The sequence below is a fragment of the Sphaeramia orbicularis genome, chromosome 18 (assembly GCF_902148855.1).
Source record: "Sphaeramia orbicularis chromosome 18, fSphaOr1.1, whole genome shotgun sequence".
In the NCBI taxonomy this organism is placed as follows: domain Eukaryota; kingdom Metazoa; phylum Chordata; class Actinopteri; order Kurtiformes; family Apogonidae; genus Sphaeramia; species Sphaeramia orbicularis.
Window position 1 is genome coordinate 27757510 of NC_043974.1, and position 144179 is coordinate 27901688.

Here is a 144179-nt window from a genome sequence, read left to right on the forward strand (position 1 = left end):
TATAATACAGTTACATAAAAAAATTAGACCACCCTTGTTTTCTTCAATTTCTCGTTCATTTTAATGCCTGGTACAACTAAAGGTACATTTGTTTGGACAAATATAATGATAACAACAAAAATGGCTCATTAGAGTTTAATTTCAGAGCTGATATCTATCCATTTTCCATGGTTTTCTTGATAATAACCAAAATCACTTCAGCTTTTACGTCAATATCTGTGGCATTGTACTGACAGAAACAGCACTTTTAGGCATTCCATGTTTTCTGTCTGTTTTAGTCACATGATACACACAGGAGTTAGTACTTGATTGTATAACCATTGTTTTTGGTGACTTCTGATGGTCTAATAATTGTTTCTGTGACTGTATAAAGGTTATTTCTCTTAACATAAGACACAAAATAGTAAATCATAATAAGTAAACCATACCCAGACAGCTTTGGAAATAACCACTCTGTTAAAAGTTATTAATTGTCATAAACATGACTTGAAAGCCCATCAGGGTTCCTTACCCCTTTTGAAGTGAAATGAAGCAAAAATCTGGTAGAAAAATATTTGCAAGTTTAATGACAACAGTGTTTGTTTGTTTTTTTAATTAAAAACAAAAACATATTTCTCAATGACAAGTAACATACATTTAGAAAGATCATTTATTATTTCTATTGAAAATCACATTATTTCCAAAGCTGTAAGTGGGGATTTAATATGAAAACCTTTTCTCAAGGGAAGAAAATGCTTGAAGACGATGTAAAATGAATGAAAGCCTAAATTATATGACTGATTTTTACATACTTCTAAGAAATACTAACATTTTTTCAGAGGAGCAATAAACGGATGCATAGAATCAGAAAAAAATGCGCTGAGTCAGGACTCCAAGGAGGTGGAGATGTTGGTCACATGACCGGTGCTCCCAGATCACGTGATGCAGCATACTTCCGTGTTTCTGTGTATGCTCCTGTCTGACCATGCTGCACTTTGGAGACTCATTGACACAGTTTTGAGTTGACAGAAGAAAGTGGTGTTGCAACAGTCCATCAAGGAACAAGACGTGAAGACGCACAGACACGGTAAATGTGTTTCCGAGGCTGTTGTTTGGTTTATCTGTGGAAATACGCTAGCTTAGCCTACCTTAGCTTAGCTGCAAAGACAAACAACATAAGGTTAAAGTTCAACAAACTATGTTTTGGACATTTGATTTTTTGGTAGCTTCTTAGCTTAGTAGAGTATTATTTTAGACATGTCTTGGTTGGGTTTGTGCTATATGAATCAAAAACTAAATGTTAGCTGACATTGTGAATGTAGTGAGGGTCATGTGCTATATATAGTTTAATTTTTGCAGGTGTGTGTTTTAAGTACAAGTAAAATTTCTGCACGAAAACATAAACATTAGATTATTATCAGCAAAATGTAGATCAAGAAAAAAAGTAGTCAAAAGTAGAAAAAATCAATTCATTTAGAGGTTTGTGGTTTTCACTGGACACAAAGGCGAAGAAAGTTGTATATGACAAGTAACCGAGCTTAAAAAGTACAATATTGGCCTCTGACATGCAGTGGAGTGGAAGTATAATGCTATATAAAATCAAAGTGTGTTTTTTTAAAGTAAATTCAGTCACTTGTATGAAGACAGTCACTCAGATTAGTATCATCAGCTTGAAATTAATCGGTTTGTACAAGGGATGTAACGATTACCGGTACAACAATAAGCCGTGGTAAAATTCCCGACGGTTAGTATTACCGTTTAAATTGTATTTATCATAATAATTGTTTGATTACCGCGCTTTGAAAACTCACAGTACTGCTCATTTCCAAGAGAAGCAGAAGCATGCCAGTTCGCACTGTTTGGCCTGTGGAAACACGGCTGAAGGCACCTGCATGGAGAGCACTGCAGAGATTCAGGGACAGCATGGTCCTGCACAGACCTGGTCCGAGAGAGAGAGAGAGAGACAGAAAGAAGTAGAGCCCTATAAAGAGAATTACAACATGCTTTGATGTCGCCGCTCCGGTGATCACAGGCTTCATGTTACTGGCTGACGTTCTGTGACGCGGTGCTCTCTTTGGCTGAAGTTTTGTGACGTTGCGCTCCCATTGGCTGACGTTCTGTGACGCTGCGCTCCCATTGGCTGCTGTTCTGTGACGCTGCGCTCCCATTGGCTGACGTTTTGTGACGCTGCGCTCCCACTGGCTGACGTTCTGTGACGCTGCGCTCCCGTTGGCTGAAGTTTTGTGACGCTGCGCTCCCATTGGCTGCTGTTCTGTGACGCTGCGCTCCCATTGGCTGACGTTCTGTGACGCTGCGCTCCCATTGGCTGCTGTTCTGTGATGCTGCGGTCCCATTGGCTGCTGTTCTGTGACGCTGCGCTCCCATTGGCTGATGTTCTGTGACGCTGCGCTCCCATTGGCTGCTGTTCTGTGACGCTGCGCTCCCATTGGCTGCTGTTCTGTGACGCTGCGCTCCCACTGGCTGATGTTCTGTGATGCTGCGCTCCCATTGGCTGACATTTTGTGACACTGCGCTCCCATTGGTTGACTTTCTTTGACACTGCGCTCTCATTGGCTTCCGTTCTGTGACGCTGCGCTCTTATTGGTTGACGTTCTATGACGCTGCGCTCTCATTGGCTGCCGTTCTGTGACGCTACAGTCTCATTGGCTGCCGTTTTGTGACGCTGCGCTCTCATTAGCTGCCGTTCTGTGACGCTGGGCTTTCATTGGCTGATGGTCTGTGACGATGCACCCTCATTGGCGAGATCAACAGTTGTATTTCTTATCTGTGCTGGTCCATATACTGACACATGTATATTCAGCTGTGGCCTTAAACAATTATGATCACGTCTGAGTGTTTTTGAAGTTTAAGTTGAGTGTATTGACTTGTTATGCTGTAAATAAATCGTTGTGTTTTTAATAATTAAAGTTATCTGACTATGAGACTAGAGTACCTTTGTGTCAGCCCTGATTTCCAGTTGTATACAAACTGTGTGAGTTAACATGAAGCTGTGTTTAACAGACATGAACAGTGAAAACTTCACCCTGAGTGAGAAGATCGTGTCATCTTCCTACATCCGACAAGGATGTCAAGCTCGTCGCAGCCACGAGCAGCTCATCCGACACTTGCTGGAGCAGGTAAAGTCAACATCTGCTTTCAGATTGAGTCAACATCACTGTGGTCAGTGTAAACACATTGACTTACCATGATGTATCTGTTGTAGGGTAAGTGTCCAGAGGAAGGATGGAGTGAAAGCACCATCGAGCTCTTCCTGAATGAGCTGGCTGTGATGGACAGTAATAACTTCTTGGGAAACTGTGGCGTGGGGGAAAGGGAAGGCAGGGTGGCATCCAGCCTTGTAGCACGACGACATTACAGGTTTGACATGACTGCAGCTTCCTGATATTTAAAGTAACCACTAACAAGCTTGTTTTTTGCGTTTTGTTTTTGTTTATTTTGTAAATACGTTTGATTTTTAGAAAAAGAAACGAAAGAACTATCCCTCATTTTGGAGGGATACACTACATCATGGCATTTTACTTGTACAGTGTACAGTTATCCCCAAAGTACAGAGGTCCATTTCCCTCAGGTGGTTTGTTTTGTTTTTTTATTTTGTGTCTTAATTGTGATGAAACACATCAGTGTCGGTCATAATGCAGATAAGTCTGGATTTTTTAGGTAAAAACATCTGAACATTCCTTCTCCTGTTTTAAAGTCTTTTTGGCCTTAATATAATCGAAAGTACACACCACCTGTCCATCACCTGAAGTCCAACAAACCTCACAAACAACATTTTTCAGCAGGAAAGCTGAATGTGACTTTGCAGTAATTATCAGAATCATGCAGCAGGTGGAGTTGCACTTTAAATGGCCTTACACGGCATAATTTTTGAAAAAATCTACTTATGGGAATATTTACTGCATTTCCCAGTATGACCACTGGTTATATTTATATGCACCATGTATTCCATTTTTTTCCTTCATTCTAAACAAGATAAAATCCCAGTCATTCTTTTTCTTTTTTTCTGTTTATTACTGTTTAAAAATCCCCCTCATGATGTCAAAAAGCATTCGACCTTTTATGTGCTGTTTGTTTTTGTAGGGATTTAGTCATTTTATTACCACACATGCACATATTCCATCAAAACAATGTCTCTCCTGATACTATTGTGCAGATGTACTGTCATAGTACCCTGCACTTAGCGCTACCTAGGATTCAGCTAACCCCAGATAACTTTTACCCCTATTCCAGAATGATAGTGGATGAATTAGAATGCGATGCATATTCTGAATATGTTGTATATCTCCGAACAACCCTCACAAAACTGGATTAATATCAGCATATCCCATGTTTCTTGGTTTTAAAAAGGCCTTATTCAAAATATCCAGTTTACCTGACACCTGTAAAATTCAAAATAATGATATAATTTGAATGATAATGGAATAATAGTTTGCGTGTAAAGAAGGAAATACTGACCATTTTACCACACAATCCAGGCTCTACTTTGCATAATATGTTTAACAGTTACTATTGTTTTTCGAAGGTTGATTCATGGAATCGGTCGTTCAGGAGATATCGCTGCTATTCAGCCCAAAGCAGCAGGATCCAGCCTCCTGAACAAGCTGACAAACTCAGTTGTGTTGGATATCTTAAAGCTCTCAGGTGTGTACAATTTATTGGAATAGCTTTATTTCACACTTCATAAGACCATACAATATACCTTTCGAAGGATATCTATCTATCTATCTATCTATCTATCTATCTATCTATCTATCTATCTATCTATCTATCTATCTATAAATCTATCTATCTATCTATCTATAAATCTATCTATAAATGACAACATGGTTCTACCACAAATGTATTGATGTGTGTTTCATATCATTGCACATATGAGAATTTATGCAATTTATACACCATTAATGTTTATTTATTTACAGTAAATTAGAGACAATACTGCACTAATATCAGACTCATTTAGGCAAATTAGATTTTCCGTTGAACTGTAAAAAAAAAAAAAAAAACCCTCCTTTATATAATACATTTTTCACATTTTTTTGATAGTATGATTCAGTTGTTTTTAACACTTTGTAACATAACAATTAATCTCATCATATTTTGTTTTGAGAGAAAATTTTATGTTCAATTTGTTGCCATTACTATTTATTTTTAATTCTTGTTTTCCCCACTTTGCTTTGTATACAATAAAACCTAACTCGCTGTCCATTTTTAATACCCCTTGGCTAAATATAGCGTAAGATTCTGTTGAAAGTTACCACCCAATAATTTAGATTAGATTGTCTTTGTGTAAATTTATCTCAGTGCATTCTTTAGATAATGCGATTACGTCACTGAATGGACAGACAGATGGACCAGCTCCACAAAGTCCAACAACGCCCTTTGATTGTACAATAAAATAGAGGGGACTTTAGTAATAAAGTACTGAGCTTTTAAGAATTGGCAGACTCACAAGAGACGTAAAGAAGAACGGTCAATATCAATCAAACTTATTTATGTCTGTATTTATTCTCTTCAATCTTTCAGTCGACCTTCCCTGCCCATTAGACACTTTTTGAACTTTTTAAGCTTCCAACTTCCACAAAGAACAGATGGTTTTTAGTAAAAGTATAAACAAATCTCTGTGAGTAAAATCAACAAAGTGACCTTTAAATGAGTGCGTAACGTTTCCTCTCAATGACAGGTGTACGGAGTGCGGCGAGTTGCTTTGTAGTTCCCATGGCAACGGGAATGAGCTTGACTCTGTGCTTCCTGACCCTCCGCCATCGGAGACCCAAGGCACGCTACATCATCTGGCCTCGCATTGACCAGAAGTCCTGTTTCAAGGCCATGATCACAGCAGGTGATAATGTGACTTTCATATCTGTTGAGGCATTGACTGCTCTGCAATTTGCGATATACCAAATAGAAAATGTAAATATGTCATGATGGAATAAGTATCCTCATGTTTATTTGCAGCTTTTGTATTAATCTAACCTTTTTGGTGCCCTTTTTCACTTCAGTTCCTGGCAGCACACACAGCCCTGAGCTAAAACTGCCTTGTATGCAATTGTTTTGCCAGGTTTTGAGCCTGTGGTGGTGGAGAACGTTCTTGAAGGTGATGAGTTGCGGACAGATTTGGAAGCAGTTGAGCGCAAGATTTGTGAGCTTGGAGCAGACAACATCCTCTGTGTTCACTCGACAACGTCATGCTTTGCCCCAAGGGTCCCAGACAGGTAGTATTATCGATGAAATTTGTGTAACATTTGGATGGATTTGTGTTTTCCAAATGTCACAGTTTGGTGTTTATTTACCAGCGCTGTTTTTAAGTTGCTCACAGTACTTTCATACAGTTTGTTCACTCTTAGTTTATACAGGGTGACACAAAAAAACGGGAACTTTTTAACAATCCAATAAAACCAAGAGTGATGGAAGAAAAATATTTTATTCATAGTAATTGAAACCTTAAAACATGCCATTTAAGAAACAATGATGGAATTTTCATTTTTTAAAATTACTTCCTGTAGATGGCGTCCTCCTGTACAAATGCATTCTTGAAATCTGCTGTTGAGATTCCTCATCGACCGCTGCAACATCTCAGCTGGGATACTGTGAATTTCATCCCGAATTATCTGTTTTAACTCATCCAGAGTTCTTGGTCGAGTCGTGTACACTTTACTCTTGAGATAGCCCCACAAGAAAAAAATCACAAACGGACAAATCTGGCGATCTAGGGGGCCAGGGAACATTACCGAATCTTGAGATCACACGGTTACCGAACAATTCTCGCACAGCCTCCAATGATTGCCATGCAGTGTGTGATGTCGCTCCATCCTGTTGGAACCAGGTTTCTTGAACGTGTGGAAAATTGTTCAATTCAGGTGTAACGAAGGATTGTAACATCTCCACGTAACGATTCGCAGTGACAGTGACTGAGATCCCCTGTTCATTTTCAAAAAATCCAAGGTTACTAAAATGGGGGTGTGTTTACTTGCTCAAGGTCACTGTCTCGCAGTGCTGCCACTTGCTCATGTCTGCCAATACACACTTCAAAAATTCCCGTTTTTTTGGGTCACCCTGTGTTAAAAAAAATATTGTTCGATGTTTTAAAGGGGCCATATTTTGCTAAACCCACTTTTATTAGTCTTTCGTACATTTATTTGTGTATTTGTGGACCCTAATAGTTCAAAAAATTTGAAATTGAACCCTCCAGGTGCTGCAAAGTTATCTTTATATTCATTCCGACAAAAATCGAGTGGATTTCTACAACCCGTTTTAATTCCTTCTTAATTTGTTACGTTTTAAAACTCGTTACATCACGACATTTGTACATATAAGGTCAAGATTTCCGAGAACATTTCTCCACGTACGACATAATTGTCAGCAGCAGTGGTTGTAGACCATACTGAAAATATGTCCAAACTTGGAGCCGATTACCTAAAATGTTCAATTGTTGGTTGAACAGGACAGAACAGCACAGCCAACAACCTGGAGGGAGCGGAGCCTGAAGTGGCACATTTGCATTTAAAGGGCCAGCGCTCAAAACAACCTTTGTGGTGTCAATACTCAAAAATAAGGTTGAAGATGGACCTGTGGAGTTGAATTAATGAAGAATTCAGAACCAAGCATAGCATTTACCACAGGGAAATGTTTTAAAATGCATAATTCCATTTAAAAAAGCAAAATATTCCACCTTTAATATTTAATCACTGAAGTTGTTTGGAGACAAAGTGCAACTTACAGATTAATTTTGTAATTTAGAGTAAAAATTCTCAGTTTGCAGTTCATAAAAACCATGTGTATTTTCGAAAACTGTCAAATTACATCACAAGAGACACAACCTGTGCACAGGAAACAAACAGGCCAGTAAACCACTCTGAAGTTGACGTCATTTCATTCTGAACAGCACACATCGACCGCTCCACACTGAATTATCAGTTCACCGTCCCAGCAGAGCCCTCCGATCGTCCACTCAGATGGTTTTGAATGTCCACGGGTCCCGATATAAACATTGGGGTGATCGTGCATTTGCTGTTGCCGCTCCTGACTTGCGAGTCCTCACTGACCTCTCCCTGTTCAAGTCCAGGTTAAAGACGTACCTGTTTCGACTGGCTATTAACCCTTAGCACTGAGACACGATTAAGTTTTAAATCTGCGGTCTCTTCTATCATGCTGTGTTATGTCTTATTTTTTTTATTCATTTTTATAGTATTTGATTAAACTGTTTTTATCTTATAATTTAATCATGCTTTCAGATGGAAAGCACTTTGGTCTTCTTTATGTTGTTGTAAAGTGCTATGTAAATAAACTTTGATTGATTGAATTAAGATAAAAGTTCACTGTACATGAGTCATGTTTTACGTCTATAACACTCCTCAGATAATAATGCACTTTGACATTAGATTTCAACAGAGACACAGAAAAACATACTTTCACACTGTCACTATAATATCACACCAGTGAAAATTCGTGGAGGCAGGAGTGAGTAGAGGCTGAAGACTGGGCTGTGGTTTTGTTTTAGTTCAGGTCTCGGTTTGTTTTGGGCTGTGATGGATCATTAGCAGACCACCTCCCTCCCTCCCTCCCTCCCTCTTTGTCTAACCTCCTTCCGCATCATAATACAGTGTAGGGTTACTATGGGAGCTACACATTACTTTTTACCGGAGTATAAATAGTTTTGCCAGTAACAGACAATCGATTCTGGTTCTGGTTCAGTGTCATATGTGATGGAAAAATTTACCAGTGTTCAGCTGTTCTCACATCATAACTCATTTCTATTCTTATTACAGTTGTTTCTCCTTCGCCTCATCTGCTCTGAATTTGATGCTGTGAGGCTGCCATCACTTTCTGATTTTATATTTATATGATAAAAATTACTATTATCCATATACTTGTGTGCATTAGCTTGAGTGAATCCCTTATTTCATGCCATGCTACATATATACAATAAATATTTCTCCATTCGCAGTTGTTGCTCTGCAAGTTGCACTTTTAAGTACTTGGATTGAGTGTTGTTTGAAGTAGAACTGTGTCTCTGAAACTGTATTGTCTTGTCTTGACAGGCTTGAAGAATTGGCCACTATTTGTGCCAAACATAGCATTCCTCATATAGTCAACAACGCATACGGTGTTCAGTCATCCAAATGCATGCACCTCATACAACAGGTAGGTTTTCACTATAATCATGTAGATTGAGTCACACTTCCTGTTACTGTTCCTGGAACTGATGCTATGTTAACCCATAAAGACCCAAACAGCCACTGGCAACCAAAAGCATCTACTGATCTAAAATGTCTAATAACTTCTGAACCACTAAACCTATCAGTATATTGAATTAATTAAAGTAAAATACAGTTTATCATCTTTTCATGGTCATCAAATATGACCCATTTGGACGTTCAGACGCTCCATAGTGAACATGGAAACACCGTCGTCCTCTGCAACATTGATTCACCAGTCAAACCCATGGAGTTGGATCAGTGACAGTGGATGGAAACACTGGGTTTATGTTCAGTTAATTATATATTTTTGCTGAAAAAGTAACTTTTTCTTCAGTTTTCTCTGTTTCTGATATAATAACTCTCAACTTTAATCTGAGCTTTTATGGACATCTACATGATCGGTAAATGAAATATAGGAAAATTCATGATTTATACTGAAAAAATGCAATAGAAAGAGAATAATATTACAATAAATGGTGATAAATCACTTAAGAAAGGTTAATTAGAGAGGAAAAAATCCTTTGGTAACTGCCACAAAAGTAGTACTGGGTCTTTATGGGTTAATCACAGTAATATTTTGTGGATATATGTTTCGATTTCGTCAGGGTGCTCGTGTTGGAAGAATTGACACCTTCGTTCAGAGCTTGGACAAGAACTTCATGGTTCCAGTAGGTGGCGCCATAATTGCAGGCTTTGATGAGTCCTTCATTCAAGAGATAAGCAAAATGTACCCAGGTGATTATTATTAGTTTAATCATTTGTTTTACTGGAAGATGCAGGAAGTGCGAGTGGTGTGTTTTTGTCTGTAGTTTCAATGCAAACCCCTATTAGTGTGAAATACTGACTGAGCTTTTTTAACATTCTGGGAAATGTTTATTCCCATCATACTCTTATCTGATATCATCACGATTCTATATGCAGACCGGTAAATATATCCATATTAAATTGTGTTGTTTTAGTTGTATAAGCTGTAACACAGGACAGAAAGCCACACTCAGGCTTAGTATAAATTACAGGTTAATTGCAGAAGTGCATTGTTTATTTTGGTTTTGAGCATAGAGTGATTTCCAGGATCCAGTTTCAAATTGGAGTTAAAATACAGAGTTTAAGAGCATGAACAGAACCGAGCCGTTACATGAACAAACAGAAGCACTAATAAACCACAGAAGCAGTTATTGTGAATTAAGTAATTGCGATCAGAGTTATACATTTTTGTATTTTCTGTTTATTTTACTTTTGAGCCAGTGAAACAAAAAAATACTCATTGTATAAAAAAAAAAATTGTGTACTTTTTTCCATGTCTTTGAATCAACATAAATTCAGTCACATTAAACGTATAACAGAGTGAACAGATATCTGCCAGTACCATCAGCAAAATGACATATTAAGCCGTATGTGATGGTAAATGCAGCAAAATTATTAGGTTTGACTTTTAAAATCTAAAAACATATTCTTGCCCACCTTGTAGATTCTATTGCTGGAAATATGTTATACACACTATATTTATACATCAAATATATCATGCTTTAGAGTCTACGAGGAGGACAAGATGTTCGATTTTAAGGCAAACAAAGAAGGTTTACATTGCTTTGTAAATGTAAAAATTGTAATACTTTAATATTGGTAGTTTGGTAGAGACTAATGGGGATCCTTAAATAAAGAAATACATTACATGCTGAAGTGAATGTAACATCCCAACTGATCACCTAAACATGTCTTATTTACAAATATTTGTTATTATGATCATAAGTATGTGATCATAAGTAAGTGTTGCTTAAATGGATTTCCTTTCCAGTTGAGTAAATCATGCCACTATTAATTCAAAAGAGTTCCACTCTTAGTATTAAAAACATTATCAGGCTAAAAGGGATCCATTTTGGAGATGCTTGATATTACTGTTTTGCTTCAGCAACTGAGTCATGCATCACTGAACATGGTCCAAATGATTTTCTAGACATAATTATGCATTTTACTGAGATACCGGACACACCTATTTATAAAATAAATCCAAAGTGGGCAAAACAGATAGGATACCAGAACATGTCCTTTTGTTTTTAATGCTGTTGGATATTTCAGTTGTATCTTGTTACAGGGACTGAGAAATGTGTTTGTACATTGTAATATATCATGATACTCTTGATAAAACAACAAAGCTACTTGTTCCTTAAAACTTTGCACAGTATTTGTAAGAAACAAATAAGATAAATGATATTGTCTAAAGCAAGTCGGATGCTGTGACCAAACTGTGATGTGATGAAATCTGAGCAAAGTAATAGTAAGTAGTAGCAAGAGTTTCATATTTTCATTTGTGTTCCAAATCATCTTCATTCACACACTGACAGAAATCGACCTTCACTTGAACAGTTAAAGCAGTAGACCTGCTTGTTTTACTGTTGTGGAAAAGGCAAAAAGATGTTTAGTTACACGTAGTATTTAACATTTGTAGGCATGATGCTGTATGTGTAGTTTGTTAACAAAGTCACCACTCTGACCCTGCTTATTTGTCCAGGTCGAGCCTCTGCCTCACCTTCCCTCGACGTCCTCATTACACTTCTCACTCTGGGAACCAGCGGATATAAGAAGCTCCTGTCCGAGAGAAAGGTGAGAACACATCACCTTATGAGGGCAAATATAGTTCCACATGTACTTCAGGTAAAGGGTGTCATCTGCTGGATGTTCTCTGATGGTATCATGATAACAGATTAGATTAGGTTGATGAATCCGTGTATCATTCGTTCTTTTCATATTCAATTGAAAATCCACAACCGGGAAAACGAAAAAAATGACTCATTATTTGATTTTTGATGTGCAAATCAAAAATCAACCAAAAAACGAGTTGTTTCTCATTCTTTCGATTGTATGTACAAATATAAAATCGGAAATAAGCAAATGGACCAAACGTGAGGTTTCGTGTTGACATTTTTTTTTTTTTTTAAATCAAAATGTTTTTGTTTTCCAGAACATAGTGGACAGGTGTTCAGTTGTTACAGACAAGTTGTATGAAAAGATGTGTGTCAACATCTTAGCACCTTAAGACAAAGAAGAGGAATACTAAAGAGAAATGAAATAGAAAATAAACAAAAACCAAAAATAATCCCCAGTGACTGCCAGTCATAACAATGACGTATGAAGCTAGAGTGGTAAGTTAGGATAATGTCAAATGTTCATAAAGCCTGAAACATGTTTAAAAAGGGCCCCCACGCCTTCTGGAACTTTCCATCGGAATGCTGAAGTGAATACCTGACTTTCTGGAGCTTCAGGCAGGACATGATATCTATCAACCATTCTGTATGAGTCATGTTGACATTTTATCCGATTTGGTATGACCCAGAAGTTGCTGACTTCTTCGTGTGTTGAGCCGAATAATTGTGGGTTTGCTAGCATTCTGCCTAAGGCATTCTGTGGCAATGGAGAATTTTGTGTTATTCAGAGGCAGCAAATGCGTAACTCTCAAGGAGGACGACATGACAACTGAAAAAATCGGCAGGATCTTCCAGGTATTGTTGTTTTGTCTAATACAAAACAACATGGTAGCCAATCAAAGTAGAAGCCACTTCGTGTAGCACACAAAGAAGTCAGTAACTTCCGGGTCATAACAAATCGAATATTAAAAATTTCAACATGAAACCTGACATTTGGTCCATTTGCTTATTTCCATTTTTTTCCCCATTCTTTGCTTATTTGGAAAAGCATGTCATACAAAACTTCCCTTTCGGGTACAATTCAATATCCGCACATCAAATTTGAACAAAGATGCTAATCAAAGATTTTTAGTCGAATATAGAACACATTTTTTAAAAAAAAGAAAAAAAAGTGGGCGGGAGGAGAGGGCTTACTCCGTTACTTCATCAACAAGATAAAACACACTAAGGTGTGTATGTTTACATTAACCTAAACAGAAACGTATATCATATAGTAAATGTTTTCACATAACCAATGTATTCAGTTCACATCAATTTTTTTTTTACGTAGTTTTACATAGTTTGCTTATTACCTCCACCAAAGAGGTTTTCATCAGGGTTTGTTTGTGTGTCTGTCTGTTAGAAGATGACTCAAAAAGGTATGGACAGATTTGGATGAAATTTTCAGGAAATATTGATACTGACACAAGGAATAAATTATTAAATTGGGTGGTGATCGGGGAGGGGGGGGATTTTTTTGTTTGTCTGTCTGTTAGTAAGATGACTCAAAAAGTTATGGACAGATTTTGATTAAATTTTCAGGAAATGTGGATACTGACACAACAAACGAATGATTTGATGATGATTTGATTTGTACATGAATAATGAAATAACAAGTCATTTCTTCGTGTTCCGATTGTGGATTCTCAATTGAATATGAAAAGAACAAATGATACGCGGATTATGATGAATACCCGGCAGGAATGCTGGGCCTGAAAATGTGTCCGAGCATGTTTTCCTATTTGCTGTGTCAACGTCTTTCTCCTGAATACAGAAAGAGAACGCTTGCATAACCTGCTTTGGATGGCAGAACCTCTCATGTTATGCCTGTGTACGAGCCCTTTGCTGTACCTGGAGTCTGACTAAGAAACGGAATGTACATTGTGGAGGGGAGGAGCGAGGCAGAAAGGAATCAAATTGATCCAGAAGTTTTTGGAAAAACATACCCTGGAGCCTCACTGCTGCTCACAATGCAGCATCCTCTGCCTCAAATGGTAGGCACTGCAGCATTCTCACACCTCTGAACTGCTGTACCATAAATGCACTGCAAATGTACCGAGCTCTGTCTGCCTCTGTCGATGCTAAGGCAGCAGGAGGATTTTGAGGCACTGCTTTAATCTTAAAAGAAATGCGAGATACCGTATGAGTAAAATGCTTTTAGGAGAATTTGTGAAATCATATATTGGAAATGGTTTGCTCACATCTAAAAATGACACTCTTACGGGATGGCATACAACACCCAATATGCTTTTAGTGTAAAACCTGCTCCATAACAGAAGGATACATCTAGGAAGTTCCTCTGGCCTCTCACATGACCCACTGCCATCAAGGTTTATCGATTTCTCTTCGGTCCACGTTATGCATATTTAATGTACAGGACCAGTTTTCTGTGGAGTCTGCAAAAATGGAGTGATTCCCTCATACACACACACACACACACACACACACACACACACACACACACACACACACACACATATATATATGCACATACACTAGGGTCAAGAGCTTTAAATAATTCAGACATTTCATTGCTCGAGATTCATTTACAGCCTCGTGTTACCATTTTTGAAACTGTCTACATATTGAAAAGCACCAGCCGATGGTGTGTGTGTTTTTTAGTAAGTATGGGGTTTACACACACCCACGTATTGTCTGCAGAGTCGTAGCCTCCCGCTCCCTCCACCGCTCGCACCCCTCCCCTGTCCTCCAGGAATAAGAAAGTCCGTCTTTGTTATTAGAGAACAAGGGTCACTTAGAGACACTTGACATCATTGAAAGGCTGTTTGTGTTTGACTCATGACAGAAAATATTTGCCTCCTTGATGCTTTCAAACCGGGAAAGTATGAGTCAGCAGAGTAGGCAGTACACATACACACACCCAGCGTTGCAGAGAGCAGCCCTTTTTTTTTTTAATGTGTAATACTTCACAGGGGAATCTGGCGCCAGTTTCCACGAAGGCAACGAAAAACGCTGCGAGTTGTTTTTGAGCGGCTTCCACGCCTGTTCTGTTCTTATCACATCTTATTCTGTCTGATTTCTGCATCTAAAATCACGCAATTTAAGAAAAAAATGACTTGATGTTAAAGTCCTGCTTCTTCTTTACTGCCTCTCTAATTGATCCCAGAGGAGGATGTGTGATGCTGGCAAAAATCCTGACAGGGATGGGGATAGAAGTGGACACAGTTTGTGCTGAAGTCTTGGAAGAAGCTCTCCCTCAGGCAGGGGAAATGGGCAAGGAGAAGGGAGGGGTTCGGTCACGGCCCTGGCCCGGTTGCAGGAAGATTTGCTTGATGAGCACTAAACCAAGGCTGCTGCTGCTAAAATAAGGCTGTGGCAGCATGTGAAAGGAGCATTGTGTTGCTATTTATAGTTCTTTTGTATGCGTACACTTCCTCTAATTCTGTCGCTCTGCATCTTCTCTGTGTCTGAATGACCTGCAGGAGATTTATTCATTCCTGGCCGAGGAGCTGAAAAGTCTGGCCTCTGCACACGGGGAGAGACTGCTTCACACCCCACACAACCCTATTTCATTGGGTAAGCACAATCTACTGGCCGGCAAGTGTGTACTAAGTACGGATAGGAATCACACAATATGGTACTGTCACGATACATCGCCCTCGGTAACGGTAGTGAGACCAACCATGAGTAACAGACGGAAAAAGTACTCCTAAAGGGGCAAACAGCTGAAATGATGTATTATTAGTCACTGCATAGTGGTGTCATTTTCACAGAACCTCACAACTGAAATGAAACAATGAGGAAGAAATGTATTTGAGGCAACTTGTTGTGTGTTTTATTTGTTTTGGGAATAGTAGATCAAAGTTCAAATTTTTTGCGACTTTTTAAAAATATTTTTTCCCGTTTACTTATAATGGGTGAAATTTCAAATGTCTGTAGCAGCAAAACTATTGGTGGAATTCATACCAAATTTGGTTTATAGATTGCCAGGGACCCAGCATAGATGTCATTACAGTTTGGGAAAAGTAAGTCAAAGTTGAGATTTTTTATGATTTTTTTTTTTTTTTTTTTTTTTTTACATCTGTTTTTTTTTTTTTTTCCCATTTACTTATAATGATTGACATTTCACATGCCTGTAGCAGCAAAACTATTGGTTGAATTGATACCAAATTAGGTTTATAGATTGCCAGTGATCCAGAATAGATGTAGTTACACTTTAGGAAAAGTAGGTCAAAGTTCAAATTTTTAATGAATTTTTCAAATCTTTTTTCTCCTCCCATTTACTTATAATGGGCGAAATTTCAAGTGTCTAAAAAAACATCAATTTTGTTTCAATTTACTTCAAACTTGGCACATATATAGAGGCAGTCGATATGCTGACATCAGCCCACACATAGACATGATGACATCAGCTGGATAGATGCCAAAATAAACTACAGAACGTGCATGGGGCGGGGTTTGTTGTGCCTGGCACCACTTGTTACACTTTTTTTGGCAGAGCAGTGTATATTCCTGTATTCTCAACCTACTCCTATATGTATTTTTTGTAATAAGTTGCATTGCTTTACAACACTGCAGTAAATAATTGTGTGTTTATGTGTTGGGTGTGGTTTCTCTCTCCTCCAGCCATGTCTCTGGACCGTCTCCAAAATGAGAGCGACAAGGCAGTGACACAACTGGGCTCCATGTTGTTCACCAGGCAGGTGTCGGGAGCCAGGTATGAAAACACAGCCGCAGTCTGGACGTTGCATAGGGGTGTGTTACCGTGTGAGACAAAGACACAGAGGATGAGTCGACATATCACAAAGTCAAAAGGGGGTTTGTCCGTATCATCAAAAATGAGAGCAGTAAGATGAAAGAAAAAAGAAAAACGCTGGCCGGTGGAAATCAGCAATCAGGCAGATGGAGCTGCCGAATAGGGTGGAGCGGAAAGTACTTTAGATGATTAGACCATCCATTCTATCATATCAGGGCCGCCTCCTAATTTAACAGGATGTTTCCATTACCGTCGGCAGAGTGATGTTGTTTCCACCAGGACAACAGACCAAAACTCTGCCTCTGTTTTGACAGCCATCTTCCCACTCCCACCAGTCATTGCTGCATTTGTGCAGAATTTAAAGAAAGATTTAGTTTCCCCTTTTTTTTGGTCCCTGCAGTAGTTTTCAACAGAGCACAAGAAACCATGTAAATATTTCAGATCTCCCCAGTGAAGGAATTATTTAGGCCATTTTGTCTGGGTTGTTGAGATTTTTATGTAGTTAAACCACTCCACCTTGCTTTCCTGCCTCTCCTGCTTTCTTCCAAAAGACTGTTTTCCAAGGTCAGATAGTGGAGCTTGCTTAAATCTTGTATCCTTGTAGCATACATAATGAGGGTCATGCTTTAGTGCTGCGCATTAGTCTGTTTTATCTGATGAGGCTCTTATGAAGGAAAGTCAACTTGTAAATTAATTAAGAATAATTGCAAAGTTTGCAGTGTTTTTGTAGTTTCTAAAAACAGAAATGCACAGAGGTTTAAGTCTTATTGTAATGTGTTTTTCTCCCATAATGGTCTCTCTCATGCACACCATCCTAATAGCCTGCCAGTAACTGATTTCACATTAAAATGAATCTAAAGTGTGCTGACAGAGCTGAAACCCTGCCAGAATTCTGAGGTGTAACATATTGTTTACAGCATTTCCGAGTGTGACACTTAGAAACCAGTTAGTTTCCTCTTCCACTAGTTTCCCCTAAAATCCTCTGAATCACCATAAGTCTGCAGTGTGTTGTTACTGCGGCTGATAATGCAGCACTGCCTCATCCTACTCATCTCTGCTCTTACACTCAAGCCCATCTGAAGTAGTTTGCTTTGGGCAATGATGCTTTTATGTTTGCAAAAAAAACAGAACAAAGTTGGTACTTCTTGTCAGGATCTTTAAACGTTGCTTGACACATTAAATATATGCTTTTAAAGTTCCTGACATTTGTGCTTTAGGGAAAATACTGGGGTCCCTTTTGAAAATAGTATGGCTGAGTTAACAATGTTGTAACAATGAAATGAATATTTATGGGGCGACAAGATCCTGAACACCAAGTTGTTCCCATACGCTGTCTGTATGTGTCAAAAGAGACAATTGCACAGCATTTTAAGCACCAGTGTAGTCCATTTATCATATTAACTAAACATGCTGTTCTCTTTTGTTTTTTTGAGAGATGATCAAATAGTAGATTTCTTGGGAATGGACTGCAATAGAATAGAATCAGTTTTTTAAACATTGATTCACCACTAAAACACATGGAGCTGGATCAATGACAGTGAATGGAGATACTTGTTAAATCCATAACTGAGGTGCAATTAGTAATCATCCTAAAGATCTCCTCTGTGGGGACTCAACTGCTCTATTGTGTCACTCGACCTGACAACAGTTCACACTGCTGTGGAAAAGAGAAAATTCTTTTCCAAGTTTCTACGTCATCTGTTTTTACATTTCGCCTGTTAGTTTGGACTGAGAGGAGAAAGCAGCACAAAGAAGGTGTGTTAATTCTGGTGTGTTTTTTTTTTCCTCCATATTATGACTTCTCTACCTTTTCAAAGGAGCAATATTTTGCTTTTTTAAATGGAATTATGCATTTTAAAACATTTCCCTGTGGTCTTCATGAACTGTAAATGCTATACTTGGTTCTGAATTCTCCATTAATTCAACTCCACAGGTCCATCTTCAACCCTATTTCTGAGTAATGACACCAGAAAGGTCATTTTGAGCGCTGACCCTTTAAATGCAAATGAGCCACTTCACACCCCACCCCCTCCAGGTTGTTGACTGTGCTTTCTGTCCTGTTCAGCCAATTGTGTTCATTAATACAACCAACAACTGAACATTTTAGATAATCAGCTTGAAGTTTGGACAGATTTTCAGAAAGAACTACAACCGCTGCTGCTGACAGACAATTATGGTGTACTCGTCGGAAGTCTTGACCTTATATGTGCAAATGTCGTGATGTAACCAGTTGTAAGACGCAACAAATTAAGAAGGAGTTAAAACAGGTTGTAGAAATCCACTCAATTTTTGCCAGAACGAATGTAAACATAGCTTTCCAGCACCTGGAGGGTTCAAATTCAAACTTTATGAACTATTAGGGTCCAAATACACAAATAAATGTACCAAAGACTAATAAAAGTGGGTTTAGCAAAATATGAGCCCTTTAACTCTGGTCCACAGGTACAGTAGGTGAGGCTAATGCATCTTAATACTGGATGCCCACCTACTGTAAAATGACCAAAGAAGAAGTCAGTTTGTTTAGTTACTGTAGGAATATTACAGTGCATAATAGCAACCCATTACCTCTATAGATGTAAATGACTCATTCTAAAGCTAACGCTTACGCATTTTGTGTGGTTATACAGCAGTGGAAAACTATTACAAATGCTGCAGCACATCTGGGTGCTTCTATGAAACTGGTCCTAAAAACAGGACATGGGGGGCTAAAAATTTAAACCAGATGTAGACTAATGTTAAGGAGCCAGTTTGGAAGCACTTTGGGTCTATTTTTAAAAATTAATACTTTCTAAAATAAAAGAGAAACTGTTTTTCAGATAAAACACATTTGTATATTATTTTACATTATATTTAACACAAAAATCTGCATGTAACATAGTCAAAAGGACACAAAAATTACATGCTACTATTTTTTCCACTATCTTTTTATTCTCTCACAGGTACATTTTGGGAATCGAACTAATTATGCAAGGCAGAGTGTTTAACAAAAATGACTGCTGTTGCAAAATCATGTGCAATTTAAATGCATTTAAATGGGCATGTTCCACATGTAACGCAAGTGGACACAATGGGCTACATACAAAACCTGGAATGAGACTTAGATTCATGAAAAACCTGCACGTCTGGATTGGAAAAACCACAAGGATCATCAAATTTAACACAGTGTCTTTATTTATAGTGCTATATCAGACCATTTACAGCCATTTTTTTCAGATCCAATGCACTGACACTTAGGTAGCTTTACCTGTCCCAATTTTGGTCCTATTTTTGGCTCCAATATTTTATTAAAAATTCATTTATTCTGGGATGGCTCAGAGCAAGAGTATAATTTTTTTGCATTTATCTGAGGTCATCATTAGGTACATCCTGGGGGGAAATATGTTTAAATTTCTCCATTATTATTGGGTCTAAAAAAAGCTGGCAAAGTGCCACGTACCAAAATGTACCCAATTTCATAGAAGCACACATATCTCCTGTTAAATCCCTACACCTTTCAGTTTATAAAGCTGTTCTAAGCGGACACAGGGCATGAGTGTGAGCAGGGCATTGCTTTTCTGTTTGCATAGTTTATTTTTACAGTGTCATATACAAACACTAAGGTCCTATTACACCCCCCCCCATGTTTCTAGGGTCATACCACTGGGAAAAGAGCAGACCATCAGCGGACACACATTCCGTGGCTTCATGTCGCACTCGGAGACCTACCCCTGCCCCTACCTCAACGCTGCCTCAGCTGTGGGCATCACTCGCGAAGATGTGACACTATGCATAAAAAGACTTGACAAGTGCCTCAAGACCCTGAGGAAAGAAGGAAACGCAGCTAAAAGTAGTTCTCCTGTGCCTCCTTTGAGCCAAGAGGACTCCACCGGAGAATAACTAACCTAAAATAAAGTTTTCATGGGTAATTAAAACACGACTGCAGTGCTTAAAAAGTATGTATGACATTTAAAAGGTTCCTCAGAAGTTGCAGGATGGTCGCTATATGCAAACCGATTTTTGTTTTTTACACTTCTTAGCTCCCAGCACTGTGCACTGACTTGAGGTTCTATGTTTTAATATGTCCCTATGTTACATTATCAGTACAGACAGTGTAATAAGGTCAAGGGCTGAGCTCACAAGCAGCAGCTGGAGAAGAAAGTGTGCAGGTGTTGATTAAAAAAAATAATATTAACTGATGTTATTGATTCATTTCCTCCTCTGTGAAAGTGCACTAATGAGTAAATATTGCAAAAATTGCACACAAGCATATAGAATTCATACCGCTGATCTAAAGTTAGACTGCAAAAGTTCTTTAGCAGAATCCAAAAATGCTTTATTTTACATAGATTATTAAATTTAACTAGTTACACGTCATTTTTCTTAAAGCTATCACAGTGCACTTAATCAATATTCTATAACCTATTGTAGTAAATGTTTCAGATTTGTAACAATATTAGGATGGATGAGGTTTTTCCACTCCCTGATGTCTGAAACGCTGCTTCTTAATGTTGTATGCCTTCTCCAGAATGTTGTAATGTGATGCAAATGCCATTGAACCCCTGTGTATCAGACTAGTCCATTTATATTCAGACTCTGGTTGAAACAATGCTGTATGCCAAATATAGATCACTCCTCTGTTTAGGAAAGGAAATATTCACTATTAAGCTTAGTAGGAGCCTGTACTGTTTGTACCATGAAGAGTTCAGGAGCAGTGGAGTGGTGGATGGCTGCTTTATCAGGGGAACTAAACCTTAATCACACCAGTTTCCTCTGTGTTTGCACATTTCAGAGGTTTTTCTTAGTCTTTTGTCTTATTCCCTCTGGTCTCCAATCTTAATCATTAGAAGGCAGAGCAGGTAGTATTCTGAGGCACAAAAATAGACTCCTGTTAAAGCCTCTCTGACTGATGACTAATCTATATTTCAATACAACATTGTTCATGTTCTTCCTGTTCCCTGCTGTGGATTATCAAGGTTGATTGCTTCTTTAAAAGCTTTGTGCACTCGCAGTAGATGCTGCTGCATATTTAGACAGTAAAGTCGTAAGTAAGTATAGGCTGCCATGTGCGTGGGACCCAGGTGTGCAGAGGAATAGTAACCTATACAGTCAGCACATGTTGGCTGTCAACTGCAGCAAATGCAGGTCGGATAACGTGGAGCAGTAGCAACAGCAAAAGCACAACCAATCTCCTCAGCAGCCTTCGGAAGTGGGCTTGCATCTGAAAGAAAAGGATGCTGTATCAGCAAACTTTCACTGTTCCCAAGCTGTAGTCAACCATTAAAAAAATATAGTGGAAAAACACTGTGTACTGTGGCAGCACTCTGAAAGGCTTAAATGGCTTTTATAGGAGAGAGATGTTCTTAATGATTTGGGTTGTTTTTTCAGCAAGAAGTATGTGGAATTTAGTTAAAATTAAGAAAAATACAGACAGAAATAGTATGATTGCTTTCTTATGACAGGGTACTGTGCTCCAGGAAGCACAAATACAACACTTTGGAGCAAACATGATTATCTTTGTGCTATTTTCTCTTTCAGTTTGCTGTGTTTTTGTCATTTTTGCTGATGTTGCAGAGATTGTGAAGGGAGTCAGTCAGACCCAGTTTTCCTTTTTGTGCTGGCCAGTTAAAGAACCCCCCTATTGATCAAGTATGCTGCAGTATGTAAATCAGAAGAGGCTGCCACTGAGAAACAGAACAATGCACTGCTTAAATTAGAGGTAAAACCAACGACTGTGGTGATTGTGATTGCAGTTTAAGTTTTATTTTTAGGATCTATTCAATTAAATTTGCAGCTTAAATACTGAATTGATTGTTTTACTTAATATGATGAACAAAGATTATATCATCTCTGAAATGTTCCATTTCTTTGCAGGTGTAAAGACAAAGGAGAGTTAAATATCACACAAAACATCAGATCTGTTTCATCATGGTAACATTTTTGGTCATACCACACAGTTCTGATTTAACGTTCAGCCACAGATCATTGTAGCCTTATGGTCCCTTCATACCCATGTCATTCTTTACCTCCTCAAACAGATTGCCTTTTAAAATATTCCTCCTGAACCTGCTCTCCTACATACTCGATCATAAGCCTCAAGTAGTCTAGAGATGTTGCTGGATGATAAATGGCTCTCAGCAGCTGCCAGGTGAACTTCAGAGATGATGAAGTGCCAGAGTGACACAAACAAGGACCATAGATTATGGCAGACTGGCACCAAAAAGGAGTAGAGTTTAAGAAAAAGCTGCAGGGGAGTGGGTAATGATGGCACCACATGAGGGATGATCATATCCTCCAGAAACCTAGAAAAGTACAAGATCATTTTACATTAAATGATTGCCTTTATTTGGAAACAGCATGATGCAACAGTTTTTTCAGATGCATTTTTAAAATTTTTATGGAATGTCTTGCAGTGGACAGTGTTTTTTGTTTTTTTGTTTTTTTTTAGTAAAGCTGTGAAAATCTTGTAGTCTACATAGGACAAAAATGCATTGCTGGGTCTCAGGAGGATATGGAAATATGATTGTATCTCAGGTGAATTAAAAGTAAAAACGTCTGAGCAGCTCTGCATGGACGTCAACAGAGGCGCTGTCCATGGTGCTGCAATTATGCGCCTGTGAATGGAGGAGGGGCTGTGGTTACTGTATATGAAATGATCCTGTTAATAGTTTCTAACTTCAAGGTTCAGATACTCATATGACACACCTGCTTGTGTTTTTAATCTCATTTTATTGGAAGGGAAGATTGATGAAATGAAATGAAACATGTCAAAATCCTAACTCCATCTAAAATGCATTTCTAAAAATAGTATGTGCATCAATAATAACATGCCACATGAGACTACATTTCCTATAAGTGCTTGAAAAAAAACGTCCAGGTTTCTATTCCTCTAAGCATCACCGAAACCAACATCACCTTTTAACGAAACATATCGGTTCCAGATCGCCTGTGGCAGCCGTGTTTTCTCCGTATATGGTGCATGGTTATTTAACCAACAGTTCCCCGGCTGGATCCGGGACTTAATAAATAATTAAAGAGGACGGAGGGGAGCTGCAGCTGATTTGCTGATGTCAGGGAGCCAGTGCAGCATTTCATGGTGCAGGGTGTAAACGCGGTGCCATCTGCCTCCATCGGTGCTCTCGGCAAACCTTACACATGCGAGCCCGACAAGAAAGATGCTGCCAACTCTCAAGATTTGGGCATTGTTTCTTGTGTCGCTCTCCTGTTTGTCTCAACCGGGGCTTTTAAAGAAGGTTTTCCGATGTCCTTCAACATGCAGCTGCTCCAAGGAGTCGATCATATGCGTCGGGTCATCCTATGTCCCAAGGATTACCCCCAACGACATCAGTTCTTTGTGAGTAGCCTTTCTAAATGATATTTGATCAAACAGTACATATATAAACAGTGTACGTTATTGAAGTTGCCTTTCAGTAGTCCTGGGCTGCACTGAGTACACATGCAATGCAGTCTCTCGTCTTATCTCATTTAATTCACCACTTTTTCTGCATTTATTTTGCATTTTTGCATGGTTTTCCCATCTTCTCTCCCTGTCTCTTCCAGGAGTATCGTCAATGGGACTTTCTCTGAGGTCAAAGAGTCTATGTTTGCTCACATGTCATCTCTTCAGCTATTGTAAGAATACTTCAGTTTCCTATGATTCCACCTCATGTGTTGGGTTGCTCTTATGTCACTGTGCTGTTAGGATATAACCAAGTAAAAACCCTAATACTTTAATTTGCCATGAGTGTATGTTGGCATATAAAAACATGGATTAATTGCAGGTTTGATGCAACTGAAACACATGAATTCACATAAACTAACACTCTGTGGATGCATTAAGGGGTGCAGTAATGCGCTTTCCTAGTCTGTTTGGTGCGTGTTACAGCTATTAGCAGGGGAGGCTTTTAAAAGGCTTGGACATCTGGAAATAAATGAGCTCCACATTGTACTTAACAGAAGCCATCAATCTGTGTGGTTATTACTCCACTGGAGATTTTTGTGATGTCAACATGGACGAAGGCGGGGTAGGTTCAGAGCAGTTAAGCAGTGAGGTCACACATGATGATTTATGTCTCAGTGTAAAGCTGCTCTTATGGCTTCAGTGTCTTTTCATATATTCAGGATTTTTTTTTTTTTTTTATTTACAAGTTTTTTTTAAAGAGTATTTTCCACAAAAACAGCACTTTGTATGTGTCACTGATTACATTAAGGGTCATATGTTAATGGGAGAGTGAAGGTATGTTGCTTCTCAGTTGAAGACCCAATGCTACTTTGGTGGCAATTCCCAAATATATTTTTCCCTCTATTGAACCTATCTTAAGTGATTTATCACCATTTATTATAATACTATCCTCTGTATTTAGTGTTTTTTCAGTGTAAATGCAATATTTTCTTTTATTTAATCCACTGATCATGTTGATGTTCATTAAAGCTCAGAGTAAATCCAAAGGTTATTAAATCAGAAACAGAGAAAACTTAAGAAAATGGCATTTTCAACAAATATATCAATAACTGAGCATAAACCAAGTCTGCCCATCCACTAGCAATGGGTTTTACTGGTGAATCAGTGTTGTAGAAGATGACAGTGTTTCCATGGTAACTACGGAGGCTCTGCACATCCAAATGGGTCATATCTGATGACCATGAAAAGATGACAAACTGTATTTTACACCAGTTATTTACATGGATTGAGAGCGTTAATGGAGCAACAGGTATTAAACATTTTACATCAGTAGATGGTTTTGGTCATCAGTGGCTATTTGGGTCTTTATGGGTTGAGAAGATGTGCTTTTCTTGAGCTTTTTAAGTCAGTACAGTTACTTAAACAGTCACAGAGGCAATAAAATATGGTGATGCACTTATTTTTTTTTATCTTGGTTATAGTGTTTGCATTAAGAGCTTGTGTGTTTTGGTGACTGAATTTAGATTGTTGCTGTTTTGCAGACATGTTCATAACACAGATCATTATTTAATGTTTTTGTTTTTTGTTTTTTTTTATCACAGGCTTTTGAATTCCAATTCTCTTACAACTATAAGGGATGATGCATTCTCAGGCCTTCCACATCTGGAATACCTGTAAGTTTCTGTCTTGTTTTCCTTCAAGTAGCAAGTGGGCCTCCAGTCCATGGAATAAGTTACCTTCACACATTAAACACACTAAAAGCTTGCATTCATTTAAAAAAAAGCAAAACACTCAAACAGGAACTACTCAAGGAAATATAGTAATGCAAATGATTGTTTTGACTCTCGCAGTCCAAGTTGCTTTAAAGAAAAAAGTTTCAATGTTTGAAGGTTTTTGTGTTGAGATGAAATGTTCAGCTTGCTGATGATAATGAATTGTAAACTTTTTTATTGATGTATGTATTTCGTAACTGTATTTGTATTTTAACAGACCCCAGGAAGAGTGGCAACCACTATGGTGGAAGCTAATGGGGATCTGTATGAACAGTAAACAATAAGTATGCAGGGAGTTTGCGTAGAACCTAAACATATATCTTGATTTTATGAAGATCACCAGTGGATAAATCTGCAGACTTTAATCTGAAAAACATAAAATTATTGAAATTTACAAAAAGCATGAAAGGAAATGAGTATCAGTGATATATCAGTGGTTGGTTTTGCACCTTCTAGTGGCCAATTTCATCAAAAAATAATATGCACTCTGATATTTAATAATAAATTACACTTTTATAATGTTTTACTTACTATTGCATACCTTCCTTAGGTCTGAACACTCTACCTTGTAATGCTAGACAACCTGTTTTTATAGATCTATCCTGGAATTCACATTTGCCCAGGCTTTATCCTTCAAGTTTCACCAAGTTTCAAGGAAAATAGCACAGTAGATCTCACTATCAGACGAATAAATCATGATAGCCAACATGAGTGACTGCATTTCCACCTACAAGATGTAATAAACAAACTTTTTCTAAATATTTAAATTAATCCTTACTGATAATTGACTTGAAGCAACACTTGATGAAGTATGAGTTGTAACATTGACCCTTTCATGGTTGCAGTTTTGTTTCTTTGACCCAAATGTTTTTGGAAATGGAATCATTCTCATGAAATTCTGAAGCATTCTCCTAGACTTTTTTGTGTCCACTGTATTTGCAGTATTTTTTTCACTGATTCCTTGTAATAAACACTTACATATATGCTGTCATGCATCTCAAACTTCTCACTACACCTGATATCACATGTCCTTTGCAGGTTCATTGAGAGTAACAAGATAGAGACGACATCCAGATATGCCTTCAGAGGACTCAGGGACTTGACTCACTTGTACGTTCCACCCATTGAAGTCATTCTCAAACATTTTCCATGCAGTGGAACTATGATAATCTTATCAGGTACCTTTTGCTGTATTGATCCGCTGCTGTTGTGTCTAGATCTTTGGCAAACAACAACATTAAAGCCTTGCCCAGGGACCTCTTCATTGACCTGGACTCACTGATAGAGCTGTAAGTGCATCACTCTCTGTTGCGATAAATAAAGAAATGTCCTTTTACACTCGTCATAATGTTGAAGATGTTCCTAGGTCATGTTTGTTTGTCTCCTTCCTCATCTTTGTGGCATTCCATGGTGTTTCTAGCTTGTCTATTTCATTTCTTTGCAATTACATGCAGTATTCCTCCTCTGCAGGGATCTGAGAGGTAATGCCTTCGAATGTGACTGTCGTGCCAAGTGGCTGATGACATGGCTGAAGAACACCAATGCCACAGTGTCTGATGTCGTGTGTGCTGGACCCGAGGATATGAAGGGCAAGCGTCTCAATGATATGACTAGTCTGCACAATGAATGCATCTCAACTGGTAAGAAAAACCTGAGCCACTCAGCTTTGTCTAAAGGGCACTTTGTTGGGTTTTTTTTTCCTCCTGTGGCTGTTTTCACTCTGCACTCAATAATTTCTGAATATGCCCTTTCACAGATTTCATCCTTCATCAGTCCGTAGCATCCGAGTCTCTTTCTGTTGACACTTTCAGCTATAAGAATGACGTCTACGTAGCTATTGCTGCTCCCAGTACAGAGAGTTGCATGGTTTTGCAATGGGACCACATAGAAATGAACTTCAGGACTTATGATAACATAACAGGTACGCCTCGTCTTAAAACGCTGCACCAAAAAACTTCAGTATTGTTGGTTTTCAAACATGTGTCATTGATGTAATATTTACTTTCTCATGCCTTTCAGGTCAGTCCATTGTGGCATGCAAGTCAGTTCTCATCCAGAACCAAGTGTTTGTCATTGTGGCTCAGCTCTTCGGTGGCTCCCACATCTACAAGTTCGATGAGGACCAAAGCAGGTTCAGCAAGTTCCAGGACATTGAAGTGTCCAAAATCTCCAAACCCAATGACATTGAGGCATTTCAGATTGGTAGCGACTGGTTCTTTGTTGTTGCTGACAGCTCAAAAGCGGGTCTGTCCACTCTCTACAAGTGGAACGATAAGGGTTTTTATTCATACCAGTCGCTGCATGAGTGGTACCGTGACACAGATGCTGAATTCTTAGATCTGGATGGAAAGGCCCACCTAATCTTGGCAAGTCGCTCACAGGTCCCAGTGATCTATCAGTGGAGCAGGAGCAACCAGAAGTTCATCCTGCAGGGCGAGATCCCTAATATGGAGGATGTAGTCGCAGTGAAGCACTTCCGGATCCAAGAGGAACTGTTTCTGACTATGACTCGCTATATTGGAGACTCCAAAGTCCTCCGCTGGGGTCCCAAACAGTTTGCAGAGATCCAGGCCTTACCATCAAGAGGCTGCATGATTCTCCAGCCGTTTTTTTTCAAAGAACGTTACTACCTGGCCCTGGGAAGCGACTACACCTTCTCACAGATTTACCTGTGGGATGATGAAATGAAAATCTTTGATCGCTTTAAGGAGGTGTATATCCAAGCACCGCGCTCATTCACTGTGGTTTCCACTGACCGCAGGGACTTCATCTTCGCTTCCAGCTTCAAGGGAAATACAAAGATCTTTGAGCACATCATTATTGACTTGAGCTTGTGAGGGGCTGTGCCTTATTGCCCCTTCTGCAATCGAATGTCTTCCATTAAAAAGATACGATTGTAAAGGAAAAGAAAGGACCAGAACGGAGTTAATGGCCTGGCAAATATCAATTCCTACATCGTTTCCTGTCACATATAAGAGCTGGTTCTAGTCGTGTTGGAAATTGTGATAGTCTGTTAAGTTTTTTGGCTATTTCTAAGTGGCCTCGTCCAATTGCCTGCACTTGTGGTCTCTCAGACTTTTAGAAATAGTACCACTTCAGAAAGATTGGGAGTCAAGAGGGTGGGCAAATGGACCAGGCAGCTGGTATTATCGGAAAAAATCCAGCTTACATTCCAGAGGGAAGAAATTGGGAATTTAATTTGAGCTGCTCAGATGGTTTAGTATCCCCTGTGCTAGTGGTTTTATATGAGAAAATAGGACCTGAGAGGAATACTGTATTATTATTTCTGATTTCTTCTCATTTGGGGCAACTGAGGATGTTACAGGTGTGGTTGCTCATCTTAATGCCACTTACCTCATGTCCTCCAAACCTGTGGTAATGTATAGACTGTTGCCTTATCAGCTCTGGGGTTCTGTGTTGTGATGGGCCCACAGTGCCTCCCACTGGTCGTGATGAAGTATCACACCCTTTTGCTTTTTTCCATACAGGGAATGTCTTGAAAGCACAAACCTTTAATTACATGGCTGCGACCACAGTCCACAGAGTGTAGTTGTTTAGTGGAAAATGTTACTGTAGGTGCTATAGAGTATATTGCGTACAGTAAAAATGAAGATGTGGTTTGTTATTTTAGAACGTGAATTATTCAGGACTGGATATAGCTAATGCCTTTGTAGACAAACATATATTAATGGAAAAATCCCCGTTTAGATACCCTTTCAGTTAGGTACTGTAAGAGGCAAAGTAGATGCTTTTTTTTATCCATTTAGTGGAGAGGATATGTGTATAGGTGACGTCAGGGAAATTACACCTAGTTGAAATCTAGTAGAAAAAAGTTGTTGGACTCCTTGCATAACTTAACAGTTCTTTTGAAAATATTACTAAAAAGATTCCTCACAGCAGAAGCCATTGGCCTCAGATTAATTTGATAAAGGACAGAGGACACAAAATGTAAATATAGTTGAGAGGCTTTTTCAGTCTTCTATACTGTTCTTTGAAGATCTTGAATGTACATAAAACAAGGTCTGTAATGCCACTACCTGTATGTCACACAAAAATCTGAACAAATCTTTGCACTTATTTAAGAAAAAAAATGTTACTGCAGCTTGCAAGAGCATGACATTCAGAGCAGGATGTTTGCCAAATTCTTTTTACATAAAACGAACTAACTCAGAGGCCTAAAGTGCTTCTACTTATCAAGTGAATGGAGTTGCAAATAAAAACAAAACATAATGGAATATGCAAGCTTTAAAACATTCTTTTGTATGATTTTGTTTTAAGCATATTGAATGTTACTCTCAAAATATATTGTAAGTCTAATCTGTTGAGTATCAAAATAAATGTGTGAAAATATGACGGAAAGATGTATTGTTATTCTTAGGGCAGTAGCATGGATGTGAAAATATATTAAAACAATCTACATGAATGTTAATCACACTGGAAGAAAAATCCAAGGCACTCTCTTTAAACATTAAAATGCCTTTATTATCATGGCATGGTCATATCTAGACCTAAAAAACTTTAATGCGTTTCGGCTTCAAGTCTTCATCAGGAAGTCAAAGTGGTTTTTGACCTCCTGATGAAGGCTTGAAGCCGAAACGCGTAGAAGTTTTTGAGGTCTAGATATGACCATGCCATGATAATAAAGGCATTTTAATGTTTAAAGACAGTGCCTTGGATTTTTCTTCCAGTGTGATTAATACTTTTTGAATCCCTTTTTCCAAAGAGCACCTCGAACAAACTCTTTTTTGGTCCAAGAACCATTCCTTCCCAAACATTTTTTGAACTGAACCTAAATTAACAGTTTAAATTGCAAAAGATGCACTGTGTTGTGCAATGACATAATGCAAACCCATGCTATAGTCACACAACTGTGGACCATTTATTATTGGCTTCACTCACTGATGGTGTATCACCTGTTTGAGATGAGCATTGTGCATTCTGAAGGAGAAATGTTCCTGTTTTTCTTTTTACATATTGTGTTCATTGATTATCAAGTTGAACCTGTCTGGTGCCGTGGCAGGTGAGACTGTGCTGCCAGGAAAGGGTGGAGCCTGACACTCTGAAACAGAGTTGAAGTCAAAGTGACTGACTAACAGACAGGAAGAAGGACTGCAAAGATATAAGAACAGAAGTGAAACAATTACAAGAATATCGGCATCAATTTGTAAGTACTTTCCAACATTTCTTTAACATCTACTTTAATTAAACTAATCAAACTTTTTTTTTTTTTTTTGCCTACTTAAGGAGAGTACATATTCTTTTCATAATCCCTTATCACTCATTTTACAATACTGTCATATACGCTAAGAAATTTAGTGCTGTGTTTCATAATTGTATATACTTGCACCAAAATTATTATGATATTTAGTGCTGTACTTTGACCTCTAATAGCTTGAATGAGGAAATGTAAAGTCTAAACAAACAGAAAGGGCAGGGTGTGACGCATGTCTGTGTTCACAAGTCATGATTTGAAATGAAAAATGCACTGTAGCATTATCAACTGCAGAATTCAATACCAATCTTAACTCTGAATTTTCCTCATTCTGTTGTGAGTTTTCTAATCAAGTACACAAAGTACAGGAAAGTCACACATGAAAGGGTTGTTTTTTTTTTGTCTTTATGCGGCAGTGATAGGGGAAAGAGAGTGGAGAATGGTATACATGAATACATTTATTCACTGCTCAGTGAAGTAATTACCTCATATGCAGCCTAACCACTTGGCCAACACATCACAACGGTAGTTTAATAATAAAACATTTATTTGTGTAACACTACTCATAAATGCTTTACATACAAGTTAAGTTGTTAAATAAATTAAGTTGTGTAGGCACAAAGAAGAGATGCGTTTAGAGTTTAGAGGGGCTTTGATGGTACAGCTGTGATTCAAAAAACCTCCCAAAAAACAGAGGCTCCTCCTTGACCCCAGCAGAAAGTGCATCTTGAAACACAAAATACAATGAGGAGCTGCTGTGCTGTTGCATTTAGCATCTGCAATTTTGTTCCAGTCTTATTTGTAATGAGAATGATGTCTTCAGTGTCTAAACATCCTTCAAGTGGTTTGAAAAAAAAAAAAAAAAATGAAATGGGAAAATTCCAAGTGACAGGTGCTTTACTGTCCCAGCTTTTGTGTGATGTTTTAGAAGAAGTGAAACTGAAGTGCTTTTATTTTTGGGAAAAAAAAAGAAGCTAATTTTATGAGATGAAAACTCAAACATTCTTCTTTAGTAATAACAAGATAATACTGGTCAAATATTTAATAAATAACTGTTATCAACACATCTGTTTCTGATTTGGTCTGAATTGTTTCAAATATGTGCCCAGGCACTTCTATCAGTACTGTAATAAATTCTGAAAAAAGAAAAAAAAAAAAAAAGATAGAATTTCCAGTTTCCCCGAACCAAAGATACCCTTGATTTCAGCTCATCAGAAATGAGACATTTTTTCAGTGTACATTCTTTGACAAAGTCAAATAACTCCTCATCCTGTTTCAGTACAGTCAGTATAAAAGTCATACATGCAGGTTTTATCCTAAAGGGCTTTTCTGAGGATATGGGGGACAAATCTAGATGTAATGTGGACTATATAAATAGTCCACATTATAAGATCATCAACTTAATGCTTGAAAATTTTAACAATATACATTTATTTCTTTCACAGTTTCCCTGGAACAACAACATGAATATCATCACACAGTTCCAAGTGATGGTGCCACCAAGTGAAACACATCCTATAATATTGTGTATTCAAAATAACAACCTCAAGAAGCTCAAGACCCTACTAAAATGTAACAACATTGATACATGTTACCCATGCAAAGAATGGAATGATTATATAACACCATTAATTGCTGCTGTTGTAAATCACAAGGAGGATATTTGTACTTTCCTTCTGGATCAGGGTGCAAACCCAAACATAGTTTCCAAAAATAGCTTCACACCTTTGCATTATGTCTCCATGTCCAAAGCTCCAGTTATATTTGTGAGAATCCTGCTTAAGGCTAATGCTGCACCAAAGGGATGTATTCCCATTCCACGTTTCACACCAGTACAAATGGCTGCCATCAGTGACAGAGGGGATGTCATGGCAGAGCTCATCTCTGCTGGTGCACTAGTAACAACTGTACTTTTAAATGATCCTGAACGAAGTATGTTTGGTAGAAAAATCTGTCAGATGATTCACAAACTTGCATCAGAAGGAAATGAATTATGTTCAAAACTTGGATGCTTCATGGAAATGGAAATTGCCATTCAAGAGAAACGACATGAGGAAGTTTTCAAAACTTTTCACAATCAGATGCTGCTGGAACATCCTCAGATCCACCTAGCCATGATTGAAATACTCTTCACTGTAACAGGGGAAGATACAGAAAAGTACTGCCAGGAAAGTTTTAAATGGCTGAAAGACACAGGAAACCTGAATTCCTACATTGAAAATGCAGTCATTCGCTTACCAAACATACTTAACACACACATAAATTTGGCTATTAATAGTTTACATGCAGTTTTCTGCACAATGGAAGACATACCAAATGAGCAAGCACTGAAGATAATCACTCAGCTACTGAAAAAGCTCCACCTAAAAAACCGACCTGATGTCTGGAAAGCTGTTTTACAAACGCTGTATGTAATAACACAGAAAACAAAAGGGTTAAAACACTGGGATTCCAACTTTCTTGAAAAGTTATGCAAAACACTTGTCCCTTTTGTGAATAACTCCCACCCATCTGACATCAGAGTTTACACATATGGGGTACTTGCAAACTTGCTTCCAGTTGAGTGTGCAGTTGACATCTTTATATCGGTGGGGATAACCTCTGTGCCCGAGGACATACTGACATCTGCAGATATGAAAATGAATGACAAGCTGAAAGAAGCGCTGAGACGACTGAAAAATTATTTCGAACGAACAAAGTCAGAATGTGAAGACAGTACAGTGGTCTCTGGATCCAGCAAAAAGAAGAAGAAAAAGAAGAAGAAGAAAAAGAAGGAGAGGTCAGAGCAGCAGGACATCCAATATGATGTAGATTCCAGACCTGCAAATGATTCAACAGCAGTTCCTGTTGTGGAATCAACTTCCAGTGTTCAACCATTTCATGTCAACACCACTGATTCATTAGGAGGTCTCAAATGGCTACAAATCAGCAAGAGGTGGAAGGAGAAGTTAGAGAAGCTTCAGAGTCATGATAAAAGTAATATAACCAGAATTGGAAGCATTAATTATGTGAATGATGCAGAATTTCTGATAGCAAAAGGAAGTGATGGAACTGAAGTCTTCTTGGGGCTGAGAGATGATGGAACAGAAGTTGCTCTTAAGAGAATGACAAAATCCAACTATAAAGTGTTGAAGAACGAGGAAGGATTTCTCCGACTTCCAGAACTCGATCATCCATCTATAGTACGATATGTTGATGCTGCAGAGGATCTGAACTTTGGATACCTGGCTCTTCAGCTGTGTGAATACACTCTGGAAGAATACATTAAAAAACATGATAATCTGTCCAAACAGAACCTTGTGTTGCAGTTACTTGATAGTTTGCAGGTGCTTCATGGTCAGTCTCCTCCAATTCTCCACCGTGATCTGAAACCACAGAATCTGTTGATTGGTAAGACAACTTAAAAGGGTACTCTTTACTATATTTTGAAAAATAAATACACTTTAGCTCCCAAAAGTGTAAAGTACAATGAAATTATTTCTAATGTCCAAATCAGCTGCTTTAGAGGCACTTCCCTAAAGTTAAAGAGTAGACATGACAGAACAAAACAATGACAATAGAGGTTAAGACATGTATATAACACCATTACTTAAAATCTGTGCTATTTTCATTGTGTATTTTGTGTAAGAACCATTGTTTTCCAGAACAGCCTTGATCCTATACTGTACTGAGTTCACAGAGTTGCACAGGTCTTCACTTGGAGGTTCTTCCTCTCTTGATAATGACTACTCTGAGCTGAGCTGAAGTGTTACATTAGATGAACAGTCCCACAACTTCCTGGCCACTCCTTCTTTAAGGCTTGGACGGAAGATGAGGGTTATTGTTCTGCTGAAATGCAGCACCTGTGAACTCAGTGGTTAATTGATGCTGTTATAAAAACATGGTTTCCAAACAAAATATTGGCATTGCAGATTTTAAGTGACTGTGTTATAAGGGTGTTCTCACATTTTTATTGTATCTGCTTTGTGAAATAGCACTTCTTTGCATCACTGCCTCTATAGCAGCTTCCTGGAAAGTTACGATTGAAATGATTTTAAAATTGTGAAGGGTACACTCAATTTTGGGAGCTATACTAACACTTGTATTAACATTTTTTTTTATCTTTTATTTTCCAAATGTTTCAACATTATTTCCTCTTCAGATGTAAGTGGAAGAGCAAGATTAGCAGATTTTGGGATAAGTAGACGGTTGCTCAAAGGACAAACAACTTGGCGCACATGCAGTGCAGGAACAAAATGCTGGATGGCCAAGGAAACTATAGCAGCAGAAGGAAAACCTGATATTCCATTCAAGTCAAACACTGATGTACAGGTCAGTAATTGTGTCTCATCAATTTCAACAACTTTATTAGTGTCAACAAGGTGAACATTTTTTGTTTGTAATTGTTCAGGTGGCAGGGATGCTGATCTATTACATCCTCTCAGGAGGTCATCATCCATTCGGTGACAAATCCTTTGAATGTGAGTCAAACATTTACCACGGAAAGTACAAATTGGACCATGTTCCAGATGTGGTTGCACAAGATCTCATCGAATGGATGATCAATGAAGAACCAAAGCAGAGACCTAAAGTGGAGGAGTGTTTGAGCCATCCCTTCTTCTGGACCAGTCGAAAGTGAGGAAGATGAATTCATCACTGACATTTCTCTTCTGACATTTTCTAGAGATATTCAAGTTTTACTAGACTATAAAGTTAGACCCTCTAATATCAGCATAAATATAATCATATCACACAAACATGTTTTTCCAAACATAACTGAAAACACATGAAATAGAACTGATGCCATGATTCAAACCATTAGCTGCTTTTCCAAGTAACAGCTGTGACTGTGCAAATGGACAATGACAGAGTAGTTTTACTGAGCAGTTTTCATCCCTTATGCTTTTTTGTACATGTCAAAGCAGAGACATTTTAACGTGTGTACAGTTTGCAGTCGTAATAACCCTGAAAAACTTTTCTTTGTCTTTAAGGAGAGTTGAATACTTGAAAAAGATTGGCAACAGGGACGAGGTGTCCAACTGCCGAAACGCTGACCAAGAACTGATTAGTTCAGTGGAGGAATGTGCTGAGGACGGAGCCTTCAAACAGTGGAAAAATCAGGTGACTGGGGCATACTACAGCAGATCCTTAAATTACACTTTACACCAATAGATGTCATTTTCTACAATTAAATGCATTTATTTTGCAGTTTCCACCAGAGTTGGTCCAGATGATGGATAAAAAGAACAAAGCCTACCCTGACAACATACTGGGATTACTGCGCTTCATACGAAACCTCCATGAGCACTAGTAAGACCATCTGCCTCACACAGGGCTTGACATTAACAACCAACTCTTTAAATGCAGGTGGATTTCAACAGTAGCATGTCACTCACCAGCCACTTTGGCAGGGTAAATTACATATACACTATACTGTATGTATGTCCTTAGATGATGTTTGTGTGTAAATCTTTTATTCCTGTCGGCTGCAAAAGGTACTAGGTTTTATTATAAAGGGTTTTATTAGAGAAAGACCTTTATTGTTAATTTCTTATTTCTAAAGTAGAGATGGTCATATTTCGTACAAACCCTCACTTTAATCTGCTCATATTTTCAGTGTTAAAAGTACTGCAATGTGGTTTTTGACAAATGCAACACTTCTATAACTGTCACATAATAAAAGCCTTCTAATGTAAATGCTTCTACAAATGGCCATAAACATAAAAATAACATGAGATTGTTGAATGTATTAAGTTAAATTTGTTGAGGTTGGGCTTAACTCGTATGTGAAGCACAAATTTAAGATGGTTTTCTTAGTTTTAAGAACTGGAATTGATTAGTCTTTGTCTTAATAGGCTGCACATTTTCACTAAAAAGAGTTTTATATCCAGCCTTAAAAATGACTTTTGTGTTTAGTATGTGTATTATTTACAGGGATCTTTTACATTTAAACAGGTTTTAAATCTAGTTAAAGCAGATTTTAACACTTATTAGTCAAGTTTATTCTATAAAACACACATTGTGGCGATTGAAAATGCTGACTGGCTTGTAACTTTGGAAAACCACAAGCCACCAAACAACAATGTTAGCCTTCATCATCCAGGAACATTGAAAACAGAATTGTACTTTGTTATTTATTTGGTTTAAAAAAGCGTAACTCAGAATTAAATGGACAGTAGAGTGTGTTTTAAAAAAATCTGAAAAAATAAGCTAATAGAACAAACAGCAATTCATCTCTGAAATAAGTAAGAATTTGAGTTGAATATGATCTTTTGCCACTATTGAAACCAAAAATTACAATCGATAAGTTTTTGACTTGTACTCATTTTATTATTATGGTCTGTCATTACACAAACAAACCAAATTATCAATGTTCATGAGTCATGACTGTGAGAGATTAACGTGTCTTCACTGCTTCTCATTGACAGTGCCAAATATGCAGCTGAGGTTGATGTGACAAAAGTCTTTCCTGGCCTCTTTGGGTGCATTTACAAGTTTGCCAAAAAACAAAAGTGGAATTCAGAGACCCCTCTGAAAGAAATGTTTCGACAAGAAGGCTTCGCTGCAAGCTTTGTTCTGCCAACCACAAACACTGAGGAGCATCTTGGTGTTCCAGTGCAAGAGTCTCAACCTGCTGACTTGAAGTAAAGTTGAGCTGCAAAGAGATTTGGTTTTGAAAAGAGTTGACAAGTTTGTACAAGAAATCATTAGGACAATGAAGGTTAAGCAAATACAGTTTCGCACTGTAATAACCCATAAAGACCCAAACACCCAGTAACAAAAACCATCGACTGATCTAAAATGTATAGTGCCTCCATCCATCCATCCATCCATCCATCCATTTTCTTCTGCTTATCTGGGGCCAAGTTGTGGAGGCAACAGTCTTGTTTTACTTGTTCAGTAAATTATATATTTTTCTGAAAAAGTCACTTTTTCTTGAGTTGTCTCCGTTTTTGGTACAATAATCCTCAAGGTGAATCTGACCTTTTATGAACATCTATATGATCAGTGAATTAAATATTGGAAAACACCTGATTTTCATTGGAAAAATGTAAAATATAAAGGATTATTTCATAATAAATGGTGGCAAATCACTTGAAAAATATTAAATATAGCGAAAAAAATCGTTCAGGAACTACCACACAAGTAGCACTGGGTCTATATGGGTTAATTACCATATTAAATACAGAATAAATCAGTGCAATAAATAAGTAAGGACATTTCAAGACAATCATATAAATGCAGGGAGTCCTTTTCCACATGCGGAGTTTATGTTTTGAGATTTTATATTTTTACAGGACTACTATTTACAAGATAAACCACTCTATTAGCTTGTTGTAGATATACACCTTTGTCTTATTGAGCTTTTGCCAAGGAATTGTCCCCATTGTAAATAAATAAAAAGTGCATTCTCCATCTTTTTCACTGTATTTGTTTATTTCATTCATTTTTATTCATTTTATGGATCACATTTTAATCTTTTTTTTATTTAATTGATTTTATTCATTGTGTAATTCATCTTATTGACTGATTTATTGAAAGCCTCCTGCCTAAATATGTAAAATACATAATTTAGGATAGGAAGGGACCACTTTACTAATGATCTGACCTACCAAATCGAACACTTTATCCAAAATGTAGATTAACAGTTTATATACAGTGAAATAGTGACCTCTTGTGGTGGGTACATTTATACATTTACACTATAAATAATTAACTGGAATATTGAAGTATACTGTTTACTTATCAATTTGTTTTGTAATAATTTAGAGTATTTACTGTTTACACTAAATAGCCAACTCCAAACTGCATATTTTCTGGCACATCAATCAAATTTTTAACACTTTTAATACATTATTTGACACTCTGGATTTATCTACAAAAAAATGAAATAATTGCTTGACATATAATTAAACCAGGCTTATGTTTTCATTGTAAATGTTAAAGATCATTTTGTTTCTGCCATACCATTTGTGTCTGTAAGGCTCATTTATGTTCAATAAAGCCTCAGGGGGGAAAAAACAAAAAAATAGAAGATTGATCTGAGGGTCAGTGACAGAGGAGATATCATGACAGAGCTCAGTAGTAATGATGGTACCTTTAAATGATCCTGAAAGAAGTGTTTATGATAGAATAATCTGTCAGATGTTTCAGAAACTGAGGAAATTGCTGTTCAAGAAAAACCGCCTAAATAAATTTACAAAACTTTTTAGTTAGATACTGCTGGAACAGTAATTGACGGATAAAAAGAAAAATACCACCAGGAAAGTATTAAATGGCTGAAAGACAATGCAGCCATTTGCTTACCAAACATAGCTTATACTCACATGTAGCTCTGGCTATTGATTGTTTATATATAGTTTCTTGCACAGTGGAAGACATGAAATGAGAAAGCACAGAATATAATCCTTCAACTACTACTAGTCTATTGTGAAACACTCTCATGCTAAATACTAAAACACTACACTTAAATGGTTAAATGTAACTGTCCAAAGGGTGGCCTTGTTCTTACTTTATCTCAAACAAATGGAGAAAGCTGGCACCCACTCCTGATCAAATATCTCCTGTCTAAGATTGGACCTATTGGTCTTAAAGTGACTATAATGATGATATCATGAGTATAATTCCAAAGAAGATTTCATGACTAGAAGCTTATTTATTACATGTGTTTCAGAATCATTTTACCCAGTAGCTTCACTATTCACCCAATCTTTAATTCCACCAAATTTTGGCAGCTCCTAAATGTGCTTTAATATTGCCTTACTGCATCTGAGGATGATCTATTTGGAGATTCATTTATATAGCACCTCACTAATGTGATTAAATCATTTATCATCATGTTTCAGTATTGGTACTGGAGCTATACTCAGTGATGGGCCTACAGTGCCTCCTTCTGTTCGGGATAAAGATGTGTATATACATATATATATATATATACACACACACACACACACATACACACACGTATATATATATATATATATAAAAGAAAGAGAAAAAAAAGCAGCAGCATATGTTTTTTGCTTTGTTTTATTTTTAAAAATTATCTCCTCTGTAATATTTACCTCTGAAGTACCTCTACCTTTTAATACTCTGTGTGCCTTGTTGTATACTACATTTCAAGTTCTGTTTAAATGTGCCAATTTGTACTTTTGTATGTACAATCTATACATTTCAAAAACAACAACAACAATAATAATAATAATAATAATAATAATAATAATAATAATAATAAAGCAGCTGCATATGTCTTAATTATTCAAGCAATAACATATAAGACTTTTATCTTTGGTAAACATCATTTTTAGCAGCAAAAGTGCCACTTGTCGTTATGGCTTTTTGCTCCATCATAACGAGGAGAGATAGTTTTGCAGGAATTAATTTTGACCAGTTTGAATTTTGTTTAATATGGTCGACAAATGTTGATGTGGAGAATGAAGGAAAATAACTGGTGATAAGATTTAAAAAGTACTTTATCTATCTATCTATCTATGAGAAGAAGAAGAAGAAGGAGAAGAGTTGTAATTAACCTAATGTTTGAGTAGTTTTAATAACCCACTAAACCAAAGATAAAGTGAAAAGTGATCAAAACCTCATCGGCCTCTCTCTATCTATCTATCTATCTATCTATCTATCTATCTATCTATCTATCTATCTATCTATCTATCTATCTATCTATCTATCTATCTACGTTTTCAAACCGGAAGTTCCGTTTCATGTCATTCCGGCGGATTTATGGGTTAATCCACATGACAGCCCCCAAAACTACACCATGGTCGGTTGAACAGATTCAGTCCTTGTTGGCTGATGTAAAAATTAAGCGTGAACTTGACGAGACAACACGCAACGACCGAGTTTATCAGTAACTCCTTGAGCAGACCACATGGAAGGAACGCGCCGCATCGCATCAACAAGTGGTGTGACCTCCCGACCGTTAGAGGCAGCAATGCGCCGCGTAGCGTTTAGTCTACCGGAACGTAGAAGAAGAAGAAGCCGAAGGTGCATTATGGGAAATTGGCGGGAACTGGCGTCATTTCGAAGTCGCTCTGCTGCGGGTAGGTTGGTCTGTAATGGGTCCGCGATAAAAAAATAAATCGAAAGTCACATTTTTACTACATTGTATGTGTTGTCTTCTTTATAACTTTAATGTAATATGTACGGTTTCATATAAATAGCGGTTGTGTGAGGTTTCTTACACGTAATGTGCGTATTGTTCGGAGTTGCATTTGATTTCACAGTGCAACTAATGATGTGATGTTTGTTCTGTCTAGGTGGACCGGAAGTATGTGCTCATCGTAACTATTATTTATCTGCTGACCCATTGTGCAGGTAAAGATTTGTTTTTGTTCTTTGAAGTGTGTTGTTGACGTTGTAAGGTCCACTCGTGGTATCACTATTAGTAGTATCCTAATTTTGGAATAATTTGTATTTTGATGCGGACAGGGAAAAACTGTGGTTATTACCTAGAAAGTTTTTCATCTCGAACTAGAAGCACTCGGAGAGCGCAGACCTCCGCCAAGGCTGATCAGTGCCCCCCCCCCCCGTGGGCCCCCCCACCCCCGATCACCACCAAAATTTAATCATTTCTTCCTTATCCCATTTCCAACAAACCCTGAAAATTTCATCCAAATCTGTCCTTAACTTTTTGAGTTATGTTGCACACTAACGGACAGACAAACAAACAAACAGACAAACAAACCCTGGCAAAAACATAACCTCCTTGGCGGAGGTAATAAGGTCCGAGAGGTATCCCTGAAACTGTTACACAGGTGGTATCTATTAATTCAGCTCTGGTTCAGTATAAGATCAATGCCGACCCTCTTTGTTCATTTTGTTACAATGCTGATGAACTGTTTGCTTTTTTGGGAGTGTGCATTCAGTCAAATTATTTGGTGTCTTTTTTTTTTTTAAATAGAAAATAGGATATTAATCTAAACTCCAAAACTGAACACATTTTATTTGGTTTCTTTATTAATGATTTGCCTTTTAACATATTTATTATTAATCTCTTTTCATTTTTGGCAAAATTTCATATACATACTTGCAAATTTGCCAGTCAGAAACCCACCCTTGCTGTCTTTAAATCCTACTTAGATTCCTACTTGGACTTACTTAAATGTTGCACAAACTCTAAAGCTGTGAAAACTAAAGCCTTATGTAACGAATTTAAACTGTAATTTATTTTAACATAGTTTACCTCTTCTTTTGTTTACCCTTTTATTTTAACTGACTTATGTAATTATCTTATTTATTTTCTTCCTGCCTTGCCTCGATTGTTATGCATTACCTGTCAGTGTTTATTACAGTTGTTGTTGATTGCTGTTGATCTGTTTTTTGATTATTGGACTGTGTGCAAATAAAGTTTAACCAGTAAGAACGTTATGGCGGCAGTACTAGCGATGACCACGCGAGTGTAGTGTTTACCCATTTATCAGAGCAGTTTTGGAACAAGTTACACTAAAATGGGTGTAGTGGTCTTTTCATGAGTTTTGTTGTTCATATTTGTCTAATATGTGAATATTTTTGTTATTTGATATTATAAAAAAAATGCATATTTAGACAGGAAACAGAAATATATTTGTAACTTTTTTCTCTTGTTACTGGGATTTTATGATTTATTATTGTATTTTGTCCAGTTATCTTAGTCTGTTATACTTATTGCTTGACTATATTAGGTAGAAAGAACTTCCTCTGCTGTCGGTGGACCTCATGTATGTGCCCATTGTAATTATTATTTATTTGCTGACCCATTGTACAGGCAAATAAAGTCCTTACATCCATCAGTCAAGTCTCCTTCATGCAAACAAACACAGCCCAGTCACACCTACTTAAGGGAAGCACATCCTTTTTCATAATCACTTATCACTCATTTTACAATGCTGTTATGTACACTAAGAAAGTGTGTGCAGTTTTTCATTATTGTATATACTTGTACCAATATGATATTTGGTGTTGTACGTTGACTGCTAATAACTTGAATGAGGAAATGTAAAGCTTCAACAAACAGAAAGGTCAGGGTGTGACGCATGTCTGTGTTCACAAGTCATGATTTGAAATGGTAAAAAATAAGCACTGTAGCATTATCAACTGCAGAATTCAATACCCATATTGACTCTGAATTTTTCCTCATTCTCTTGTGAGTTTTCTAATCAAGTACAGGAAACTCACACATGAAAGCATTATGGTTTTGTCTTTTTTTTTTTTTTTTTTTTTTTTTTTGTCTTTATGGGGCAGTGATAGGGGGAAGAGAGTGGAGAATGGCATCCATGAATTACGGTGGCCCAGAGGTGCAACAGGCCAAAAAATTATCCACTAGATGAAAAAAATTATCTACTAGAAGAAAAAAAAGGAGAACAGCCTAAAAAAATTATCCACTAAATGAAAAAAATTATCTACTACAAGAAAAAAGAGAGAACAGCCTAAAAAAATTATCCACTAGATGAATAAAATTATCTACTACAAGAAAAAAAAGAGAACAGCCCAAAAAAATTATCCACTATAAAAAAAAGAGAACAGCCTAAAAAAATTATCCAGTAGATGAAAAAAATTATCTACTACAAGAAAAAAAAGAGAGCAGCCTAAAAAAATTATCCACTAGACAAAAAAATTATCTACTGCAAGAAAAAAAAAGAGAACAGCCCAAAAAAATTATCCACTAGACAAAAAAAAAATCCCCTATAAGAAAGAAGAGACCAGCCAAAAAAAATTATCCACTAAAAGAAAAAAAAAAGAGAACAGGCAAAAAAATTTATCTACTAGCCCAAAAAATTATTCACTATAAGAAAAAAAAAAAAAAAAGAACAGGTGAAAAAAATTATCTACTATGAGGAAAAAAAAAAGAGAGCAGCCCAAAAAAATATCCACTATAAGAAAAAAAAAAACATCATCCACCTTTTCAATTACGGGGGCGCTGTTTTCCCGAAAGGTGTCTTGCTTTAAAATTAAGGCCACCACAAAAAATAAAAGGATAGGCTGAAAAATTTTAAGGCTTTCGGCTAATGTGGCTAATGCTAAGGAAGTACCCCACCGGAAGTGGAGGTCGTGCGCTAAAAAATAAAGTTATTTTAAAATATAGATATTTACATTAATATAGTTTGCAAAGCAGTTAAATGATTAAATACGGTTCCAGTGTCTGCTCAAGGTTAGGCATGGGCGTTAAATGGTTAAGGTTAGGGTTAGGGTATGGTTGGGGTTAGTATTCAGGGGTAAATGCCCCTTGTGTGCACTGTATGAAGGTTCGTTGCTAAGCTAATGCTAACGCGAAAAGTTGACGGCAACTTTGTGAACTACCAGTGCGAATAAACAATTGTGTGATTACGGTGTTGAATTGTTCAACTGCCTGACATTCAATATCATTTTTGATGAATATTCACTACAAGAAGTTCTAAAATTATTTTATTTTGAGAGGAGGAGAAGAGGAGCTTCCTGTGGAGCGCCACTATCATGGCATCGCCCATTTGTTTGCATGTGGATCTCTCCTCTTCAACTCAAACGGAGTGTCTTCACTAACACTAGCTCAAGAAGGACATTTTGTGGAGATAAAGATATCAGCCATGGTACGCAGTGCCGTGCTGGGGTACCTGGCACCGAGCTGTGGCACCGCGGTGCCACGGCAAGTGGTTGGCACCGCCACGGCTGGTACCGCGGCACCTCGGTTGGGGCCGCGAGGGGCCGTGGCACCTCGGCTGGTGCCGGACCCGCGAGGTACCGCGGTACCACGGCTCGGTGCCAGGTGCCGTGGCGCCGCGGTGCCACAGCTCGGTGTCAGGTACCCCAGCACGGCACCGTGTACCATGGCTGACATCTTTATCTCCACAAAATGTCCTTCTTGAGCTAGTGTTAGTGAAGACACTCCGTTTGAGTTGAGGAGGAGAGGTCTACCTGCAAACAAATGGGCGATGCCGTTTTTTTTTTTTTTTGTTTGTTTTTTTTACATCTAGTGGATATTTTTTTAGGCTGTTCTCTTTTTTTTTCTTACAGTGGATAATTTTTTTGAGCTGTTCTCTTTTTTTTCTTGTAGTAGATAATTTTTTTCATCTAGTGGATAATTTTTTTAGGCTGTTCTCTTTTTTTTCTTATAATGGATAATTTTTTTGGGCTGTTCTCTTTTTTTTCTTGTAGTAGATAATTTTTTTCATCTAGTGGATAATTGTTTTAGGCTGTTCTCTTTTTTTTTTCTTGTAGTAGATAATTTTTTTCGTCTAGTGGATAATTTTTTGGCCTGTTGCACCTCTGGGCCACCGCAATGAATGCATTTATTCACTGCTCAGTGAAGTAATTACCTTATATGCAGCAGAACCACTTGGCCAACACATCACAATCGTAGTTTAATAAGATTAATAATATACATTTATTTGTGTAGCACTTTTCATGATACTCAAAACTGCTTTACATAAAAGTTAAGTTGTTAAATAAATTAAGTTAAGTTGTGTAGGCACAAAGAAGAGATAAGTTTAGAGTTTAGAGGTGCTTTGATGGTACAGCTGTGATTCAAAAACAGAGGCCCCTCCTTGACCTCAGCAGAAAGTGCATCTTGAAACACAAAATACAATGAGGAGCTGCTGTGCTGTTGCATTTTGTTTCTGCAATTTTGTTCCATTCTTATTTGCAGTAAGAATGATGCCTTCAGTGTCTAAACATCCTTCAAGTGGTTTGAAAAGAAAGGAAATGGGGAAAATTCCAAGTGATCAGTGCTTTACTGTCCCAGCTTTTATGTTATGTTTGACAAGAAGTGAAACTGAAGTGCTTTTATTTTTGTGAAAAAAAAAATGCTAATTTTATGAGATGAAAACTCAAACATTCTTCTTTGGTAATAAGAAAATACTATCGGTCAAAGATTTAATGATTTACAGTTATTGACACAATTTTTTTTGATTTGGTCCTGAATCATTTCAAATATGTGCCCAGGCAGATTTCAACTTCACCACCTAAATTCCTCAAAGTTCTATCAGTGCATATATTAAAACAATCTAAATGAATATTAATCACACTGGAAGAAAAATCCAAGGCACTCTAAATATTAAAATGCCTGTATTATCATGGCATGGTCAAAGTGGTTTTTGACTTCCTGCGTTTTGGCTTCAAGCCTTCATCAGGAAGTCAAAGTGGTTTTGACTTCCTGATGAAGGCTTGAAGCCGAAACGCGTTGAAGTTTTTTAGGTCTAGAAATGACCATGCCATGATAATGAAGGCATTTTAATGTTTAAAGAGAGTGCCTTGGATTTTTCTTCCAGTGTGATTAATACTCTTTGAATCCCTTTTTCCAAAGAGTACCTCGAACAAACTCTTTTTTTGGTCCAAGAACCATTCCTTACCAAACATTTTTTGAACTGAATCTATATGAATAGTTTGAATTGCAACAGATGCACTGTGTTGTGCAGTGACATAATGCAAACCCATGCTATAATCACACAACTGTGGACCATTTATTATTGGCTTCACTCACTGATGGTCTATCACCTGTTTGAGATGAGCATTGTGCATTCTGAAGGAGAAATGTTCCTATTTATCTTTTTACATATTGTTGTGTTCATTGATTATCAAGTTGAACTGTCTGGTGCTGTGGCAGGTGAGATTGTGCTGCCAGGAAAGGGTGGAGCCTGACACTGAAACAAAGTCAAAGTGACTGACTAACAGACAGGAAGAAGGAATGCAAAGACATAAGAAAAGAAGTGAAACAATTACAAGAATATAGGCAACAATATGTTAGTATTTTCCAACATTTCTTTAACATCTACTTTAATTAAACTAATCAAACTTTTTTTTGCCTACTTGAGGGAAGCACACATTCTTTTTCATTCTCACTTATCACATATTTTACAATACTGTCATGTACGCTAAGAAATTTTGTGCTGTGTTTCATAATTGTATATACTTGCACGAAAATTATTATGATATTTAGCGCTGCACTTTGACTGCTAATAGCTTGAAAGAAGAAATGTAAAGTCTAAACAAACTGAAAGGGCAGGGTGTGATGCATGTCTGTGTTCACAAGTCATGATTTGAAATGAAAAATGTACTGTAGCATTATCAACTGCAGAATTCAACACCAGTCTTAACTCTGAATTTTTCCTCATTGTGTTGTGAGTTTTCTAATCAAGTACACAAAGTACAGGAAAGTCACACATGAAAGTATTATGTTTTGTTTTGTTTTTTTTGTCTTTATGTGGCAGTGATAGGGGAAAGAGAATGGAGAAAGGCATACATGAATACATTTATTCACTGCTCAGTGAAGCAACCACCTTATATGCAGCCTCACCACTTAGCCAACACATCACAACGGTAGTTTAATAATATTGATAAAATACATTTATTTGTGTAGCACTTTTCAAGATACTCAAAAGTGCTTTAGGTACAAGTTAAGTTGTGTAGGCACAAAGAAGAGATAAGTTTAGAGGGGCTTTGATGGTACAGCTGTGATTCAAAAAACCTCCCAAAAAGCAGAGGCCCCTCCTTGACCTCAGCAGACAGTGCATCTTGAAACACAAAATACAATGAGGAGCTGCTGTGCTGTTGCATTTTGTATCTGCAATTTTGTTCCATTCTTATTTGCAATGAGAATGATGCCTTCAGTGCCTAAACATCCTTCAAGTGGTTTGAAAAAAAAGGAAATGGGGAAAATTCCAAGTGATCAGTGCTTTACTGTCCCAGCTTTTGTGTTATGTTTGACAAGAAGTGAAAATGAAGTGCTTTTATTTTTGTGAAAAAAAATGCTAATTTTATGAGATGAAAACTCAAACATTCTTTTTTGGTAATAAGAAAATAATATCGGTCAAAGATTTAATGATTTACAGTTATCGACACAACTTTTTCTGATTTGGTCCTGAATCGTTTCAAATATGTGCCCAGGCAGATTTCAACTTCACCCCCTGAATTCCTCAAAGTTCTATCAGTGCAGTAATAAAATCATTATTTTTCTTTTTTTTTCACTTTCCCTGAAGCAAAGACATCCTTGATTTCAGCCCATCAGAAACGAGACATTTTTTCAGTGTACATTCTTTGACAAAGTCAAATAACTCCTCATCCTGTTTCAGTACAGTCAGTTTAAAGTCATACTTGCAGATTTTATCCTAAAGGGCTTTTCTGAGGATATGGGGGACAAATCTAGATGTACAGAACTATGTGGTAAATAGTTGACATTATAAGATCATCAACTTAATGCTTGAAAGTTTTAACAGTATGACTTTCTTTCTTTCACAGTTTCCCTGAAGCAACAACATGGATATTGTCACACAGTTCCAAGTGATGGTATCACCAAGTGAAACACATCCTATGATATTATGTATTAAAAACAACAACCTCAAGAAGCTCAAGACCCTACTAAAATGTAACAACATTGATGAACTTTACCCATGCAAAAACAGTAATGATTATATAACACCATTACTTGCTGCTGTTGTAAATAACAAGGAGGATATTTGTACTTTCCTTCTGGATCAGGGTGCAAACCCAAACATAGCTTCTCAAAATGGCTTCACACCTTTGCATTCTGTCTCCATATCCAAAGCTCCAGTTATATTTGTGAGAATCCTGCTTAAGGCTAATGCTGCACCAAATGGATGTAATCCTAATCAACGTTTCACACCAGTACAAATGGCTGCCCTCAATGACAGAGGGGATGTCATGGTAGAGCTCATCTCTGCTGGTGCACTAGTATCATTTGCACCTTTAAATGATCCTGAACGGAGTATGTGTGATAGAAAAATCTGGCAGATGATTCACAAACTTGCATCAGAAGGAAATGAGTTATATTCAAAACTTGGATGCTTCTTGGAGTTGGAGATTGCTGTCCAAGAAAAACCACATGAGGAAGTTTTCAAAACTTTTCACAATCAGATGCTGCTGGAACATCCTCAGATCCACCTAGCCATGATTGAAATGCTCTTCACTGTAACAGGGAAAGATCAAGAAAAATACTGCCGGGAAAGTATAAAATGGCTGAAAGACACTGGGAACCTGAATTCCTACATTGAAAATGCAATCATTCGCTTACCAAACATACTTAACTCACGCATAAATTTGGCTATTAATAGTTTACATGCAGTTTTCTGCACAATGGAAGACATACCAAATGAGCAAGCACTGAAGATAATCACTCAGCTGCTGAAAAAGGTCCACTTAAAAATGCGACCTGATGTCTGGGAAGCTGTTCTACAAACACTGTATGTAATAACACAGAAAACAAAAGGGTTAAAACACTGGGATCCCAAGTTTCTTGAAGAGTTATGCAAAACACTTGTCCCTTTTGTGAATAAGTGCCACCCATCTGACATCAGAGTTTACACATATGGGGTACTTGCAAACTTGCTTCCAGTTGAGCGTGCAGTTGACATCTTTACATCGGTGGGGATAACCTCTGTGCCTGAGGACATACTGACATCTGCAGATATGAAAATGAATGACAAGCTGAAAGAAGCGCTGAGACGACTGAAAAATTATTTCAGACGAACAAAGTCAGAATGTGAAGACAGTACAGTGGTCTCTGGATCCAGCAAAAAGAAGAAGAAGAAGAAGAAAGAGAGGTCAGAGCAGCAGGACATCCAAAATAATGTAGATTCCAGTGGTGCAAATGATCCAACAGCAGTTCCTGTTGTGGAATCAACTTCCAGTGTTCAACCATTTCGTGTCAACACCCCTGATTCATTAGGAGGTCTCAAATGGCTACCAATCAGCAAGAGGTGGAAGGAGAAGTTAGAGAAGCTTCAGAGTCATGATAAAAGTAATATAACCAGAATTGGAAGCATTAATTATGTGAATGATGCAGAATTTCTGATAGCAAAAGGAAGTGATGGAACTGAAGTCTTCTTGGGGCTGAGAGATGATGGAACGGAAGTTGCTCTTAAGAGAATGACAAAATCCAACTATAAAGTGTTAAAGAATGAGGAAAAACTTCTCCGACTTCCAGATCTCAATGATAAACCTATAGTACGATATGTTGACGCTGCAGAGGATGACTACTTTGGATACCTTGCTCTTCAGCTGTGTGAATACACTCTGGAAGAATACATTAAAAAAAATGATAGTCTGTCCAAAGAAAAGCTTGTGTTTGAGTTACTTCAGAGTTTGCAGGCCCTTCATGAACGAACTCCTCCAATTCTCCACCGTGATCTGAAACCACAGAATCTGTTGATCGGTAAGACAACTTAAAAGGGTACTAAACTCATGCTCTTTACTACATTTTGAAAAATAAATGCACTTTTGCTCCCAAAAGTGCAAAGTACATTGAAATGTTTTCTAATGTTCCAATCAGCTGCTTTAGAGGCACTTCCCTAAAGTTAAAGAGTAGACAGAACAACACAAAACAGTGACAGTAGAAGTTAATACATATATATATATATATATATATATATATATATTGTATTGTGTGGCATCCTGAAATACAGGATGTCAGGTGTACAACACTGGGCAGCTCAGAGTATTCATCATCAAAGACAGGAAGAGCCTCCCAGTGAAGACCTGTGCAACTCTGTGAACTCAGTACAGTATAGGATCAAGGCTGTTCTGGAAAATAATGGTTCTTATACAAAATACACAATGAAAATAGCACAGATTTAAAGTATTGGTGTTTTATATATATATATATATATATATATATATATATATAAAACACCAATACTTTAAATACTTTTTCATTGTGTATTTTGTATAAGAACCATTATTTTCCAGAACAGCCTTGATCCTATACTGTACTGAGTTCACAGAGTTGCACAGGTCTTCACTGGGAGGCTCTTCCTGTCTTTGATGATGACTACTCTGAGCTGCCCAGTGTTGTACACCTGACATCCTGTATTTCAGGATGCCACACAACTGTGGTATTAGATGAACAGTCCCACAACATTCCTGGACACTCCTTCATGAAGGCTTGGAAGGAAGATGAGGGTTATTATTCTGAAATCCAGCACCTGTGAACTCAGTGGCTAATTGATGCTATTCCACAAAACATGGTTTCCAAACAAAATATTTAGCATTGCAGATTTTAGGTGACTGTGTTATCAGGGTGTTCTCACATTTGTCATCACTGATTTTCTGAATTTTTGTATTGTATCTGTTTTGTGAAATAGCACTTCTTTGCATCACTGCCTCTATAGCAGCCTCTTGGAAAGTTACCATTAAAATGATTTTAAAATTGTGAAGGGTACACTCACTTTTGGGAGCAATGCTAACACTTCCATTAACATTGTTTTATTTTTCATTTACCAAATGTTTCAATATTATTTCTTCTTCAGATGTAAACGGAACAGCAAGATTAGCAGATTTTGGTATAAGTAGACGGTTGCTCAAAGGACAAACAACTTTGCGCACAGGCAGTGCAGGAACAAAATGCTGGATGGCCAAGGAAATTTTAACAGCAGAAGGAGAAACTGATATTCCATACAAGTCAAACACTGATGTGCAGGTCAGTAATTGTGTCTCATCAATTTCAACATATTTGTTGGTGTTAACAAGATGAACATTTTTTGTTTGTAATTGTTCAGGTGGCAGGGATGCTGATCTATTACATCCTCTCAGGAGGACATCATCCATTCGGTGACAAATCCTATGAATGTGAATCAAACATTTGTAAAGGAGAGTACAAATTGGACCATGTTCAAGATGTGGTTGCACAAGATCTCATTGAGTGGATGATCAATGAAGAACCAAAGCAGAGACCTAAAGTGGAGGAGTGTTTGAGCCATCCCTTCTTCTGGACCAGTCGAAAGTGAGGAAGATGAATTCATCACTGATATATTTCTTCTATGACATTTTCTAGAGATGTTCAAGTTTTACTACACTATAAAATTAGACCCTCTAATATTAGCATAAATATAATCATATCACACAAACATGTTTTTCCAAACGTAACTGAAAACACATGAAATAGAACTGATGCCATGATCCAAACCATTAGCTGTTTTTCCAAGTAACAGCTGTGACTCCACAACTGGACAATGAGAGAGTAGTTTTACCGAGCAGCTTTCATCCCTTATACTTTTTTTGTACGTGTCAAAGAACAGATGTTTTAAGGTGTGTACAAGTTGCAGTCTTAATAACCCTGAGAAACTTTTCTTTGTCTTTAAGGAGAGTTGAATACTTGAAAAAGATTGGCAACAGGGGCGAGGTGTCCAAATACCGAAACGCTGACCAAAAACTAATTAGTTCAGTGGAGGAATGTGCTGAGGACGGAGCCTTCAAACAGTGGAAAAATCAGGTGACTGCGATATACTACAGCAGATCCTTAAATAACACTTTACACCAATAGATGTCATTTTCTACAATTAATAGCATTTATTTTGCAGTTTCCACCAGAGTTGGTCCAGATGATGGATAAAAAGAACAAAGCCTACCCTGACAACATACTGGGATTACTGCGCTTTATACGAAACCTCCATGAGCACTAGTAAGATCATCTGCCTCACACAGGGCTTGACATTAACTACCAACTCTTTAAATGCAGGTGGATTTCAACAGTAGCATGTCACTCACTAGCCACTTTGGCAGGGTAAATTACATATACACTATACTGTATGTATGTCCTTAGATGGTGTTAGTGTGCAGGTCTTTTATTCCTGTCGGCTGCAAAAGGTACTAGGCTTTATTATAAAGGTTTTTGTTTTTTTTTTAGAGAAAGACCTTTATTTCTAATTTCTTATTTCTAAAGTAGAGATGGTCATATTTAGTACAAACCCTCACTTTGATCTGCTTATATTTTCATTGTTAAAAGTACTGCAATGTGATTTTTGACAAATGCATCACTTCTATAACTGTCACATAATAAAAGCCTTCTAGTGTAAATGCTTCTACAAATGGCCATAAACTGGACACAAAATAACATGAGATTGTTGAATGTATTAAGTTAAATTTGTTGAGGTTGTGCTTAACTTGTGTATGAAGCACACATTTAAGTTGGTTTTCTTAGTTTTAAGAACTGGAATTGATTAGTCTTTGTCTTAATAGGCTGCACGTTTTCATTAAAGATTTTTACATCCAGCCTTATAAATGACTTTTGTGTTTAGTATGTGCATTATTTACAGTGATCTTTTACATTTAAACAGGTTGTAAATCTAGTTAAAGCAGATTTTAACACTTAATAGTCAAGTTTATTCTATAAAACACACATTGTGGCGATTGAAAATGCTGACTGGCTTGTAACTTTGGAAAACCACTAGCCACCAAACAACAATGCTGATGTCAAGCCCTCACAGCCTTCATTATCCAGGAACATTGAAACTAGAATTGTACTTTGTTATTTATTTGGTTTTAAAAAAAAATGCAACTCAGAATTAAATGGACAGTAGAGTGTGTCTTCAAAAAAATCTGAAAAACAAGCTAGCGGAACAAACAGCAGTTCATCTCCGAAATAAGTAAGAATTTGAGTTGAATATGATCTTTTGCCACTATTGAAACCAAAAATTACAATAGATAAGTTTTTGACTTGTACTCATTTTATTATTATATTCTGTCACTACACAGACAAACCAAATTATCTGTGGTCATGAGTCATGACTGTGAGAGATTAACGTGTCTTCACTGCTTCTCATTGACAGTGCCAAACAGGCAGCTCAGGTTGATGTGACAAAAATCTTTCCTGGCCTCTTTGGGTGCGTTTACAAGTTTGCCAAAAAACAAAAGTGGAATTCAGAGGCCCCTCTGAAAGAAATGTTTCAAAGAGAAGACATCGCTGCAAGCTTTGTTATGAAAACCACAAACACTGAGGAGCATCTTGGTGTTCCAGTGCAAGAGTCTCAACCTGCTGACTCGAAGTAAAGTCGACCTGCAAAGACATTTGGTTTTGAAAAGAGCTGACAAGTTTGTACAAGAAATCATTAGGACTATAAATAAGGTTTTGCACTATATTAACCCATAAGACCTAAACATCCACCACTGACAAAAAGCATCTACTGATCTACCACTGTGGATGGGCCTCCTCGCCCCTGCCTGTCTCATCCAGCGGGATGGACCCCCCATGTGTCCACCCTACTGCATCCTTGCAGACTAGAACTACATCTGTAAATGGTTGTCCATCAGTCCTGGCGCATCTATAGCCTGTCCGTCCATGGGAGTGGATCTCTCCTTCACTGTGGTTCTCCCCGAGGTTTCTCCCTTTTCCCACTGGGTTTTGAGTTTTTCCTTGCCGAGAAAGAGGGTCTAAGGACAGGGGATGCCCTGGACACTACTCATTTTCTTGCTGTTCATTTGACTGTTGTTTACATTCAACTGACTCTGTAAAGCCCTTTGAGATAACCTTGTTGTGATATTGGGCTATACAAATAAAATTGAATTGAATTGAATCTAAAATGTTTAATACCTGGTAATCTATTAATCTTATCAATACATCTAAACAATTGGTATAAAATACATATATTTTGGAGGTTCATCTATATACCACTTCCCTAATGTGATTAAATCATGTATCATCATGTTGCCTTATTGGGACTGGAACTTTTTCAGTGATGGGCCTACAGTGCCCCCTTCTGTTCAGGATAAATTAATATATTAAAAAAAAAAAAAAAAGCAGCCGCATATGTTTTTTTTTTTTAAATCTTCTCTGTAATATTTACCTCTGACATACCTCTGCCTTTTGATACTCTGTGTGCCTTGCTGGCCCTTTGCTACATAGCTGACATGCTAGTCAACTATGAGCCAGTATACAGCCTTAGATCCTCGGGTGGGGGGGTTCCTGCCTGTTCCAAGGTCGAGGCTTAAACTGAAAGGTGAACGTGCTTTCTCCATCAGGGTCCCTCGACTTTGGAACAGCCTGACCGAGGAGATAAGGCTTACAGAATGAGTGACATCTTTTCAATCACTTTGTAAAATACATTTGTATAGACTTGCCTTTATGTGATGTCTCTTTTTAATGTTTGAATATTTAATTTTACCCTGTTTTGGTTATTCTTTTATTTTGACATATATGATGTTTTATTCCATTGCTTCATTTTTGCATTGATTTGATAGCATCATGTTATGTAATCTCTGCCCATTCTACTTCGATACATTTCGATTATTCGAAATTGTTATGTTATCCAAGTTTGCTGTACATATCCCTTTTATTGTGTTGTGTTGTTTTTTATGTTTTAGTGTCTTTGCTTGCGTCTTGTTTTTTTTCTTTTTCTTCAGTTGTATTCTGCTGTTGTGCCCTTCTGCATTTTCTGTCAAAGCACTTTGTAAACTCAGTTTTTAAAGATCTCATATAAAAAAAAAAAGTTATTATCATTATTGTGCTTTGTTGTATACTACATTTCATGCTCTGTTTAAATGTGCCAATTTGTTCTGTACATTTCGTGAATTAAAAAAAATGCAGCTGCATATGTCTTAATTATTCAAGCAATAATTTACAAGACTTTCATCTTTGGTGAACAGATAAGTTTCAGCAGCAAAAGTGTCACTTCTGGTTATGGCTTTTTGCTCCATCATAATTAAGAGAGATAGTTTTCAGGAATTAATTTTGTCCAGTTTGTATTTTGTTTCATGTTGTAAGTAAATGTGGATGTTGTGACCAAAGTGAAATATCTGATGCATACCATTCAGAGTGATCTCTGTGATAATGATGATGTGCAACGTCAGTGCTGTAAGCTATATGCCGAAGCAAATGTGCTAGCACATAAATTTCACATGTGTTCTGTTGGGGTCAAAATAGTACTCTTTAGAGCATACTGTACCCCACTTTATACAGCTCAGCTATGATGTAGCTACAGTAAAGCAAAACTGAACAAGATTAAGGTTGCATGTAATGATGCTCTTAGAATATTGTTGAAATATACAAGGTGGGAAAGTGCAAGTTATCTTTTTGTGACATGAAATGTTCCTACTTTTCACGCTTTGCTGAGGAATTTTATTTATAAGTTCATGTGCAGGCTCAAGGGATCTGGGAATGGAATCATAATGTCTCTGACTCTAATGTGAGTGACAGAAGGTACACCTCCATCTTTTGGAAATACTGGCACAAACAACTACATGTATTTTAATTGCTGACCACTGACTGACATTGTATATCTGTGATTTTTATCTCTGTGGCTTGTGTGTGTGTGTGTGTGTGTGTGTGTGTGTGTGTGTGTGTGTGTGTGTGTGTATTGTCTACTTTAAGACTTTGAGTCTGCAAATAAAAGTGTATGTGGAGATTGAAGGAAAATAACAGGTGAAAAGATGTAAAAAGTACTCTATCTATCTATCTATCTATCTATCTATCTATCTATCTATCTATCTATCTATCTATCTATCTATCTATCTATCTATCTCAAGGTTATTATCGTTAAGGAAAACTAACGAAATGACGAAAACTAGAATTGTAAAACCATTTTTGTTAACTGAAATAAATAAAGACTATAATTAAAAGAAAATAAAAACATAACTAACTGAAACTGTATTGTGTGTTTACAAAACAAACTAAAACGTATAAAAATGCTGGATAAAATTCCCTTTGTTTGTCGTTTTGGTGTCTTCTGGTCCACTCTACCTGGAAACATGGAGACTAAAGTTGGGAGAAAGCAGCAGAGTCCTGTCTGGGATTTATTTGACTTCAACGGTGAAGAAGATAAAGGATATAAAGAAACTATACTAAAATTAAGCATTTAGAAAATAAAGAAAACTAATAAAAACTAGCAAACCTGCGCTAAAAACTAATTAAAACTAACTGAATTAGAGGGAAAAAAAGTCAAAACTAAATAAAACTAAACTATAATGAAAAATCCAAAACTATTAAAACCTATCTATCTATCTATCTATCTATCTATCTATCTATCTATCTATCTATCTATCTATCTATCTATCTATCTATCTATCTATCTATCTATCTATCTATCTATCTATCTATCTATCTATCTATCTATCTATCTATCTATCTATCTATCTATCTATCTAATCTAAAACAAGGTCTAACAAGGTAATGCCACTACCCGTATGTCACACAAAAGTCTGAACAAATCTTTGCACTTATTTAAGAAAAAAATGTTACTGCAGCTTGCGAGAGCATGACATTCAGAGCAGGATGTTTGCCAAATTCTTTTTACATAAAACAAACTAACTCAGAGGCCTAAAGTGCTTCTACTTATCAAGTGAGTAGAGTTGCAAATAAAAACAAAACATAATGGAATATGCAAGCTTTAAAACATTCTTTTGTATGATTTTGTTTTAAGCATATTGAATGTTACTCTCAAAATATATTGTAAGTCTAATCTGTTGAGTATCAAAATAAATGTGCGAAAATATGGCGGAAAGATGTATTGTTCTTCTAAGGGCAGTGGCATGGATGTGAAAATATATTAAAACAATCTAAATGAATATTAATCACACTGGAAGAAAAATCCAAGGCACTCTCTTTAAACATTAAAATGCCTTCATTATCATGGCATGGTCATATCTAGACCTAAAAAACTTTAATGCGTTTCGGCTTCAAGTCAAAAAACACTTTGACTTCCTGATGAAGGCTTGAAGCTGAAAAGCGTTGAAGTTTTTTAGGTCTAGATATGACCATGCCATGATAATAAAGGCATTTTAATGTTTAAAGAGAGTGCCTTGGATTTTTCTTCCAGTGTGATTAATACTTTTTGAATCCCTTTTTCCAAAGAGCACCTCGAACAAACTCTTTTTTGGTCCAAGAACCATTCCTTACCAAACATTTTTTTAACTGAATCTAAATGAATAGTTTGAATTGCAAAAGATGCACTGTGTTGTGCAATGACATAATGAAAATCCACGCCATAGTCACACAACTGTGAACCATTTATTATTGGCTTCACTCACTGATGGTTTATCACCTGTTTGAGATGAGCATTGTGCATTCTGAAGGAGAAATGTTCCTGTTTTTCTTTTTACGTATTGTTGTGTTCATTGATTATCAAGTTGAACCTGTCTGGTGCCGTGGCAGGTGAGATTGTGCTGCCAGGAAAGGGTGGAGCCTGACACTGAAACAGAGTCAAAGTCAAAGTGACTGACTAACAGACAGGAAGAAGGACTGCAAAGATATAAGAACAGAAGTGAAACAATTACAAGAATATCGGCATCAACACGTAAGTACTTTCCAACATTTCTTAACATCTACTTTAATTGAACTAATCAAACTTTTTTTTTTGCTTACTTGAGGGAAGCACATATTCTTTTTCATTCTCACTTATCACTCATTTTACAATACTGTCATGTACGCTAAGAAATTTTGTGCTGTGTTTCATAATTGCATATACTTGTACCAAAATTATTATGATATTTAATGCTGCACTTTGACTGCTAATAGCTTCAAAGAAGAAATGTAAAGTCTAAACAAACGGAAAGGGCAGGGTGTGACGCATGTCTGTGTTCACAAGTCATGATTTGAAATGAAAAATGCACTGTACCATTATCAACTGCAGAATTCAATACCAATCTTAATGCTGAATTTTTCCTCATTCTGTTGTGACTTTTCTAATCAAGTACACAAAGTACAGGAAAGTCACACATGAAAGTATTATGTTTTGTTTTGGGTTTTTTTTGTCTTTATGCGGCAGTGATAGGGGAAAGAGAGTGGAGAATGGCATACATGAATGCATTTATTCACTGCTCAGTGAAGTAACCACCTTATATGCAGCCTCACCACTTGGCCAACACATCACAATGGTAGTTTAATAATATTAATAATAAAACATTTATTTGTATAGCACTTTTCAAGATACTCAAAAGTGCTTTTCATACAAGTTAAGTTGTTAAATAAATTAAGTTAAGTTGTGTAGGCACAAAGAAGAGATAAGTTTAGAGTTTAGAGGTGCTTTGATGGTACAGCTGTGATTCAAAAAACCTCCCAAAAAACAGAGGCCCCTCCTTGTCCCCAGTAGAAAGTGCATCTTGAAACACAAAATACAATGAGGAGCTGCTGTGCTGTTGCATTTTGTATCTGCAAGTTTGTTCCATTCTTATTTGCAGTGAGAATGATGTCCTCAGTGCCTAAATGCCCTTCAAGTGGTTTGAAAAAAAAAAAGGAAATGGGGAAAATTCCAAGTGATCAGTGTGTTACTGTCCCAGCTTTTGTGTTATGTTTTACAAGAAGTGAAAATGAAGTGCTTTTATTTTTGGGGAAAAAATGCTAATTTTATGAGATGAAAACTCAAACATTCTTCTTTGGTAATAAGAAAATAGTATCGGTCAAAGATTTAATGATTTACGGTCATCGACACAACTTTTTCTGATTTGGTCCAGAATCATTTCAAATATGTGCCCAGGCAGATTTCAACTTCACCACCTAATTTCCTCAAAGTTCTATCAGTGCTGTAATAAATTATGATTTTTTTTTTGTTGTTGTTTTTTTCTTTCAGTTTCGCTGAAGCAAAGACATCCTTGATTTCAGCCCATCAGAAATGAAACATTTTTTCAGTGCTCATTCTTTGACAAAGTCAAATAACTCCTCATCCTGTTGTGGTTTTTCCAAACAAAGGCAGTCAGTATAAAAGTTATACTTGCAGGTTTTATCCTAAAGGGCTTTTCTGAGGATATGGGGGACAAATCTTGATGTACAGAACTATGTGGTAAATAGTCCACATTATAAGATCATCAACTTAATGCTTGAAAGTTTTAACAGTATACATTTATTTCTTTCACAGTTTCCCTGAAGCAACAACATGAGTATCATCACACAGGTCAAAGTGATGGTATCACCAAGTGAAACACATTCTATAATATTGTGTATTCAAAGTAACAACCTCAAGGAGCTCAAAACATTACTAAAACGTAACAACATTGATACACTTTACCCATGCAAAGAATGTAATGATTATATAACACCATTAATTGCTGCTGTAGGAAATCACAAGGAGAATATTTGTACTTTCCTTCTGGATCAGGGTGCAAACCCAAACATAGCTTCCCAAAATGGCTTCACACCTTTGCATTATGTCTCCCTATTTAAAGCTCCAGTTATATTTGTGAGAAACCTGCTTAAGGCTAATGCTGCACCAAATGGATGTATTCCCATTCCACGTTTCACACCAGTACAAATGGCCGCTGTCAGTGACAGAGGGGATGTCATGGCAGAGCTCATCTCTGCTGGTGCACTAGTATCAATGGTACCTTTAAATGATCCTGAACGACATATGTTTGATAGAAAAATCTGTCAGATGGTTCATAAACTTGCATCAGAAGGAAATGAGTTATGTTCAAAACTTGAATGCTTCATGGAGTTGGAAATTGCCATCCAAGAGAAACGACATGAGGAAGTTTTCAAAACTTTTCACAATCAGATGCTGCTGGAACATCCTCAGACCCACCTAGCCATGATTGAAATGCTCTTCACTGTAACAGGGAAAGATCGAGAAAAATACTGCCAGGAAAGTATAAAATGGCTGAAAGACACTGGAAACCTGAATTCCTACATTGACAATGCAGTCATTCACTTACCAAACATATGTAGCTCACACATAAATTTTGCTATTAATAGTTTACATGCAGTTTTCTGCACAATGGAAGACATACCAAATGAGCAAGCACTGAATTTAATCACTCAACTGCTGAAAAAGCCCCACTTAAAAATGCGACCTGAAGTCTGGGAAGCTGTTCTACAAACGCTGTATGTAATAACACAGAAAACAAAAGGGCTAAAACACTGGGATCCCAACTTTCTTGAAAAGTTATGCAAAACACTTGTCCCTTTTGTGAATAAGTGCCACCCATCTGACATCAGAGTTTACACATATGGGGTACTTGCAAACTTGCTTCCAGTTGAGCATGCAGCTGACATCTTTACATCGGTGGGGATAACCTCTGTGCCTGAGGACATACTGATATCTGCAGATATGAAACCGGATGACAAGCTGAAAGAAGCGCTGAGACGACTGAAAAATTATTTCAGACGAACCAAGTCAGAATGTGAAGACAGTACAGTGGTCTCGGGATCCAGTAAAAAGAAAAAGAAAAAGAAGAAGAAGGAGAGGTCAGAGCAGCAGAACATCCAAAATGATGTAGTGTCCAATGGTGCAAATGATCCCACAGCAGTTCCTGTTGTGGAATCAACTTCCAGTGTTCAACCATTTCATGTCAACACCACTGATTCATTAGGAGGTCTCAAATGGCTACCAATCAGCAAGAGGTGGAAGGAGAAGTTAGAGAAGCTTCAGAGTCATGATAAAAGTAATATAACCAGAATTGGAAGCATTAATTATGTGAATGATGCAGAATTTCTGATAGCAAAAGGAAGTGATGGAACTGAAGTCTTCTTGGGGCTGAGAGATGATGGAACAGAAGTTGCTCTTAAGAGAATGACAAAATCCAACTATAAAGTGTTAAAGAATGAGGAAGGATTTCTCCGACTTCCAGAACTCGATCATCCATCTATAGTACGATATGTTGATGCTGCAGAGGATCTGAACTTTGGATACCTTGCTCTTCAGCTGTGTGAATACACTCTGGAAGAATACATTAAAAAACATGATAGTCTGCCCAAACAGAACCTTGTGTTGCAGTTACTTGATAGTTTAAGGGTGCTTCATGGTCAAACCCCTCCAATTCTCCACCGGGATCTGAAACCACAGAATCTGTTGATTGGTAAGACAGCTTAAAAGGGTACTAAACTCATGCTCTTTACTGTATTTTGAAAAATAAACACACTTTAGCTCTCAAAAGTGCAAAGTGCAATGAAATTATTTCTAATGTTCCAATCAGCTGCTTTAGAGCCACTTCCCTAAAGTTAAAGAGGAGACATGACAAAACAAAACAGTGACAGTAGAAGTTAATACATGTATATAACACCATTACTTAAAATCTGTGCTATTTTCATTATGTGTTGTGTGTAAGAACCATTATTTTCCAGAACAGCCTTGATCCTATACTGTACTGAGTTCACAGAGTTGCACAGGTCTTCACTTGGAGGTTCTTCCTCTCTTGATAATGACTACTCTGAGCTGAGCTGAAGTGTTACATTAGATGAACAGTCCCACAACTTCCTGCACACTCCTTCTTTAAGGCTTGGAAGGAAGATGAGAGTTCTTGTTCTGCTGAAATGCAGACTCAGTGGTTAATTGATGCTGTTATAAAAACATGGTTTCCAAACAAAATATTGACATTGCAGATTTTAAGTGACTGTGTTATAAGGGTGTTCTCACATCTTTATTGTATCATTTTTGTGAAATAGCACTTCTTTGCATCACTGCCTCTATAGCAGCCTCCTGGAAAGTTACTATTGAAATGATTTTAAAATTGTGAAGGGTACACTCACTTTTGGGAGCTATACTAACACTTGTATTAACATTTTTTTTTTAATCTTTTATTTACCAAATGTTTCAACATTATTTCCTCTTCAGATGTAAGTGGAAGAGCAAGATTAGCAGATTTTGGGATAAGTAGACGGTTGCTCAAAGGACAAACAACTTGGCGCACATGCAGTGCAGGAACAAAATGCTGGATGGCCAAGGAAACTATAGCAGCAGAAGGAGAACCTGATATTCCATTCAAGTCAAACACTGATGTACAGGTCAGTAATTGTGTCTCATCAATTTCAACAACTTTATTAGTGTCAACATGGTGAACATTTTTTGTTTGTAATTGTTCAGGTGGCAGGGATGCTGATCTATTACATTCTCTCAGGAGGACATCATCCATTTGGTGACAAATCCTTTGAATGTGAGTCAAACATTTACTATGGAAAGTACAAATTGGACCATGTTCAAGATGTGGTTGCACAAGATCTCATTGAGTGGATGATCAATGAAGAACCAAAGCAGAGACCTAAAGTGGAGGAGTGTTTGAGCCATCCCTTCTTCTGGACCAGTCGAAAGTGAGGAAGATGAATTCATCACTGCCATTTCTCTTCTATGACATTTTCTAGAGATGTTCAAGTTTTACTAGACGATAAAGTTAGACCCTCTAATATTAGCATAAATATAATCATATCACACAAACATGTTTTTACAAACATAACTGAATACACATGAAATAAAATTGATGCCATGATCCAAACCATTAGCTGTTTTTCCAAGTAACAGCTGTGACTCCACAACTGGACAATGAGAGAGTAGTTTTACTGAGCAGTTTTCATCCCTTATGCTTTTTTGTACACGTCAAAGCAGAGACATTTTAACCTGTGTACAGTTTGCAGTTGTAATAACTCTGAAAAACCTTTTTTTTTCTTTAAGGAGAGTTGAATACTTGAAAAAGATTGGCAACAGGGACGAGGTGTCCAACTGTCGAAACGCTGACCAAAAACTGATTAGTTCAGTGGAGGAATGTGCTGAGGACGGAGCCTTCAAACAGTGGAAAAATCAGGTGACTGCGACATATTACAGCAGCTCCTTAAATTACACTTTACAACAATAGATGTCATTTTCTACAATTAATAGCATTTATTTTGCAGTTTCCACCAGAGTTGGTTCAGATGATGGATAAAAAGAACAAAGCCTATCCTGACAACATACTGGGATTACTGCGCTTCATACGAAACCTCCATGAGCACTAGTAAGATCATCTGCCTCACACAGGGCTTGACATTAACAACCAACTCTTTAAATGCAGGTGGATTTCAACAGTAGCATGTCACTCACCAGCCACTTTGGCAGGGTAAATTACATATACACATTATACTGTATATCAGTGGCGGCTGCTCGTCTTTCAGACAGGGGAAGCTCATTGTCGGCTTACATCAAAAAAAAAAAAAAAATTGTCAAGTTATTTAAACATACATTCGGCCCTCCGTTCTTTTTTAAGAAAATGCTCAGTGACCTTATCGTACCAAGTAGGTGTCTTTTCCAGGGACTGGACCAGTGTCCTCTCTGCTTAGATTGCCTTGGCCCAGTGTGTTGTGGGTGTCAGACTTCAGCCTTTTTAAACTACAGATGCTCCTTTCACTCCGACCTAGCCGACAGTTTGATTGATTTAACTATCTACAAAACGATATTAAACTCGAACAAGAAATGATTAAATTAAGTAACTGAAACAAGAAAACAGTGAAATTATGTTAAATTGAAACAAGGAAGTACAATGAGTGGGTTTTATTTACAGTGCAAGAAATGAACGTGTAATTTCGTAGTGGTTTCTCTGATTTCACAGCAGAATGTGTGACAGTATTAAACTGAACTGTGTCAGTGAAGGAGTAGATCTGAAAACAGCTGTCAATCAAACGGGATTCAGCGTTTCGACTGATCCTCCAATCAGCACGTAGGATTCTGGCGTCCGGCCCGGCCGAGCTCCGCCCACAGCTCCATTCACCCCCAGAGACGCCCGGCGTCCGGGGGCGGGACAACATCGAGGCATTTATCCAATTACCGTCCAGTTTTAAGGCAATGAAAAAAACTGTTCCACTCAGTCCCATTGAAGCCCAGAGACGCCCACAGTCTATGGACAAATGCACTGAGCAGAGATGGACGAGAAAACAGCGCAACGGGAATGTATGAGAAGTGAGCAACATCACGTCTATTGATTTGTGATAAAGCTGATTTGAACAAACTCATCTTTGAGATGAATGTGTTCTAACACATTTGTAGTCAATAAAATGTCAACACAACTGTACGTATTTAATCATTTAATTTTCAGAATTTTAGGGGAAGCCGGGCTTCCCTTGCAGTCTATGAGAAATCACCACTGCTGTATATATATCCTTAGATGGTGTTTGTGTGCAGGTCTTTTATTCCTGTCGGCTGCAAAAGGTACTAGGCTTTATTATAAAGAGTTTTTTTTTTTAGAGAAAGACCTTTATTTCTAATTTCTTATTTCTAAAGTAGAGATGGTCATATTTCGTACAAACCCTCACTTTAATCTGCTCATATTTTCATTGTTAAAAGTACTGCAATGTGATTTTTGACAAATGCATCACTTCTATAACTGTCACATAATAAAAGCCTTCTAGTGTAAATGCTTCTACAAATAGCCATAAACTGGACACAAAATGACATGAGATTGTTGAATGTATTAAGTTAAATTTGTTGAGGTTGTGCTTAACTCGTATATGAAGCACACATTTAAGTTGGTTTTCTTAGTTTTAAGAACTGGAATTGATTAGTCTTTGTCTTAATAAGCTGCACGTTTTCATTAAAAAGATTTTTACATCCAGCCTTATAAATGACTTTTGTGTTTAGTATGTGCATTATTTACAGTGATCTTTTACATTTAAACAGGTTGTAAATCTAGTTAAAGCAGATTTTAACACTTAATCGTCAAGTTTATTCTATAAAACACACATTGTGGCGATTGAAAATGCTGACTGGCTTGTAACTTTGGAAAACCACAAGCCACCAAACAACAATGTTAGCCTTCATCATCCAGGAACATTGAAACTAGAATTGTACTTTGTTATTTATTTGGTTTAAAAAAGTGCAACTCAGAATTAAATGGACAGTAGAGTGTGTCTTAAAAAAATCTGAAAAAATAAGCAAGTGGAACAAACAGCAATTCATCTCTGAAATTAGTAATAATTTGAGTTGAATATGATCTTTTACCACTATTGAAACCAAAAATTACAATCGCTAAGTTTTTGACTTGTACTCATTTTATTATTATGGTCTGTCATTACACAGACAAACCAAATTATCTGTGGTCATGAGTCATGACTGTGAGAGATTAACATGTCTTCACTGCTTCTCATTGACAGTGCCAAACATGCAGCTCAGGTTGATGTGACAAAAATCTTTCCTGACCTCTTTGGGTGCGCTTACATGTTTGCCAAAAAACAAAAGTGGAATTCAGAGGCCCCTCTAAAAGAAATGTTTCAAAGAGAAGACATCGCTGCAAGCTTTGTTATGAAAACCACAAACACTGAGGAGCATCTTGGTGTTCCAGTGCAAGAGTCTCAACCTGCTGACTTGAAGTAAAAGTTGACCTGCAAAGAGATTTGGTTTTGAAAAGAGTTGACAAGTTTGTACAAGAAATCATTAGGACTATAAATAAGGTTTTGCACTATATTAACCCATAAGACCTAAACATCCACCAGTGACAAAAACCATCTACTAATCTAAAATGTTTAATACCTGGTAATCCATTAATCTTATTGATACATGTAAACAGTTGGTATAAAATACATATATTTTGGAGGTTCATCTATATACCACTTCCCTAATGTGATTAAATCATATATCATCATGTTGCCTTATTGGGACTGGAACTTTTTCAGTGATGGGCCTACAGTGCCCCCTTCTGTTCAGGATGAAGTAATATATTTAAAAAAAAAAAAAAAAAAGCAGCTGCATATGTTTTTTTTTTAATCTTGTCTGTAATATTTACCTCTGAGGTACCTCTACCTTTTGATACTCTGTGTGCCTTACTGGCCCCTTGCTACATAGCTGACATGCTAGTCAACTATGAGCCAGTACACAGCCTTAGATCCTCGGGTGGGGGGGCTCCTGCCTGTTCCAAGGTCAAGGCTTAAATTGAAAGGTGAACGTGCTTTCTCCATCAGGGCCCCTCGACTTTGGAACAGCCTGCCTGAGGAGATGAGGCTTACAGAATCAGTGACATCTTTTCAATCACTTTGTAAAATATATTTTTATAGACTTGCCTTTATGTGATGTCTCTTTTTAATGTTTGAATATTTAATTTTACCCTGTTTTGGATATTCATTTATACTGACATATATGATGTTGTTTTATTCCATTGCTTCATTTTTGCATTGATTTGATCATGTTATGTAATCTCTGCCCTTTCTACTTCGATACATTTAAATTATTCGGAGTGTTATGTTGTCCAAGTTTGCTGTACATATCCCTTTTATTGTGTTGTGTTGTTTTTTATGTTTTAGTGTCTTTGCTCGCATCTTGTTTTTTTCTTTGTCTTCAATTGTATTCTGCTGTTGCGCCCTTCTGCTTTGTCTGGCAAAGGCACTTTGTAAACTCAGTTTTTAAAGATCTTATATTAAAAAAAGTTATTGTGCCTTGTTGTACACTACATTTCACACTCTGTTTAAATGTGCCAATTTGTTCTGTACATTTCGTGAATAAAAAAAAAAAAAAGCAGCTGCATATGTCGTAATTGTTCAAGCAATAATTTACAAGACTTTCATCTTTGGTGAACAGATAAGTTTCAGCAGCAAAGGTGTCACCTCTGGTTATGGCTTTTTGCTCCATCATAACGAATAGAGATAGTTTTCAGGAAATAATTTTGTCCAGTTTGTATTTTGTTTAATGTTGTAAGTAAATGTGGATGTTGTGACCAAAGTTAAATATCTGATGCGTATCATTCGGAGTGATCTCTGTGATAATGATGATGTGCAACGTCAGTGCTGTAAGCTATATGCCGAAGCAAATGTGCTTGCATGTAAATTTCATGTGTTCTGTTGGGGTCAAAATAGTACTCTTTAGAGCATACTGTACCCCACTTTATACAGCTCAGCTATGATGTAGCTACAGTAAAGCAAAACTGAATAAGATTAAGGTTGCATATAATGATACTCGTACAATATTGTTGAAATATCCAAGGTGGGAAAGTGCAAGTTATCTTTTTGTGACATGAAATGTTCCTACTTTTCATGCTTTGCTGAGGAATTTTATTTATAAGTTCATGTGCAGGCTCAAGGGATCTGGGAATGGAATCATAATGTCTCTGACTGACTGATCTGAGTGACACAAGGTACACCTCCATCTTTTGGAAATACTGGCACAAACAACTATATATTTTAATTGCTGACCACTGACTGACATTGTATAGCTGTGATTTTTATCTCTGTGGCTTGTGTGTGTGTGTGTTGTCTACTTTTGGACTTCGAGTCTGCAAATAAAATAAAAGTGTATGTGGAGATTGAAGGAAAATGACAGGTGAAAAGATGTAAAAAGTACTTTATCTATCTATCTATCTATCTATCTATCTATCTATCTATCTATCTATCTATCTATCTATCTATCTATCTCAAGGTTATTATCGTTAAGGAAAACTAACGAAATGATGAAAACTAGAATTGTAAAAACATTTTTGTTAACTGAAATAAATAAAGACTAATTAAAAGAAAAAAAAAATAACGATAACCAACTGAAACTGTATTGTGTGTTTACAAAACAAACTAAAACGTACAAAAATTCTGGATAAAATTCCCTTTGTTTGTCGTTTTGGTGTCTTCTGGTCCCCACTCTACCTGGAAACATGGAGACTAAAGCTGGGAGAAAGCAGCAGAGTCCTGTCTGGGATTGATTTGACTTCGACGGTGAAGAAGATAAAAGATATAAAGAAACTATACAAAAATTAAGCATTTAGAAAATAACGAAAACTAATAAAAACTAGCAAACCTGCGCTAAAAATTAATTAAAACTAACTGAATTAGAGGGGGAAAAAAAGTCAAAACTCAATAAAACTAAACTATAATGAAAAATCCAAAACTATTATAACCTTTCTATCTATCTAGCTAGCTATCGTCAAATTATATTAGCATTAATCATCTTCCAGATTTAATAATACTGCTAATGCTAATGCTACTTTCAATTATAGAACTGTTATATGTAATTAACCTAATGTTTGAGTTGTTTTGTTTAATTCATAGGTTTTTCCTTCATAACAGACCAAATTAATTACCCACCAAATCAGAGATAAAGTGAAAATTGATCATAACTTCATCGGTAGCTTTTTTTTTTTTTTTTTTTTTTTTTTAAACCTTTTTCAAACCGGAAGTTCCGTTTCATGTCATTCCGGCAGACTTGACGGCAGAGCCCATGAACAGAAGTGACGTTGCAGGGTAAACAGAGGAGAGGCAGGTCTGCCAGGGGAGCAGAAGCGGACACTATCCCATTCCTCCTGACATTTCGTTTAATATTCCGGATAATGCAGTCTTCCAAAAGGAGTGAAAGTGACTGGCAGGGACTGGTCAGCGAGGTAAGTGGACGGCGTATAACGGGTAGTGGAGCGGCTAAAGCGGCTCCGTTTACAGATGCTGTCCGCTCCATATGGAACAAGCTCCGGCTGTATTAGCATAAGAGGGAATGCCTCTGACACACATTTAACTACCTGGCTTTTAGCTTTTGGTTCCATAGACTCGTCAGTAATGTGATAAGCTAGCATACAGTTCTGTTAGGCCGAAGCATCCAGATCCAAGCCCCTGGTGTTGGACTGAAACACCTGCCCCCTCTTAAACACACACACCCACCTGTGGGGCTGCATTCACTGGGAAATATCACCTAAATGCATGTATTTCATTTATTTCACATCTCCATAATGCCTTTGTCTCTAATATCTGTGTTTTTTTAACCCAGAAAGACTCAGTGCTACTTTTGTGTCAGTTCCCAAATGGTTTTTTTATGGAAGTAAATATGTCTCATCAGATTTTGAATTATAAAAGCTGTTGAATTTCTTGCACTAAATTTTCTTTGCACTGAAATTAAGTATCTGAATTTTTTGTTTCTCAATTTTACAATGTTCATAAATTTAGAATAAAAAAATTCCGATGCAAAAATTCCGATGCAAAAACTTCAGATGCAAAAATTTCAGATGCAAAAAATTCAAAAGCAAGAATTTCAGATGCAAAATATTCAGAAGAAAGAAATTCAGATGCAAAAAAAAAAAAATTCAGATGCAAAAAATTCAGATCACACGTTCAGGACACCAAGGATAAGCAGTCATAATGGATTAGATTTATATAGCGCTTTTCTATGAACGCATACTCAAATCACATACAGAGGATCCATTATTCATTCGCTCTCACATTCTCCCTCTGGTGGTGGTAAACTACATTTGTAGCCACAGCTGCCCTGGGGCAGACTGACAGAAGCATGGCTGCCAATTCATGCCTACGGCCCCTCCAACCACCACCGAACATTCATACGCATTCATTCACCAGTGTGAGTAGCAGCACTGGAGGCAAGGAGGCTGACGTGTCTTGGCCAGGGACACAACAGCACATGGACTGAGTGGGATTCGAACCACCAACCCTTCGGTTATTGGACAACCCACTAAGCAGTCAATTCCACCTCAAGTCAAACCAACAGCCAGCCAATCAAGTTACGTTAGGTTGGTCAAATGACGCTGAAAAAATTCAGATACTTAATTTCAGTGCAAAAAAATTCAGTGCTAGAAATTCATTGGCTTTTATAATTCAAAATCCGATGAGACAGATTTACTTCCATAAATGTTCTCTATATTCAACCTTTCTTAGGAGATTTATCATCATTTATTATAATATTGGAGCGGCTATTTGTCATCAAAATTAAATCAACTTAAAAGTGGCTGAACTGAAGACTTTAACATAATTCAAATGACCACTGGATGCACCAAGGGTTTGTGGTTTATGCAGTCAACAATACAATGTCCATACCATAGATCTATTTCAAGTGGTTTATTTTAAGGATTCTTGCAGGCAAACAACAACCAAGGCCTTTTGTGCTTTCTCTCCTGCTCGTCCTGTCTGACAGATTGTCTGTCTGTCTGTCTGTGTGAATGACTGTCTGGTAAAAAACCATAAGCCCACCCAGGTCCTTAGTGCTGCCTGTCTATGCCCAGGTGCCCACGGTCTAAACCAATAGGAAAACACAAAACAATACGGTGCTAAATACTAAAGAATGAAAGCAATAACCATGAAAAATCCAAAAATATATTCTAAATATTAAACAAACAAAAAGTAAACAAAAATAAACAATTAGCAAAAAATAATAAATTAGTCAACAAAAAAATAAATTAACTTTGAAAAAAAATTAGACAAATAGCTCCTACAAATAGTATCCTCTATATTTTGCATTTTCTCAGTATAAATCAGGTACTTTTCTATATTTAACCCTGTAAAGCCTGAACCATTAAATTGTTGACAGAAAATCTCAGTTCTTTGAAACTGGAGCCTTTATTTGTCCTTCTGAACAACCCCAAGAATGTTTTTCAAATATCAATTTCCATGTATGAGTGGTCAATTTTGTATCATATTTGATACATTGGGTCTTAATGATCAAACATTATTATTTTTTAAGAAACAGAAACATAATATAACACAAACATTGCTAAAAAATTGGTAAATCCTTTTCAAAATAGACAAAGTTCTGCCTCCTGACAATCTTGTATTTTTTTTTAAATTTTTAATATGCTTTATTTAGAACAGCACAGTTTACATTACAAATATAGGCTAAATGCTCAATTATAATCATATACATAAAGTAAGGAAAGAAAGGAGAGAAGAAAAAGAGATAGGAAAGACAAGAAAAAGAGAAAAAACTGGCAACTTATACTAGGGGTGTCAAGGTTCAGATGATATATCAAGAGAAGTACAGATTTCAACAGTTTTGATTGTCTTTCGCTTTTCAGAGTATGTAATTGAGAGAATGTATTGTTTGAAAGTATTATAGAATGCAGTAGCGCATGTTTTTTTTTCGCTGAGTATTTACAACAATAAATGTGAAATTTCTCCTGACAATCTTGTAGTGTCACTGGAAAGGCTTCTGGTGAACGAATTCATCTCCCCTGGTGGATTATCCGTGTATTTCATGTATCTAATTGTATACATCAAGTTTTTCAAGAAAAAAAAAAATCACACTGATCATGTAGGAGGCTTCAAAATTCATGTATCAAATATGATCCGTTTGGTGTTATAGGATTAATTCACTGATCATGAAGATGTTCATAAAAGCTCAGATTAAAGTTGAGGGTTATTACACCAGAAACAGAGAAAACTGAAGAAAACGTTACTTTTTCAGTAAAGTATATTATTACCTGAACATAAACCAAGCATTTCCATCCACTGTCATTGATCCAACTCCATGGGTTTTACTGGTGAGTCACTGTTTTATTGTCAAAATAAAACAATGATCAATTGTTTTATTTATCATTGTTTTAGAAGATAACAGTGTTTCCACGTTCACTACGGAGCATCTGAACATCCAAATGGGTCGTATCTGATGACCATGAAAAGATGACAAACTGCATTTTACACCAATTATTTACATGTATTTGTAGAATTAGTGGATCAACAGGTGTTAAACAGTTTAGATCAGTTTATGCTTTTGGTAGGTGATGGATGTTTAGGTCTTTATGGGTTAAAGGGGAAACTGTAATATGGGCCAAATTTTAATGCATTTAGCACTATATGTGTCACTGAAATATATTCTCAAGCATCAAATTTGAAAGAACTAAAACACATCAGTGACAAATTTAATCAAGTCAATGGAGGGTTAGTATTTTCATGAACAGCATCTAGAAAAAATATCAAGTTTGCATGCAGCGATCCAAGTTTGTGACCTACTGATATCACTGAAATAACTTATAATATATGTTTTACTCCAAACTACTCCAGCATTCTACATACAGCTCCATGATAGCAGATGACTGTTTGATTTGATTAGGACCTGGTCTGACGGTTGTCACAGTTTACTTTACCCCTTCTGCTGTGCTTTATCTACACTTCAAATACTCGGCTGCAGTGTGTGTTTTTCCACCACTACGGAACTTGTATTGGTTTATCTTTTGCACAGTCAAGTAATTTGAGGACAAGGCCTGTAGAATTAATTACATTAAGTAGGGCTGCACGATCTAGTGAAAAAGTCACATTTGGGCATTATTGCATCCTAGGACATACTGTGATTGAGATTTGAGTCTACTTGCTTGGTTATTATGGAAATGACACAGATTAATGACATTTAGAAATGTCAAGTCAAGCATACAAACTTTAGCCAGTATTAAGGAAATACTAAAACTGACAAAAACATCTTAAACTTTGGAATTATACATTTTAGACTTCACAATGAAGATGAAGATAGATTTTCTTCATCTTATATTTTCCACAGCATCAAGTAAAAGTGAAAGATGAAAATAGGAACTAAGTTATTTTGCAGTTCCATACTTTATTTTTATACATTTTTCATTTTTTTTTGTCCCTGTAACTAATCATTTTCAAATAAAGCTTGCCCTGTGTTTACTCCACAGCATGAAATAGGTGAAAAAAGATAAAGAAGAACATTAATATGTAAATTTCCTGTACTTTCATGTCCTTTTTTTTCAACATTCTTTTTATTGGAATCAAGGTAAAAAATAAAATAAATAAATAAAGTGACAGTCATACAAGAAAAAAAAACAATGCTTTTGGATTTTCTACATAACATAAATACAGTGCCCACCCCCATCCCTCCCCCACCCTACAAATTCCCAGATAATAAAAATATAACTTTCATGTTATATTTAAAGAAAATGAGATTCACACTGTCAAATAAGTGTTTTGTTTTGTATTATAAGGCCACCACGGTGCAGCTTTTCTGTGTTGTAAACTAGCAGCTTATGATGAATCAGTGAATGATACCTTTTTAAATTTCAGAATGAATAACGCAGACCATAGAAATAATTTCTTTAAGTACCACAATACCCATCTTATAAAAACCAAACATTAAAACAACAAAGTTTATTTATTTTGAAGTATCGTGTGTCCCTGTTGCATTAAATTCTTATACATCACACCCGTTGATTGTGTCATTGTTATTTGTACAAGGTGTGACCCAGTTATGGAGCATCAGGACACAAGGAGATCAAATAGTCTTTCAACAGCTCAAATAAATCATTCTTCCCTACTGAAAGTTCAGTTTTCATTTTTACTTTGGGTTGCTTGGCACATCCCTGTTTTTCTGTAGCTTTAGAGTGGAGCTCCCATGAACAGAAGGGTATGAGTAACCTGCAGAATGAATGGCTCAATCAAGCCTTGTTGTTGCGAATGTTTTTCGGTGAATGTGGCTCAAATGAAGTTCATCAGGGTACCATAGCATTGCTGTAACAACCATAATAACTGTGCTGCCATTCAGTTCCATTTTACTGATTCAGGTCAAGCTCTTGGAGATAAAGTATGGCGTGAAAGCACGAACTATGGGAACATGCAAACTTAACCCATAAAGACCCAAACATCCACTGGCGACCAAAAGTATCTAATCATGTAAAATGCTTATTTCCTGTTGATCCACTAATTCTATCAGTACATGTAAATAATTGGTGTAAAATGCAGTTTTTCATCTTTTCATGGTCATCAGATATGACCCATTTGGACTTTCAGAGGCTCCGTAGTGAACGTGGAAACACCATCATCTTCTGCAACATTGATTCACCAGTAAAATCCATGGAGTTGGATCAATGACAGTGGATGGAGACGCTTTTTTTATGTTCAGTTAGTGATATACTTTACAGAAAAAGTCACTTTTTCTTCAGTTTGTCTGTTTCTGATATAATAACCCTCAATTTTAATCTGAGCTTTAATGAACATTTACATGATCAGTGAATTAAATACAGGAAAAATGCCACAATACAGTGGATAATATTACAATAAATGGTGATAAATCACTTAAGAAAGGTTCAGTACAGAGAAAGATTCATTTGGGAACGGCCACAAAAGTTGCTCTGGGTCTTTATGGGTTAATATATAATGGTGACATATACACAGACAGAAAAAGTTGCACTCTGAAAGTCAAATGTTTGTGTTATAAAATATAATTTTGTTTTGCATTTACAATGGAGGTTAATTGTGAAGTACTTTCTATGCTCACAGAAGGATTTCTAATTCAATTGTAGTTTACACACAGTTATTCATTTTTAATATTCGGAATATATGACATGTGCCACAGGTGTTTGGTTACTCCGCAACACTGTGTACACTTAATGTTTCCACTTCATAACCATACCACGGCTGTCTGTTTTCTCCTTGTTTGTTTTGTCTTAGTTCCTGGTGTGTAAGCGCAAACTAGAGAGTAAGAAAGAGGCCCTGCTCATTCTGTCCAAGGAGCTGGATACGTGTCAACAGGAAAGAGACCAGTATAAACTGATGGCCAATCAGCTGAGAGAGCGCCACCAGGGACTCAAGAAGAAGTACAGAGAGCTCATAGTGAGTGGAGTGTGTGATGTCTTTATTTATTATTATATTGATATAGGATCATCGATCTGATATGGAATTTGTTCGAAAGCACCTGATGGTTTGTCAGTAAAATTCAAATGTTTAACAGTGTAAAAAACATACTTTTAATGTCATCTCACTCTTATTTTAGGATGGTGACCCGTCTCTGCCACCAGAAAAACGCAATCAAGTAAGTTGTTCCTTATAAAGCAGACTTTTATCAGCATGTAATATTTGTGAATTGTCAATGTCTGGAATTTATATTTATGTTTTCAGTTTGTTTTTATTGTCTCTCATTTTTGTTTGTCAAGTCGTCCATGGAATAATAATTGTCGTCTTTTTTTTTTATGTGGAAATCTCTTCAGCCCTGAGTGGCTAACGTAGTAGATAATGCAAGTCTTACAAAATCTTTTCTCAAGGTTGTTCCTGTTTATTCTATTTTATTTTTGGGGTTTCAGAAGAAAGAAGATGTAGAGTAAATAAATGTATATCATTGTATGTACTGTTGACTGTCCTTGGATTACTGTTTTCTCATGTTCCTTTCTGCTCTGTCCATTCATGTTTTGCTTTTCCCCTCAGGTGAACTTGGCACAACTGTTGAGGGACTCAAGGGAAAAAACTAAAAAGCTCTCAGAGGAGGTGAAAGAGCTGACTCAGAGGCTTTCAGAAGCGCAGGGGGACAACAAGGTGAGGTCACCTGTAGCAACACAAGTATACAAACAAACAAACAAGCAAAGTGCACATAGATTACTGTCAATGGATGTGACTAGAACCAGGAAGTACAACCATATTAGTCCTGTGCTCAGGTGTCTGCGCTGGCTTCCTGTCACTCAGAGAATAGACTTTTTTTTTTTTATTATTATATTTTATTGTTTCCTTTTTGAGATTTTACAACACAAACATTTAGAACGTCATGTCAGTTGTCGTCCTGTATATTGTCCACTTTTTCCATCGATCTTCGCATGTTGCTTGCTGTAGTCTTATGATATAAGTAAGTCTCTCCATGTTGTGAATTTCTTCCACAATGTCTCTTTAATTATTTAGGATAGGGGGGACCTCTTTACACCATTTACGTGCCATGGCTTTTTCAGACGTTACTAAGAGGATTTTAATCAAATATTTATCCTTACTTGGTATATCTTTTCCTGTTAAATGACCCAAATATAGCACAGAACATGTCCTTGGTAGTTCGTATCCCAATATTTTTCCAAATTCTTCGCTGATATTATTCTAATATTGGGATAATTTTGTGTACTGCCAAAAAACATGTGCATGACCCACATCCTGCTCACCGCACAACCACCAACAAGGCTGATGTAATGATAGTGAAGCCTTTTGGATTTTTTCTGTTATAAACTAGAAAAGTATTCAGAGAGCGCAGACCCCCCCCATTCACCACCAAAATTTAATCACTTGTTCCTTGTGCCACTATCAACATTTCCTGAAAATTTCATCAAAACCCTTCCATAACTTTTTGAGTTATCTTGCTAACAGACAAACAAATAAACAGACAAACCCAGATGTAAACATAACCTCCTTGGCCGAGGTAAAAATCTCATTATGTTTTTCCAACAAAAGATTTTCCAATTTTTTAGAATTAGATGTTGTCACTTGTGTTTCATATATTTCATACTGTGTGTCATCATTTAATTCGACCAACAGTTCTTTACTCCATTTATCTCTAATATACAGAGTCGAAGAAAATAGACTTTAAAACAGCTCTGCTCGTGTATAAGTCTCTCCATGGTCTAGCACCAAAGAGTCCAGAGTCAGGACTAAACAGGGTGAAGCTGCGTTTCAGTTCCATGCAGCTAAATTCTGGAACAGTCTTCCTGATGATGTAAGACAGAACTCTACTCTGACAATGTTGAAGTCCAGGCTGAAAAAGGCTCTGTTCAGCTCTGCATAGAATAACTGAAAGGGTTCTATCCATTCTCTTATACTTTATTTTAATTGATTGTTATTTATGTTTTATTGATTATATTTGAATTGTAATTGTGTGCGTTGAACTTGTCTCTTTTCCATTTGTGTAAAGTGCTGTGAATTGCCCTGTGTATGAATTGTGCTATACAAACACATCTGCCTTGCCTATTTCCTCATCTCAGTGCGTTTAACATGTATTTTGAACAGCTCCTGAGGATGACTATTACTCGCCAGAGGCTAGGGGATGAGGAGGTGGGGGCACGTCACTTCCCTGCCCATGAACGTGAAGATTTGGTTCACCAGCTGGAGAGGGCAGGGCTACAGGTTGATACGTTTACATATTCAAAGAAATATGATCCAATAAAGAGTGGGACCTAGTTTTGGGGAAATTAAAAAATATCAACACAGTCCATGGCAAGAGAGAAATAATCTTTTAATCCTATTTTAATGGTATCACCGTTTAAATATATGATGTTTGTCAGTTTAAGAGCCAAAAAAGTCACGGTTTGTAGCAAAGATGGGAAAGAAACATCTACATTTATGTGAAACAGTTCAGTAGACGTCATATCTTGTCACATGTGATAAATGTCACCAACACCAAAATAGTTGCGGTCTTGGCACATTTTACCTTAATCTTTGAGAGCAAGGGAAAAAAGTGTTAAAAGGGTCATATTTTGCTAAACCCACTTTTATTAGTGTTTGGTACATTTATTTGTGTTTTTGGGGACACTAATAGTTCAAAAAGTTTGAATTTGAACCCTCCAGGTGCTGCAAAGCTATCTTTATATTAATTTTGGCAAAAATCGAGTGGATTTCTACAACCCGTTTTAATTCCTAGTTACGTCATGACATTTGCACATATAAGGTCAAGACCTCCGACGAACGTTTCTCCGAGTACGCTATAATTGTTTGTCATCAGCAGCAGTTGTACTCAAAACTGAAAATATGTCCAAACTTCAAGTCGATTACCTAAAATGTTCAGACAGAGCAGCACAGCCAACAACCTGGAGGGGGTGGGGCTTGAAGTGGCATGTTTGCATTTAAAGCCCCAGTGCTCTAAACAACCTTTCTGGTGTCATTACTCAGAAATAGAGTTTCAGACGGACCTGTGGAGTTGAATTAATGGAGAATTCAGACCTAAGTATAGCATTTACAGTTTATGTAGACCACAGGGAAATGTTTTAAAATGCTTAATTCCATTTTTTTAAAAAAGCAAAATATCACTCCTTTAAGAGGCATAATTAACTACAGTCCAGTCATATTGAAGCTGCAGAGACATCTTTAGTGACACTCAAATGATCATGAAGGGAGACCGTTATTTAGATGCTGCCTCCGTGACTGTCTGGTGTGTAATCTTTTTGTGTGATAGTTCAGTTTAATCTCAAATTGTGGCCTTTTTAAGGTATAAAATTATCTTTTTTTTTCTTTATAGACAAACATCATATGTGTAACTGCTGGCATAGTGCAAACTGAATAAAATAAATAACTTTTCTTTTGCCATTGATTTTAATGCATTTTTCCAATTTAACCCTTTCATGCATGGTGGTCGCTACAGTGGACTATTATTCTACAGCTGTTCTCTTGTATATTCACAGGTTTTGTTGTTTTAGTTCCATATGTTATGCATCATCCCATACACTGATATTCAGACCATTACTGTAACTTTCCTGTTCTTGATAAACCTGATCTGCACTATTATATTTGGGTATAAATCAATTGCTAATTGTTATTAGACTGTAATTAACAGGGTTTTTTTTTTAACAAAAAGTTTTTTTTTTTTCATATTATTTGAATGAATTATAACTAGCGTAAAATGTGAGAAAACATCAGATCAGCGGCCTTAAAAATGTTTTATATTTCATAGTTTTCACACAGTATATCAGTAAATACATGTTTCTTTGCTTCAAAAATTAAATTAATTAAATGGTGTCCAGCTAAGTGGACATTTTTGTAACTCCATGAAAAATAGGTTCATAAAAAAAATTTCAATCACATTGTTTTTTTCGTGCCTAAAGAGGAATAAAAACACTCTGGGAAAAAATCTTGATTAAGGTTCTCATAATTCATACATGAAAGGGTTAAGGTCCAATGGGATTGCTGTCTATTGAACAGTAGTGATGTCATGCCATATTACATAAAACCTGCAATTATGTTTTTATAAAAGGCACTTAACTCCCATCATCTAACTCCTTTTGAAAACAGTAGACTAAGCTTGCACAGTAGGGAGCTCCTAAATTGCTGAATGTTAAAAAACACTTTATGCACTCTCAGCATACTCTGAGTAAACAAAGCTTTAAAATGTCTCTGTCACTTAAACCTTTTAGCAGCTTCCCTTACAAACACTTTTTGCCCGGTTGCCTGGTTTTTCTTAGATGGAGGAGATGGAGCACAACGTGAAGGCTCTGACAGACGAACTGCAGGACGTGAAGGCGGAGCGCACTGTGTTCAGGGAGAAAGCGAACCGCCTCAACGTGGAGCTTAACCACATCTTGGGCAACCATGAGGCACGCATCATTGATGTGGACGCCCTCTGCATGGAGAACAGGCAAGTGGCAAAGATGGGACTCACTATGTGTTAAACCTGAACCACAGAACAGGATTTGTAAATGATGTAAATCACAGGTGTCAAAACCACCAAAGAGTCTGATCCGGCCTGTGGGATGAATGTGTGAAATGCAAAAATTTCACTGACGGTATTAAGAGTCAGTGGTGTCAAAGTCATTTTAGTTCAGGTTCCACATATAGACCAATATGATCTAAAGTGGACCAGTCAGCACAGTAAAGTACTATCATAATAACCAAGAAATAACGACAACTGCAAATTTTTCTCTTTGTTTTAGTTTTAAAAAAGTAAAATTACATGAAAATGTTTACATTTACAAACTATCCTTTTACCAAAAATGTGAATATCCTGAACAAATATGAACAACCTGAAATGTCTTAAAAGAAATAAGTGCAATTTTACAAATATTCTGCCTGTTACTAAATGTTTTGTGTATAAAGTTGTCCTCAAAATTATTCATACCCCTGCCATTTTTTTGTGATTTTTTTTTTTTTCTTTTTGTGATGAAATGACTGAGTTTTGTCAAGTTTGTTTGTGACTTCTATGTGATACACACGTGAGGTAATAACAACAAATGATACTTGACGAAATACTTTATTTCAGGAGCATTTTTTTAATGGATTTCCCAAAAACCCAATGCTCTAAATTATTCATACCCTAGGTTTACTAAGTCCAGTGTGTTTTCTTAATAGTCAGTAGAGTAACCTTTGTTCTTGATGATGGTTCCTGTTAGTGTCCACTGGCTCTCTTATGTCTCCTGTGGGATTTTGGTCCACTCTTCCTTAGCCAAAGCCTCCAGCTGGGTCTGGTTGGGTGGTCTTCTACCCATCACTCTGGTCCTCAGCTCCCTCCACAGATTCTCTATATGATTTAGGTCAGGACTTTGACTGGGCCATATCCTTGAACCACTGCTGCACTACCTTGGCGGTATGCTTGGGGTCATTGTCCTTCTGGGACGTCCGATCAGAACCAATCTGTAGTTTCTCAGCAGATGCTTTCACGTTGTCATCCATTTGAACCTTACAAACATTTTCATAATGAAATTTTACTTTTCTTCACTGGCCCACTTGAGATCATAAATGGGCTGAATGTGGCCCCTGAACTAAAATGAGTTTGACACCCCTGATGTAAATCATAGTGTCTAGGGTTCTTAAAAATGTAATCTTTAATAATATGAATTTTAAGCTTTAAAATGTCTTAAAGATTGATTAGATTATGAAGTTAATGTTTGTTTTATAAAGTTGCCTTACTCTTAAATGTATTTTTTGGGAAAGCAATCACACTACATCCAAATTGAACCGACACAGGACCAATAACCACTGAGGCAAACTATGCCCATTGATCAAAACTGAGTGGAATACATCAGCTATTGTGACAAAAACATGTACTTGTAGGTGTAATAACATAAAGCTGTGTCTGTTAACATCACGTTCATCTACTACAGACTAGTACTAGAGGTTGATCATCAGTGGAATATAATTTTTACTGCATTTCTGAAGTCAAGCATCTTTCACGTCATTGTAAAACTGTTGAATGTAACATCCAAGTCTAAGGAGTTAAATCCAAATCAGTGAACATCAAACTAACTGTCTAGGTGGGAGCTATTTTTATCTTTTGAGGGATTATGCTCCCTTATCATCAGTATTTCCAGTTGAGAAACCTAATATTAACTATCAGCTGCTATTAACCTTAACTTCTGCCAGTACAGCTAGTCTGTAAAACATTCTATCAGCGCTGATGTGCATCTGTATAAGAGTAGGAGAACAGTGCATTTAGTGGCTGGTTGAAGCCAATTGATAATGAATTTGAGCAAGAAAATGTTCACATTTTTTTGGAGTATTTCCAGAGTTCAACTCTTTCATATCTCTATTTTTTTTTTTTTTCCTTTTTGCTTGTAGGGAAAGGAAATAGGTCTAATTGCACTGATAATGTTCTTAAAAAGGTCCTAAAAAGTCTTAAATTGAACTTATTGTAACCTGCAGAAACTCTGTGAATGTTTCCACTTTTCTCTCATCAGACTCATTATTATGTGTTGTTTTTTTTTTTTTTCAGGGAAGTTTTCATTTCTTTGACTCTGACTGTTGTTGTTACAGATATTTGCATGAACGTTTTAACCAACTACAAGAGGAGGTGAACCTGCTGAAATCAAACATCATGAAGTACAAGGTATGAATGTTTAAAGAGGAAATTCATATGGTTTCACAGAATCTGTCTGTCAAAAGTTGTAGAGGTTAATTTAACTTAAACAGTTCATCAAACACAGTTGGGTAAGCTTTATCCTTTTGTTTTCTCCTCTGACAGACAGCACTGGAAAGGAGGAAAAACTCTGGCACATATGGGAAATCAAACAGCAGTCCCCTCACTGGAGTCCTCTCAGCTAAACAAGGTTAGAAAAGCACAAACTGTTCAGCTCGTCTTGAATTCTCTTTAAACTACAGCTTAGAGAGAAACCAGAGCCAAACCATGAAGATTTTGACTAAACCATGTCAAATGGTTCGGATTAATTCAAGTGAAACAAAAGGAGACATAAAATATATTAAGGCTGTGTCTACACTTGGTAAATGCATTTGAATTAGTTTTTGAAATCAAATAATTGAACCAGTGTAAGTTGATTGCTCATGGCATCATCAAACCAAACTAAAAGAAGTGGTTCCAGGCACAACAAACCCTACCCCTTGCACGTATTGTAGCTTATTTTGGCATCGATCCAGCCGATGTCATCATGTCTATGCATGTGCTGATGTCAGCGTATTCACTGCTTCTATATATGTACCAAGTTTGAAGTAAATAGAAACAAAATTGATGGTTTTTATAGACATGTGAAATTTTGCCCATTGTAAGTAAATGGGAGAAGAAAAAAGATTTGAAAAATTCCTAAAAATTTGAAACTTTGACTTACTTTTCCCAAAATGTAATGACATCTATTCTGGATTGCTAGAAATTTATAAACCAAATTTGGTAAGAATTCCACAAATAGTTTTGCTGCTAGAGTGTTAACAATAAAACAAACAAACATACAAACCAAACCAAAAACAATACCCCTTGCCTCCCCTTCGGGGGGCAGGATAAAGGATGAAAAAAGAAAACAGATGAAAAAGTTCCATATCTCTATGAAGTAAATCAGAAATCTGCTACAACCCAAAAAAAAAAAAACTAGAAGCACTCGGAGAGCGCAGACCTCTGCCAAGGCTGATCAGTGGCCCCCCCCCGTGGGCCCCCCCACGCCAAGGAGGTTATGTTTTTGCCAGGGTTTGTTTGTCTGTCTGTTTGTTTGTTTGTCTGTCCGTTAGTGTGCAACATAACTCAAAAAGTTATTGACAGATTTTGATGAAATTTTCTGGTCTGCACCCCCCCCGTGGGCCCCCCCACCCCCGATCACCACCAAAATTTAATCATTTCTTCCTTATCCCATTTCCAACAAACTCTGAAAATTTCATCAAAATCTGTCCATAACTTTTTGAGTTATGTTGCACACTAACGGACAGACAAACAGACAAACAAACAAACAAACCCTGGCAAAAACATAACCTCTTTGGTTAAAAATGGAGGTAAAAATTGTCGAGTCTAAAGAAAAAAAGCTGTTGACATTGCTTACAGGTTTATGTCATCAGCTAACTGATCATTTACACACATACTGAGTCCACACTAAACTATCATTTAGTTCCAAAGCTCATTAGTTTTGGTATGTTTACAACTCTATCCATACTACTATGGCACTTTACTTTTGTAATCACTAACGATACTCTGCTGAAATGTGAAACTTTTGGAAAAAAATAAGACATTGTAAGTGTATATCATTCATTAACCGATAACGCCTCTTTCATGTGACCCTTTGCAGAGGAAAACAAGACATCAGCCTCAGCTAGATGGGTCTTAATATTTAAATATAATACTATTATATCATAAAAAGATTAGTTCACGCAGCTATGTTGTTGTTTCTTACATACAGTTGTGGAAAAAATTATTTGACCACCCTTGTTTTCTTCAATTTCTTGTTCATTTTGGTGACTGGTACAACTACCGTTACATTTGTTTGGACAAGTATGATAACAAAAATAGCTCATAAGAGTTTAATTTCTGAGCTGATATCTAGCCATTTTCCATGGTTTTCTTGATAATAACCAAAGTCTCTTAAGTTCTTGCATCAATATCTATGGCATTGTATTGCCAAAAACAGTGCTTTTAGGCATTCCATGGTTTTTTCCTGTCTATTTTAGTCACATGATACACACAGGAGTTAGTATGTGATTGCATAACCATTGTTTTTGATGACTTTTGATGGTCTAATCATTTTTTCTGTGACTGTATATCCTTAAACATCTGAATTCACTGTATGTCTGCAGCCAAATTAATTCACAAAGGTTAACGCTCTAGGTGAAAGTAAAAGTAATGGATATGAGCTTTTGCTGGGTTCTCAGGCCATTTTTAGTGAGAGAAGCTGTTAGATTTAGTTTAAAACAAAAGATGAACCGGAAAATGTCACTGGGGACGAATTTAAGTCTTGTTTAATTTGTTGAGGGTCACACAGACTGTAGACAGTCAGTGTCCAGTGTTTCAGCCTATACAGCTGTTTCATCTTAGTGCACTAACAGTTACTCATAAAGTATTTTTTGTGTTAGACAGATGAAGGACTATCAGATTATGATTTACCCATGACCATACCATCAGATGATAAATTAGTGGACGATAGTTACTCCACAATGTTCCAATAGTTGTTCCAATTACCAGTGATTATTGCTTTGTATTTCTGCTTAAATTGCCCATCCCTGATCATGCAACTACTGACAACATTCACTGTTATTCAAGCATTTTGGGGCCATTCTTGTCATATATGTTTCAACACTGTTACAATATTTGCAAATTCTTGCTGAAATATCACTAAAACACTATTTGGATGGAGATCATTTTGGTTTTGAACTGAAAATGTGTTAATGTGGAAGTATTGTAAGATGCTTTAACCTATGTGTCCATCAGCAGTTGCTTTATAGATGAATTAAAACTCTACATGTAAGAAAATATACGATGGTGCTAAAGATGGAAACACAGTTCTGTACAGTTTCTGCACTAAGGACTATTGGTGCAGTATCACCTCAATGCAAAGTACTTAGAAGTGAGCTCGAAGGTCAGACCTATCACAGCTCCTAATGACAGTGTTACCATGAACAACCGGCCTCGGAAACTATGTAAGGCTACCTGTGACACACAACCAATGTGGTCATGTATTGCAATGGATGACAGGCCAGTTTCAGTTATAGTGGAGTTAAGAGAACTTTTACAGGCCTCATATAAAACCGATTTTTCATTTCTAATTATATCAGTCTTTAAGTTGATGTGTTTCTTAGTTTTTTATGCACAAAGCCCAGGCCAAATTGTCTTGAAAAAATTAGAGTTTCTGTTTTCTTACTGGTTTATTGTGTGATATACAGTCTTCCAATAATGTATTCTAATAATGCATAGTCAGAAACTATGCCGTTCCATTTACTCTTTATATTAAGTGTCAGCAGTTACCTGGAACTGACATGCATTTAGCTCTACACATATTGCAAATAACAGAGGAACCAGTGACTACGTACAGCAGTCCACAACCAAATGCATAAAATGCGCAGAGGAGCAGCAACATGAATAAATATTATAGCGGCAAAATTACATGTCACTTATGTAACTATCAAACCCAGGTCACTTAGGCTACTCATATCTGACATTTGTGTAATTCCTATCTAACTAGGCAAACTCATATCATTATATAACTTGTGTGCCTCTTACTTTAAATCAGAAGTCAGGGGTTCTCAAACTTTTTCACACCAAGGACCACTTTATCATAAAAAAAAAAAAAAAAAAAAAAAAATTCACGGACCACCGAACCAGCCGACCAGTTTCCCACTCCCACCCTTAAAAAACCAAACTTTTTAAACAGTCTATATTACTATATTATTATATTTTGTAAATTTCAAATTAAGTCTGTAGTATATTAGAAATGGTGCTAACAGCTCAATGCTAACAGAATGTCTTTGCACCTTGTTGCTAACATTGGTCGTCATTTCTCCAGCTTTTCTCTTCAGTTACCGATCCGTTGTCGTATTTTAGAACTGTTCGAGTCACTCTGCATTTCATTTTGTTTTGTTTCACTCTTCGTTTCTGATTAGTTAGCTATTCTACTTCATTTTCACCACAATTCACAAGTCGTGAGAGGTCTGTAAAATGTCAATAGGCAACCTAGGTAACCTAACTGTATCGAGATGGTGACACAAAACGTGAGTTTGCATCGACAAATTCAATAAAAGTCTAGTCTTAGGCTTAGTTAGGCTACATTTGAGTCACTTTTAATTTAGAAAACAATTATCTGTACTCGTAACTTTGCTTTGGAAGTCACATGAGGGTGATTTGACAGACACTCATCTAAATTGGACTTTTTTATGACATCCTCCATGGACCACACTTTGAGTATCATTGTTCTAAGTGATCACGCTGACACATGGCACAGAACATCCTACACTATCCATATCTATGTCACAGTACACTCTTGGACCATCGTACAGTAGAAGAACATGGAGTGTTTCGTCTCACGCTGACCCACATGACCAGAGGCCCCCCCCATTTTACATCATGTGGTTCTCCCCCTTTTCATAGAAGAGGAACCCTGAGTGTCTCTTTTCTATCCTATGTTAGCTCCATGATGTTCTGATCACCTGTTAGCTGAATTTAATTTTACCCTCATTTCTGTAAGAATCATGTCTGTCATGCCACATCTTGTGTGTATAAAAACTCACTGCCTGTGCTCCTTCTTACCCCTTTTCCTCCAAAACTTTAGCCTTATGCTTTTGTTACAGAGGGGTCCTCCTTGCAAGGGGGGAACGAACTCATACTTAAGAACAGCCTTGGCTTTTTTATTTTTTTTGTAATTATCTTTTAATTTGTAATTATCTTTTTATTTGGCAAGGCCTTAGTCATTCAAGATCATAAAGGATGGATGCAGAAAGTTTGAGTGATTATGTCCATATTGCCCTTCCAGGATTTGCTTTTACGAACCACTAGTTTTCCATTTAAAGCAATAACACAACAAACCAGAATAGGGGAGCGCACCACCTCATACAATCAAAACATCACATAAAAAAAGAGGATAGGTTCACACAAAGCACAAGTACAGTCAAATGAAATCAGATCTGTTTGGTTTTACATACTCAGTCCATTTGGACCAGATCTTATAAAATTTTTCTTTTTCAACTTTGAGGGAAAGAAAGATACATTTTCCATAACATAAATCTCATAGACAATTCCAATCTATTCATCAATGGTGGGTAGTTCTACTTTTAACCATTTCCTCATGACGGATTTCTTACTGGCTGCCAATAGTATAGCCTGCAGTTTTTTATCTTTAGTGTTTCATGATTTAAACAGTAGATTGCCCAAATATTTAGTTTTACATTTAAATGGAATGTTGACATTAAATACATTTTGTATATGTCAGCCTTGACTTTTGCGTTCTCTACTGACTGATTTTTCCACCAAAATTTGAACACAAATACCACAATATCCACAAATTCAGATTTACAAATTGTATTGAATAAAGTACTGTATTTTTAAGTGCTTCTCACACAAAATACAGATGCAAATGCAGTTTGTTTAGAGTAATTAATCATAAAGCCTGTAATTAATCAGTTTTTTTTAACTGCTTGACAGCTCTAATCCCTATAAATACATCTAACATTACTCAAAGCACCTTTGTTTTTAGCCATGTTTCATTGCATCTTTTTTGCCAAGCCTTAAAGTCACCGTGTGGACACCAGCTGGGTTACTAATTGTATTCTGAGTGGTGGAGAGCACCACTGGCAGGGAAATAAGGCTGCCATGATGACTGACAGCGGCTGGCAGAAGCAGCACAGTGGGCTCCAGAGTTAAAGTTAGAGGAGTGTACACATCTGCTTCAAACTCTCCATCTCTGTCTTACTCTTGTCATGCTGTTTCTCCCTCTCTTGTTATATCACCCTGTTATCTATTATCTATTGTTACATCTATTATCTAGTATCTAACTTTGGGCAAGTTTTTTGACAGCAGTAGCAGGAACTGACTCAGAGGCCTGCAGAGGAGCTACATATTCTCAGTATACTGTTTGTAGGGTTCCTGCGGGGTCTTAAAAAGTCTTAAAAGTCTTGTATTTACAAATCTGCATTTAATACCTTAAAGAAGCCTTTGCTTCCCACAATGCATGTCGCGACAAAATTCCGAAGATGCCCAAGTTACCTCCCGACTCTATAAACACACGGGTTTGTTTATGGTGGATGGCTTGTCGAAATTGTTCACCGTAATGCAAGAGATTCAGGTGCGTAACCACAGAAAGACTTACAGATTCCTGATACTTAGGATATGACTGAGGTTTGACAGATTTGATGAAAAATTGGTCACAAAAGTCTCCTGCACCTTTAAGTTATGTTGCCAAGTGGTTGTTGCCTGTATTGTGTTTAACCCATAAAGACCCAGTGCTACTTTAGTGTCAGTTCTCAAATAAATTATTCTCTCTATTTAACCTTTTTTAAGTGATTTATCATCATTTATTATCATATTATCCTCCGTATTTTGTATTTTTTCAGTGAAAATCAGGTATTTTCCTATATTTAATTCATTGATCATGTATTTTAATCATCATGGTGAGATTACATTTGAGGGTTATTGTCTCAAAAACAGAGAAAACTTAAGAAAATGTGACTTTCTCAGTAAAATACATCATTAACTGAATGTAAAAACAAGTGTCTCCATCCATTGTCATTGATCCAACTCCATGGGTTTTGCTGGTGAATCAATGTTGTAGAAATGACGGTGTCTCCACGTTCACTACGTAGCATCTGAAAGTCCAAATGGGTCATATCTGATAACCATGAAAAGATGACAAACTGCATTTTACACCAATTATTTACATGGATTGATAGGATTAATCGATCAACAGGTATTAAACAGTTTAGATCAGTAGATGGTTTAGGACACCAGTGAATGTTTGGGTCTTTATGGATTTAATGTGTTTGTTAAATGTCCAAGTGGTGAAGAAATTAACGTTAGTCTACTCAGTTCCACCCGTTCCAACCTGATAATTTGTATTGAAATTAGGAACCAGTTATCGCTAACTTTGCAGCCCCTAGTGAGAAATGACTCTGTATGGTAGGAATCAAAGCATTGGAGTAAATAAATAAATTTTCCTAAATTCTAGGAGTCACACATTTTTGCCAGTATGGCTGTGCAATAGGCATTAAATTCTGTTCTAAGTAGTCTTAAAAAGGTCTTAAAAAGTCTTAAATTTAACTTGTAGAAACATGTAGGAACCCTGTGTTTGTTGTTTTTCCTTAAAAGCATCATAATTATGTTTGCATATCATTTGAGTTTCTTCTTAATAATAGGGGCAGATACAGCAGTGGATCATGTTTTTATTGACCAAAATATATTTGTATGGGGACAGTTTTTTCATCCAATTGTGTAAAAATGCTGCACTGAAATAGCTTGATAATCATCATATATGTACTTGTGTGAGAATATTGTGGATGTTGCTGTTAAATTACTGATCAGCAATGTATATTGAATCAATGTGATTAATCAATATTTTACTTTTTCAAAGTTGTGAGAAATGGTAGGATTTCAAAGTCAAGATTGCCCTTCTGTAGAACTTTTTTGATCAAAATGGAACCTGTCTGTTTTTTTAAAATGTATTCATAGATGTGTTTTCCTGTCATATCCTCCTGAGACCCAGGAAAGTGCAAGTTTTGGCTTTTTTACATTAAATATTTGCCTTTATTGGAAACAGCACAATACAACAGTTTTTTCAGATGCATTTTTACATTTTTTATGGAATGTCCTTTGCAGTGAACAGCGTTTTTTTTTTTTTTTCCTTCAATAAAGCTGTGAAACTCCTGTCCCCTACAGAGGACAAAAATGCATTGCTGGGTCTCAAGAGGATATAGTTTTAGTAAAGGGAGTACTTTTTTAATCATCTTTTTTCTTCAATTTCTGCAATTCAACTTGAGGAAAATCATATATTATCTGTAACACTGGGGAAAAAAAGTAGAAATTAAATTTTTTGGCCATATTGCCCAATTCTATGTAAAATAAATTAGATGCAGCAGTGATTTTAGTATAAAATAATACAAAATGTTGTGAAATAATGACTAAATGTATACCTATGTATGTAAATGAGTATAGATTTCTGTTCATGATGTGCTGCTACTGCATTGTGAAGTTACTGCTGCTGTGAGTCTGTGTGTGAAACTGACAGTTTTTGTGTCATTTACTGTACTGCTAAATGACAATGTAGTCATGGTAGAGATCCTCATGGAAATCTACTAGCACATAGTGATTTGGGGGTGTTAATTTTGGTGCTTGCTAAAATATAGAAATGTAAATTGGCTAAAAACAAATAACTATCAACCCAAATTCTCTGTTATCAAGTTTGTTACATGTCAAATTTAATTGACATCATAATGAGAAAGACGTTCCCTCCTGTCAGTTTGATGCTTATGATAAAGACCAGAAAAGATAATTAAAGGCCTTTTTGCTTTCTCCATCCTTCCCTGCAACCTTAACCTGTTTCCCTTATGTTTTTCTCTTCTCCTGTCCCTGTCTTTTTCAGTCCAGGAGATGCTTCTGGAAGAGCAGGGCTGCAGCCTTCCAGCCACACCTCAGTCCATCTCTGACCTCAAATCCCTGGCCACGGCTCTGCTGGAGACCATCCACGAGAAGAACCTGGTCATCCAGCACCAGAGGCACACCAACAGGTACTGAGAGGACATGCTGTAATGATGTCGGAGTAAACCTGAATTTCTCCTTGGCTGCATATCACATGTTGCCATCACGGTCGTCCTGTAACTTCATCCCCCTGATACATTTAGAATGTTTGCCTTCCTGTTCAGGGAGTCCTTCTCCACCTCCAAGGCAAACACTGCACTGTGACACACACACACACACACACACACACACACACATGCTGGTGTACAGAAACCTCAACTATCATATTTTCTTGCAGAATACTTGGAAACCGTGTTGCAGATTTGGAGAGGAAGCTGAAAACTTTGGAAGTTTCAGGACTTTGGAGTCTTCCAGGTGGGTTTCACAGCCTCTACAAGTGGACCATATTAAAGCTCTGAAATACAGCCAATAAGGCAATCCACTTATTAGAAAATATATTTGCAGATAATCACAATTTTTTTTGAAGCTGTAAAACATGAACAAACAACTCAAGTATGTCCCAGTTATTCAGCATCACACTAAATGTTTGGACCGATTTTTGTTTGGTTTGTGAGTATGATGATTTTTATCTGACATCAGTTAAAAAATGGAATAAACATAGAGGTGAAAAATAAGTATAGATGCTGTTTGTAATTATTAAGCTATTATATATATAAATTATAACAGCATGTGTCCACTCTAATAAAGCGTAGCGCAGTTTCATGGGTCTATTATTGTAGCACTATTTCTTGTCTCTGGAGGACCCATAGTTAACATAACCTGTAATGATACCCCACCTTTAGCAAACATGACTGTGGGTGTATATGTGTGTGCTCATTAGTATTATTTCAGTAATTTGGATGTTCAGTTGTGGTAAATACTAATCATGGCTAATATCTATTTTAACATGATGCCTTTATTATTCACCAACTGTGAAATTTTGTGCCAACCGATGTTTAAAATAACAATTTAGTTGATAACTGATGTAGATACTAATGATATTTTGTTTTAATTAGTCCCCACAGTGTCTGAATGAGCTCACATTTAATCATTTAACTTCATGAAACAAACCCAGCAGTAACGTGTACAAGGCCAATATCAGCCAAAACCAATTTCCAGATGACAAATCTGTGCATCCCTAAAAAACGCATTTCTACACCTTTAATTCCTTGATGAAATACTTCCTTTGTCCTTGATTTTTTTTGTTTTTTTGTTTAAGACAGTCTCAATAGATGAAGTCTTGTGTTCATAACGGTGTGTCTTTCTCTCCTCTCTGGCTGCGCCTCAGGCTTGACCTACCGCGTATCCGTGGGAATTGGGAGTATGTATTCCTTCTGCCCCACTTAGCCCATCCATGCCCTCCTCTATGTCATGCCAGGACAAATCTGGGCAGACACCCAGAAATCGTGTCACCTCATGCCCACCGTTTACAATGTGTCAACTCCATTGACCACCCGCTCATGTGTCTGTTCATGATAGCATTGACTAAACAGGCTGCCTGAATATCACACGGTGATGCTTTTGCTCCAGTGGATCTGTCAGTTTGGTGATTTCTCCTTTCAGGGAAATGAAGAAGCTTTATGAATCAGGCTTCTTGGATAAGGCAGCCCACAGGCATCTTTTTTTTAATAGTTTTGAAAACATTTTAAGCATTTACTGATTAGATTCCTCTTAAAGCAAAAAAGTCATAATTCATGTCAGAACAGGATGGGTGCTGTTACAATTTTTGTAAACTGTCTAAAAAAAAAAAAGAGTTTAATTTGGAATGCGTAGGCAGAAGTTAAATGTTTACATCATCCTTGGAGCAAGAAACAACACAACTCTGAGCAATTTTCAAGATGTAAATAATATTGCAAACTACATTTTCTGTCTGAAAATATTCCTAAAAGCGGCCAGAAGACAAGACAAATGCACAAATAATGCAGTTCTCCTTTTCCCCCACTGGAGGGAGATGTTGTGCTGTGTACAAACCTGTCTGAGAGGTGGAGGGGCTGCGGCTGGATGGAGGTGCCCTGTCATGAGACCGTCATTCTCACCGCCATAAAACTGACAAGCATCCATTACTGAAAATGATTGCCCACATTACAAACACATTTAGGGGAATGTGCCGTTATTAGGGAATTTGTAGGCGAGGGCCCAGAGTGCCTGACGACCACGCTGTCCACCACAGTTAGGGAGACCGAGATATAGAGAGAGATGTGAGTGTCTGTGGCCTTGATGTGATATGAAGTTGGGCTGATGGATATTAAAGGCAAACAGGATAGGATGGAGGGCCTTGGCTGCCTACCTGAAGCCTGGAGAACACTCGAGGTGACTACACCGCCTCTGAATGAGAGACAGCTAAAAACAATAACAGTGACACCAACGCAGTAAGTCAGATAAAGTTGTGATTGATAGGACTGCTCAGTCCAACCCCCCACATACACACACACCCGTAACTCCCCGTTGAATGAGTGCAAACTTGAATGTAACACGGCAGGTGAAAGCCTGTCAGTGTGCATCAGCCGTTGAGGTGGGAACGCAGGGAGTTACCCACACTGAAAAGACAAGCGGGGTACAGAATACACCCATGTAGTTGCTTTTACCAAGTCTTTCTGATTGAATGACAGACAGCACCTTACATTAGTGGCAGTGAGACTAGTGAAACAATTTGGCACATATGTAAACCTCTCCTAATTAATGTAGTAATGAAGAGTTAAGATCCGTTTTGCCAAAATACAAAAATGGTGTGTGTGTAAGAGAAGAGGTAGCTGAAGAGGCAGCTGCGTGTCCAGTTAACAGCAAGTCACTAGTGCTGTGTGCCTCTGGAGTACTGCTTTGCTTAGTTCTGCATATCTAATATCCAACCCCGTCTTAATAGGGGCTTCTTTAAAAGGCAGGCTGCAGACCTCCTCTGAGGAGCCTCTTGTGTGGAGACAGTTGCAGTATTCAAACTAAAAGCTGGAACTGAGGAACTGCTGTCTGCTATGGTGTGATGCTTTCAAATTAAAAAAATAAATAAATGTATGTGAGTGAAGATTAGATTTGTTTAGGTGACATGACAATCTATTGATGTATGTTGAGATGACAGATTTGAGTGATTGAGGTCTTCAATGGAAATTTGATCAGGGGCTACTTCATAATAATTACCTTAGAATTAAAGGATTCATTTAAAAGCATAACATGTAAAATGTAAAAACTGTAGAGACGCATTCAGTAATAATCCTTTTCATCACTTATGACCCCCTAGAAATGGAATTACCTGGCATGTGTCTATATTTATTTACAATTTTGAAAATGACCACCGTGACTGCAATCAGAAAACAACATGAATGAATGAACTCTTTCAACTTTATCACTTGTCTTGATAATCCTAGTTTGTGCATTACCTTCAATATCTCCACAGCTCCCTCCCGCCTTTCTCACTCACTGTTCCTACATTAGTATAAACACTAAACATTCATAACAATATGGACTCCATCCATAACAATATGGTCTTCGTTCACCATTCATGGTTCTCACGTATCGTGTCATCCAGCCATCCATTTTCTCATTCTTCTGTTTGTTTTTGTGCCTCACACTTGATTGGTCAGAGAAACAGGCTGGGGTTTTGCCTATTCACATTGTTTCTATGAAAGCAAAGGCTGGTGTGCACACTTTTTGTTTATGTGTGTGTCTGTGTGTATATAGTTGTGTATGTATTTGTGATGTCTGGTTTGTGGTACACACACTCCTATGACTAGCATATGGTGTCAGCCTGAGAGGCGTGCAGCCATCACTAATGAAGACAGATGACAGGGAACTCAAGCCACTTCCTGTGAGCACTGCAACGCATACGTGCGTGTATGTTTGTATGCCGTGTGTAAGCACAAATAACATATCATCCTACATGTCCTTGGATGAGCGCCATCCAATCCTAACATGTACCCAATCTTAAAAAAAACTTCAGTTTTTGTGTCACTCACTCACTTACTTTTTGTTGATGATGAAAGTAAAACAGCTTTTGTTCAATGCTGGACAGGAACACGAGACAGTATAGCCCTTGGTGAACATCTGCAGCCGGAACTTCACCCAACACACGTCATGTCTCAGCCAAACATGCAGCTATCCAAAGGTGAGTGTGTAATTGTGTGTTAAGTGGCTTCTCTAACCATTGATAAGAGCACCTACAGCTAACGGCATAAACATAAACTGTAATTAGCCACTGTGTGACTGTCTTCAGTGTTTAACCCAGGTCCTTTCCCTTCCCTTCCCGCTTCCACTTCTCTTTGCTTCTCATTGGTGCAAGCTGCCCAAATGCCATGGCATTTTGGAAATGTGAAGCAAATTCTCGCCCGCTGACATTCACAAACTTCTGCCGTGTTCTCTTTGAAAGGCGATGGGGGGATGGAGGGCCATAAATATGGATGCCAGTTCAAGTAATGTTGCTTTCTTCCTGCATGGGTTTGTGTGTGTGTGTGTGAGTGTGTGTGTGTGTGTGCGTGTTTGTGGGAAAAGGTGGCTGGGACTCTATGTGCAGTCTTTAACCTTTTCGCCTGCACATACACAAATATGGGTCAGTAATCCCCAAAGTGAGAGCATATTTTGGTGAAGAGGCAGAACTAAGCTGTTGCTGTTGCCGACATGCGGGGCGTCACACTCGTCTTGCGTCCTCTTGTCTGGAGCACTGCTGCTATATTTAGCCTGTTGCCATGGAAGCACTTCAGTCACATAAGTAATTGAAATAAGTTTCTACATTGACACAGTTGTCCAACTCCAAAAGAGAAAAGGTTTTGTGAAGTTTGCTTCTAAAAGTTTATTTCTTTTATTTGGCCTCTTGGCTTGAAAAGTCGAAGTGGCTGGTGTAGAGAGAGACTAGTAATGGATAATAAGAATGCTGTTGTATTTAGCATTTTTAAAGGCATTGCAATCTAAGCGTTTAAACAAACTGTATTACATCTCTGCCACTCGGAGGGTCTTTCAATCAAAACAATAAAAAAATGCCTTTTTGCTTAAGAAGGTTCCGAACTGAAGTATCTTTGTGTCAGCCATGATACGGGCTGGTCACATTCTCTAAATGCAAAGGATCCTTTAAAAAGTGGATAGAAAGCCCTCCAATGATTCACTGCAGAGGCAACGTCGGTCCACATGACTGGTTATGAGCGTAAACATCAGCGTGACACACATTTTCAATTGTATGCCATTCCTGTCTAATATATTGATATGTCCTGAACTTTAAACAACAGGTGAATATCGTCATGACTAAAATGAATCTTGTAGAAGAACCTGTGCTTTTCTAATATTACTTATGCCTGATTCATATAATGAAACGCATACAGAGACTTTAATAAAAACTGAAAACAGTGAACTCGATCTTAAGCAGGAAGACAAATGCAGCCGAATCAAGCTTAAAATAAATATAGTAGGGATAAAATCTGAAGCTACATAGAGCTACCTAATCTGTGGCTTTATGTCCACCTTGCATAGATCCAGCCTATTTTCTTGCAGTCATACTAATTCAGGATTCATATTGATTGATATCAGTGGACAGGAGGCTGATTGTGAGTGGCTGCTAGCCTGTGTTCCGCTTATTTATTTCCTTGAATCCTTGTTTTTCACAGAGTTGTCATTGTTTTTAGCTTACATTAAACACAGGGACTAGGATATCGTATCTGAGATTAGCTATTTGCCATCAATCTTCATTATACTATAGCTGCGTCATAGCTAACCCATGTAACATCCCCCTTGGATAAATGCAGTTGGATTCTCTCAGCAGTGCAACATCTTGTCCTGAGTCCTTCTGAATTCTCCATTCCTTTTTTCCTTGACCTCAAGATGTTTTCCATTGAAGTTGAGGAAAAATAGTAGGAGATCATTTTTTTGGACTTTTTGGATGCATTCATGGCTTGATGAAGTGAAGTAGTATTGTAAATAAGAATCTTAATCTTAATTGCTTGCCTGGGTAAATAAATGTTAAACAAAATAAATAATGGATCATGAGTGTTTCAGCACCGCTTAAATATGATCTGACATAAGACATGATGCATAGCATTAGCTGCAAGTAAAGGTGATATGATGGTAATGACAGGGTAACCAAATGAAACTGGAAACTATAATGAATAAAAGAATCTGAAAATTACTTTAAACATTTAATATGACTTAAGCGCAGAGGTCAGCAAAATGTAGAGCATGTTTCTAGTTTAATTGTAGATATTTTAATGTGGAAATGTTATGAATTATAGCTTTAGCTTGTATATCAACCAGATAGGCTCCTCATCCTCCTGCTGATGTTGCCAGGTGACAAAAAATAAGCATCCATTGCACCGTGTAACACTTTTAAAGGGAAACAAGGGCAAAAGCACTTATTTTCTTATGTAGATATGGCTTCGGATCAAGCAGGTAATTAAAATGACCAGTCATCTCATCTTCCTTCTCCCAGTTGTGCCAGACAACAGAAGTTCACATGAATCATCGTGGGAATGCCACACCGCTGGCAGCGACCTTGGCACAGATGGCGTCGGCAGGGAAGACACACCTGCACTGCTCAACAGCCTGGATCCTCTTGTGGGGGTGGAGACGAATGGGATTGACAGAAGAGGGGGAGAAATGGTGACCCTGACGGAAGATGGAGCAGGGTTGGAGCTGGAGGAGGGGCGGAGTCCGGTGGAAGAGGCGGGGCGGGAGGTCGAAGGGGTTGAAGATGAAGAGCTGGGCTCCACGGTGGAGGAAGGGGAAGAGGCGGCTTTGGCGCTGGATGCCCCACCCACTGAGTCAGACCTTTCGTGGCTTTCAATTAAACATGCCTCCGATGATCATTCAGAGGTGGGTCATGTGCACTGCGAGTCCCAGGACGAAGAATCTAGTAATGAACTTGAATGTGTAGAAACCTCCAAATCTGACCCAGAGTGCCAGACTGCAGACCTGTCAACCACAGCGAACTGGGACATTCACTGTCGATCAGTACAGAGTGACACCTGTCAGACTGACAACTTGGCTTAATCTGACATCGATGAAAGACTTTGGAAGGTTATTTAAATCGTTTCCCGTGTCGTCCTTATTGATGACTGCATTCATCACCCGTAGTTATATTCTCAAAACGTAGCCACACTCACTAGCTCCCTTTTCCAGCTCCTTTTTAGTCAATAAAATGGAGAGAAAACACTTTTCCAGCCACCTCTGACAGAGCCTGAGGTGCACTTTGTATCCAGACAGGCTTGTCGCTCTGCAAGAACAGGCAATCTTGAAATCAATGGAGTTGCAAACTTCATGCCCTACAGGAAGAATTTAGCAAGGAAAATAACAAATATGGCAGCCTCAACTTCTGTGCCCCAAATTCCTTTCTTTCTTTCCTGTGTGATCGGATAATCCCAATTGTTTGCTTTCTTCTTCTTCCAAAGGGACGCCAAGGAAATGAGTGCTTCGTTTTGTTACTACTCTCATAGGAGGGTCTAAATTGGCTTACCAAAAGTTGTAATGAATGTGTTGTATGTGCGTGTAAATGATTAACAGAAATTCCATTGATGTCTTATTTCAAAGTTGATATTCCTAAGAGACTACATGTGCCTTGTATGTGGAAATATGTACTGCTATTTATAAATCCTAAACAATACAAATGCATAAACCTGCACAGTTGTTGCTTGTTATTTCTCCACAGATTGGTGCTGATGCACATCTCCTCTATGGGCTGTAGATATTCCATGGGACAGGTGTGTGTGTGTGCATATATCTGATCTGGTCTAATCTAAGGCTACTTTCAGACTGCAGGCAAATGTGGCCCAAATCAGATTTTTTTTTTGTCCATATGTGACCTGTATCCGATCTGTTAAAGACAGTTTGAGCAGCACAAATTCGATTTTTTCAAATCCAATCCAGGCCACTTTCATATGAGGTCCTAAATCCAATACGTATCCGATATTTTGCAATGTGACGACAGTTTGAACGGTCATGTCGCATTTATCGGACTTTTACGTCATTGCAATACGAAAAACGTCACAATTCTGTGTCCCAGGAGGAGAAGCGGCTGGAAAAACATACTTCCATAAACACAGTGCATACCTTCATGGTCACCAGATTAGATATGTAAGGCTACATTCAATATTTTGATCCAATATTTTGCAATGCCACTTCAGTTTGAGTGGCCGGGTCGCATTTATCCAACCTTTACGTCATTGAAATGCAAAAAACGTCCCAATTCTGCGTCCTAGGAGGAGAAGCGGCATGAAAAACTTACTTACTTCCATAAACACAGTGTGTGCCCGCGTGGTCATGTATTACGTCAGGACCTCTTTTGCACATGAGGGTCACTTCAGGGTCGCATTCAGTTCATACTCAAAACTGATAGAAGCTGCATTTAATGTGTAATATGAACAAGCACACAAAAAAATGGGATTTCACCAAAAAATCTGAATTGTGCATTAAGACCTGCTTTCTGAACATAGCTTTATATATCTAATCTGGTCTTTTTCACACACACACACCCCCCCCATTTTTTTTTCTATCCCTGACCACACACATACATAAGGAGGTTGCATTAATATTTTTATCAGCTTCCTGCATAAACCACGCAAGCAGAAGATTAATCATATCAAAACTTCAACTCTGACACTCAAGCTGGCTTTGTGACCTTTTGTGTAGTATTTGTTACAGCTTTCACACACAAATGAAGTTTGTTTAATGCTCAGAACCAAGAAATGGGCACATATCCGCAGAAAATTCACCCTGACTAATTTCTGCGTAACTCAAGGTTGGTCTCATTAATTCTAAAAGCAGCAGCCTTGGGGGAGGATGTATTTCCGGCAACACAAATCTCTACTGAGTCACCCAAAACTGCAGAAATATGTATATTCAGTTTGTGGCAGAATTATTTTTTTAATTGAGGTTTGGAGAGAAAAATATATCTAGTGCATTTCAGGTTTTGTTTATTTTAACTTTTCTCTGCTTCTACAGACATATGCACAAACAACTTCCAAATCAAACAAAAACACACCAAAAGTTTTTCATCACTGTAAAATAGATGCATAACACGCCCGTTTTGTTTCTTAGCCAGTGTCCATAGCCCACTGTGTATTGAGCATCAGTGGTGAGGCCTAGTCTTGGTGCATGCAGGTGACAGCTGGCCTCTCCAGGCAAACACAGTGTCAAAGCCAGAATCCATGAACTGCTTATTCTGCAGAAGGCTACTTGCTATTTTTAATCTCTGACACAAAATAGAGGCGAGGGAAAGATAAGATATTTGAGCTAGAGAGTTGTGGTTTTGAACACTGTGTCGGCTCGGTGCCAGGCAGCTGATTTGGCGCAGTTAGTTTTTAATTTATTCATTTACTCTTTTTAAAGTTTATAAACCAGATGGAATCCAAATGAATGAAATAGGAAGATGATACCAGTTTACTATTGGGCTCCTCTATAAGTTGGCAACCTTTATATTTTTATTTTTGTAAAGCAAACTGTAAGCTTTGTAAATGGGGCTGAAAATAACAGCAGTGAGATATATTCTGATTCAAGTTGTGGAAAAATTATTATATTTGCCAATATGCAAGATTATAGCTGAGGCTAATTTCCATCTTTAGTTCCTGCATAAAACAACATAGTTCACATAAAAATAGTACAATCAAGTGTACTCATTCAACTGACAAATAAAACACATTATACATTTATACAAATAAAACACATTTTACATTTATGCTACTTTGTACACAGATTTTCATTTGTTTTTAAGAGTGAAACCACTGCAGCTTCAAGTCACTCCAGAAAATGACTTTTGCTTTTTTTATTGCCTGTGCAAAGCAGTGACATTCAATTACACTTCAGATGGATAGAAATATGGACAGATAAATGGATGGAGCAATCCAGTTATAAAAAAACAAACAAACCAAAAAAAACAGCTTAAAAAAATCAACATGAAGCAAAAATCAACAAAATCAACAAAATAATCAACAAAATGTACAAAATGAATGTCAAAAAGGATGTAATTAATAATCAAAAAACACACCAAATGTACAAGATAACCAACAAAATGTACAAAATAATCAACAAAATGAACAAAATAATAAAAAAACAAAATAAACAATAAAATGAATGTAATCATCTAAAAACAAACCAAATGTACAAAATAATCCACAAAATGAACAAAATAATCAACAAAATGAACAAAATAATCAACAAAATGAACAAAATAATCAACAAAATGAATACAATACTCAACAAAATGAATAAAATGAACAATAAAATGAACGTAATAGTCAAAAAACAAACCAAATGTACAAAATAATCCACAAAATGTACAAAATAATCAACAAAATGAATAAAATAATCAAAAAAATGGACAAAATAATCAACAAAATGGACAAAATGCACATTAAAATGGATGTAATAATCAAAAAACACACTAAATGTACAAGATAATCAACAAAATGTACAAAATGAACAAAATGAACAAAATAATCAACAAAAAAACAAAATGAGCAATAAGATGAATGTTATAATCAAAAAACAAACCCAATTTACAAAATAATCCACAAAATGAACAAAATAATCAACAAAATGAATAAAATACTCAACAAAATGAGCAATAAAATGAATGTAACAGTCAAAAAACAAACCAAATGTTCAAAATAATCCACAAAATGGACAAAATAACCAACAAAATGGACAAAAAATCAACAAAATGTCCAAAATGAATATTAAAATGGATGTGATAATCAAAAAACACACCAAATGTACAAGACAATCAACAAAATGAACAAAATAATCAACAAAAAAACCAAAATGAACAAAAAATGAATGTAATAGTCAAAAAACAAACCAAATGTACAAAATAATTCACAAAATGAACTAAATAATCAACAAAATGAACTAAATAATCAACAAAAAAAACCAAAATGAACAATAAAATGAATGTAATAATCAAAAAACAAACCAAATATATAAAATAATCCACAAAATGAACAAAGTAATCAACAAAATGAACTAAATAATCAAAAAAAATGAATAAGATAATCAACAAAATAAACAAAATAATCAACAAAAAAACTAAAATGAGCAATAAAATGAATGTAATAATCAAAAAACAAACCAAATGTACAAAATGTACAAAAACTACAACAGACACACACAAATTAACTTAAAAGCTTAACTTGCTTTATTGCAATTCAAAAATTCGGGTGCTGTATCATAATATACACACATAGTAACTAGCATTAGCAGTTAGCACACATTATAAGCAGCCAGTTGTCATTGAAGGTGCTCAGACCAACTCCAGATGTTCATCAGCACCATGGCCAAAGGCACTGACAGAAGGATTAACCTATATCTATCTACCTGTTTTTTTTGTTTGTTTTTTTTTCATCTCTGGCTTCTGTGTGGTTAAACCTGTGTGCTTCTCTAAAATGAGGCTGCACTGATTACAGTCTCAGCAGGTTTTAGCCCACATGACTATGGAAAAGTAGCCCGACAAACCCCACTTCCAATCCACATACAACTATAAAAACCTACATATAGTAGCAGATGGTGTTCACTGCTAAAGCTTTATTAGCAGCTGCTCCTCTACCTGTCAGGATTTTATTGTATTGTATTTTGTCCTGTCACACAGCTAATACATTCAGGCTGCCTCCTATTATTAACTCAGTCATTTCTTAGATATATCCTTAAATTTTTTAACTCCCTTAAATTTTTTAACTCACTCTGTATGTCTGCAGCCAAATTAATTCATGCATGTTAACATTCTAGGTCAGTGGTTCCTTACCTTTTTGGGCTCGTGACCCCATTTTAACATCACAAATTTCTGGCGACCCCAGACATTCAAAACTGAGACATATTTTTTTGCTAAAATTAATTTGTTTTTGATCATGTAAGTTTGCTATATTTTGTTGCAAATAAATGTTAATTTTAGACAACATTTAGTCTGTACAATGTATATTATTATGGAGGGAGACAGAAAAGCCAGATTGAGATTACTGCACAAAGACAAAAAAGACAGAGAAAAAGAACTCCTTCAAGCAGGAGCAGAAGGAAATAAGCAAAACTTTATTTATACAGTACATTCAATCCAGATGGAGCACAAGGCACAATGTGTAGCCAGAAACAGACTATGTGAATAGTCTAGTTCAAAACCATAAATTTAATTTCGACTAACTCATGAAGCATACAAGCGGATAAAATGGTTAATAAAATGATTGAGACTTGCACCAACCAGTAAAGACTAATCAGAAATATGAATCGCTGTTAAAAAAAAACGAAAATCAGCAAATAACATAAGAAAAGCAGTAGTGCAATAGAAGATAAGAAGTAGTAGTAAAACTGAAAATACTACTCAAAAAAGATGATGGTGTAATGATAATTAGACCTGAATGCAGCTGATGTTATATTTAAAGCAGTGGTTCACAACCTTTTTTGGCTTGTGACCCCATTTTAACATCACAAATTTCTGGTGATCCCAGACATTCGAAACTGAGACGTTTTTTTCACTTAAAATTCATTGGTTTTAATCATGTACTTAATAGTTTTCTATACTATGTTGCAAATAAATGTTAATTTTAGATGACATTTAGTCTATATAATGTATATTATTATGGATGGAGGCAGAAAAGCCAGGTGTAGATTACTGCACAAAGTGAGAATTTGATTTTCCTTGGTCAGAATATGTACAGTCAGTCCAGTTCGTATTTACAAGGCTGACAATTAATACTGAACAAACAATAACTCAAACTATGAATTATGAAAGAGCTGCAGCATCTGAAACCGACCACAATGAACATTTGACAGATAAGCAGTACCACAGCGCTTCAGTTTCAGCTTTAGCTTCAGAGTCTGTCATGTCTTTTATGTATTGTGATTGTCTCTCTTAACGCACCATATATTTTTTAAACTATTTTTATCACTTACTAGAAATTTCAGGCAACCCCATTTGAATTCCAGGCGATCCCAAGGTTGAAAAACACCATATTAACTATCAAAGCACTAACTAAGATTGCTGAGAGCTGTAACCAGTCATTACCATACCGGCAATTAGCCAAGGCCAACAACTAAGCTTAGCCCCTTATTTGTATTTAGAAGTGTACTCATGCATCCACCGCAATGTTAAACATCCAGGAAATCATAAGTATGCATGCCTTTCTTGTGATATTAGTAGCTTTGTACTCAGCTGCACCCCCCCCCCCACCTCCCCCTTTCATGTTTCAGATGTTGAGATGGGTTGTACCATATCATATATGCTCACTGATGGTATCACAGTATCAGCCTGCTTTGTTCTGATCCCCAGCCCCAACTTATCTTACCCTGGAGTCTGGATAGCAGGAGAGACCAACCGGGTCACAGCAAAGCTCACCGGCTCTAATAAGTGTGACCGTAGGAGCCAGGGGGCTGCTGGATGTGGGAAGGCTTGACACCCCATCATCTCTGGGTCCTCTAAAGGCTTGAGGGATAGGGGTGGACAGGGGCATTTGGAGCCAGCAGTTTCCAGGCCAACCACTCAGCAGGGTTAATTACTATACCAACTGGATGCCCCTTCCAGTGATGGTCAGTGCCCTTGCGATCCACGCTTCATTCGCTCACCTTGCTTTTTTTACGCTTACCTGAGTTTTATCATGTGGCGCCTGTGAGACACTTGAGTTCGCCAAGCCCTGCAGATTTGCTCCCCAGGTGCTCTGATTTGAAGAGTGTAACTTTCTGCTCTGTTGCTGACAAGGCTGTTATTATCTGAGATAATAGAGGAAAGAGGGGGGAAAAAAAACAGGCAAAATGTGTCAGTCATCTCTATCTTGCTTGTTTCATGTGGAGTTAATAATTCTAATGTATCAAAGATGCGCTACGCATAAACGCATCATTTGTTCCGTTTGCACTTTTATATGAATTTGATATCTCTGCGATTACTGTGTGCGTTTTCTCATCACCTTAGCTGTCATATATTCGTGCAGTATAGTCACCTGCAGATGGGTAATTTGTGTCAGCCCAAATCTTTTATCCACATTATAAAGGCTCTGTAGGTTGATGATTGATTTTATATTCCAAAAATCAAAAGTAAAGTCAAACTGGCATGTCTTTTAAATACTTTTTCTAACAAAATCCATATAACTAGAATGGACTGTCATCATGTCAGAAGGAATTTTCATTACTTTTTAGTTTTATCTGTTTTATCACTTTGATTTTTTTTTTGTTTTTTTTTTTGTTTTTTTACTTCTGTTTTGTTTTACAGGTGCTTGAATACTTAGATTTATTTATATTTCAGCAAAGCTCCAGTTTTAGTTCATTTAGTTTTAGTTTTTTTAAGTTTTATGAGGAAATCTTGTAATTTATAGATGCTGTGAAACGAAGGATGAAAGACATCTCATAAAATATGATTAACAACCACTGTTTATTTAAAGGCTTATATTTTACAACGCTATGTTAGTCTTAATCCTCAAAGACCTGAACAGCCAGTGGCAAACAAAAGCATCTACTGATCTAAAATGTTTAATAACTTTTGAACCACTAATCCAATCAATATGCTTAAATAATTCAGGTAAAATGCAATTTCTCAGCTTTACAGTTGCATCAAATGTCTTTTTTGGACATTTAGAAGCTTCGTAGTAAATGAGGAAATACCGTCATCATGCAGCAATAGGCCTATGGATTCCATAGTAAAGCTCATGTAATTTGATAAATGACATGGTTGCAGGCACTTCTTTTTATGTTCAGTTAATGATATATTCTGTTGAAAAGTTGACTTTTTTTCAGTTTTCTCCAGTAAAACCCATTCAGTTTGATCAGTGACAGTGGATGGAGACAGCTGTTTTATGTTCAGTTAATGATATATTTTACCAAAAAACACACATCACATTTTCTTAAGTTTTCTCTGTGTTTCATATAATAACCCTCAACTTTAATCTGAGTTTTTATGAACATCTACATGATCAGTGAATTAAATAAAGGAAAATGCCTGATTTATACTCGAAAATGCATTATACAGAGCATAATATTAGAATCAATGGTGATAAATCAGTTAAGAAAGGTTAAAAATAGAGAAAAATTCATTTGGGAACTGACACAAAGGTAACACTGGGTCTTTAGAGGTTAAATCATACAATATTTCAACAGTGCATCAGACAACATGGAAAAACAGGGGTTGGACAAAATAATGGAAACATCTTCTATGATGCCACAATGTTAAGTGTTTCCATTATTTTGTCCAACCCCTGAAGAGTCCAGCAGTACTGTCACTGCTGTTAATAGCAAAGTAATATTTTTTTATGGTTTTATTTTTTGAATGTGCATTGATATGAGTGAAATGTTTCTCTTTGCTTGTCAGACCATGTGTTTTCATTGCATCAGTACCCATTAACAGCATAAATAGCATATACTCATACATAAGTGTATTATTATTAGGTCTTATAATAAATATGAATGGTGAGAAATCACTTCAGAAAGGTTAAATTGTAGAGAAAAATTCATAGTTCAATTCAAGGTTGCAATGCTATTAACCACAATGCAAGAAAATGGAGCTAATACTAACATTTAGATGTAGTTATTTTAATATGTGTTGCATTGTTGGTTTTATTCAGCCTTCATGTTTCTTGTTTTTTTTTTTTTTATTTTGCTTAAGCGTTTTGAGGTTTTTCACTGCTATTTTTAGTCTTAGTCATAGTTTTCATTAAGTACAATAACCCTGAGTGTGTCGTGCAGCTGCCTATAGTTCTCTGTCCCCTATGACCTACATCAGTAGTTTCCAGATTTCTTAAAAGCAAACCTGAAACTGACTGCAGCAGCAGCAACAACAACAACAACAACACTTGGCTCCCAGGGCCCTGCTGAGACGGGAGGCCTGCAAAGTCGCAGGATGTTGGAGGAGTGAGAGCTTGTGGACGGCCGATAAGCAGAAAGGCCACGCCGGGGGTCAGCACGTAGCCACGGTATACAGTCAGATCTCTATTAAGATAAGAGATGGTGGGCCAGTGTGATAAGAGCCGACAGGACTTAGTGATGTGATATCAGTGATGGGGCACCAGCAGCAGATGCAGCTGTCCGCATCCAGCACAAGAAATCATGGCTGGAGCAAACTTGTTCTGGGTATTACGATAATGAGATGCATCCTAATTATCTTTAGCCATATTTTACTGTATTTTTACAACCTCTGAAGACATCCGATGGGTTATAGGCTAACATTTAAGCTTATAGATTTTATTTTAAACACATTCTCACTCTCAAATACAGTGCAAACATAATATGTTACAGAGTAGTATTTTGAAACCGTATTTGCCTTCATTATGTAATCTTGCATGGCTGTTGCAAGGCAAAAATGAGCACAGACATTGACATAAATGAAAAGATTTATTCGGGGGAAATCAAAATTCAAGAGTCTTGTCGATCATTGCATTTTAACATATCCTTTCAAATGATGCAACACTGCTCCACTAAGACGGTCCATTACTGACATTTGATCGAAAGATGTTAAAAACTGGTCACTAAAATCCAGAGAGCAGCCTCATGTTTTGCAGACAATGCCATGTTAGCTCATGATCTGTAAATGTTAAAACTGTCACAAATACATTTCTCCTTTGTTTCGTCTGTTAAAGTGCTCTGGTCTGATCATGTAGGAAGACCACATGCAGCTCTACATTTCTGACAGAAAATGCATTTGATAGTTTTGCAAAACATTAGCATATTTCCCCCGAACTCTTAACAACCACTGTGCCGAGCACGCTTAATTCTCTGCTGTCCAATTTTATAAAATGCCTTACCCTTATAAAATTTCATTGGCAGCCAAGAGACTTGTTAAAACTTCTTGTTAATGCAATATGAGCACATTATGCAAGTCCACACACTGCACTGAAAGAGTGTTCGCTGAGTATTAATGGGTACTGATGCAATGAAAACGCATGGTCTGACAAGCAGAGAGAAGCATTTCACTCATATTATTATTGCACATTCAAAAAATAAAACAAAAACTCTGAAATATCTGCAGAACTTTGGGAGGAGGCGCTGTCCCACGTCCATTGTTGCTCTGTTAACTCACATTATAGGTTAATTCAGTACAAGGTGTTGCACAGATTGCATTACTCTAAAACAAAGCTAAATCATGTTTTCTCATCTGTGTCTCCTGTATGTGATAAGTGTCATATTGCTGAGGGTTCATTAGTGCATCTTTTCTGGTTCTGCCCTAAATTGCACAATTTTTGGTCAGTTATATTTGAGCGGTTGTCCAAAGTTTACTCTAGAGCACAGGTGTCAAACATGTGGCCCAGGGGCCAAAACCGGCCCACCAAAGGTCCAATCCGGCCCATGGGATGAGTTTGCAAAGTGCAAGTTTGGCCATCAAACTCAAAAATAATATCATAATAACCTATAAATAATGACAACACCATTTTTTTTCTCTTTGATTTAGTGCAAAAAACAGAAAATGTTTACAGTAACAAACTATCCTTTAAGAATAACCTGAAATGTCTCAAGAAATTAAGTGCAATTTTAACAATATTCTGCCTGTTACTAAATGTTTTGTGCCTTTGTAGATCAGATCTGTTATGCGTATGTATAAATGATAAGTCGAGGCATAATATTGATAAAATTTTACTTGTATTTCTGAACAAATTAAATTTTTTTCAGGTTATTCATATCCTTTTTGTTTGGATAGTTTGTAAATGTAAATATTGGCATAACTGAATGTTATTTTTTGCACTAAAACAATTTGGAGTTGTCATTATCATACTGTTATTTGACTAGTCTGGCCCACTTCAGATTAAATTGGGTTGAATGTGGCTCCTGAAAGAAAATGAGTTTGACAGCCCTGCCCTAGAGCATGAGTTAGGCATCACACCTGACACTGAGCTAGGAAGGATCCCCAAATCCTCTCAAATCTGTTCTGTTGTTTGGGTTTGTACAGGCGCACTCTTTCCATTTGAATAACTGATAACATCTCACTGAGCCAATGAGCAAAGGAGAATAACCTTCTTTGCCACCACCAAAATCCCTAGGTGCAGAACGACCTGCGTGTCATGCAGAAGATCGGAAGTCTCGGCAGCACATCCAAGGATGGCCAGGTCAGAGTTGGGCTGAGTGACTCAAAAGCAGGAGTCACCAATCCTGGTCCTCGAGGGCCAGTATCCCTCATGTTTTAGATATTTCCCTCTTCCAGCACAACTGATTCAAATGATAAGCCTATCATCAAGCTCTGCAGAAGCCTGATAGTGACTGTCATGTGTGCTGGAAGAGGGAAATATCTAATACATGCAGGATACCGGCCCTCGAGGACCAGGATTGGTGAACCCTGCACCTAGGGATGGTGGTGGCTAAGAAAGTTATTCTCCTAACCTGGAAGTCTACCACTCCACCCTCCTTTGCTCATTGGCTCAGCGAGATGTTATCAGTTATTCAAATGGAAAGACTGTGCCTATACAAACCCAATGAACAGAACAGATCTGAGAGACTTTGGGGTGCTGCCTGACTCAACCTTTCACATGGTGTTTGCTTTACTTTTACTACTGCAACCACACTACCAGTCAAAAGTTTGAACACACCTTCTCATTTAAATGGCATAAGATGGACTGCAGATGGCTGACAAGTGCTCAGCATCACTGGGAACTCCTTCAAGACTTGTGGAAAACAATGTCAGGTGACTACCTCATGAAGCCCATCCAGAGAATGCTATGAATGTGCAAAGCAGTAATAAAAGCAAAATGTGGCTATTTTGAAGAATCTAAAATATAAAACACGCTTTGAGTTATGTCATTTTTTTAAACTATATAATTCCATATGTGTTCATTCATAGTTTTAATGCCTTCAGTGAGAATCTGCAATGTAAATAGTCATGAAAATAAAGAAAAACCTGGTGAGTTCAAACTTTTGACTGGTAGTGTATGTTATTTCTGTAGGTCTATTTATGCAGTTTTTAACCTAGCCTCTATGTTTGTCTGTTTCTTGTTGTGGCAGGTTTTGCACAGTTTTTGTAAATTAAAAAACTGTAAATAAAGTATTTTTAAAAATGCTAAAGCTACTACTGTATTATTAACAGCAATGACAGTACCGTTGGTCCTCAAACTTCTACTGGTGCCCTATGTTATTTCCATGTTGTCTGATGCACTGTTCAAATATTGTATGATTCATGGTGATGCATTCTCTCTATTCTGGACAGATGGTCTTGTACGCTTCTAATTTGTCTTAATGTCCGTTTGTTTAAAACTGCTGATTGCGGTTTTAGTTCATAAATGCAGCCAGGACTGCAGCTATGTTAGCCAGAGCGATTTCATACACAATTGGACGCCGATTTAATAGCCTGTGAAAGCGAGACAGACAGAAAGGTGGAAAATCCACAGTATTTTAAATTATCCTTGAATATTGGAGCATTATGACTTTGTTGTAACGTTGACTTCTCCTTAACCATCACCATCAATCCCCCAGCTATAGGCAATGAGCCATTCGCCATTATGCAGCTTGTTAGCAATGTCCAGGCTGTGCAATTACCTGTGTCAACGGCAATGATTGTCTTCAGTGGCAGATTATTCATCACTTTATAATTGTGGAGGTTGAAAGGAGGGTTTTAAGTCTTCGTGACAAAGTGTAGAACTAAAATTGTCATGCTCCTTCAGTTTTTCTGACTTGATCCAGTGTTTAACTGTCCATCTTTGCAGAGTCCTGTAAACGAAAAGAAAAAGGCCACGGATTTATTTTCATAAGTACTTTTGTTCATTGTGGAGGTGTGTCATTTATCTTCACCTAGAATTATCTAATGGACATAAAATTAAAAGGAAAAAATGTAAAATTTCTTGAATATGCATTTGTTTTTTGTAGATTAAATGTAATGTAAATGTAACCCACTAAACATTTAAGTACATATTGATATACATATAAAGTCACGGAAAAAATTATTCGACCATCAGAAGTCATCAAAAACAATGTTTATGCAATCACTACACAGTACTAACTCCTGTGTGATCATGTGACTAAAACAAACAGAAAAGAAAACATGGAATGCCTAATGGCACTGTTTTTGTCAGTACAATGCCATAGCTATTGATGTAAGAACTGAAGTGATTTTTGTTATTATTAAGGAAACACGGAAAATGGATAGATATCAGCTCTGAAATTAAACTCTTATGAGCTATATTTGTTGTTATCATTATATTTGTCCAAACTAATGTACCTTTAGTTGTACTAGGCATTAAAATGAACAAGAAATTGAAGAGAACAAGACTGGTCTAATAATTTTTTCTGCAACTGTATTTTGCTTAATTACAATTTTATACAGTTTAATGCTTCTGCTCCGCAACATCTCAGAAATATTTTTTTTTTTTACCTCACTTTTTCATCACCTTCCTGCCCAGTGTCCAAAATATGTTGATGTTTAATGTTTGTGCAAAACCAAAGGATCACTTGTTCCTTTATAGACGGAGGACATGTTTCCCCTGTTAAGCAAAACAACTGTTTAAAATGCCTCTTGGATTAGCTAGAAAATGCATGTTAGAGGTATGTGGCAGTCATGAGACAATGACGATCAAACATCATCTTATTCAACAGATAATACTGAACGGTAGCCGTAAGTAGCATCTGTAAGAGTGTAATGCAACATATACATTGATCCAGGAGTAACATCAATCTGAAAATATGTAGAATAGTAAAACAGTGGCTAATTTTACCTGCCAAACTTGAAATAGACTGGTAATATTTTTACTTAAATAGGTTTTGTGTACACAACTTTTATTTGTAATGCAATATTTTCATAGTGAAGTACCCAGTGCTGCTTTTGTGTCAATTCCCCAATTTTTCTCTACTTTGAACCTTTCCTAAGTGACCTATCACTATTTACTCTAATGTTATGTTCTGTATGTTGCATTTTTAAGTGAAAATCTGGTATTTTCCTTCATTTAATTCACTGATCATGTAAATGTTCATTAAAGCTCAGATTAAAGTTAAGGGTTATCCACAGTTTTAAAGGGCCAGAATCGACCCTTTGGTGTGCCGGATTTGACCCCCGGGCTGCATGTTTGACACCTGTGTATTAGAGTATGCTAAAATGTGAGAAAACATCAGATTAGCTGCAATAAAAATGTTTTTACACAATATATCACTTTCTGTTATTGCATTTTAAATACATGTTTCTTTGCTTCAATAACTATTTTTATTTATTTATTTATTAGGATCCCCATTAGCTGATGTAGTACATCAGCTACTCTTCCTGGGGTCCTCCCATTCCAAACAAACATATAGTATCCATTTCCAAGCATAAAAACAATGTGATTCACCCTTATATTTCCTTCTTAAGAAAACTCAATAGTCAAACAAAACAACATAAACAATAATAACAATACTACAAGATCAAATTAAAACCAACACGAACAAATAAACAAACAAAAACTAAGTAATTATATTAAATAAATAAACCTAATTCTAATTGTCTAATAACTAAACGCATGGTGTCCAGCTGAGTGGACTCCATAAAAAATAGGTTTGTTAAAAAAAATTTAAATCACACTGGTTTTTTCATGCCTAAAGAGGAATAAAAACACTCAGGAAAAAAAAATCTGGACTAAGGTTCTCATAATTCATGCATTCATGTGTTTAACTCAGTAAATGTCCATAATTCTGTTGGCACATGTTGGAGATGAACACAGAGGTGACTGCACTGCAGAGGGGGAACCTTTGAACTGAAGGGGGCGAGGCAGCGGTGGAGCCTGTGTGGATGCGCTGGTTGGCGGGCACGTCATCATCATCATCATCCTCATCCTCATCCCGACCCGACGGAGAGGCAGCAGACCACCCTCCTGCATCCCCCCAAACTGCTGCATTGTGTCTGAAGGTGGTGCAGCGGGTCTTCAGTGGACAACATCATGACACCCGGGTCTCAGTAAAACCTGGAGCATTTCCGTGGAACCCACTCTCCTGGTCTCACCGTAAAAACCGTCTCTTTCCACTATTTTTCTCAAGGATAATAATGATGAGGTAAGAGCTTCCGGTCGCCATTTTGCCGGTGTTTAGCGATTTAAGGACGATCTGCATGGGATGATTATTTAGCTACAGTTTGGACGGATTCCGAGGGCGGGATGTCAAAACGGCATCGGTTAGATTTGGGAAATATTCAGTCTTATAAAAGCAGATTTTGTGACGGGTATGTGACGGAGCACAAACAGCGATGTGGTGTTTGTATGGGCACTGCTACAGGCTGTTTGTTATTGTTCCGTTGCTAACTAACCGCGCTATCATTAACCCTTTGCGAGTATAGGAACCGGATAGACGCCAGTGAAAGTGGCTCTGTTTTTCTAAAACTCTACTCTACCCCATAAGTAGTCTTTAGAATAACCAGCAGTAGTTTTGTAATAAAGTGGCTTGTGTAACCTTAGCTAGCAGTTAGCATCATACCGGCCTGTGCTGCTGCGCGTGCACCTGTAAGCTAACCTTTACCATGCCTGTGTCAGTAGTAGGTGCCACACATAGTATCATAGAAAGTCACGGTTTTTAGACAAAAAAAAAGCTGCAAATTAAACCTTAACCCGGGCTAGTGCTACCCGCTTTTTGCACATGAAATGCCCTGTCAGGTGTCAATAACACGCACTGATAGATAACGTTAGTGAGAAACTAACAGGTTTGTGATGATTCAGACAGACTAGCACTGTAGCATCCCTGCATCAGTGTAAGTCTGTGATTCAGTATAATGACTTAAATCACAAGGTCTCTACTAGGTTACTACGGATTTGACAAGCAAAACATGAGATCTCCCACTTAAAGAGGCTGGAAATAGTGGTGTTTTTATTAACATTGATTGCGTTGTTATTAGTCATCTGTTATTATTAGTGTCAGTGTTCAAAAACTATTAATCGTGGTTACAAGTTTGGGCACTATTGTTAATTATTTTTTTCCTAGAACATTTGCTCAGGCTTTTAATATTAACCCATCAAGACCCAAACAGCAATTGACAAAATTATCTACTGATCTAAAATATTTAGTAGCTTCTGAACCATTAATCCTATCAATACATGTGAATAATTGGTTCATCAAATCAGTTTTTTTCACATAAAAGCTATTTCTGCATATTTTGTCACAAATTCCAACTATAAGACCCAAATATCCACTGGTGACCACAATTATTCACTGATCTACAATGTTTCGTACCTGTTGATCCATTTATTCTATCAATACATGTAAATAATTGGTGTAAAATACAGTTTGACATCTTTTCATGGTCATCAGATATGACCCATTTGGACATTTAGAGGTCCCGTAGTGAACGTGTTAACACCGTCACCTTCTACAACATTGATTCACCAGTAAAACCCTCAGAGTTTGATAAATGACAGTGGATGGAGACACTTGTTTTTACGTGCAGTAACTGATATGCTTCTAAAATAGTCACTTTTTTTTTTTTTTCCTCATTTTCTCTGTTTCTGATATAATAATCCTCAACTTTAATCTAAGCTTCTATGAACATCTATATGATCATTAAATTAAACATAAGAAAATACATGGATTTCATTGAAAAAAAAAAACACCAAATACAGAGGATAATATTGTAATAAATGGTGATAAATCATTTAAGAAAGATGAAATCTAGAGAAAAATGTATTTGGAAACTGTCACAAACGTAACTCTGGGTCTTTATGAGTTAAGGTCAATACCTGATGTTTTGGACTCTACATTAAAATCCAATGCATGTTCACTTTTACATGTAGCTGTCTTCACCGAATAAAAACTAAAGCCAGGCTCATTTCTCCTACCTAATCTGGGGTTCATTTGTTGTTATGAACCTACGCATTTCATTGTTTCATTTTTATTTTCCAATAAAAAAGAAAATTCCTTTCGTGCATTACATGCTGTTACTTTTTCCATGACCTTTGCATGCTACACATGATTAGCCCATGCCTTTTACCGCCATGAATAAGAATGTGCACTAACCTTTTCATGTGATTTCAAGACAACTTGACATCATTTGTGCGATGTTAGATCCACAATATACGTTTGCTTTCGTCCCCTGTTGTGTTTCACGTCACTAGTTCTGAGCCAAAATTCAGCCCACATGATTAAATGTTACAGTCGTTTAAAGTTGTCTCTGCAGGAAGTTAAATTGGCTGCTTTGTCAGTGCTTCATCAACAGTGACCTTCAAATCAAGTCTCTTCCTTTCACAGGCGTGACCGTGACCGTGATGAACGGCCGAGAGACAGGGACCGGGATCGTGACCGTGACAGGTATAGAGACAGAGAGGTGAAGTTATCGACGATGCCAGCGACAGGTGGTGTAGACTTCTTTAAGCAAAGCCCTGTACAACAACAGATCAACCCTTTTACCAACCTGCCCCACACACCACGCTACTATGAGATTCTCAAGAAACGGCTGCAGCTTCCTGTCTGGGAATACAGAGAGAGCTTCACTGACATCCTCTCCCATAACCAGTCCTTTGTCTTGGTGGGAGAAACAGGCTCTGGAAAGACAACACAGGTAAAAATGCACTGTGTTGCTGAAATACCAATCTGTACCAATGCAGCAAAGCTTTCAGTTACTCTTAAATATTACTAAAATGTGTCTAAGTCTGTATAAATAAGAAAATCTATGATGAAATCAGCATAACAAAAAAGCAGTGCACAACAAACTGATGATGCATTTTAAGCAGTTTTTTTTTTCTAGAATTGGATGTGACTTTGGGATTGTAAGATTTATTGGGTTGAGCTTTCTGCCTCCTCTTATGGGGAAAATAAACATTCACAGGAATATAGATTAATGTATGTAATTTTCTCAGTATTTTCTGCCTCTGTGTTGTGTTATACACATTTATAATAAATTCTGTCATTTAGATAATCTGAAAAGCTCTTAAAAAAACCTCAGTTTAGTGGGTTTCTTTGCATATATTCTCTGTCCATCACCCAATATGAAAAGACAGAACCTATGCTGCATTACTTTTAGATTATGTGTTGCCATAACACATTATTATGCTGCTCAAAATTTAAGAGTATTTAGTGAGGTATTTAGCCAGAATTCCTCAGTGTTAAGATTACACAATTTTGGATAAAACAACTTAATCCTGAGAATTCCAGTAAAAGGATTCAAGTAAGCCTTTTGTCCCTCTTTGCAAAAACAGGTAGTGTATATTGAATTACTTAGATTAAACTGTGCAATTAACAAATCCCTGATGTTGTTCTATGTTCTGAACACTTGTTTTGGCATAGCTGTGGCAAATGCAGCTAAATGATTGCCATGAAGTTCTGGGAGATCACCAAATTAAATTTAACTAAAGGGCCAGGCCTTGTGAGCACTACTAACTGATTTTAATAGTGTCTATGAAATATTTACCTCTCCCAAACCTGGTGTTGGCATTTTGTTCTTCTGACTGGCTGACATTTAAAAGACTGGTAAGATTTGAATCATCTTTAAAGGGCAGTCATCTGAACCACAAGCTTAATAGAGTGGAAGTCTGTCTATGTTAAGGCTGCTTTCAGAAAGTGTCTTCTGTTTCGGCAGCGAGGAGATCGCAGATACCGTACCTTTAGTCAAAATGGTGACAGGTATGACTTTGAAGAAATTAACTGTGTGAGACGGAGCAACTTCGAATGGAAAAAGAGGCTTTTATTTGAGTCGAATGTTATTTATTTCTTCTATATTTTAAAATGTGCTCAGATTTCTTTGCATGGATTGGATTGCACAGTTTTCAGGTCAAATAAAACTTAATTTACTCTGCCTTTTCAGATTCCTCAGTGGTGTGTGGACATGGTGCGGTCTCTTCCAGGGCCGAAAAGAGCAGTGGCCTGCACTCAGCCTAGAAGGGTAGCAGCTATGAGTGTCGCCCAGAGGGTGGCTGATGAGATGGATGTCATGCTGGGCCAAGAGGTGGGGTACTCCATCCGGTTTGAGGACTGCAGCTCAGCTAAAACCGTGCTCAAGTAAGATAACATTTCTCTCTGCCCGATAAAGCGATTGTATTTAATGATAGTCTTTAATGCGGAGCCGTTCTGTGAATGTCTGTATCTCCTCTGTTCACTTAGGTACATGACAGATGGAATGTTGCTGCGAGAAGCCATGAACGATCCCCTACTAGAGCGATACGGTGTCATCATCCTGGACGAGGCCCACGAACGCACATTAGCTACTGACATCCTCATGGGAGTCCTGAAGGAGGTGGTCCGACAGAGGTCTGACCTGAAGGTAAACACAGTGCAGCTGCAGCAACACATTTATAGCTGATCTTTCTAAATCTTCCCATATTTGGCTCGGTGCCAAAGGAGAATGTTAAGTCTGGATAATCATGTTGACATACTTAAGATAGTAATTTGACAAGAGTTAGGTTACTGTGGTATTTGTTGTCCTAGTTAAGGCCTGGCATCACAACACTTAGACTGGATGATTCTCAGTGCATGTCGAAACCACTTGGGTAACCTTACTAGAGCCTTCATTTCCCAGTCTTTGGTTTTGGTGTAGATTACATATCTGTTAAGTGAGTTGTGGTGGAACTAGATTCGTGCAACTCCAGCATCTTCAACAGGTAGTAAAACAACGGCTATTACAGAAAAAGGCTATAGATAAAAGCTTCCCCAGACTGAGAGTTTCTTTTCTTTCTCTGTGATGGCAACATATGCTCATTTTATTGTTTCGTTGGCTTGGTTTTGTCATTTTTTCTGTAGATGTGAGAACAGGATGAAAAAAAGCTTATGTAGTTCGTCAGTTTCGTCGCATTCTGACTCTGACTCCACCCACTGCCTGATGAGAGAATCACAGTGCACGTGAAGCCATATGAAGCTCTGAAAAGTTTAGTTTGAGTTTTTGCTCTGGTGTTACCGCATAATAGAGGCCTGCTTAAGAATCAGTATCAGTTTCCATGTGTGTTACATTTAGAATATTTTCTCATCATTCATTATTTTCCCATGGTGATCTGATGCCTGCCCTCAAGTGCTCTTAAACCTATAATACTTCTAAAAAATGTGCAATTCTGCTGCCAGTGTTGTGTTGTGTCACTGTGGTGTTGTAATTATTTCCGTTTCAAACCAACAAACAAATTAAGCATTTCACCCATGGGAAAACTAGAAAAGCCCCCCCCCCCCCGATGTTTGTCTGTCTGTCTATCTATCTGTCTGTCCGTGTGCAAGATAACTCAAAAAGTTATGGACGGATTTGGATGAAAATTTCAGGAAATGTTGATACTGAGTGCTTTTCTAGAAAAGAGAGCGCAGACCTCCGCCAAGGCAGATCAGTGGGCCCCCGTGGGCCCCCGTGCCCCCCCCCCCCACCCTCGATCACCACCAAAATTTAATCATTTGTTCCTTGTGCCAGTATCAGCATTTCCTGAAATTTTCATCCAAATCCATCCATAACTTTTTGAGTTATCTTGCACACACACACACACACACACACACACACACACACACAGACAGACAAACAGACAAACCAACGCTGGCAAAAACATAAACTCCTTGGAAGAGGTAATAAATGAGGTTTTGCAGAATGTGACCAAAGGACAAGTGGGCTGAACACCTTGACACCCCACAAATTTCATAAAAGTGTGAAGTACAACTCTATGTCATGAAATATGAGGCCTGTTTATTTATTTATTAGGGACAGTGCATATTAATGAACATCTACAACAATTGCAGCTGTAAATATGCCAGATTGTTGCAACAGTGCTAATTTCTACCTGTAGTAATGAAGATTTCCAAATAGAAACTGGCTAGTTTGACTGTTTTTCACCTGCAAAATACAGCTTTTTTACATATTTGTTGCTTGTTATGTATATTATCACCAGCATCGATGTATTTTATTTCATCATTAAGTCATGTAATTCAGGTCATTGAATTTTTGTGATGTACATTATTCAAACAATGTGTCTTGTGTAGTTGATGGTTCCCAGTATGTTTAGAAAATCCAGTGTGTCCACATGTCTACCTTGTGTTACTGTTTTTTTTTATATCACTCACTGATGATCCCTGACATATTTCCCAACATATACACATCCATACAAGAGTAACATTGAGCTAGTCTTTGGCTACAATTTAGTGCAAGAGAATGATATTGCAATGTAAATTTACTGGAAAATCAGCAACCAATGTTAGCAGGCTGTCGTTTTGTGTAGGCTGCAAACTCCTGATTATGTTCTCGCAGTGCCTCTAGGGCGTAGGTGCTGTTATTTGGCTAACTGACTACAGCTCAAAGGGTTAATATGCAATTTTTCTCCTCAGAGACATTGAGAAATCTCAGGAAAGTTTTGTGCAAAAACGCAACATCGATGCATAAATTGCTTCAAAATGCAATAAAAAAATTTCCTCAGCTCTACTTAAGTATAACTTTCCCCATGCATAAATTCACCAACAGTCAGTCTTCACACCCCTCCTCTGTCACTCCTCCCTTTTGTCACAGTTTTTTGACAGTGTCCCCCGTGTCTGACAGCTGACTTTCCATGGAGGAAAAACAAATGAGCGTCTACTGTATACAGCAACACTAGTGAACACTGCTCCCCGAGTGTGCTCCGTTTTAAGCCAGTGAACCAGGGGCAGAGCAGCAACATGTCTGTGGATGCAGGCAGAGCTTTATAGGCAGAGCATGCCAGACATAATTCTCATAAAGCAGATGGATAATGACTAGTTGTTTGTCAGTGTGGGAAGCAAAGGTTAGATTGTTGTTCGTAGACTGTTAAATGAGGTCTGTGTTATTGGGAATGATCATCCACCCACACCCCTCTATCTCCTTCATCCATATCCTCTACCAAATTTGAAAGTTTAATTTGCCTTGATTAAGAGCAATTATGATGTCTCGCAGAGCGTAAAGTGAAATGCCGAGACGCTGGCCCCTGAAAATATTTGAGATTGAAAATGGGAGACGCATTTCCCATCAGAATCCTAATGCGCTCTATCTAATGGCTCTGGAGAGAACATTGTGTACCCAACATCAGGAACAAGGACTGTCACAGCTCTGTGTAGGTCAGTGACTCAGAATTTAATGCCAAGTTCCACACTATAGACACCAACCTGGGTTCGTGCCAGTGCCCTCGTCCTGTATTCTAATCCATTACCCTAAAGCTTTTTGCACTCTGTTTTTTTTTCTTCTGTTTGCATTGGCACCCTTATCCACTCAGTATGTGTCCTTATGTCCAATCATCAACTCATATAACACCTTGTGTATTTGTATATTAGTCATTTAAGTCCTCTCTCCTTTTTTAATGTTCTCTCACCTACCTCTGTGTCTTTCTATGTTTAGGTCATTGTCATGAGCGCCACACTTGATGCTGGGAAGTTCCAGGTGTACTTTGACCACTGCCCGCTGCTAACCATCCCCGGGCGCACCCACCCAGTGGAGATTTTCTATACGCCGGAACCAGAGCGGGACTACCTGGAGGCAGCCATCCGTACTGTGATCCAGATCCACATGTGTGAGGAGGATGAAGGGGATGTTCTGCTTTTCCTCACCGGTCAGGAGGTACACTTCAGTAGATTTTCCAGGCAGCTTTACAGGAAGCATGTGGGAAGGTTACAGGAGAAAGAGTGGAGATTTTTGCTAGGGAAATTTTCAGTCAATGCAGATCAAGTTGCACTGTTTGTGAGTAAGTACAACTTGTGAAGTCATTTTATTTGCCTTTAGACAGATCTTGGGCTGGATATTGTGCTAAAATCTATAATGCCAATGCCATTACTTCTTTGATATTACATTCTAAATTATAATTTTACAGTATGTTACACATTAGAAAGCATATGTTTACATTTTCATTATTTTTGGCTCATCAGCTTTCTTATACACTTAAAGCATCTTTACCTAAAACCCACTCATTATGATGTCTATTTCAACTCTTAAGTTCACATTTCACCACCCGGGAATTTTCTCACTCCAGTCGTACAACATTAGAGTAAACCTTTTTAAAACCACTTTAAGCATGATATCTAGGGATGCACAGATAAATCAGCCAAATATGGGTGTTGGCCAGTTTAGCCGCATTGACTGACATCATCAAGATGTCGCTTCACCAGTAGCAGCAACAATTAAGGCTGTCACCAAATATTCCAAATTCAATTATATATTCGAATTGTGAGTACAAACGGACATTTGATTTATAAAATTAATACTCTATCATACTGCTGTGGTTGGTGGTCTTGCAAGATCTCATGTTGGCCTGCATCATACACAGGGGTCACATGCTACTTTGCAGGGTTTAAATTGAATTGTAGGTCAAGCTGAAGTGAGCGAATGACTCAGAGAATGATCTTCATCCTGAGTGACCTAAAAACATTGGACAAAGCATTGTTTCTGATGGACTTAAAACTGTACACCCTAAGATGAATGTGAAGTTTTAGCATATTATTTCTATTCGAGGGATTATATACTAGGGATACATATGTCAGTGATTTACTGGAGCTATTGCACTCTCTTATGCACCCATTGCTATAAACAAATGTGATAGTCGCAGCACATTTAATTGGAATGTTTGTTCTATTCTGATTTTGTTATGTGTGTGTATGTCTCGTTTAATACATGTTTAAATTAGCATATTAATACCAGTATTTGTAACATTTGAACTGGTTTGCCATGTTATCTTTTTTTTAAAAGAAAGAATAATTAAATGTAATTTTTGACATCTCTGGTGGCAGTGACATATTAAATGAATTGTGAATTTGTATGACAGAAAGGGGAATGGATATAAACTAAATAAACCAAAAATATCACTGGCATCATCTAGTAGTTTTACTCTCTCCTTGGTATTGGAATTGGTACCAAACAACATTTTTTGATATTTTTACCAGTTTAATTGATGATGTCAAGGCATCAAGTTTGGTATCTAAACATATGCATGATCTCCATAGTTAAGGCATGAATATTAATCCATCTACTTAGGAAACTTTTCTGATTATATTGTTTTTTTCACTCTGTTACATTTTGACACACATGCAGAGAAAATCATTAATCCTCAGGTTCATGGATGTTAATGCATGTGACTGTGCCTGTTAAGGAACCACCAGGATTTGCACAGTGAGGTGGGGAAGTAAAAAAATAAAAAACAGTGGAGCGACCCAGATTCTGCCCTACCCACGAATCTCTGAAATTAAGTCATTTATTATTTTTTTCCCTCCCTGCAAATGTTGTCCAGTGATGTGTAATGGAGGGCAGGGTTCATGCCCAAAATGATGAATTTGGTCACAGCTGGGTGGACACACACACACACACACGCACAGACACACAGAAAAAGCACTAACAAATGTTTCAATCTCCTGATCGTTTGACAGCAGAGGCCTGTAGCAGCCACCAGAGCCTATGCTGGTATGATTATTCTCTCACCATGCTGACAAAATGCTGTTGGAGACCATGTGAACAGTTAAAATGATGAATTCAACTAGTGTCAATATAGCACAAATTGCTCTATGGGCTTTGAACAACGTGTTGGACTCTGTTGCACACGGTTCTTTCCCATTCTCTTTGAACGTGATGCCAATTTCTCATCTACACAGACGATCTTTGGAAAAATCTCATGTCTCTGTTTGTCTGGCCTCCCCAGTCACACGTTGTAAGGGCTTGTTTATCAGTAATTATTTGTCACTCAACACCAGCTTGACTGTTGCAGTATACCTACGTCAGTTCTCATTTGCCAAAGCAGGATCAATATGCAGCTTGTTACGAAGGGAATGAAGTCATGGAGGGCATGGTGTTTGAAGTGGTCTCCTTCGAGGACTGGTAATTGATTTTAGATTTAGTCGTATCCGAGCTGTCCGGATGGTCAGAGACATGAACAGCACTCTTTCGTTGAATGTGCTAGAAAAGTACGGGATATTTGCAAGCGAAGTGTTAAATATTTTTTGCACTTAGATGTAATTTGTTGATTTATATTCACCCCCCACGCTGTGTCAAACTAAGACATTACTGAGAGCACTCCCACAGTGAGTTCATTATCACCCCATCCTAATTGGGTTAAAGAAGTTAATGTGTAGTAGGTCTAGCAGAGATGGGTGTTCAAAGGGTGCTGCAGCACGCCCCTCGAGCGCTTCTTAACCTCTTCAATCTCACAGCAACTTTGATGTAGACTAATGATTGGGAGGCAGATCCATGGCAAAGCTATAGACTCTTTTTATCTGACTATTTAATTTATAACAGACGAGACCAAAAATAAATACACAGGATTCTTTTCCGCTTGCTAAGAGTTTTCTGAGATATTTTGCTTCCACAGACAAATAGAACTGAAGCACCAAACCCAAACAAGAAAGTCGAAACTTATCACAGCTGTTGAGCAAAGATAAGTCCTAATGTTTAAGCTTCCCCCTCAGCAGCTAACATCAAAACATGGGGATTGGCGGGGGGTTGTTTGCTAGTCAAGAGGAGTGCCTAAATGTGTCGGTTATTAGCTTGGCTGTAGATCGTTGCTTCTGGGGTCGCAAGAAGAGCTGGTGGACAGGTTCCCAACACTGTCCAACTGCCCCTTTGTGCATGTACACACACACGTACACACATACACTCTCTGTCCCCAAGGAACAGGCAGCCAGCTTGCTTCCAGCGCTTTGGCAAAGCGGCCCATTTTTTTCCCTCCGTGGCAGCTGCTGCATCCAGAGGCTTGATAGGCTATTAATACCCGGGCTAATTTTACCAATCCATTCAGATTTACCGTTTTCCACTTGTCAGTGTGTTGATTAAGAGGCACATGGCCATCAGCACGAGGTGACTTAATGTGATGAACAAGGGGAGAAACAGGGCTAATAATGCACTTGCTGTCCAGAAGGAGCAGGGAACACCACTATGGTGCTTTTTCATGTCAAGGCACTGTTAGAGGCTTCATACAGTGGTACAAATTAAGTCAGTTTCAGTTATGCTTTAACTCATTTAAGCGCAGTGTGATCTTAGAGGAAGCAACAATTTTTTTTCTGCAACTTTAGAAGTTTCGTAGTTTATTGCTGAGTAGATAAAAACAAAAAGAACTCTGGTGTCCGACAGTTTAACAGGCTTTGGAATCAAACTGCTTGCTTTTTGTTTTCTTGTCACACTCCTCTTGAAGTAGGTGCTGCATTGCTCCCAAGGGCCTGCAGGTGGTGCAACAGTATAGGCTGTAATATGACACATATTATGTAGTAACTGCTGTTTCATGAGGAGCTAATGATTGTTATTAGAAAAACAAAGAAAATGGTTCTTAACAGTGGGAGTTGAAGAGCAGAAGTTGGAAGTTTTTTGCTGAGGCTACACCAGATATTTAAAGGCTTCACTTAAGAATTTGATTAAAAATGCATATGCTTATTTAGAATTGATTTAAAAAAAACAGATAATAACGGTTAATAATTGAGCTTATGGAATATATAGGAATATTTGATACAATTAATATTGCATTTCCACAGGCCTTTTAAGAACAGGGCCTAGCATTGTGCTTAGTATTGTGCTTTCTTATTCCTGGCGCTTCTCAGGTCCTCTGTCTGTCTGCCAGCCCACCGGCTCTAGAACGTTCAGCTTCACTAAACTGATCTGCCATGATTTGCCGCTGGTTATGCATCAGTGCTGCAGTCTCATCTCACATTCCCCTCTACAATACTGCACTGTGGAATAATGAACCCTGTTTGAGTCTGTCTGCCTCCCTGTGTATGTGTGTGTGTGTGTGTGTGTGTGTGTGTGTATGTGTATGTGTGTGCCTCCTGAGCGTGCATGTCCATGTTTTCCATGATTGCTGCATTTGACAACAGAGCCACAGGGAGCTCAGCAAAGCATACTGCAGTCCAGGTTTAATTTCCTCCGTCAGATGGAGCGATAGTTAGAACAAATGTACTGTAGCAGGGAACCACGGTTTTCCCCGGCCGCTCCACTCGCCTTCCCTATCATCCACCATTCACTGCTATTGTTTACCAGGTGTCGTTCACAACCTGTTTGATTTTGCTCTTAGAAAATACTGGTGACTGGTATCCAAATTGATTATCCTGCATCCGTCTTCCAGGAAATTGACGAAGCCTGCAAGAGAATCAAGAGGGAAGTGGACGACCTGGGTCCTGATGTCGGTGACATCAAAATCATCCCGCTGTACTCGACGCTGCCCCCACAACAGCAGCAGCGGATCTTCGAGCCACCCCCACCTAATAAACCGAACGGTGCCATCGGAAGGAAGGTAAACCTGCCTTTGCGGCTATAAAAACACTGTGAGGTGGAGGTTAAAGTGGGCTATGTGAAAGAAGAATTGAGTGGGGTTGCTGTAAAAAGAGCAGATGGGGAACAAGGTGGGAAAACAAGGAGAATTGGAAGGCGGGGACTGGGAAACTTTTTTTTTCCCCCTCTTCCTCAGCTTTAGCGCAGAACTGACTCACACAACATATGCTGCTTTTGTCAGCATGCGATTCTCTGCTCTAAATTATAACTGGGGTATTACTCACGCCCTCTGAGCCTGAGAAAGTACTGCATTCTCAGTCATTTTTATCTTTCCTCTACATTTGCACAGGCCCTGCTGCTCTGTGAGGAGGCCTAAGACCTCTGCATTTAAACCACGTGATAATGAACGGTGCGCATTTATTTGAGCAAAAACAAGACCTGTCTTGCTCTACATAGTGCTGTCGTCTTGAATCGCTTGATCTCCGAGGAGCGGATGATCCTCTTATTGAAACAGACACTAGACAATTCCTCTCTTGTGTGTGACAGTTTCTATTCAGATGGGCTCATCACCAGAGTAGCAGCACCACCTGCGCTGCCACACATTTGGCCAGGGATCTGACAGAATATCAGAATATCATCACTGCCAGTGAATGAGCAAACATTCAACCTCGGCATCTGATAGGAGATGGTGTTGATAAATGACTCATTGGTACAGCCCCTGTAATTGAGGCGGATCAGGCTGACATATGAGTAGCAAAAATATTTACTATCTGTCTGCATTAAACACATGACAGTGCTTTAAAACAATTAAGGTCAACATATAGTCAGCTTTTCTTCCTTAAACAGTTGTTGTATGCACATTTATGGCTTGAAAAGAATCAAGATATACTAGTGTTTTGCTGAGGGTTTCTTCATGTTTTGTTGGCGAGTTTCCTCTCTTCAGGCTTTCTGTGGAAGATGTGTGTGTGTGTATATGTCCTGTGTAGGATTAACAGGCTCAACATTCTTAGTAGTTTGATTACCCAGAGCTGGATAAGATCTTTTTCAAAAGTTCAAATATCATTTCCAGTGTTTGCCTCTGCTGATCCGAGGATATAAACATATGAAACTCGGCCACAGTTGCATCGAAGCAGCCTTGAATATTACTTGGCCCTTGCACTTAGTACCTGTATGTTTTTCATTTCTCACTAACCTCTACCTTATTCTTACAACTTATGTTAGTACAAGAAATAAAATACATGCAGTGCTCCAGCTCTGTATCTCATTAATGACTAGACTGGTTAGTCATGTTTTATAAAACCTGTGTCGGCAGAACATGACTCCGCTAGTGGTTGATATTAGGCTTCTTGACTAGAGTTACTGACTATGAGGAAAATTAGTTGGACAAAAAAAGAGATCACTCTATTTGATTTATTGTGCACTTAATTTATGGTAGTGTCAGATGTTTTTACTCCAACTTCTAGAAATGACATTCATATACCAACTAAACTGTTACAAGGTTTTAAAGCTTAAAATCAAACGACAAAAATAATGTCCTCATCACAAACAGGTTGTTAGTAAATGTAAGATTTTCCCAGTGTATATTATTTTCTTTCCACCAATTCGAATTGAAGTTTCCGTTGCTTACAACAGTAACATTACTTAAATTTTAGCATTTTAGCACTTGCTGGTTAAGGAAAAATCTCCAGCCACTTTCTGTCTATGCAGGAATGTAAAAAAAATTTTAAAAAAAGACAAATTAGGCTTGGTTGCAGTGAACGGCATTGATTATGTTGGTAGAAAAACACAATATGGGCAACATTACGTTTTTAAGATAAGATGGGATTTTTAATTTAGTTATTTAGGGGTGTAAATTCTGTGAGTGGGTTGTGTGCCCACAGCATGACCTCTGAACCTTAAACCTAGTCACCAGTTTAAGCTTCTGAATGTCACAGCTGGTGACCTTTTTTCCTCAAGATTAATTTGTCAGGAGCTTGTCTAATTGGGAAAGGTGGCATCTAAAGTTGCCATGCTTGAAGTAAATGTGCCTCTCTTCCATGAGTGACTGAGCGACTCATCAAATGAAAAATGCAGGGATGTCATCCAAGTCAGCCCAAGAGGAAGTAGTGAAAAAGAATGAAGGTTCGCCATGTCTGCTGCTGCGCATGCTAACGACTACATTAAGCACTCCTCAATTAACATAAAGTACTAGCTCGTCATTGCTCTATTTCTTCAGGAAAGCCACTGATCATCCATTTTTGAACAGTTTAATCATTTAGAAGCAAGGCAGCAATTGACTAATTACAAACAAAGACTATAATCTCACTTTGCTTTCCAGCGTCTTGAAGATTGTCTCAAACAAATGTGCCGTGATGAGGGTTTGGTTTGTTTTTAGCATTGTCACGTTTAGAATCCTCCCTCAAATGTCACTCGTGATTCCACCACATATCCATTTCAATGAGCTTTGAATGTGGGTGCGTCCACGTTGCTTGAGGCACGTTCACCAATTCCCCAGTCAAGGGAAGGCTTTATTTGTCAACTAAGCGGCATTTCCCAGCAGGGGATGTGAAAGATGGTCCATGTTAGCCATAGTACTTGCTCTCCTGCAGGTAATAACCCAGAAATAACATGCAGAGATGATGCTCTAATGATATTAGTGATGAAGAAGCCAGGATTATCCAGTGCAGCAACAGACTGGAAGGAGCCAGGCTGTGTTCAGTGTAATGGCCCTAGCCTGGATAATCCTTCAGAATCAATGCAGTCAATGAGGCCACCCATATGATGGTGAAATGTGAGAAGGTGTCATGCGTGGCATCTGCTGGAGCACTGACTGCATCCTAACAGTGGAAGCAGCCTCATCTACACCATATTTTTCTGTCTTTACCGCATGCCTTTCATTCCTTGCTGCGATGTTGACCATTGGTGTATTGTGTCTGTCATAAGACACTATCTGGTTTCGTAGAGCCTGGACTGTGTAGAACATTGTCAGGCTTTGTAAGAGGCTTCTGTAAACCTGTTTTTCTACTTAGTCTTACGACTGGAGACTAGAACTGAACCTAGTGCTGGGTGAGATGTACTGGATGAACTGTTAGACTGCTTTTAATGTCTCATAAGGTATGAATGTATTCATATACCCCACCATAGTTGAATCAACTGCTGCAACACTCCAGTAAGCACCAGATTATGTAATATTGTTTGCAGCTCTGTGCATTATGTTGCATATTGAGAAGAGACCCCCATTAACTGTGCATGCCTTTCTTATTAACTTTAAAAAAGAACATTTAATTACCCACAATGTACTCACTTTAACAGGGCAAAACAACAAGGAAAACAACAATTTGTGGCACACATACAATTTGTAAGACTAATAATTGTACTTTTACAACTACTGGGTACTGCTCATTAGCTAGCCAGGTAGCATAAGTCTGTTGACAGTTGTGTGTAAATATTTAAATTTCAGTTTTTACTATATTTGCGTTAACACAAAAACAATTCTGTAAGTACAAATTTTACAATGTATGCAATATGATTTCATATATTGCAAATATATGGAGCCAAGCACGCCCAATTAAAAAAAAAAAAAAAGTCTTTATCATATAGCATCCATGACAAAATACGTTTTAAAAATACTTTATGTCGATACATAGTAGTATAAGCGAGGCACCATGCAAGAAGCAAACAAAAAAACTCCTCAATGTTAAAAAAAATACCATGATTTTTAGTCATAACATCTAGCACTAGACTACACATTATTAAAATAGCAGTAGTTAGCTTGGCAAAATGTCATACTTCATCACAGGAGCTTTAAATCATTGATTAAAGGAAAAATATGTCACAGCATATCATTATAAATTAAGTGTGGCGGTGCTATAAAGATAACAAATCATATCCCTCAGATCTAAGAGAATGTTTGTTTAGGGGTTGGGCTTTTGTAATGACCCTGATGATGGCCACGAGCCGAAATACGGTAGTTGCAGCATTAATAATGCTGTTGTATTTGCTACAAGTCCTGCTGTTTTTCCCTTCCCAGTGCATCTTTGAAGTAAGTCCTACCCTGTCTGGTCGGTGCAAAAAAACACACACATGAAAATTGAATGAAAAAAACCCCACCATTTTCACTTGTATTTTGACTTGTACTCCAATCACAGTATCTACCAAAATAGTCCAGTGTTATCTTTCTGCATATTTCTCAACCCATACACATTCTACATATGCCTTTACAAGGTAAAAGCCTTTTGTCAGGAGCTTGAAGTAAGTGGCTATGAGATGGTAAAATTAAGTGGTGCTGATTATCTCTCAAGTATATGCCACCATCAGATACCTATTTATATGCTGTAGACAATTCCAGGGCAATGCCAAAGCTGACGGCTCAAAACAACCTCCACCCTGTGTCACCACTGTGTGCACTTCGGCCCTTAATTTAAGTAATTTGTAAATGTTGTCCCTGGGCAGCTTTAATGACCGCCACAAAAGACGAATAAAATACATTAAAACAGCAAAAGTAATACTAAACATTTAACTTATCACACATAACAAACTGTACAGCACAGCAACACATAGAACAGTGCAGATAATCTGAATAAGATATTGTGAATGGATTCTAGGTCTTCTTTGTTTTGTCCTGTGCTGCTTGGTGTGCCACAGGTGTTCTTGTTGGTATTTCATGCCTTTCTAAATAATCAACAATACTATCAGTGATTGGGTTAAGAAACCTAAACCTCCTGCAGTTCCAGAATGTATTTTAGGGACATGTCCCCAAGGCTTTTGAAGTATAGTAAACAAAAGCAGAGCTTGTGACATGAGCTATACGCTGCTGAAGCTCTAGTAAGTCTGTCCTTAGGTCAAGTGGTCTTGACATAACCACAATCGACTGGCTGCTATTTGGACTGCATGCGTATTGCTTTCAGTTATTTATCCAAATCAAGAAAGTCACGTTTGTTTGGAAGTGTCATGTTCTAGATCTAGACCGTAGTTCATTTAAGGAATACATGAAAACAACCCTACTGTTTACCAGATGCTCCTGTCCGTTCACCTCTTTATTTTGCATGAACAATAAAGGGAATGTGCCTTTCGACGGGTGAATTCCTCGAGGTCAAGGGCTAGACGAGGGAGAAAACGGCCCTCCCTTGCATTAATAACTAAATAGTTAGGCATTCTCAGACGGGAGAGAAATCCTCACTTAAAAGGTGGGATTTAAAAGTCTCTGAGGCTCCCAGCTTGAAGCCAGCTAAAGAGGCACAGCTACAAAGGAAGTGTGTCAAGTGTGCAAAATTGGATCTGTGGACCTGTAGCAGCAAAGACTACAGAGAAGCGTCAGGTCTTGTATTCGACGTTTTATCATGAGGACGGCCAAAAAAGTCGACACTTCTGCCAAATGACGGATTGGGTCAGCTTGCAGCATGTCCCTGTTTTAACCCTGCACAAGTGAGCAATCAAAAGACGGTGAAAGTGCAGAGAGTCATTTTTTCAACACTTACTTGCATATAGAGCTATGACACTCAGCTGACTCTGACCTAGGCTGCTTCAGTCTACAAGAGTTATGGTGAAGATGAAGAGTTTCTGAGGTGGCTCGGCCTCTACAGCTGTATAAGTGGCCTGGCAGAGGTCAAGGTTCATGTGAGAGCAGCTGCAAAATTGTGTATACTGACAATATAACTTTTTTTCCCTTGGAATCTGCTTTCTATTCAAATATTTTCTTCTAAGTTTCTCTGAATCCTGGAGGCTTGGGCTTTGTGTGATGGCTTTTTGTTATTATCTGACTAGGAACTCTACATTTTTGCAACATTTAAGACTAATATTATTTCAATAATGGAAATATTGAGATGAAGTAAACCCTAGCCCACGTTTTCCAGTTTCCTGGTCCTTATTTTGGAGGCCTAATTTATCATGTAAGAGTTTTAAAATGATTCAAAAATGTATTTACACTTGCGTAACTGAAACATCTCCATCATTGTGAAATCTAAATTTGAATATTAATAGAGAAAGACCTGACTCAGGGTAATACAGCACGTTTTCTTTGTTCCCATATTAATGGTTCTCAGAATCTAAGCAGATCTTCTTACATTCACCTTAAAGATGTTTTTGACTGGCCGTAAAATAAAGTAATAATATTTTCTCCATTATACATTTTTTTTATATTTAGAGTAAACAGAGAGCATAACTTTTACTAGGTGGTACCTCATACCAGTCCGTAACACCTCATATTTTATTAGTAGTATTTCAGGTTTTCTTGGACTCAAACAGAACTTCATTGAGATAACACTGCGAAGGACATGGCAAGATCCAATCAGTGACAGTGAGCCACGAACAGTTGGCATGTCCACAGACCGCAGTGTTCCACATTTCAGAACACATGCTATGTTCATGTGGGAAAATTACTGCAGCCATCATTTTTGGGGGGTGAGAGATGCTTTGATGAAAGTGCTAAGCATTGCGGAGCTCTCAGTGTGTTATAAAGCAGGCCACCTTAGAGGACCCATTACATCTACTATTTTCTATGATTTTGACAAATTCTAGGAAGAGTTTTCCAAGAGGGGGAAGCTGACATCTCAACAAAGCACGTTACATGCTGAGGATGTGTGCGCCGTGCAGCTCAGAGCCATCTTTTCGAGCCTCCTTCAGTCGACTGGCTCCCATCAGACAGAGTTTTTCCGAGTGCAAAGCTGATATCTGCACCTGCTTGTCTCTCTTGTATTGATGCTTAAGAATGACTATTATGATTTACAAACTGTTCCAGTTGGAAACCTTTTGTCTGTTTGGATCAAAGCACTACACTTTTTGAGTGCACAAGACAATTTGCAATACTCGAGTTTCTATCTGAAAGTAGGTTTACACCATGGTTCAGCAACAATAAACAATGCAGCTTAGTTCTATATCAACATAGAATTCCAAGTAAAAATAGGACTTTTAATAAACAGTGGTTTTGTTAGTCATTTTTTGTTTCCTGTCTTCTATGAATCAATAATTTCATTACACTAAACTAAACCTGGCCGTTTCTTCAAAATAAAAGTAAGCGCATGTGTCCACCCCTAAAATTGAGAATAAAGAAAATTTCACAAACAGTAATAACAGTAGCAGTGGAGGAATCAATACTTTCCTGAAGCTCAAACTTCTGAATAACTTATGATCATAGAAAAAATATTGAGCAAAATGTTGAGCACTCTTAGATCTCATCATTCCCTCCACACCTAGGGAGGTGAAGGATTTTTTTTTTTTTAACCTAGTTGGTCTCATTTCTGCAGGTCGTCGTGTCGACAAACATCGCTGAGACATCCCTGACCATTGACGGCGTGGTGTTTGTAATTGATCCTGGATTTGCCAAGCAAAAGGTTAGCTTCCCCTTCCCTGCCACACTCCCATCTTCTCCCTACTACTTGTTATCTGCCACGATCATCTGTTCGCGCTGCCTGAGAATCCGCAGATAAACACAGCAGTGCACACCTGACAGCGGCAAAGATGGAAAAGCCAGTTATTTATTCCTCTGACATTTCACCAGCCTAGAGCCAAGTCATACACGTGGTGCAGTGCAAGATTATAAATGCTCTATGGTGTTTTTTGTATGTATTAGTGTACCTTTTTGTCATGTACTGTGAGTATCTAGTTTATTGTGTGCAATAGTTTGTGTTAATGTCTGATTATTTAGTCGCTGCCCTCTAAAAACCTAGTTTTTTTTGACATCCTACCTCCTGTCAGGTGTATAACCCACGTATCCGAGTTGAGTCTCTCTTGGTGACAGCCATCAGCAAAGCCTCAGCCCAGCAGAGGGCAGGTCGCGCCGGACGGACACGCCCAGGGAAATGTTTCCGCCTTTACACCGAGAAAGCCTACAAGACTGAAATGCAGGTAAATGATAGAGCCGGTAGAAAATTATTGAAATTCTATGGTTTGTTTGCACCAGTAAAGCTTAACTCAGTCTTGGTCGTGCAAAAAATTCACATGTAAAATATAGTGCCGCGCAAATAAAAAGTAGTCTTGCTTTGGTAAATTTAAGTTTATGTAGATCAGTCTATCAACTCTTGTCACTATGGAGACCTATGTTTGCATGCTGAGTAAGTACAAAAGAGACAGGAAACTAACTGTGAACCTTTGGCTGCATTGTGCTCCTTACCAAACACTGAAGTTGGGTAGCTAACCTCCTCCTGAACACGGAAAACCTCCAGATTTCACAGTTAAATCAATGGAGCAATATGGCAACAGAATAGATGATGAAGAAAGACAATAGCAGAGTAAGTAGCTGGCAGACTGAGAGTGAGTCCAAGCTTCCTGTTCAGCTCCAGAACAGTTTCCTCACTGAAACACTATCTTGACAAAATTTATTAACATTGTAAATCTCTGTTGTTGTCAATCTGTCGCTTAAGTCTCTAAATCCATCTCAAGAATGCAGCCAAATCCCAAATCAAAACTAAGTCAGAATTTTAAACTGGAGTTAGACATTTTCTGGCAACAGTTAAACAGCTACATTTATTTTGCTTGGACTAAAAGCTAAATTGAGGTTTAAAGAGTGGTTAAAAGGCGTAGTGTTTGCATTTAGTCTTATTTTTGTGCTAGGAGCCAGGAGTTTCTTAACATTAGCTTATGTTATTTCTAAGTTAACAACAATCCTGGTTCCCTACATTCATTATAACACTGAGGTTGGATTTTACTCAAAAAACTTTATGTACCACCCAGTTCTTCAGTGGGTTTTGTGCTTTTCTACTGGGGCAACAGAATGCAACACTAACCACTATAGAAATTGGGTTAACCAGCTTCAGCAAACAACCAGCTCCCACAGACGCCAACACAAACATAATTTTAGGAAGGACTGTGATTTAATCGTATTTAAAAATAAGTCCTGGTTGGTGCATCCCAGCCTGTAAGGTCTAATCAGGTGATTAGATTCTACCAGAGCAGCCTGAAGTGGGGAAAGCTCTCATTATGCAACATTTGCTCTTAGTACTACATTATTCTCATTTGAGCTCAATTGTCATTTCAAGAGCCTGGTTCCAAACCACATTGCCTCCACTCTTCCTTATGACCTGCTCTAAACGACACAGCCAACCTTGTGACAAATGAACCTGTGGAGGCCCAGTTCTCCACGTTAACAGGCTAATTTTTTCCCATCATGCTGAGTGGCAAAGGGAATTTTTTAAACAAGTTAAATAGCCCTTCAAATGCCCTAGACTCCTGGTCTCTGTTCAAGTTGACACATGAGCGATGCATGAGGAGATAATAACCGCCCTGACTAATTCATTTTGAATCGTTCCTTGGCTTTCACTCTGTTCCGCTTAACTTGCACAGGACAACACGTACCCCGAGATCCTGAGGTCTAACCTGGGCTCTGTGGTGCTGCAGCTGAAGAAACTGGGTATCGACGACCTGGTACACTTTGACTTCATGGACCCACCAGGTTAGTATTTTAAAAAAACATACATTTTACAGTGTGAACAGTGACCTTAGTGTTATTTTGTTCTGAAATACAGCTCATGAGGAAGCATAAATAATTCATCCTGTTTTTTTAATATTAACTAAAAGATTTTGATCAGTTACAAACTGCTTTGAGATTCTACACACATTTAGTTGAACTGGTGTTGTTTGATGTGTGATATCAAATCTGGGTTGGCTGTGTCACTTGGGAGCTGTGGAAAATGACAAAGCAAAGAGAAAATGATGTTGGCAGATATCAAATATTGTATGCTGAATGTTTGGAGATTTGAGGATAAGTGCTCTGGCAGACATGGGCGACACAGTACTTTGCTGTTTTGTCTAATTTGCGTTGAGATTATTGCTGTTTAAACTGGGGAATGATGCGATGTGTGCTCTAAATGCTTAAATCTGATGTCTCTGTTTACGCTTCAGACAAGTAAAACTCATCTGAATGAGTGTATGTTTCTGCATCTTCCTGACGAGACCATCACCGACACCACCACCCCGCCCCCTACCCTTCCTCTCCTTAACCTCCCGCTCCCTCCCCCTCTTCTCACCATAATATAGTTTTCATCTCACCTCTGAGATTAAACTCATCTCTCCCAGTCCACTGTGGCAAACGCCATTTTGAGAATGAAATTGGTTACATCAATAGTAGTGCTATCACCTTGGCTATTGCCTTCCCTTTATATTCCTCCAGTGAAACGTGACTGACCTCCACCGCCACCCCCACATTTCTCACAAAACACGAGGGTAAGCGGCAACATATCGCATCGGCCTTGTCTGCCACGTCTAACTGGGAACAGTGGGGTGAATGGAAAGGGGGAGGATTACCTTTTTATTTATTTGATCCCCTCCTGGCAGCAGGCTCTTCCTAACTAGCTCTTGAGTACACTGGAAGCTACAGCAAATAAAGTCTGCCTCGAGTCTGTGAGAGTTTCTGGACAGGCACTTTATAATATCCAGTTACAGCGGATCGATTTTGATACGCTGTGTCAAAGGCCCACCTCAGAGTAAATGGACAGGTCAGGGATGTGTCTCCAGAGACTCGAGAGGTGGAAGATGAAACAACAGAGACTGCATGTTTGGTTTTTTTGGGGGTTTTTTTTGGTCACCTAATTGAACTTAATGTCAGTGCTATGAATGATTCTGTAAAATGTGGGTCACAGGTCTGGGGTTTTCACAGGGCTTAGGTACTGGGATGCCTTTTTTGGTTATTTATTAACCAAAAAAAAAAAAAAAAAGGGTATTTTTGCTCCTTTTAGATCTATATTATTACAATATTTAGAAAACAGTCCAAAGAAAACAAAGCTGCATATTGATGCATTCAACATGTCCATGTAAGTGTATGAGACACTGCATTGAACAGGAACAGTTTTAAGCCATGACCATGATAAACTAACTATAAATTTTCACATAAAAGTAGAGCATGTAAAGGGGAATAAATCTGAGTATTCTTTTTCTATTCTTTACACTTTGGCAAGAATTTGACTCCCACATTCAATGTTTTCACTCAGTTTGTGGAGGACTTTGATACTAGAATGGCTCTCTCTTGTTGATGAATGAAAAAGATGGATTTTTGCATGTGCATTTTGTGGTTGTTTATTGTTGTTATAATTTCCTAATATTTTAACCATTGTTCTACTACTACATTATTTACAATGGGTCAAACAAATGCTAATCTCTAGTGATGACAAGAAATTTTAATTTTGTGAATAGTGGATGACCCTGTCTTTTTAAACTTTTTTTTTTTTCAGAAAAATGTAGGCCAATATATCGTTTCTCTCCCAATGAAGAAGTAAGTCTGAGATTATAAGTCATTCAGTAAAAATGCAATAAGTAATGTAACTGTTGTAATTGCATTACATTAGTTTTTGATTACATTTCTTGTAGGGATGCATAATCGGTTAGTTGATTTGTCAAAATGGTTGGCCCACAGCTGTAAAAGTACAATTAAAACATGTGCAATATAACTTTAGGGTTAAAATGCTCCGATCTCAAATCAGAACCAACAAATTTCAAGCACATACAAGCATGAATCTAATCCTCTTTTTGAGAAGTTACTATAATGTATTTCTATATTTTTTTCTCAGTAAAAGGATCACAGTTACATTTATCTTATAATTTAATTGCATAATGCCATTGCATGTGACTAGTTACTCCACAAGTCTGTGTATTGTTTACTTTTTGGGATGTTTTAAAGGTTAAATTGGCAGACAGATGATGTTTTAAGACCAAAGTGTTTTTCTAAGTTAGATAAAAGCAATTGTCTCCCATTAAACTTCCCTGATGATCAAAGATATCATCCACAAAATGCCAGTGGCTTTTTCCATTTCAGCCTGTCGCTGGGGTTGATTTTTCGCTTTACTCTGAAACGCTCAAATATGTGGTTTATTTCTCTCTTTGGCCACCTTCCTCCCTGCTCACTAAACACAGGAGCGACTGCGTGAGCCAGCCAACCAAATGGAAAATCCAAAAGAAATCAGTAGCGATTTACACAAGGACTTGGCTGGGTGGGATTCATTTGCCTCGTGACATTTCCAAAGAAGTACCTTTCAAAGCCAATGTGGTTTAATGTACCTTTAGCCTTTCGTCTCATTGATTTGGCCCTTGGTTAATATATCGGATTCTCGTGTGTTGAGGCAGTCAATACTTACTTTCTGATGAGCCTCGTTGTGTATAGATTGAATTTCCACACTGGTTCATCATGCTAGCAGTACTTGGAAATCAGATTTTCACCTTTGTTCAGGCCCACACAAGCGACTGGTGTGGTAAGTAATGTAGCCGGCACTCACTTTGTGTATAAAAAAAAGTACCTTTGATGCCCCAAATCAATATTTGTTAATCATAAAAAAATGCCTCCCTGCTGTTTGAAATTGAATTTTTTTTGGGGGGAGCGCTTGAGAGAAATCAAAGTGAACGAGTAGCACAGCCAGCGCTTGAAGCTAATTTTCAGTTAACATGCAACTGGTCATTAGGCTTCAGCTCTCGGGAGCCAAAGGTCAATAATTGCATCTGGAGGAAAAATCTTTTAACCAAACGGTGGAAGCCTTTTGTGTTGAAGCATTAAGTAGAAAGTTCCCCTGTAATTGCATTAGTTGTTTAGGATTGCCTGAGCGGTGGATGAAAAATGGGCTCTGCCATGATTACTTCTCCACTAAGTTGCTGTCTAGCGGAACTCCGGCCGTCACATACCAAGAGCCTTTTCATTTTGATTCATGGCGTGTTCCATTCGACCACAGCACACAACGGCCTACCTTTGTCTGACTGTCAGTGTCTTCTGTAACCTGCAGTTGTCTAAATACAACACACACTAGACCTCTTTTTCTCCTTAGTTTGTTTCTTTGTACTCATACACCTGAGCCTCAACACACTAGTTCACTACTTGCTGGCAGCAGATCTTCTTCACTACATAGGCCTAACTCTGGCCACATGATGTCAAATTGCCCCAAAATTGTTGAAGAGAAATCTGTTCCCATCTTGAAATGTTTATTTTTGGTATGGCTTGTCCCAGCATTTCATATTTTGTGGAAAAATCACGGAATAATGTAAAAAACAAAATGGGAAAGAGAGAGAGATGTTGCAACACTATGAGCTTTTCATGGTGCAGAAACCATCTCAGAAAATGTCATGAATTCATTGTTGCATCTATATTTTTACACAATTGTTGATACCATAACTGAGTTTCCATAAATCTTTGGAATTGAAGTATCATGTTAAGAAATGTTTATGCAGTGCAGTTTCACAAGTTTTTACATTTGCTTGAGGTAGTTTTGACAGAATAGAAACAGTTTCTTCAAACAAGTCCTGATGTGCCAGAAATGTAACTTGCATTAAATTCAGTTCTGTTTTATCTACAACCTCAGTTCTGTTAAAGTTGGGACTGTATTGCTCTCATCCAATTCAAAATGTATGTATATTTTTCCAAAAATGGCAAATTTTCTCAAATCTCATTGTTTACTTACATTCTACACAACATCTGCACTTTTATGGAATTGGGATAATGTACAGCGCCAATCATAATTCATGATTATCTCACGGCAATTCACAAATTCAGGTCAGAGGCTTTAAAAATAGTCTATAGAGAACAAACCCACAAAACCTCCAAAGGCGACAGGGGGAAAAATCTTCCTTTACGGAAGAAAAAACCTCCGACAGGGCTCCATGTAGGCGGCCATCTGCCTCAGCCAGTCGGGATGAGTGGAAAGTGGAGAGAGAACAGACAAGCATAGAGAAAAAATAACAACACAGACAGTGGGCGACACCGTTGAACACTGCACAGGTTAGAGGCCAGAACCACACATCAGGAACAGACTGCTCCGTAGCCAGAGATACCAGCAGACTGATCGGTTTCCTGGTGTTTTACTGGATATTATCATAAAATGTGAAGACCCGACTCATAGCTGAAAACTTCGTGTGGACTGACAAGAAGACCAGATCAGTCTCATCTATGAAAGACACTTCACACCTGGACTTCTTTCACCAGGATGTTGTTTGCAGAATACCTGCCTGATTTTTTTGTTTTGACATTTGGTAAAAACATGGCTAATGACTGGTTGGTTGAGCAAGCTTTATCTACTACTTAGAGAAACTTGAAACTGTCGCTTTAATTGACGTATTTAATCTCCTATTGAAAATTGTATAAAATGTGTAAAGAATTTGTTTAGTACAGTGCATAAGTCTTAGGCCACCTTTAGCTTTGTTGTTTCTCCAGGGTTGAAATGAGCATACATATTTATTTCTCATTCTCTTTTCTTGAGATACAAAATTCAGAAAGTATGTGCACAGCCTGAAAAGACACACAAAAAACTGAACTAAATGGGTTCTAAAGGTTAAAGTCACTATTCAGTTTGACCCATGACAAAAAGCATCATGAACAATTAGAAACATGTGGCATGTGTTGAATGAAACCTGGTATAAAACGTCAGAAACATAATGCAATAAATCTCAAATTATATGGGTTAAAGTCATGTTAAGTGCAAAGGGAGGTCACACTAAATACTACCACTTTGGTTCATAGAAGGTATTTTTTCCTTAAAACTTTTGGTTTTACTGCTCCGCATACTTCACATATATCCACATTAATGACAAATGCATGTGTGTCATCATTAGAACCTATTACACCTGCAAACCTTAAGTTGGCCCTAGGACTTTTGTACAGTTCTGTGTGTCTGTACATCATCTGAAAGGAGATGTGCACATACTGGTGAGTGTAAACAAATGCGTATTACATAGCAAGGTGTGGCATGCAACCTGTATACAGGTGCATGGTTTTCCCTGGATATTGCAGTGTGTTACAGAGGCAGAAAACAATTCTCGAGCAGATGGATTGAAAGTGCTTATTGGTAACACTGGTGTAGTAATCAAACCTGACATAAATTCCTAGCTAAACCTTCCAAATGGTCAAATTTATCTGTGGCAACACTTTCGCCAGTTATGTTATCTGTGTGTGTTTGCCCCATAGGCTTGGAACATTTTTAATGGTCCATGTGTCCCTGTCTGTCTCCCCTCAGCCCCAGAGACCCTGATGCGAGCCCTGGAGTTGCTGAACTACCTGGCAGCGCTCAATGACGACGGTGACCTGACGGAGCTGGGCTCCATGATGGCAGAGTTCCCCCTGGACCCCCAGCTGGCCAAGATGGTCATCGCCAGCTGTGAATTCAACTGTTCCAACGAGGTCCTTTCCATCACTGCCATGTTGTCAGGTAATGCTCAGGGCTGGCTCACTCTGTGGGTCTGAGCTGCTACTCTTTCCATTTCCTGTTCAGTTCTGTTGGACCATTGAGACGCTCCCTTTTCCTCTACATCTCTTAGATTCAATATGCTTCCTCTCTCTGGCCGTACTGTGTCTTTTAACTTTGCTATTACAAGGTTTTTATTGCATCTATTTAGCTTCATTATGTAAAAGGAAGTTTCATCATAAACAGTTGCAACCGCAAAAGTCAAGACTTTCTTCAATCGATTAATGTTAAACTGCTAAACTTAACTACAAGGCAAGAGGAGGATAAAGTCTGTGGAGTCAGCTATTATTTGTGAAGAAGGGGAAAAAAATACATGTCTGTACAAAATGTATAGGTGTAAGTGAAACAGCACCAGTGAGCTTCAGCAGTAATTGCACTTTGGGCTTGCCAAAGCAGAATGCTGCTCATTGAGATGAATCCTGACGCCTTTGAAGGGAGCGTGAGGGTCTCTGAGAGTGGGGAAATGGATTTAACTAGCTGTTCGGACGTGGTATGCACTTAAAGCAGGTGATTCTGGATGGCAGTTTTTTTTTTTTTTTTTTTTTTTGCTGAGTTCATTAGAGAAAGTAGCAAAAGTACACCTGAGAACGGTGCTGCTGTGGCAACGAACCGTAAGGCTCGATAAACAGAGATTCTAACCACTAAACCCACTATCCAGCAAGGTTTGACGTTAAACTACTGAGACTAAGTTCTCCGAGGGGGAGAGGTCTTTGCTTTCTATTGTTCTCAGTGCTGCCAGATGAACGGTAATGATCATATTTGTAGGGTAAGATGTCCATTCAATAATGCCAAATGTACAGTAATTAGATCAATTTGTAATAGGTCGAAGCTGTGTCATTTTAATTCATTTGCCCAAGTGATCGCAACTGACCAGCACAGCTTTCTTTAACTTAAATCATCTGTCCATATCAGGAATTAAAGTATTGAAATTCTGGCTAAAGATGCAAGATTTCAGAGGCTGATGTGTTTGTATGGAGTTCTATGGGACAAGTATGAATTAACTGAATAAACTATTTTGTGAAAAGCATTGGCTTCATAACAGCAACAAAAACCTCTGAAGTACAATGCCACCTAAGACCTAACTATAACTCAATGATCATTTTGTGAGTAACAATGACAGTTTAAGGCAGGGGTCTCAAACATGCGGCCCGCCAAAGCTTCCAATCCGGCCCATGGGATGAATTTGCAAAGTGCAAAAATTCCAGAGTCAAGGCTGTCAAACTCATTTTAGATCAGGTTCCACATACAGACCAATATGATGATGAAGTCAAATGATAGCATAATAACCTACAAAAATGACTCCATATTTTCTTCTCAGTTTGTTGTGAAAAAAATAATATTACATTATGCCAATAAATAATGACAACTTCAAATTTTTGTCTTTTAATGCAAAAAACATTAAATTATGAAAATATTTACATTTACAAACTATCCTGTAACAATAAAATGTGAATAACCTCAACAAATATGAACAACCTGAAATGTCTGAAGAAAATTAAGCACAATTTTAACTATTTTCTGCTTGTTTCTAAGTGTTTAGTGTCTTTGTAGATCCAATCCATCATGCACATGTAGAAATGATAAGTTGAGGTATAATATTGTTAAAATTGCACTGATTTTTCTTTAAAAATGTAAGTTTTTTCAGGTTATTCACATCTTTTTCGTTTGGATAGTTTATAAATCTAAGTATTTTCATAATTTAATGGGATTTTTTTTGTCATTTATGGGTTATTATGCTATTATTTTACTGGTCAGACCCACTTGAGATCAAATTGGGCTAAGTGTGACCCCTGAAAGAAAATGAGTTTGAGACCCCTGGTTTAAGGTGTTGCGACAGACGAGGCTCATTTTTGTCATTTAGATGAAATATCTATAAAAATGCACATATGTTGTTTCCTCCATATATTGTCAAAACAAAGGTAAAAATAACTGACCATGTTACTAAGGTCTCTCAACACATCTATGAAATCCACTCTGCTAAACATCAAGACCTAATGCTGTAAACGTTAGACCTTTTGGTGACGCTATGGAACCAAAAAGGTTGCATTATAGTGATACACGCTATCGAAGTTTAAGCTAATTAGCCACAGTTTAGCTACTGCATTTTCAGTAAATGTTTCAAATCGGAATCTTTCTTCTTTAGTCTAAATATCTTTGGTTTAAGGTACATTTGGACCTGTCTAGGTCTGGTTGAATATTACAACATAAACCTTAAATTTATGTGCAGATCTAATGCCAGTGATTGATGAGGTAAGCTGTTATTAGTGGTGAATAGACAGATGTAGAAGCACAATTTGGTACCTCTTACATTTAACATGTGTGATGTTGTAACTGAGAAACACACACTCTGGATTTCTAGTTGGATGGTTTTAGTAGAAAGGGTTTTTTTTCCTTAGCTGATGTGAATCACGGCATTAACTTCATTGTTGCTTCCAGCAGCGTCCACATACAGTTTCTTAATCTTAGGCATATGGAAATTCTAAAACCATCCTCTCTTAGGCTTGCTGATTCTTCTGACCTTTCCCACAGTATCATATGGCCGTGCTTTATAAACAACTTACCAAGAGTTGCTTATTCAAAGGTGTGCGTTTGTTTTTGTCAAAGATTTCCAAATGCACACATAGTTGTGTGGCATTGCTGTTGTCGCTATACGTGGTTTGGACTGGATTTTGAATCAAATGCTTAAAGTTGCATTTTTCATCACGCAGCGCTGATTTGTAACCCTTCTTCAGCTCCAGATTTAGATTATTTTGGGTGCTTTACTGACATCTTTACTGTAGGGGATCTGTTGAGGACATTTATCTCTCGGTGCCCATCCTTCTCCCCTTCTCTTCGACCCTCTTCCTTTTCCAACATAAATGCTTCACAATTCAGTGTTCCCTGTGAAGTGCTCTGTGCCTCTCATGAGCTGAGGCCTTGTTCCTCTCTGTGGGATTTGCTTAACTTATCCCTATGGGCGGCTGTGTTGGGGCCTATACCAACCTTGTTTAGTCCCACAGTGCTTTGTGCGGCCAACGGAGGCTAAGAAGGTGGCAGACGAGTCCAAGATGCGCTTCGCCCACATCGACGGTGACCACCTGACGCTCCTCAACGTCTACCACGCCTTTAAACAAAGTGAGTGGCCTGTGTAGCGTCGTTTATGTCACTGAAGTTTGACAGATTGTTTTCCTTTGCCCTAACCTAACTCTCATGTCACACAGACCACGAGTCCACTCAGTGGTGCTACGACAACTTTGTCAACTACCGCTCGCTGATGTCGGCCGACAACGTACGGCAGCAGCTGTCCAGGATCATGGACCGCTTCAACCTGCCGCGACGGAGCACCGACTTCAGCAGCAGAGACTATTACATCAACATTCGCCGAGCGCTGGTCACTGGCTTCTTCATGCAGGTCAGCAAGGGAGAAGAAAAGCAGAACCTTCCATTTTGAGCTGCCATTACTTTGTTTTAATTTCATTTATTATTGGACTTTTTTATTGGCTACATCAACCGACTGCACTGTTTGTCATTGCTGTTTCAGATCATCGTTAATGGTAGCCCCTGTTGGGTTTAGTCATTAGTGCAGAACATTTCTGACTGAATGAAAATCCAGATTGTTTTTTTTTTTAATATTTATTGTAATGGATAACTGCCTCAGAGTGCACCCACATCCACGAAAAGCCACACGCTATCGCACACAAACACAGCTGCTTTGTTTTAAACACACGAGAAGAAATCAAGTCAATTTGCTCTTCGCTCAAGGAAATAAATGGCATTTTGCGAGAAGCCATTTTCAGGGGTATCTGAAACAAGCAACCTGACAAGTTGAATTATGGTGTTAATATTTAAATATTTGTCAACATTAACCTTTATCTTGGAGACAAATTTGCAGCTCATGTTGGAGCTTTCACAGTGTTGGAGATCATGTCTTTGTTTGGAAAAGGCCTTTATTGAGACTGATTGCTTTGGTTAATCACAACAGCCACAGCGTGCTTCTCCAAGTAACTGCAAAGTAGAAAAAAATGCACTGCCCAGTCAGAGAAGTAGGCCTTTTTTTCATAAAACAAGGAGTAATTCTTCTAAAGTCTTGATACTAGGACATTCTGAACTGTTTCTATGTGTCTGGGTTTGGTTTTTGATTTCAGTTTAGCTTACTGTGATTTAGGACCGCAACTAACAACTTTACTTTAAACTAATTTATTTTGTTTGGTCTGTATGTTACAAAATAGTTAAATACATCCATCAGTATTTCTCAAAGCTCAAGATGATGTCCATACACTAGATGAAAGAGTGTAGAACAGGGGTCTCAAACTCCGGTCCTCGAGGGCCACTATCCTGCATGTTTTAGATGTATCCCTCTTCCAACACACCTGATTCAAATGATAAGCCTACCATCAAGCTCTGCAGAAGCCTGATAACGACCGTCAGGTGTGCTGGAAGAGGGAAACAACTAAAACATGCAGGATACTGGCCCTCGAGGATCTGAGTTTGAGACCCCTGGTGTAGAACATATACAGAATCTCAAGTTATGGAAAAGTTTGTGGAAAACTACTAATGACTGAAACGAGTAATTCAGTAAGCCTAGTAACATTTATTTCTAGCAACCATAAGATGCAAGATACAGTTGAAGGAAAAACTAGCTGTTTTTTTTTTTTTTTTTGGTTATTATTTGTTATTATTTTGTGGTTTTGCCACTGCAGTTTTAGTTGTAAATCTACTAAATGGGTTTGCCTTAATCACTACCTTTCCTGTTGACAGATTGCTCACCTGGAACGTACCGGACATTACCTGACAGTGAAGGACAACCAAGTCGTTCAGCTGCACCCCTCCACTGTGCTGGACCACAAGCCCGAGTGGGTGCTCTACAATGAGTTTGTCCTCACCACAAAGAATTACATCCGCACATGCACTGACATCAAGCCAGAATGGTAAGTTTTAGACACTGCTTTAATGTCTGTAGGGGGAGTAAACTTTCTAAACTTCTCTGACTGTCTTGTATTTCTGAGAGTGAACTGTTGTTACACTTGTTGAAGGAGTAAATAAAATTGAGCGGGGGTTTCCAAGGCCATAACATCCAACACTGTTTGAGTATGAATATACACTAATAGGCAGCATACGACACATGTCAACACCCACACCCATTGTTTTCTGTGTAAACTCAACGCAAGCGGCATATGATGTGTCACGATTCACTGCTGACTTGCTGGTGTAGATGTGCCCTTAGGCGTTAGAAAAATAAGTTTATCACATCAACTATTCTGATCTCCATATTTAGCAGCCTTATTTTAAGTATGTCTACCAACTCTGTTTTCCATTAATTTGTACATTCAGTTTATAGCGATGATAGAGTGAGAACATGTTCAAATG

General features: G+C 37.7%; 6 protein-coding genes across 12 annotated transcripts in view; all 6 read left to right on the forward strand.

Moving 5' to 3' along the window:
• The first annotated feature begins 925 nt into the window (after positions 1 to 925).
• sepsecs (Sep (O-phosphoserine) tRNA:Sec (selenocysteine) tRNA synthase) lies at positions 926 to 22378 on the forward strand. The gene is made up of 12 exons (XM_030162311.1): positions 926 to 1066; positions 3001 to 3116; positions 3203 to 3357; positions 4523 to 4641; positions 5681 to 5839; positions 6059 to 6212; positions 9039 to 9141; positions 9803 to 9932; positions 11707 to 11798; positions 15322 to 15415; positions 16466 to 16556; positions 20225 to 22378. The coding sequence occupies exons 2-12, from the start codon at positions 3003 to 3005 to the stop codon at positions 20469 to 20471; spliced, it is 1458 nt and encodes a 485-aa protein (XP_030018171.1). The 5' UTR covers positions 926 to 1066; positions 3001 to 3002; the 3' UTR covers positions 20472 to 22378.
• A 945-nt stretch (positions 22379 to 23323) lies between these two features.
• On the forward strand, positions 23324 to 30098 carry lgi2a (leucine-rich repeat LGI family, member 2a). Its single transcript, XM_030162310.1, is given in 9 exon segments — positions 23324 to 23813; positions 23815 to 23925; positions 24132 to 24203; positions 25575 to 25646; positions 26784 to 26855; positions 26963 to 27034; positions 27216 to 27385; positions 27502 to 27666; positions 27765 to 30098. Coding segments are annotated over 9 exon segments (1701 nt in total). The 5' UTR covers positions 23324 to 23664; the 3' UTR covers positions 28583 to 30098.
• A 716-nt stretch (positions 30099 to 30814) lies between these two features.
• Positions 30815 to 38353, forward strand: LOC115438277 (uncharacterized). The gene is made up of 7 exons (XM_030161765.1): positions 30815 to 30909; positions 32403 to 34347; positions 35099 to 35268; positions 35348 to 35571; positions 35928 to 36057; positions 36146 to 36246; positions 37365 to 38353. The coding sequence occupies exons 2-7, from the start codon at positions 32421 to 32423 to the stop codon at positions 37582 to 37584; spliced, it is 2772 nt and encodes a 923-aa protein (XP_030017625.1). The 5' UTR covers positions 30815 to 30909; positions 32403 to 32420; the 3' UTR covers positions 37585 to 38353.
• Positions 38354 to 41206: 2853 nt separating this feature from the next.
• On the forward strand, positions 41207 to 66028 carry LOC115438278 (serine/threonine-protein kinase ppk4-like). 3 transcript variants are annotated; one of them, XM_030161767.1, is made up of 7 exons: positions 41207 to 41265; positions 48136 to 50068; positions 62166 to 62335; positions 62415 to 62638; positions 62997 to 63126; positions 63215 to 63315; positions 65444 to 66028. In XM_030161767.1, the coding sequence occupies exons 2-7, from the start codon at positions 48154 to 48156 to the stop codon at positions 65661 to 65663; spliced, it is 2760 nt and encodes a 919-aa protein (XP_030017627.1). In that variant the 5' UTR covers positions 41207 to 41265; positions 48136 to 48153; the 3' UTR covers positions 65664 to 66028. The 3 variants fall into 3 exon arrangements, with proteins under 3 accessions (XP_030017627.1, XP_030017626.1, XP_030017629.1); XM_030161766.1 differs by lacking the exons at positions 41207 to 41265; positions 48136 to 50068 and adding exons at positions 57732 to 57917; positions 59190 to 61410; XM_030161769.1 differs by lacking the exons at positions 41207 to 41265; positions 48136 to 50068 and adding an exon at positions 57736 to 57917.
• Positions 66029 to 68478: 2450 nt separating this feature from the next.
• On the forward strand, positions 68479 to 97375 carry ccdc149a (coiled-coil domain containing 149a). Of its 2 annotated transcripts, XM_030161774.1 has the most exons (13): positions 68479 to 68643; positions 74435 to 74596; positions 74757 to 74795; positions 75185 to 75292; positions 76736 to 76852; positions 78901 to 79073; positions 81185 to 81257; positions 81393 to 81477; positions 89698 to 89842; positions 90091 to 90167; positions 91081 to 91113; positions 93793 to 93885; positions 96190 to 97375. In XM_030161774.1, exons 1-13 carry the CDS (start codon positions 68593 to 68595, stop codon positions 96747 to 96749), a joined length of 1716 nt encoding a protein of 571 aa, XP_030017634.1. In that variant the 5' UTR covers positions 68479 to 68592; the 3' UTR covers positions 96750 to 97375. The 2 variants fall into 2 exon arrangements, with proteins under 2 accessions (XP_030017634.1, XP_030017635.1); XM_030161775.1 differs by lacking the exon at positions 91081 to 91113.
• A 13941-nt stretch (positions 97376 to 111316) lies between these two features.
• Positions 111317 to 144179, forward strand: part of dhx15 (DEAH (Asp-Glu-Ala-His) box helicase 15) — a 34852-nt gene continuing 1989 nt past the window's right edge. Inside the window, exons 1-13 of one of the 4 annotated variants that reach the window (XM_030161770.1) lie at positions 111317 to 111650; positions 113829 to 114138; positions 115381 to 115574; positions 115677 to 115836; positions 118876 to 119094; positions 123566 to 123733; positions 130932 to 131018; positions 131383 to 131532; positions 132967 to 133075; positions 138606 to 138797; positions 141825 to 141947; positions 142034 to 142224; positions 143571 to 143740. In XM_030161770.1, the coding sequence (XP_030017630.1) occupies positions 111391 to 111650; positions 113829 to 114138; positions 115381 to 115574; positions 115677 to 115836; positions 118876 to 119094; positions 123566 to 123733; positions 130932 to 131018; positions 131383 to 131532; positions 132967 to 133075; positions 138606 to 138797; positions 141825 to 141947; positions 142034 to 142224; positions 143571 to 143740 (2333 nt within the window). In that variant the 5' untranslated portion in view covers positions 111317 to 111390. Of the gene's footprint in view, positions 111651 to 111686; positions 111817 to 111871; positions 111992 to 113822; positions 114139 to 115380; positions 115575 to 115676; positions 115837 to 118875; positions 119095 to 123565; positions 123734 to 130931; positions 131019 to 131382; positions 131533 to 132966; positions 133076 to 138605; positions 138798 to 141824; positions 141948 to 142033; positions 142225 to 143570; positions 143741 to 144179 lie in introns of those variants that run through there. The other 3 variants (XM_030161771.1, XM_030161772.1, XM_030161773.1) reach the window with 3 other exon arrangements.

Coding starts and splice junctions, on each gene's coding strand:
- LOC115438277 (XM_030161765.1), top strand. CDS start 32,421: ATGAATATCATCACACAGTTCCAAGTGATGGTGCCACCAAGTGAAACA. Junction 34,348..35,098: donor ACCACAGAATCTGTTGATTG/GTAAGACAACTT, acceptor TTTCCTCTTCAG/ATGTAAGTGGAAGAGCAAGA. Junction 36,058..36,145: donor TCAAACAGTGGAAAAATCAG/GTGACTGGGGCA, acceptor TTTATTTTGCAG/TTTCCACCAGAGTTGGTCCA.
- ccdc149a (XM_030161774.1), top strand. CDS start 68,593: ATGCAGTCTTCCAAAAGGAGTGAAAGTGACTGGCAGGGACTGGTCAGC. Junction 75,293..76,735: donor AAGCGCAGGGGGACAACAAG/GTGAGGTCACCT, acceptor TATTTTGAACAG/CTCCTGAGGATGACTATTAC. Junction 79,074..81,184: donor GCCCTCTGCATGGAGAACAG/GCAAGTGGCAAA, acceptor TTGTTGTTACAG/ATATTTGCATGAACGTTTTA.
- sepsecs (XM_030162311.1), top strand. CDS start 3,003: ATGAACAGTGAAAACTTCACCCTGAGTGAGAAGATCGTGTCATCTTCC. Junction 9,142..9,802: donor GCATGCACCTCATACAACAG/GTAGGTTTTCAC, acceptor CGATTTCGTCAG/GGTGCTCGTGTTGGAAGAAT. Junction 16,557..20,224: donor AGGCAGGTGTCGGGAGCCAG/GTATGAAAACAC, acceptor CCATGTTTCTAG/GGTCATACCACTGGGAAAAG.
- LOC115438278 (XM_030161766.1), top strand. CDS start 59,493: ATGAGTATCATCACACAGGTCAAAGTGATGGTATCACCAAGTGAAACA. Junction 61,411..62,165: donor ACCACAGAATCTGTTGATTG/GTAAGACAGCTT, acceptor TTTCCTCTTCAG/ATGTAAGTGGAAGAGCAAGA. Junction 63,127..63,214: donor TCAAACAGTGGAAAAATCAG/GTGACTGCGACA, acceptor TTTATTTTGCAG/TTTCCACCAGAGTTGGTTCA.